The following is a 144,179-nucleotide window of genomic DNA, read 5'->3' as shown; positions in this document are numbered from 1 at the left end:
CTTAGACTGTTCTTGTTCTTTTTAATTCTTTTTTCTCTTATCTATTCAGCTTGGGTGATTTCCTCTAGTCTTTCGTCCAGCTTGCTGATCTGTTCTTCTGTATCATATACTCTCCTATTGAGTCTTTCTAGCGAATTTTTCATTTCTCGTATTGCATTCTTCATTTCTGATTGGTTCTTTTTTATATTTTCCAATTCTTTGTTAATGTTCTCACTGAGTTCATCCATTCTTCTCCCAAGATCACTGATCATTCTTATAACTTTTTGTTTGAACTCTTTGTCAGGTAGATTGTTTATTTCTGTTTCATTAAGTTCTTTTTCTGGGGTTTTGTCCTGTTCCATTACGAGGAACATATTCCTTTGCCTCCTTATTTTGCTTCTTTCTCTGTGCTTATATCTGTGTATCAGGTGGGTCAGCTGTGTCTTCTGATATTAGAGAGGTGGCCTTATATAAGACAGGTTTTATGAGGCCCAGCAGTATGCTTCCCTCTAGTCACCAGTTCCAGGTGTGACCCCCGTGTGGGGTACGTGTGTCCTTCCATTGTGGCAGGATTGCTCTTGTTGCAGGTGCCCAGGGAGGCTAGGATGTCCCCCTGGCTGGATGGTTGTTATGCTCAGCCATGTGTGGTTGCTGTGGACACTTCAGTCACTTTATTGGGTGTGGAGAGCCCCAGCACATTTGGCTGCAAGGTCTAATAGCACATTCCTGTTGCAGTTTTTCTGTTAAGTGAGCAGACTCCCAGCATGGCTGGTTGCTAAGCTCAGGGGCTTAAAATTCCTGTAGGCTTCCAGCCTACAGAATCTTGTCAGCTCTTGCAGGATTGCAGCTAAGTGGGACTGGCCTGAGACATGGGAGCAGCAAATTGTTTTAGGTTTTGGAAGGTGGGGCCAATCACCTGCATGTCTGTTTGGGAAGCACAAGTCTTCTGCAGCTGACAAGCCCCACAACCCACAGGGCCACACACCCTGTCAACAGTCTTGCCATGTGCACACACTCTGACCCCCTGAAACAGACCCAGTCATCCCACTGCAGAGGCCCTGTGCATGCCACCAATGCCCCACACACTCCACCCACTCCTTGCACATGCCTTGTCCCACAGAGGTGGACCCACTTGCCCACTGAAGTGAATCCAGCAGCCTATGTAGGCCCACAAGTTGCCCCAGGGCTTTCTGTTGGTCAGGACCAGTCCCTAGGGTGTGCTGCCTGCCCTAAGTGAGCTGGATTAAGTTGGCATTCCGGGTGGGGCAGACCCTGGGCTAACAGGCCAGCAGAAGAACTCCAATGGTGTCTGCCAGTGTCTATGTCAGCATGCCTGTACTGAGTCACAATCATAGCTGCTGCCAATGTCTCAGTCTTGGGAGAGGTATCACTTCTCACCAAGATGCACTCAGAGCCTATCAGGTGAGTCTCTTTTCACCAAAGGACTTTGCACCTTTCTTTCTGGTGATTTTACGTTGCTTTCTGAAATGGGTTAATTTGTTCACAGGCCCTTTAAGAGCTGAGTTTTTTAACTTATGTCCCATAGCTTTTCTGCGGGTATTCCCCATTGTAGGTAGTAGCCAGCAAAGTCAAGTATTATTACACTCATCTCTGTTGTGCTGAGTCCCAAAGATGTTTATAGCAGTAATGCTCCCCCACTCAGGTTCCCTACTCTTTCAGGGAAGACTGTGTACCTTAGAATTGGTCCCGGTTGGCCATGGAGTGTCATGGCTTGTGAACCTGACTTTTTTTCTCTCCAGAAAGGAATTTCTGCTTCTTCCACCTCAGTCAGTGCTGTCACTTTTTGGAGAGGTTCTTTTTATCCTGTTTTCAATTATATCTTTGGGGTAATTGTTCCAAGAGTAGTTGTAAATTTGTGGTGTCCATGGGAGGAGGTGAGTTCAGAGTCCACTTACATTGCTATCTTAACATCTCCTCTCCCAGACAAATGTGTTTGAAAATGCCGAATCTGGGGCCAGCCCCATGGTGCAGTGGTTAAGTTCGCATGTCCCACTTCTTGACGGCCCAGGGTTCACCAGTTTGGATGCTGAGTGAGGACATGGCACCACTTGGCAAAAGCCATGCTGTGGTAGCGTCCCACATATAAAGTAGAGGAAGATGGGCATGGATGTTAGCTCAGGGCCAGTCTTCCTCAGCAAAAAGAGGAAATTGGTAGTAGTTAGTTCAGGGCTAATCTTCCTCAAAAAAAAGAAAGAAAGAAAGAAAGAAAATGCTGAATGTATGATGAATAGAGGGACATAGACAGAGAGGAAGAAAGTGAGAGGTTCACACGTGTTTAAGTTTATTATTAAACACTGTTGGATTTTAACCTAAACAAGGTCTTCTTTGAGAGTGGGGAAGCAAAGAAAAATAAGTGTTAGAAAGAAATACATATCCTTTTGGTAAAATAATTCATATTATATTTGTGTTTAATGATACAGAAGAACAATTTCAAGTGGACCAGTAAACAAAACTCTTGCAGAAAGTAGGGGAAGTATTTTCAGTAGTGTGTTGTTTTGTGTACAAAGCAATTACTATATAATCCATTCTGTTCTGAACGTATGACCACAGATTAAACCAATTAAATCCAGAATTAGACAAAGAAAATGCTTGTGTAATTCATGATTCAAGATTCAATGTATATATTTGAAAGAGTGTGTGAATTTGTCTATTGCAATAAGAACAATAATTCTCAATAGTTTGTATTGAAAATTTGACTGGTACATATTTAGTAAAGGATTGGGTACTTTAATATTACGGAATTTAAAGTATTTCTTACATTGATAAAGCTATTAATGAAGGTGAAGCTCACTGAACAATTAATAAATTAACTCTAAGTTCCATGTAAAATTTCCACTTGATTTTTACATAGTAATTTTGAGATTAATGTTATACTAAAATTCATAAATATTTCTTTCCATTGAAAATAATTCTAATTGGCAATACCAAGGAACCCAAAGACTAAGCAGAAATACATCACCAGAAAGTAACTGTTTAAAAAAACATTAATTACAAAAGTTCGGTCATGACTATCTGTTCAAAATGTAAAAGAATACATAAGAGATATATCTTGCTGAAGCAAACTGAGCAGAAGATCACTTTGACAATAGGGAGATTAAGCGATCCAACCTAAAAAATGTTTTCTTGTGGATTCAGTAAGATTTCAGAAAGATTCAATAAGATTACTTATCAGTATCTTAGACAAAATTTTAAACCAGAGAAACTTGCTGAAGCTTATAAGAGGAGATAATATAGCCAGTTTTTTGCAAGATAAAGCAGATATGAAAGAGAATCAGGAAATTGAGTACCCAGAAAAGGAGATGAAATAAGCAGGATTAAGCCTGTGGTTCTGACTGCTAGATAAAATGGTTGAAATTATAATATTTCAGTTGACTTCCTTGGTTCTTCATAACACTTTTAAACCTATTTATAACTAAGCATTTTTTAAACTCGGGATTAACTATTTTTTTCCTAGATCTAATGGCGTTAGAAGAAATTTCATCATGCGAAACTGGACAATGGTGACATTTGTTCTTCTAGAACTGACAGATGACCCAACTGGCAAATTGTAACATTCTTTTTTCTATTTCTAACATATTTGCTGAGTGTTACTGGAAATCTAATCATTATCCTCCTCACTTTGCTAGATTCCCCCTTCAACACACCCATGTATTTCTTCCTTCAGAATTTTTCCTTCTTAGGAGTATCATTGACATCTGTCTGCATCCCTAGATTCCTGATCAGCATAGTGACTATGGATAAAACAATTTCCTATGATACTTGTGTGACACAACTATTTTTTCACATCTTCTTGGGTGTATCAGTTTTTCCTGTTCACTGCCATGTCCTATAACCACTATGTGGCCATCTGCAAACCCCTTCATTATGCAATCCTTATGAGCAATGGAGCCTGTACCTAATTGGTTGTTACCTCTTGGTTGGCTGAGTTGTTAACAATCTCTCCTGGACTTATCACGGGGCTGAGGTTGGAATTCTGTGATGCAAATGCTATTGACCACTTTTTCTGTGACTATTCTCCTGTCCTCCAACCCTTCTGCACAGACACATGAAATCGTAGAATTATTAAGTTGTAATTTAGCCACTGTCACACTTCTGATTACATTGGCACTGGTATTGCTTTCCTGTGCAAGTATCATGAGAACAATTCTGAAGATCCCTTCTGCCCAGCAGAAGAAGAAGGCTTTTCCACCTGTTCCTCCCACATGATTGTTGTCTCTATCTCCTATGGCAGCTGTATTTTTGTGTTTATTAAACCTTCTGCAGAGGAAAGGGTAGCTTTAAACAAAGGGGTAGCAGTACTCAGCACTTTGATTGAACCCGTATTAAATCCTTTTATCTATACTCTAAGAAATAAGCTGGTGAAACAAGCTCTGAAGGATACAGTAAAAAAATGCACCTTTACTATTTTAAAATAATAACTCTGGTTTTGATATAGAATACCACTAAAGCTTATAGAAAATTGAAGCCTATATCAGCTACTCTTTTAAGATATTCTTTTTATTTTTGTATTACAGTAGTGATTGAAGTCACCTACAAATAACCGTTTAAAGTATTGCTGAAACTTTATCCTTTCAGTCATATTATCTGTATCCATGATGTTCTCTTATGCATTACTAGACTCATTTCATTCTTTAATTTATTTCTCTCATTCATGCATATTCAAAATATTCCAATATGAATTCATTTTGGAAAGCTAATACTTCTACGTTTTTCTAACATGTATCTGCCTAGAATATACATCACTTGTGAACTCAAGTGATGCATATTCTTGTAAACTAAGCATTAATTTGTGAACTTGTGAACTAAGCATTGATTTGATTTTATAACTCCCTATGAAGTATTTTAATAAGTATGTGATGTTTTCAGAAGCATAATAGTGAACCTAAATAGAAGCATTTGTGTTCAGGCTTAGTGATGATACCTAAAGGAATATCTCCAAATCACTATTCTATTGTATATCAAAGAAGGCTTTTTTCAATTAGGACAGTGGGCTTCATGTTGGAATTTAATTTAAAGAGCCTAGGTAGATTATCCCAATGTCAAACAGCAAGCAAATGTTAGATGTTAACCTTGTATCTAGGTTCTAAAACTCAATTCCTATGCAGGTAAGACCTGGGAAATGTTAACTTTTTATGTGACTGTAACGGCATTAATTAACTTGGAAAAACTTGAGCATAAATAACAGCTGTCTTAAGATCTTTGGAAAGCCATCCTAGGAGGCAGACACTGGTTATGTAAAACTCCAGAGACACCACTTAATTGTATGTTTGAGGTTTTCGTAATACATATTTTCACTGATACAGAACATCTTGCAATGTGCCATGTTTTCTGTCACTAGTGTATCTTTGCCTATTCTCTTTCCTCCCACTGGAATTCTTTTCTTTACTTTCCAAATGTCATGTTTTGAATAATTATTGTTCTTCTACCTTTCTTTTTCTTTTTTTTGTGAGGAAGCCTAGCCCTGAGCTAACTACTGCCAGTCCTCCTCTTTTTGCTGAGGAAGGCTGGCCCTGAGCTAACATCCGTGCCCATCTTCCTCTACTTTCTATGTGGGACGCCTACCACAGCATGGTGTGCCAAGCGGTGCCATGTCCGCACCCGGGATCCGAACCGGCGTACCCTGGGCTGTTGAGAAGCGGACGTGCGAACTTAACCGCTGCGCCACTGGGCCCACCCCTCTTCTACCTTTCTTGAGAGGCCACTTTCTCTTAAGCCACTACTTTGTATTCAGCATATGTGAGTTTTTGGGTCTCTACATGATCATCAAAAGGCATATATATTAACAAACACATATTCAGTTAGACAATGCAATGAAGAATGCACAGCACTTTATTGTTTTAAAAGTAATTTCTTGAACAGCAACTTCATCACTCTCACTTTATCTCAATTAATTTTTCTCTATAGAAAAATAGAGCTACCTGGATACACATGTACATACAAATATACATACACATATAAATACCCATAGAAATATCGATTATTTAATAGTTAATCTGTTTCACACATGGATTGTAAACTTAGTGAAAATAGGAGCCATAATTAGTTCAGTATGCTGTTCTCAAAGCCTAGTGCGCGGTATGGTACACAGTGTTGCTCAATTATGTTTAATAAATAAATGCCAACTCTAGAATTAACGCATCTTTAATTTTAAAAAAATATTTAGTTATCCCTCATCAATATACTTAGAAATTTTCTTGAGGAGTTTCATGTTTTTCTGTTAATGTAAACAATAAGGCATGTTCACTGTTCATAGGGAAATGCTTTTTATGTTTTAATGGAGGTCACTGATAGTTCATTTTAATTACCTTTTCAACTGAATCTGATAATAAGTATCTCTAATTTTTGTGTTCAATACTATTACACATTGTTCATCATAGTTTATTTAACATAGGATATTTCTATGTATCTTTGTCTATCATCTATTTCTATCTATATTTGTCATTATATTTTGCTTATAAAATCCATTCTCCCAGCAGTTATCTGTCTTTTCTCTTTTCTATTGCTAATTTTCTCTCCTGTGGCAATACCAAGGTTCCATATTTTGCATTCTGTATTATTTGTTTTCCACATCTATTAAATTATATTTTGTGGGGGCCGGCCAGGTGGTGCAGCGGTTAAGTGTGCACATTCCGCTTCTCCGCAGCCTGGGGTTTGCTGGTCCCAGGTGCGGACATGGTGCCTCTTGGCCAAAGCCATGCTGTGGTAGGCGTCCCACATAGAAAGTAGAGGAAGATGGGCATGGATGATAGCTCAGGGCCAGTCTTCCTCAAAAAAAAAAAAATCAAATTATTTTTTGTCATTTTAAATGTGTTCTGAATTTTGACAGAGTTTTTATAAGTCTGTTCTATTAATCACAAATTTGAATTGACGCAGCATGAGATTTTTGGATTTTTATACAACTGACTTGTAATTCCATTTTAGTTTCTATCTTTGCAGAACTTTCTTATATTATCGATCTTTCTTTTAAACCTTCTGTTATACTCTTGCTTCCATTTCCTTTTTGTTATAATTACTATAATTAGACTGACTATTTATTAATTTTATATGTGTTTAAAAATCGTGGGTTTTTTCTACTTTTTATTCAAAAGAAAAGGTATTACCATAAATATTTCTATAACAAAGAGTGAAGATTTCTAGGTTTGAATCCAGGCCACTTACTATGTCTGAAAGTCACTTAACTTCTCTGTGCCTCAGTTTCCTCATCCATAAATACATTTTCTTCCTCTAAATACCTTGTCTATCTCATAGAGTTCTGTGAACCTTCAATAATTTAATGTATATGAAGTGTTTAGAAAAATGCCAAGCATATAATGAAAGTCATATAAGGCTTTGCTCTATGAAAAATATGTTCCCAAACACTGAATTAAAAAACCTTCAGACTAAGATGGTGTCCTATGTAAAAGGCTATGTCTAAGATAAAATTTATAGCAAGAGAATCACGTATAGGTAAAAAGAAATTCAGAGTAGAAATCACCTAGCCGTACAGTACCTGTTTGGCCTTCTAGGCGTAAGATTCACTAATCTGAACCTTGTTTTTTCATCTCATATACATGGTGCTGATGTCTTCTACTTTGGTATATCTGCCTCCCATACCCCTGACCACCACCACACACACACACACACACACTCACACTCACACAGTCTTCCCATCTTCAGCTAAGAATTGATCACATTTGAGGCATGCTACCTATTCCTAAGCCTGTCAGCATTGTTGCCAATGGCTGCTTTGTTCCTCTGCTCCTCATTAGTGATAATAACCTTTCTGAGAGTGATTGGCTCTGGGACAACATGATATAATATATGTGGGAGTAACTATCATTGTGAGTAGCACATTGTTATGATACTCCAAATCACCTCCTTCTTTACTTCCATAATGCTAGATTTTATACTCATTGTATGAGTCTCTGTAGCACCTTATACTCATCCTTCCCAAACTTAGGATATTGTGCTGCAATCTCCAGGGAACTTCTCTACTACCCGGTGTATTCTTGAATCTTAGGATAGTGTTTATCTCTAAGCTATTGCAACATAATCCATTGTTAAATATAGTATATAGTTGGTTTAAAATAGACATTTCTCAATTTAATGGATAGATAGATGTTCAGCGTGTTTCTGAAACATGTGCTTCCATAAGTTATACTTCTCTAATTATGCTATATTCTAGACAGCTTTCATAAGTTTGTGTCTTTGTTTTGCAAATTGAATTATTTTCCTACTTTGCCAGTAGTGTGTTTGGTCCTTGTACTGAGGAAATTGAAAACAAAGGATACACAAAGGAAACCAAATTTTACTGATATATGAATTTTTTAAAACTTCACAAAGCATTATTCCAAAATGTCTTTTCTTTAAACTATGTTACAAGTCATCCCTTCAATACATTCTGTGCTGCTTCCTGACAGCAATCTTTCTTCGTCACTTTTCACTTTTCATTAAAAGCACTGGTGTTTCACAACACTTGGATTCCAAAGTGCATTCTCATCATATGAACGACGTTTGCTTCCAATCTAAATATTGAAGTTTTCTCCATAGTCTACTGATTTTGGACATCGAGGCATTTAAGGACATTATACTAGTGTTATTATTATTCTACAATCAGTATTGCGTCATTGCACTGCATTTCCAATCTGTTTCCCATGTTTTTTACGTATATGATTTTCCTCTTATTTTTTCTCTTAAGTTTAACACTTTTCTGAATAATAATGTGATGACACGCATTTTGGTTGTTGATTAAAGCTGTCAAGCATGTATGAAGAGCTATGACGGAATGTTTAAAGTGGTATTTGGACAGTTTGTGTAGGCACCACAAAGAATGAACACAACCATAGTCAGACTCCAGGAAACAGAAGAAATTTCTAGTAGGACATGATCCAATAGTAGAGAATTGGGATGGTCCAGTGTTAGAGAATAGGGATAGTATATCATACTTCTATGTAACAATGTTTACGAAACTTCAATGGACTATACTTATTTACCAGCGTCTAATAAGCCTAATACAAATCTTCACCATCTACATCCCTTGAGAGAAATAAAGTTGAATATTTAACAAGGTGCCTGTGATTCCCAGAGCTGTAAGCCATACAAGGATACATTTGGGTAAAGTAGTGTAGGATGTCTTCAAGCATTTAACTCCTCATTTCACCTTTTTATTTCTGATGGCAGGTCCATATTTTTCCATGCCAGAAAATGGCTTACGTTACTGAGATTTCCATTACCTTCCACTCATTTCATCAAAATTAATTCTTACTTGTCTTCTAGGGATCCCTGAGTCAGATTCACCGAGCCATTCAAAATGAAAACGATAAATAGTACTTAACATTGGTTGAACAAGAAATCCTCTTCAGGGATTTCATTCTTGAAACATCTTGATATTTTGCCGTTCGAAAATCCCTACCATCAAGTAAATATTAACAATGATCCTCTAGAGGAACTAGATAATGGCAATTTCATTGATACTCAAGGTAAGAAAGTGGCTCTATTCTAAAGAATATATTAGCTTGAAGGCTCAAAGAATGTGCCTTTGACAGACTGAGAGAAGAGCACTTGAATGATCCACTTCATTTCAGGTGTTTCTCTTGTGCTGGGTGGAAACCTCCCTTACTAATGCATTAACTTTGAAAGTCTACTTTTTTCTAACTTGTGTCTTTACTCAATGATCTCCTCTTCCTTTCAACCTCTTTGAAAGTCATTAGCATAAATCAACAGAGGATCTCCAAAGCAATTTGCTCCATTGATTGTGTTATCCTGTTTCTTTTTACTTTATTGAAGTGTTCAATAAAGTAGTTGTTCATGTTTAGCTCAATGTATTAGAAAAAAGGAAAAAAATTAATTCACTGTTATGGGTAACATCTAGCTCAGCTTCATAGTTGCACTGAAATAAACCTTTGGCACTGCTCAATCATTCTTGACAAATGAACTAAGAGTTCATTTGAGACCTTCTCCCTACCTGAGTGAAACAACACCTCCAAAGGAGACCCCACTGCGTGGTTGAAAATTTGTTTTATTAGAATTACCTTTTAATATTCTTCATAATTATTTTAGATGATTACTTCCCTAGAGAAATCTGAATAATTTGTATTTCTTAATTTCAATAAAGATGAGCAGATTTAATTCTCAGAATTCATACTACTGTGTATAGAAACAAATCAAGGGAAATGAGATCACCAAATCACATTTAAAAATATTTTCAGAAATAGTAAAACTTATACCTGCTTATGCTGAATATGAATTCATAACATCATGTTGTCAGTTCATTATCTAGCCATCTATAATTTAAACAAAATAGGAAAAGTAAAAAAAATATTAATACAATTATGGCACCAAAACTTACTTCTAATTTCTTATTTATGACTTGATAGGGTGGATTTATTATCATAGACCGTATATGGGTTTTGCAATGAGAGAGACATGGATTAAAAACACAAGTGAGCCAGTTAATGAATTTTTGACTTTGGATGTTACTTAATTTCTTCAAGTTACAGTTTTCTCTGTTTAACATGAAGTTGAAATTTCAAGAGTATCTTTGAGAATTCATTGAAATAGTATAAATGAAAATGCTCTCTAGTTTATGTGGCACTTAATGGGATATGTGAACAGCTGATTTATTTATTTTATTTTTCTTTTAGTTGGAATTAATACTAACTTTGGAAAGGATATTCATGGTAGCTGTGATTTGGCAAAGGCATTATGTATTCCAGTGACATATTAAGGACTTTTATTATTATTTCATTTAGTCCTTATAACATACCTGTGACACTTATTATCTTTATTCCCAAATATAAAACTGAAGTTCAGAGAGATTATGTACCTTAAATAAATTCATACACCTGGCAAGTGTCGAATGTAACTTCAAACTACCTGAAATTAAAGTCTGTTCTCTTAAACACAGTACTACACAGCCTGTATTCAGTTAGAAATACACAGATGTAGGCACAGTAACTTCCCGTCTTTAAGTAATAGAGAATGAATAAATTAATATAAAAAAATAGACTATCCTTTTCTTACACTTTTAACATACCCCGTTGCAAATTATAACCACAATATATCCTATTTAATTTGATTAAAAGTTAAGCTGATAAATAGTGAATCAATTACAAAGTTTGGGAGACTTTCATTGTGTTCTAGATGACTAGCTTATGTCTGCTCTTCATACAGGTTCACAAACACTCAGAGTGGCCGGAACAGTAAAATATTAGCAAATCCCATCCTTGTAATCTAGGGGAGACAGCATTTCTAATAGCATTCCCTTTGCCATTGCTCAAGTATGTCTTCTATTTCAATAATATTTTTCTTATCCTTTCCATTTTTCTAGGGGGAATATACTTACTTAACTCTAGGGAGTGAGAAACGAGAAAATACGCAAAAAAGAAAAAAATATCAGAAAGTGTTTTGAAGCTCTTTGGCACTATTTCTAATTAGATTTTACTTGCATGAGCTGCTTGATATTTTTACTTAATATTTTATCTATTCTCTTTGCCACTGGCTCAAGGCAAATACTTCAGTGAATTGAAATAGCCAGAACAGGAATGTAAACAACACACTAAGGAATAGAAAGCATAATACACATAGTGTTGAAACTGGACAAGGAAGCTTGGGAGACAGTATCCACTGAGATTAAACAACAACAACAACAACAACAAAACAAAGGAACGACACTACGTGTGAAGTTTGTTTCCTTTAACGTGAGTTTTCAGACAGAGATTAGCAACCAAATATCTTAATTCCTGATGCAGATTTCTACCTAATACTTTATATCATTTTTTAAACTGGTAATCTACCACACTGTACTAAGTCCATTTATTAACTCCATTTTTTTTTTATTAATGTTATGATAGATTACAACCTTGTGAGATTTCAGTTGTACTAACTCCATTGTTTTTAATCTGCCTTCCAATATGAATTTTTGGTAGCATAATACTGCTAAAGGTTTTACACTTTTTTTCTTCTCATTCTTGCTCACCAGGGATGGCAGTCAGAGAGTTTCTTGTTTTGATTGATTAATATTGTAATTTATATTCCAATTATAAGATTAGGATTTAGTACCTTTTAGTTCCACTCTCGCCACTCGTAGTCAACAAAGTACTGAAAGTCCCAGCCAGAATAATTAGGCAAAATAAATAAAAATAAATAAATAAACTGCATCTCTATTTGTAGACAAAATGATCTTATATATAGAAAACACTAAGACTCCATAATAAAACTGTTTGAACTAATAAATTAATCCAGTAAACTTGCAGGATACAAAATAAATATTAAAAAATATCAGTTGTGTTTCCATGCACTATTAATGAACTATCTGAGAAGGAAATTGAATAAAAACTTTCAATTACAACAACATTCAAAAGACTAAAATGCTTAGGAAGAACTTAACAAAGGAGGTAGAAAACTTGTACACTGAGAGGTAGAATACTTTGATGAAAGGAGTTAAAGAAGACACAACCAATGGAAAGACATCCAGTGCTCATGGATTGGAAAACTAAATACTGTACAAATATCCATGTTACCCAATGCGATCTACAAATTCAATGAAATCTCTGTCAAAAATGCCAATGGCCTTTTTCTACAGAAATAGAAAAAATCTAATTCTAAAATTTATATGGAGCCAAAAAAGACCATGAATAGCAAAATCAACCTTGGAAAAAAGATCAAAACTGGCTTCCAGATTTTAAAATATATCACAAAGCTACAGTGTCTGCATCAATAAAGGGTTAATGTCCAAAATATATAATGAACTCCCACAAATCAATAGCGAAAACTGAAACAAAGAAAAAAAACCCCTAATAACCTGATTAATAAATGGGCTAAAGACTTGCGCAGACATTTTTCTAAAGAAGACATACAAATACAAGGAGATAAATTGCCAACAGGTATGAGAAAGATGCTCCGTGTCACCAATCTTCAGAGAAATGCAAATCAAAACCACAGTGATACAGCACCTCACACCTGTCAGAATGGTCATTATCAAGAAACAAAAGACAACAAGTGCTGATGAGGGTGTGGAGAAATTAGAATGCTTGCACATTGTGGGAGTGAATGCAAAATTGTGCAGCCACTATGGAAAAAAGTATGGAGGCCCTTCAAAAATTAAAAATAGAACTATTGTGTTACCTAGCAATTTCATTTCTGGGTATATATTTAAAACACTCGAAATCAATGTCTCTAGGAGATATTAGCATTTCCATGTTCATTGCAGCAGGATTCACAATTTTCAAGTTATGATAACAACTTAAATGTCCAAGACACGGATACAGAAATGTTGTAAATACATACAATGGAATACTATTCAGCCTTAAAAAGGAGGGAAATCCTGTAATATGTGACAACACAGATGAAGCTTGAGAACATTATGCTAAGTAAAAGAAGCCAGTCACAAAAGGATAAATACTGCCTGGATCCACTTGTAGGAGTTATGACACATTCAAAGTCATAGAATCAATTAGTGAAATGTGGTTGACTGGAGGTGGGGGAGGAGGAAATAGGGGAGTTGCTAATCAATAGGCATAAAGTTTCAATTATACAAAATGAATAAGTTCTAGAGATCTGATGTACAACATTGTGCCTATTGTTAAAACTGTCTCGTGCCCTTGAAATTTTATGTGGATAGATCCTGTGTTAACTGTTCATACCACCGAAAAAATATAATCTGTACATACCCACAACTGTAACAGTTAGATAAAGAGAACAATATTAATAATTGCTACAATTTATTGATAGCTAATTATGCTATATGCATTACAGATTTATTTCCATTCCTATAGTAAGTTGTGTATACCTGATTTACCTGATATTATACCTGATTTATCATTGGGAAAATATATGCTTAGAAGTTATAGAAACCTCAAGTTTGTCAACTATTTCTTATTTAATATGCAGACTGTACTTCAGATAGAGTGAAATGAAACAGAGAAACCATACACAAATTTCCTCTGATGTTTTGAATCCCTGTCAATTTTCTATCACTTTTTTTTCTTTCTCAACAAATCTTATGCTGTCTCTAATTGAATATAGCACATAATTATCATTAGGGGTATTGCACCACTAATTAAGATTACAGGATATTTTTTATTTCTAAGAAAAGGTTTATATAACTTAGAATTCCTTTTAGTATCCATAATTATTTCAACTTTACACACATCTTTTCAAAATACTTTAGGCACTTACTAATGCCTTAAGTAGAATGGGCAGAAGAGTGTTTTAACAAATGAAATCCTAATTTTATATAAAATGGAAAACTTTGCCTTGTTATGACGCTTTTATTTTCTACAAAACTTGAATGATTTTCTCTAGATATAAAATAATTTAGATGCATGCTCTGTTTCAAACTAATCCAAAACTTGAGAAAGAGCTATGCACATATATACATTTGTATACAAGTATATTTCAGCTTAGTCAGAAAGCAGAACTTACCTTCTGTGGAATTAAAGAAAGTGAACTTATCCTACCTACATGTCTAAAATGGCTATTTCTTCACTATTTTCTAGTTTGTATGTATGTATGCATGTATCTACTTGTATCTATTGGGTTATTATGGGATTTGGAAATAAGGAGATTATTTAGCACCATATCTACAAAAGCATACATATTAAAGATCTATGCTTTTTTTATCAATAAATAAATTATACAGACATACGCTATTAAAGTGAGCAAAAAGTCGTGTTTCTTGGTTTTTAAAATAAAGTATTTGCATACTTTGAAAAAAGTATATGACATATAAAAATTTTTTTCCGGAGAAACTGCAAGATGATGAAACTAATTTCTGTCAAATATAAATGAAAATCACAAAATTCTATTGTCTGTGTACAGTAAGTAAAATATCATATCAATATTTATACACTGTCTCTTCCATTCTTGGTGATCATATTCTTTACCTAAACAAAACTCAAAATACAATTTTACTTTTTAAAATAATTATTGTTTAAAAGGTTGCAACTAACCCAGTGTTCAGTAGAATGGGGGTCAGTGAGACATAAGAAAAGTTATTTAAACTCAATAAGAAATATATTAAACAAATGTGCTTGCAAATTGCTAGAAAAAAATAAAAAGAATAAACAGGGATGAGAGGGAGGTCATTGTGATTTGAAGAAGCTACTGAAACTTCATGAGTATATTTTTAAAATTGCCCTGCAATGTGTCTCTAATTCATGACACTACATCATTTTATTTGCTTGAGAAAAATACAGCCTTCCTCGCCATGTCCATGAAGGCTCGCTTGACTTGCTGATTCCTCAGGCTGTAAATAAAGGGGTTCAGCATGGGGGCTACTGAGGTGTTGAGCACAGCAACTCCCTTGCTCAGAGATACTCTGTCTTTTGCTGAGAGTTTAATATACATAAAAACGCAGCTGCTGTAAGAGATACAGATGACAATCATATGAGATGAACATGTGGAAAAGGTCTTTGTCCTCTGACTAGTAGAAGGAATTCTAAAAACGGTTCTGATGATATATATGTAAGAGAGAATTATTAATGCCAAAGTGAACATTAGAGTAAACACAGCATAGGAAAACCCCATTATCTCTAGGAATTTGGTGTCTGAACAAGAAAGTTGCAGCAGGGGAAAATAATCACAGGTAAAATGGTCAATAATATTAGACCTACAGTAATCAAGGTTTAAGAGCAAAATGAGTGCAGGGAATATGAATAAGAATGAAACTAGATATGAAGAGAAGACAAGGAGTGTGCAAACTCTCCGATTCATGATGGTCATGTAATGCAGAGGTTTGCAGATGGCGATATAACGGTCATAGGACATGGCAGCCAGAAGGTAGAATTCAGTGGCTCCCAAGAGAATGAGAAAAAATAACTGAGCAATGCAATTACTAAAGGAAATGGTTTTATCTCCTGAAATAATGGTGCCCAGGAATTTGGGTATACTGACAGTTGTGAATGAAACTTCTAATAAAGAGAAATTTCTAAGGAAGACATACATGGGGGTCTGGAGGTGGGAATCCAGCAGAGAAAGAGTGATGATGGTCAGGTTCCCAGTGATGCTGAGCGTGTAGGTGATGAGCAGAAAGGCAAAGATCACTACTTGAAGCTTTGGGTCATTTGACAGTCCCAGGAGGATGAACTCTGTTATTTCTGTCTGGTTTCTCATTCTTCAGTTGCTTATTTGTTTTCCTCCTGCCAGACCTATGGACCAAAGCACAAACAACAAACTTGAAGAGTGGCTGGACAAATATCCAAGTGTGCATCTGGAATTCGGTTGAGGTAGTATGTCATTTCACCTTAGGGGAAATTTAAAGCAAATTGATAATAACAGTGATCCTTTGTATTCCTCTATTTACACGTGATAAAACTCTTTGATTGAGGCAAGCTGGAAAAAAGTCAGTATCATAAAGCTTGCAGTAGTTGGGTAGGGATTTGTTCCCAGACTTTTCTGACTCCAAATACAAGCTGTGAACTTTCAGAGATGTGACCAGGAGGTTTGTTCCCAGCAAGAACCACCTCTGTGCTATTGCTCCAATCCCTCTACAACTTTCCTAGGCTGTGTTAGTTAAAACTTTAATTACATGGAGAATCCTCAAAAATGGGAATGATACTTTATTTTTTTAAAGTGACTGTTTTGTCTTCAGCCTTCTATCAACTTTTGCTCACACAGCTTTTCCAACTCCTACTACTACTGCGTTGGAACTCAGAAACACTAAAGTCATTGCCATGAGCAACCTCAGATGTAGAGACAGAGGTGAGAAAGAGGTAGAAAATAAATTAAACTGGAAGTGCTTAAAGCTGATATTGATTACATCTGAATCCCTGGCAATATTTTGTGACATTTCAGCCTACTTATGTGTTGTTTTTTATGCCTTTTATTCTTATACAACTTATTTCCCTGTTTATTTAAAATGACCGTTATTATTATTATTACATTGAAGAATTTCCCTCAAAGAGTTATACAAGTGCTCCCCAAGAAAGCTGCGGTAAATTAAATTTCTTTATTTGTATGTGTTCTTAAAATAGTTTATTTATTTTTTAAAGTTAATTTTTATTGAGTTTATGATAGTTTACAATCTTGTGAAACTTCAGTTGTATATCATTGTAAGTCATGTTGTAGGTGCACCCCTTCACCCTTTGTGCCCACCCCCCATTCCCCCTTTTCCCTGGTAGCCACTAATCCGTTCTCTTTGTCCCCATGTTTAAATTCCTCATATCAGTGGAGTCATACAGAGATTGTCCTTCTCTATCCGGCTTATTTCACTTAACATAACTGATGATTGGATAAAGAAGATATAGTATATATATACAATGGAATACTACTCAGCCATAAAAAAATAAAAATTGTCCCTTCCACAACAACATGGATGGACCTTGAGGGAATTATGTTAAAATAGTGTTTTAATTTTTTCTTTTGAAAATAAAATTTAAATGATATTACTGTAGATATTTCCATAAGGAAGAGTGAGGACATCTAGGTTTGAATCCAAGTCACTTACTAGATCTGAAAAACCACTTAGTCCCTCTCTGCTTCATCCATAAATACACTGTTTATTCCTCTGTAAACAAGCCTATCTCATTAGGTTATTGTGAACATTAAATGAGTTAATATATGTGAAGCATTTAGAAAATTGCTTAGCATTTAATGAAAGTCTTATAAGCCTGTCCTCAATGGAGAAACTATTCCCTACCCACTGAGCTGAAAACCTTGGGATTAAGATGGTGTCCTGTGTAAAAAGCTATCTCTAAGATAAAGAGTAACAAATAAATTTAGCAGCAAGAGAATCACATAGGAACACTACCAACAAAAGAAAATGAGGTAGAATCACTTGGTCGTACAGTACCTGTCAGGCATTCTAGGCAACTGAATCTTAGCCTTGTTCTTCCACTTCGTGTACGTGGTGACCTCTCCCGCCATGGTGTATCTGCCTTCTCCACCCCATTACCAGCCCCCATACCACCCACACACACAATCCACTTATCTCATCTTCAGCTAGAATTCGATCACCACAGTTGAGGCACATTAGGTATTTGCAGCACGTCAGCGTTGCCACACACAATGGCCACTTCATTTCTCTGCCCCTCATTAGTAATAGCAACCTTTATAAGAATGAATGTGAAACTTGCATTAAATAAAAAACATGTATGTAACTGGCATTGTGAGTAGCAGATTTCAATGACACCCAAATTCACCTCTTTCCTTGTTCCCTCAATACTAGGTTTAATAGCCATTGTAAGAGTTTGTAAGAATCTTATAGTCATTCTTCCCAACCCATGACACATCCTGTGCCGAAATCTCCTGTGAACTTCTCCACTGTTCTGTGAATTTCTGAAGGTTAGAACAGAGTCTCACCTTCAAAGTTATTGCAACATAATCCAGTGCCTCGTATAGTCATAGTAGGTTTAACATAAACACGTCTAATTAATTAATTAGTGTTGAGTTTATCATTGAATTACCTACTGCCATCAGGTGCAATTCTCTATTTTATGCCAAATTCTAGGCTGAATATTAAGTAGGTTGTATCTTTGTTTTGCAAGATGTATTTTCCTACACTATCTACCTTTCAAGAAGTATTCATCTACCTGACCTAAATTCCCTGTGGTAAGTAAATTTATAATGAAAGATATGTAAAGGAAGCCAAAATTGTTGATATATAATTTAAAAGAAAATTTCATAAAACATCATTTCAAAATTCCTTTCCTTCAATTTCTTTACAGTTCATCCTTCTCATTAAGTTTACTCTCGCTCAGTGCCTTCACGCTTCCTTCGTCAGGGTTTGCTGTTCATTGAAAGAACTAGTTTTTCACAACACCTTGAAGTTACCAAATGCATTCTCAACAAATAGACAAGATTTGGTTTCAATCTCAAGATTGAAATTTCTGCGATAACTTACTGACATTGAAGAGCTAGGTGTTTAAAAAAAAATATTGTAATATTATGATTCTATAGGGAATAATGTATCATTGCACTCTGTTTTTAACCTTATTTCAACTTTTTCGCATATTTGTTTTTCCTCTTAAGTTTCCCGTTAATTTTAACACTTTTCTGAATAATAAGACAACGACTTAAAGCTTTTGGCTACTGATTAAGCCTGTGAAGGAGTGTGTGAAGAGCTGTGAAGAAAGGTATTCATAGATATTTTAAGGGTTCATGTGATCATCACTGAAAATGAAAACTTTTTAGTCAGTCGTCTAGGACCAGAGAAAAACAGCCTTAAGGAGACTCTAGCAAAAAATGATCCAATGCCACAGAATTGGAGGTGGGATACTATACTTTTCATGAAAAAATATTTAAGAAATTTCAATGGATTGTATTCATTTACCAATGTCAAATAAGCCTGATAAGAATTATCTGCATTCATTCCTCAGCCTTCTGCGAGAAATAAACTTCAATGTTTAACAAGGTGCATGTGATTCCCAGAGCTTTTAGCCATTGCATGGATGTATTCATGCCGAGTATGGAGGATATCTCCAAGTATTTAACTCATCTTTTCAGCTTTTTATTTCTGAATGTTGATCCATTTTTGCCCCTGGAAGAACATGCTCTAGGTTATTAAGCTTTATATTAACTTCCACCCATTTCATCAAAATCAATTCTTACTTGTCTTTGAAGTATCTCTGAGACAGAATCGTTGAGTTATTTGAAATGAAAATCAACAATAAAATTTCATATTTGTTAAATAAAATGTTTAAAAAAGCATCTTCAAGGTTTCATTCTGAAAACACCTTCATATCTTGCTCTTCCAAAATCCCCACCATGAAGTTCATATTAACAATAACCCTTTAAATAAACTAGATATTGCTGATTTCATTGATGTCTAAGGTAAGAAAAGGACTCTATATTAAAGGATATATTAAGTTTGAAGGACCAAAGGATGTTCCTCCAAGAGACTGAGAGAAGAGCTTTATGATCCTTCCATTTTATTTCTGGTGTGTTTTGTGGTTGGTTTTGTTTTTAATAGTTTTATGTTGCACTGTGTGGAATTACCTTTTAGTAGCTCAATATCTTTGAAAGTCTACTTGCTTCAATTTTTTCTGTGTTTACTAAATTCTTTCTTATTCAGCTAAACTTCATTAGAGATCAAAGAAAAATTTCACAAATCATATCTCAAAAGCATGTGCTTTATTAATTATATCACTCTGTTTCTTTTTACTTTATGAGTTTAAAAGAGTTGTTCTGGGTTTGGGATAACACATTAGAGAAAAGGAAAATTGCTTAATTCAATGCCCTGGGTAACATCTAATTCAGCTTCATAAATACTCTACATTTATTATGGGCCCTGCTGAGTCATTCTGGGCTTTGGGCCTTGACACTAGATTCCTTTAAGAACTTCTCTTGGCCTGAGTGAAGCAAAGATCCCTCAGGAGAATCCATCTAGTGGTTGGAAGAATTGTTTTATTAGATGCTTTTTACTGTTTTTTCACTATTATTTTAGTCGACTGATTCCCTGGAGAAAGCTGAGTAATTTATATTTCTTCATTTCAGTAATGATGGATGGGTTCAATTCTCAGCATTCATATCAGTGTTCATAGAATCAAATTAAGGGAAAAGAGAGATCATCAAGTCACATTTAATTACAATTTCAGAAATAGTAACATTCATATCTGTAGTGGTTTATGGTAAATCTTAGCCCATAACCTCACTCCTTCAGTTCATTTGCAAGCCTCTATAATTTATACAATGATAGAAAAGTAAAAAGATAGTAAGATTATGGTGGCAAGTCACTATTAATTTCTATTTATGACATTCTAGGATAAGTTCTCATCAGAGAAAGTATTTGGACTTTGCATTTAGAGGAACATGAGATAAAATACAAAAGGGCCACTTAATGGATTTACAACTTTGGATGAGTTCCTTAATTTCTTTAAGTTTCAGTTAGTTTCTGTTTAAAATGGAGCTGAAATTTCAAGAGTGTTTTTGAAAATTAGTTGAAATAATATAAATGAAAGTACTCTATAAATTGTGTGGCCCTTAATCTTCTTTTAGAATAGCTATTTTATTATCTTTATTTTTCTTTTAGCTGGAATTAACTGTTGGGATGGATAGTCATAGAAATTGTGATTTAACAAAAGCATTATTTATTCCAGAAAAATACTAAGGACTTTTTATTTAATCTCATTTAGCCCTCATAACATGCCTGTGAAACGTCTATCTTTATTCCCAAATAAAGAACGACACTCAAAGAAGTTATATACCTTACATATATTCGTACAGTTAGCAAATGTCAAATATAATCACAGACCACCTGAACTTAAAGTCAAACAAAGTTCTATATTGCCTATATTCAATTAGAAACACACAGTCACAGACTAATTTCTTGCCTTAATTTAACAGAGAATGAATAAGTTGATATAATAAAAATATATGCTAACTCTTTTTTACACTTTTTAAGTTACCCAGTAGCAGTATATAACTCCAATATATCCTGTTCAATTTGATCAAAAGTTGAGCTGACAAGTAATGAATCAATGGTAAGGTTTAGGGGACTTCCATTGCCTTCTGTATGTCAACTTACCTCTGATTTCCTCACAGGCTCACTAACACTCAGAATGGCTGGAATATTAAAAATATTAGCGACTGCGATTGTTATAATCCATGAAAACCAGGATTTCTGAAAAGATTTGCTCTCATTGAACAAGTTTCCCTTTTATTGTCAATGTTTTTGTCTTAAATTTTCCATTTTACCCAGAGAGGATGTATCTCTTTGACTACAGAGAGGAATAAAAGACCAGATATATAAAAGAGAAAAAAATATCAGAAGGTGTTTTAAAACTCTCTAGTATGGTTTCTACATAGGATTTTATGTAGCACAAGCCAGTTAATTTTTTTATCTGTTCTCTCTGCCGCTGGCTCAAAGGGACTAATTCAGTGAATCGAAATTGCCAGAACAGGGATGTACACAAAACACTGAGGAATACAAAACATGATGCACATTAGTACTGAATTTGGAAAAGGAAACTTGGGGACAGTGTCCAATGAGATGGAAAATGGTAACAACGAGAAACAGCAAAACTAAGTGTGAGATTTGTTTCCCTTGACATTACTGTTCAGACAGAGATTAGCAACCAAATATCTTAATTCCTGATGCAGATCTCTACCCAATACTGCATGCTACTTATTACACTGGTAATCTACCACATTGTACCAAGTATGATCAGTAACTTCATTATTTTTAATCTGCCTTCCAGTAAGAATCTTTGGTACCATAATACAGCTAAGACATAGTACTTTTTTTCCTGTTCCCTCTTGCTCACCAGGCATGGCAACTGAAGAGTTTCTTGTTTTGATTGATTAATGTTGTAATTTACAGGCCAATTATAGTTAGGAGTTAGTACCTTCCCTGACTAGTCTATAATAATATAATCATGGCCAAATGAGACAGTGTGAGTGAAAAAAGCCTATAAAACCGTGCATATAACCTATGCAAAAATATCAGGTCCTTATAGAGTTTCAAATATGGTTATTCCTCTTTTCGGAGCATCAATTTACACATTCATAAAAAAGGAGATAATCAGATCTAATTTACTATATAGCTGTAAAGATTAAATAAGATCTGGTATAGGACATACCTAGTTGAGCATAGAATGCAGAATAAATGTTCTCTATATAAGAAATATCATTATTTATGAAATTCCTGTCAAATCTCTAGGAGGCCTAAGAGTAATGGTAGCTGCCAAAATATTCCTCTTTTATATATTTTTAAAAATAATACAGATGAACAAGGAGAGTATATAAAATGAGACATAACACATGCCTTCAATATAACTAAGAAATATAGGATATTATGAACTTCAAATTATTTCTAAGGGGAAAAGAAATTTCAAAATCAAAAATTGGCACAAATATATGTTCTATATGCTTTGACAAAATGACTTGGAGATAATGTAATTGTTCTAATTTTTTAACCCTAAATCCTAGTTTGGAAAAATCACCCTAACACCCATTTTAAAAAGACAAACCCATTTAGTGCAATCTGCACAGGTTTAAAAAAAATGATAGAAATTGCATGAATGAATGAATGAATTAATGAACAAATGAAGAAACACAGTTTTCTTTCCAGGGTCTAGGATTTGTTGAGTGTAAGGTATTTAGCCTAGGAGGCCTTATAAGCAGAGATCTCTTCTCCCTGAGACACTATTCTAAAGCTTGATATCTAAACCTGCAAGTCTCAAAGGAAAATTAAATTACTTTAGAAGTACTATAATTTTTTTTACCTACTTTGACCATATTTTTCCTCATTCCTTTGCCCTGAGCTGGCGTGTTTCCAGTCTTCCTCTATTTTATATGTGGGTCACTGCCACAGCATGACCACTGATGAGTGGCATAGGTCTGTTGCCATCAACAGAACTGTGGCCACTGAAGTCAGGCTCACCTAACATAACCACTAGGCTATGTGGCAAGCCCCTTCTCATGTTTTCTCCCATCAGAAACCGATCTATTGTGCCCTTGAGAATAAAATTTTCAACCAGGGTGCCAAAGGTGTCTGAAGTAGTATGAAAAAATGACAGGACTTAAGCATTCATATTGTTAGTCTCTTCAAACAGTGTCTTATTTAATGGAGGTAAATTGAACAAGAAAGTGCAGAATGAATCTCATCTCTCCTCACTTATCCTCAGTACTCACATTCCTCCTTGGGCACAGCCAGTGACAGAAGCAATAATTTGTGATTTCTGAGATCATGTCTTAGGTTATTTTCAAAGTATCTTCATTGAATTGTCTGTTGCCAACTCAATATCACATACGACTTTCTTACTTGCTCTCTAGTCAGTGGAGTAGGTGGGTGACATTCCCAGTGTCTCCTTCTCTGCATGGTCCTCATTTACAGTTTGTCAATGACAGGAATTTGTGCAAAATTTGGAAGTTGGAAGACAAGCAGAGGCTGGTATTCTCCAGAGATGTTTGTAGTCAGACTGGCGAGTAGACTGACATTGTGCCATGAGCATTGTGATAACTGCATTTATATTCTATATAGTTTCTTCATATTTACACTTTCTAGGCACTGCTGTAAGTGACATGAACAAAACTCCATGAGCTAGGTAATTTTATCACTTATTCTCATTACACAGAGGAAGAAAAAGATGCATAGAGAGTTTAAGAAGTTTTTCCAGAATTACGAAAGTTTTTAAATGACAAATTCAGGATAACTCCACAGAAAGTTCTCCTAACAAATATACTATACTGTCTAATATATTTAACGTTCTCATAATTTTTCTTTGATGACTGCTAATATAAAAAATGTAGAAATAAAATTAGTTTCTTTTGGGTTTTGAAGCAAGAAAGAAACTAAGATATCATGTGCTAATCCACAGCAACACTTAGTGAGAAAAGAACAGCAAGTGTTAAAATGATCAGTGGTTCCTATCAAAAGAGAGAATGAGATGAGTCTGCAGACTGTACTGAACAAAAAAGTGCACACTAAAAGTTAATATGGCTCAAAAGGGGTCCTCAACAAAGCAAGAAAAAATTAACGACCTTGTTCCACACATATCCTTCTACTTTTCCTCGTGTCAATATTCTGAGGTATTTTCATGGGAAAAGTGTAGTAAAGAGAAAGATTCTCTAGACATAAGGGGAAAAAATGTTTTCTTTTGGCAGTGTTTTCTTAACTCAGACAAAATTCACCATTTTAACCATTTAAAAATGAACAATTAATTGGTTTTCAGTATATTCACCATGTTTTGCAACCATCTCCCTTATATAGTTCCAGAACACTTTCATCACCCCAAGAAACCCCATACACATTAAAGAGCTATTCCCCTGTCTCTGCTACCCCCATCCCTAGACAATTACTAATTTAGTTTCTGTCTCTATGGACTTGCCTATTCCGGACATGTCACATCAATGCAATCATAGATTATGTGTAGTTTTGTGTCTGACTTTCTTCACTGGCATGTTTTTAAGGTTCATCCATGCTGTAGCATGTATTGGTACTTCATTCTTCTTTATGGCTGAATAATATTCGATTGTATGGATAAACCATAGTTTGTTTATCTAGTCATCACTTAAAGGATATTTGGGTTCTTTCAATTTTTTGGCAATTACGTATGATATTTCAGTGAACATCTGTGTACATGTTTTTGTGTGAACATTGTTTTCAATTCCTAGAAATAGAATTTCTAGGTCATATGATAAGGCATATGGTGATATATTTGACTTTTTGAGGGATTGCCAAACTGTTTTCCAAGTAGCTGCACCATTTTACATTCCTGCTGGCAATGTATAAGAGTTCCAATTTCTATGCATCATCAATAACACTTGTTATTTTTGTTATTATATATATGTTTTTGCTATATGTAACAAGTGTTATTGGTGACGTATAGAAGTGTGTGTGTGTGTATATATATAACAAATAGGTATATATATAGTATTTGTATTATCCTTATGACTACTGATCCTAAGCATGTTTCTTGTGCTTTTTGTCCATTTGGATGTCTTCCTTGGAGAAATGTCTACTTGTTTGCCTATTGTTTCTCGAGTTTTTAGTCTTTTTATTGTTCAATTATAGGAGTTATTTTATGTAAAATTAATCAAAAAAGTGCAATACTTGTACAAAGAAAATAACAAAACTTTTTTTAAAGAAGAACTAAATAAAGACATCTCATGTTCATGGATAGCAGACTTAACATTTTTAATTAAGATGGCAATATTTCCCAAAATGATCACAGATTTAGTGTAATAGTTATAAAAATTTCAACTGTGCTTTTCCCATAAGTGGGCAATTCAATATGAAAATTCAAATGGAATTGCAAGGGAATCTGAATAGCCAAAGCAATGTCAAAAAAGAGGAACAAAGTTGAAAGAGTCACACTTTATAATTTCAAAACTTACTGTAAAGCTACAATAACCAAGACAGTGTGAACAGGCATAACAACAAACATTCAGGTCAATGGAATAGAACTGAGAGTCCTATAAATATTTATAGTCAATTGCATTTTAACAAGGATGCCAAGAGTATTCAATGAGGAAATAATAGTCTTTTCAACAAATCGTGTTGGTGTAACTGGATATCTACAAGCAAAAGAAAACTTTGATGGCTACTTACACCGTATACAAAAATCAACTCAAAAGAAATCAAGGTCTTAATTGTAAAACCTGAAACTGTAAATTTCTTAGTAGAAATTATGAGCATAAATCTTTGTAACTTTGGATTAGGTAATGGTTTCTTAAATATGACAACAAAACCATAGGCAAGAAAAGAAAAATTTGGAAAAATTGACTTGAACAAAATTAAAACTTTTGTGAGCAAAGGATACTATTTGGAAAGTGAAAAGACCATCCAAAGGATGGAAAAAATATTCACAAATTATATGTCTAAGAAGGACCTAGCAGTTTTTAAAGAGCTTATTGGAAAGCTTTTAAGGGCCTTGAATATAATAACACAGCCTCACTGTCTTCTATTTGCCGTAGAAAAGCAGATGTTTAACAGTGGTCACTTAAAAATAGTAAAATGAATCCGAACACAAAACTCAACTTAAATTATTTCTATACAGGGGTGCATGGATAATAGTTTAGTGCCAAATACCTTAATGGTTTTTCACTCATATCTCTCTGATGGTAATATTATATCCAATATGGAATCTATGTACTTTAGGGATTTCCTTGTAGGACACATTTTTTCTCTGACAGGATGTCAATAATATTGCTTTCTTAAGAGGCATTAAATATATGGGGGAGAATGTGCAGGAGTGAGCGCAGGGGAAGTCCCACGAGGACTCAACTCATTTTCTAAAACCTCCTTTCATTTTTCGCAGAGATCCAATACTCAGCAGTTCCCTCAGTTTGTTCTCCAAAATCTCTCTCGAGGCATCTCCCTGAGCTATGGATTCATGCCACTATTTCATTTGAACTCTCAAAGAACTCATTTAATACACCACATTAGCCCTCTAACTTGTCTTCCTCACTCCACCATCTAAAAACCCACCTTCAATACAGGTAATAGAACAATTTTTTAAAAATAAAAATCAGATCACACAGATTATTAAATTAAAAAATAAAACTCAGATATGAACCACCTGCCTCAGAATCACCTACAGTCTATGTTTTTAGACTGTACTCCAGGTAAAATGAAAATATACTTTAGAGATGAGAACATGGAACTTGTATTTAAATAAGCTAACCAGGTGGGTAAGTCTTATTCACTCTAAATTTTCAGGTCTATAGAACTTCCAGATAAAGTCCTAGTATGTTTTAGGACAAACAAACCTTTTTATGATTTGAAGCCTCCATTTTTTCTTGCCTTGTTGAATTTTATCTCAACTGAAGCAACCTTTTCCCCCAAAGGCAGCTAGCTTTTATTGAGAGTTCATTCTCAGCCAGATACAGATCTAGAATCACTTTATATACACTATCTCCTTTCATTATCAAAATAACCTTATAAAAATGAATTATTATTATTACATTTATTTTATAACTGGAGAAATTTAGCAGCAAAGAATTTGAGAAGCTTGAACAGGCTCACACGTTTTTCTGGATTAAAACCTTGGTCAACTGGCTCAAAATTCTGCACTCTTAGTGATCAGGCTTATGATAACAGCACGTGACATTTGAAGTCCTTCTTAGAGCCCCAGTGGTAGTGCATGCTGAAATATTTATATCTTTAAAATTCTCTTATGATTAATATGTGATTAAAATAGTTATTTTACAAGGAGAAGGTCAGCATCATGTCTTGCAGAGTAAATGAAATTTAGCATTTGTGTTGATAACTAGAAGAGAAGACTCTTCCTATGGCACAGAAAGGAATGCTAATCATAAAGAGAAGCAGGAAGGAAAAGGGGCATTGTGCTGAAAGGTTTAGTTAAAATGTTAGGAGAAGGTTAATTAATTGACGTACAGATTAAGTAAACTTAAAGCATAAGTAAACATTTTTTACCTTTTCTCAAAGATTTTAACATTAAATTTTTTCCTCATTTTCTGGAAAAAAAAAATCTTTTGGAGAGTATCTTTGAAGGCTTGTTTCACTTGCTGGTTCCTTAGACTATAAATGAAAGGATTTAACAAAGGGGCAACTGAGGTGTAGATAACAGCTACACCTTTGGTTAAAGTCACCCTTTCCTTTGCTGCTGGCTTCATGTGAATAAAGATACAGCTCCCATAAGTAAGGGAGACTACGATCATATGAGAAGAACACGTGGAAAAAGCCTTTGTTCTTTTCTGAGCAGAGGAGATTTTTAGAATGGTCTTGATAATATACATGTAGGAAAAAACTACTAAGAGCAACGTGACCATGAGCGTTCCACCAGCTAAGACAAATGAAACCAATTCGAGGAAACGCGTGTCTGTGCAAGAAATCTGCAGCACAGGCGAAGTGTCACATATGAAATGATCAATTACTTTGGAAGCACAGAATTCCAGTTTCAGTCCCAAGACCAAGGGTGGAAAGGTAATCAGAAAGCCGGCTGTCCATGAACTGAGCACAAGCCGGTAGCACATTTTGTTGCTCATAATGATGGGGTAATGTAAGGGTTTGCAGATTGCTACATAACGGTCAAAAGACATGGCAACCAGTAGGTAATACTCTGTAACTGCTATGAAGAGGGAAAAGAATAACTGAGATACACAACCATTGTAGGAAATGATTTTGTTTTTAGTCACGATGGTGACCAAGAATCTGGGAATACAGATAGTTGTCAATAAAACTTCTAAGAAGGAGAAATTTCGGAGGAAAAAATACATGGGAGTCTTGAGGCAGGGATTCAGCAAGGTAAGGAGGATGATGGATAAATTCCCCATCATACTCAACATGTAGTTTAGAAAGAGAAATATAAAAATCACCATTTGCAATTGCGGGTCATCAGTCAGCCCCAGGAGAATGAATTCTATTTCTCCTGACTGGTTCTTCATTTCAGATTTGAGTTCTATTAAATAGACATAGGAAAACAACTCCAAAAGGGGAAAGAACTGAATTTTTTAAAAGCTACAGACAAAAAAGTTTCAGAAAAGTAAACAAGCTCAAAAGGTTGATCCAATTTGACAAGAAAGATGATATCTAACATTACAGCATAGATCAACCTAAGCACCCTCCAACTGACTGTTCCATAAGCCACGGTGATCTTTACAACACTACTAAATTCTTTCTTTTTCCCCATTTGACCTTGAAAGATAATTTAAATTTTATCTGATCATTTCCAATGAGCTGAATCTCTTTAACTGTTCTAAAGAGAGACAACATACCTATTACTTGAAATGTATTTTCAATGTATATTGCATATATTATTGAAAAAATTCTTGTAACATCTAGACAAGTATACCAGTGTCAGTTTGCAGTGTTTATGCAAAACTTCTTAGCTCATCAAAATACTTTTTAAATATATGGAGCACATAGAAATTACATATTTTCTTGGTGATTGGAATACCCTAATATATACCATTAATTATTTTGTCCGACTGCGGTACTTCTCCATTGTTCCTTCATTTCATTTAATGATTATTTTTGGGGGGTTTCAAATACATCAGTCTTCTCATAATTAGTTGTATTTAATCAGGAAGTATTGAATGTTGCATCTACATAAAAAGAGAAACATATATGACAGTTTAAAAGTCAGTGAATATTACCTGACCTGTGGTTGCAGAATTGCTCTCATTTATGATCTAGATAGCTATTCCAAGGAATAAATGACTTACCATGTCCGGGATATATTGATATAACTTTCCCCTTCTGAGAATATGGTAGAAACAAGAGTCAAAAATAAATAAAGTATATTCTCTCTTTTATAAAACTATAAAATATTCAAGTATTTCAAGAAGAAATTTAATTTCAATATTTTTCTGGAAAAAGACTCAAAACAGATATGCAGGCTGGAAATTATATGCATCTGCTAATGTCTTCCACTTTTGCTTACACTCATCAAAATCACAGGACCTTGATATTACAGATAATTCAGCTAGAATCCTTTTCCATGCCAGATAAGATTTTTCTGGTTTTTTTTCTTATATATTTAAATCGAGAAAAAATCTTCATGAAAATTCTAAATGTAAAGATGATGCTCTAAACGAAAAGATGTTTGAGAAATCTCTCAGATGAAAGAAACCCAAATTTTGTAACCAGGAATTATTGCTTCCAGTTGTACACTAACAAAAGCCACAGTTTTATCATTTTCTTCACAAGAGACACAATGAGATTAACTGATTACTTGAAATAGAAAGAGGAAGGAAAAAGAAATGCCCTCTAGAGACTGATGTCAGGACACCAATTATGGAAAAAAAAAAAAGACAGAGAGAGAGAGATAGAGAGAAAACAAAGAAATAAGAAATTAAAAACCACTGTGAATTATTTTATCTACAAAACTGAAGGGACGTCCTCCCCAAAGAGAACTAGAAGTGATTTAAACTCTAGACTTAATGCCAACAAGAATTTCAGATATTCCACTGGTCTAGGACAATATTCCCAATACTACTAGAAAGAGAGTTCAGCCTCGAAAGGAACCTGTTTCTTTTTTCCACTAGGCAATATGTGAGGAATCCATTAACTTGATTGTGACTCAGCCCCAAAATTGGAAACTGCCATGGGCTGAGGTTCCTTTCCCAGTCAGGGAACCACACCACCTGTCTGTTGGTTGTCATACTGTGGCGGCTGCTTGTTGCTGTGATGCTGAAAGCTATGCCACTGAGATCCCACTTCCAAAAAATTGTCCCTGAAATCCCTCTGAATAGCAGTGGAGCATCATCTGATGCAGCACCAAATCATAAGAGGATGGAGCAAAAAGACCGGGCAGGGTTCCGCTCTGCTGTACACAGGGTAGCTGCGAGTCAGAACTGACTCAAGAGCACAATAACAAAGTACTTAAGTGGTTCCCTATTTATTTTGATTTTGAAACAATACAAAACAGGCAACATGGATCTTTTATTCCTGAATCATTTGCTACTCAATTTGCCACTCAATATATTAGCGTGTATGTGTGACAAAAAAGAATATTCGACTAGATAAGCACAATACAACCTTCGTTATCAGGACATTAACAATACTCCAACATCAAATCTAATTCTCCAATTCTATTCAAGTTTCACCAGTTGTCCAGAAATTTTCCTTTATAGAAAAAAGAATATAGTTTTGAATTACATGTTTCATTTAATTGTCAAAAACTTTCAGTCTTCTTTAATTTGGAACAGTTCCTTAGTCTATCCTTAACTTTCAAGAATGTTGACTGGAAATTATTTTCCAAAAATTTTATATTATATCCTTCAATTTTTGTCTGAAGTTTTTGCATGATTATATTAAGTTTACTAACCTTTGGCAGAGATATCACAGAAGTCATGATGTCTTCTCGTGGAATCTTATCAGGCATCACACTATTTCATTTTTTCCCATGATTGGCGATATTTTTTTAATTTCTTGATTAATTTACAAGATTGTTCACCATAAAGTTACTCTTTTGTCTTTTAAACCAATAAATCTTTTGTGTAGATACTTTGAATACTATGTAAATATCTCAATCCTTGGACAACTTTCAATTTATAGATAAATTACTTTATATCATTACAAATTTGTGGTTTCCAATTTTATTCATTATTATCATTATTTATTTTGATGTTCTGTTGCCCCAGACTTGGCCAGTGTAGATCCCTTCACGATTGTTCCCTTGTGCTTTTGAGAAGCCCTATCCACGTTCGAGGGCTTCTTTATTCCCTGGCACCACAAAGCGGCTCGTCTTGTACCTTTTCTACACCAAACTTGGTCTAAATGATTTCTTCAAGGAGTCCTTTCTTTTTTAATGCTGAAGAAAGTTATTTGAAAGCTAAGATCTGGGTGCTATGAGTGTTACATATGCTCATTATTATGGGGGATCAACATTCTCAGGTCCTCACAGTGGATAGATTTACACACATGCACACTTATACATACACATATATGCACATATACAATATGCATATACTTATCAATATATTCAGAGAGGTATATATATATATGTATATGCACACACTCATATATTTATACACGTGCACATTTACACACACACACATATATACAGATATTTATATCTCTATGTTTCTATAATCTATTTGTTGAATGACACGAGTTCACTCCAATACATCAATCCAGCACCACAGAGGTTAATCCACTGTATTCATTTGGTGCGCAATTGGAAAAAAAATGTGGATTAATATGATGATATTTCCTCCAAAAATGTTTGTTTTGATTTTGCCAGGTACCTGAAGCCCTTACTACTCTAGGACAATCTCAGTCCAAATGCACATATTGAGAGGATTTGAAGATGAAAATTCTGTACCTGAGAGAGTCTGCCAGTAGAGTTTCTCAACCTAAAATTAGGGGTGTTCACCAAATCTCCTCTGATGCGCCCTGTGTCTGACTCCCTGGACCCAGGAATCAGTCAAAAACACTGAGCTTTCCTCAGTGATGACACTTCTGAATCAGCAATTCCCTCAGGGGAAAGGAGGCCCAAGGGCTGAACTTATTTTCCTGGATCTCACTTCCCTGTATTCTGGCCTGATAACTCTTCCCTATCTTGTTATCTCTCCAATTTATGTCAATCTCGTATTTCCCATTCTTCCAGCTGTTTTCCATCTGAGGGTTGATATATATTTAAAGTTCTTTGAACTTATTTTCTCCATAGTGATGTTAATGACATTTTCCTGAAGAAAAGAGGTTGAAACTCATCTTCAGATATTTCATGCCCTGTGAAGTTAAGCCAGTTTTATGTAGGTTGTTTATCTATTCCCTATGTTTTCACAAGAGTGTTTTTATATATCACAGATACTAATCATTTCTAGCTGCAAATATTGCCTCTCAATGTGTGACTTATATTTTTTTCATTTTCTGATGTTTTTGAAAAACTAACTCTCCTAGCTATTTCTCTGCCTAAAAAACCTTTAAACTTTAATTCATAAATAATGATTTTGCTGCATATACAAGTCTAATTTGATAGTTATTTTTCTCTCCGTATTTTTGTTAAACTTTGTATCACAAAGTTGTTGTTGAATTATTAGTTGCCATGTGTTTCTAATCTATATTTACTTTCTTACTGCACTTAAATATTTCTCTTTATCCTGGCAATTTCAGCAATTCCATTTAGATTTTCCTTCTCATGGATTTCTTTTATTTAAACTTGCATAGTATTTATTTGGATTCCAAAAAGTTCAAATGGGTGTCTTTCATCAGTTATGGAAAATTAGTAGCTATTATCTCCAAATAAAAATTTTTCCATGTTCTAAATATGCTCTCCTACTAAATATCCAATCCATCAAATGTTAGAAGACCCCATTATATATGCATTGTTCTGTGAACTCTTTCATATTTATATTATCTTGCCATTCTACACTGTATTTTTTTTACTTTTTATTTTTTTATTATTTATTTTTTATTGCAGTAACATTGGATTATAACATTATTTAGCTTTCAGATGTACCTCGTAATATATTTTGAATTCTGTGTTGATTACATCGTGTTCACCACCCAAAAACTATTTATAGTCCATCACCACACATGTGAACCCAATCACCCCTTTTGCCCTCGCCCCTACCCCTTTCCCTATGGTAACCACCAATCCAATCTCTGTTGTTGTGTATTTGTTTGTCGTTGTTTTTATCTTCAACTTACGAGTGAGATCATACGGTATTTGACTTTCTCACTCTGACTTATTTCACTTAGCATAATACCCTCAAGGTCCATCCATGTTGCCACAGATAGTTGGATTTCATCATTTCTTATGGCTGAGTAGTATTCCATTGTGTATATATACCACAAATTCTTTATCTATTTGTCCCTTGATGGGCACCTAGGTTGCTTCCGAGTCTTGGCTATTGCGAATAATGCTGTAATGAATATAGGGGTGCATGTATCTTTATGCATTTGTGTTTTCCAGTTCTTTGGATAAATACCCAGCTGTGGAATAGCTGGATCACATGGTAGATCTATTCTTAATTTTCTGAGGATACATCATACTGCTTTCCATAGTGGTTGCACCAGTTTGCACTGCCACCAGCAGTGTATGAGGGTTCCCTTCTCTCTACACCCTCTCCAACACTTGTTTCCTGTCTTGTTAATTATAGCCATTCTGACCGGAGTGAAGTGATATCTCATTGGACGTTTGATTTGCATTTCCCTGATAGCTAATGATGTTGAACATCTTTTCATGTATCTCTTGGCCATCCATATGTCTTCTTTGGAGAAATCTCTGTTCGGATCTTTTGCCTGTTTTGGAATTGGGTTGTTGGGTTTTTTGTTGTTGAGCTGTATGAGATCTTTGTATATTTTGGATATTAACCTTTTATCTGATATATGATTTGCAAATATCTTAAGTTGTCTTTTCATTTTGTTTATAGTCTCCTTTGCTGTGCAGAAGCTTTTTAGTTTGATGTACTCCCATTTGTTCATTTTTCTTTTGTTTCCCTAGCCCGGTCTGACACGGTACTTGAAAATATGCTGTCAAAGAGCATACTGCTTTTGTATTCTTCTAGAAGTTTCATGGTTTTGGGTCTTACATTCAAGTCTTTAATCTATTTTGAGTTCATTTTTTTGTGCATGGTTTAAGACAATGGTCTGCTTTAATTCTTTTGCATGTGGTTGTCCAGTTTTCCCAACCCCATTTATTGAAGAGACTCTCCTTTCTCCACAGTATGCTCTTGGCTCCCTTGTTGAATATTAGCTGTCCATAAATGTGTGGGTTTATTTCTGGGCTCTCAATTCTGTTCCATTGATCTGTGTGTCTGTTTTTGTGCCAGTACCATGCTGTTTTGATTACTATGGCTTTCTAGTATATTTTGAAATCAGGGAATGTGAGACCTCCAGCTGTATTCTTTTTTCTCAGGAATCCTTTGGCTATTCAGGGTCATTTGTTGTTCGGTATTTTAGATTCAAGAATTTTAGGATTCTTTGCTCTATTTCTGTGAAAAATGTTGTTGGAAATTTGATAGGGATTGCATTCAATCTATAGATTGTTTAGGAAGTGTGGACATTTTAACTATGCTAATTCTTCCAGTCCAAGAACATGGAATGTCTTTCCGTTTCTTTGTGTCTTATTCCATTTCTTTCAACAATGTTTTATAGTTTTCGGTGTCAGGTCTTTCACCTCTTTGGTTAAGTTTATTCCTAGGTATTTCATTCTTTTTGTTGCAGTTGTAAATGGTATTGTGTTCTTAATTTCTCTTTCTGCCACTTCGTTGTTAGTATATAGAAACGCCACCGATTTTTGTATGTTGATTTTCTATCCCATGACTTGACTGCATTCATTTACTATTTCTAAAAGTTTGTTACTGGATTCTTTAGGGTTTTCTATATATAAAATCATGTCATCTGCGAAGAGTGACAGTTTCACTTCTTCTTTTCCAATATGGATCCCTTTTATTTCTTTTTCTTGCCTGATTGCTCTGGCTAGGACTTCCAAAACTATGTCAAATGAGAGTGGTGAAAGTGGGCTTTCTTGTCTGGTTCCTGTTCTTAGAGGGATAGCTTTCAGGTTTTCTCCATTGAGAATGATGTTTGCTGTGGGTTTGTCATATATGGCCTTTATTATGTTGAGGTATTATGTTGAGGTATTTTCCTTCTATATCCATTTTATTTAGAGTTTTTATCATAAATGGATGGTGTATCTTGTCAAATGCTTTCTCTGCATCTATTGAGATGATCATGTGATTTTTGTTCTTCATTTTGTTAATGTGGTGTATCACGTTGCTAGATTTGTGGATGTTGAACCATCCCTGCATCCCTGGAATGAAACCCACTTGATCATGACGTCTGATCTTTTTAATGTGTTGTTGTATTCGATTTGTTAATATTTCGTTGAGGATTTTTGCATCGATGTTTATCAGTGATATTGGCCTGTAATTTTCTTTTTTTGTGTTGTCCTTGTCTGGTTTTGGTATCAGGATAATGTTGACTTCATAGAATGAGTTAAGAAGCCTCCCCTCCTCTTCAATTTTTTGGAAGAGTTTGAGATGGATAGGTATTAAGTCTTCTTTGAATGTCTCGTAGAATTCCCTAGGGAAGCCATCTGGTCCTGGACTTTTATTTTTTGGGAGGTTTTTGATTGCTCTTTCAATCTCCTTACTGGTGATTGGTCTATTCAAATTCTCTACTTCTTCTTGTCCAGTTTTGGAAGATTGTATATTTCTAAGAATTTATCCATTTCTTCTAGATTATCCAATTTGTTGGCTTATAGCTTTTCATAGTATTCTCTTATCTTTTGTATTTCTGAGGTGTCCATTGTAATTTCTCTTCTTTCATTTTTTTGTTTTTTTTAAAGATTGGCACCTGAGCTAACAACTGTGGCCAATCTTTTTTTTTTTCCTTATTTATCTCCCCAAATCCCCCCTGGTACATAGTTGTATATCTTAGTTGCAGGTCCTTCTAGTTGTGGCGTATGGGACACCGCCTCAACGTGGCCTGATGAGCGGTGCCATGTCCTCGCCCAGGATCCGAACCCTGGGCCGCTGCAGCGGAGCACGTGAACTTAACCACTCGGCCAAGGGGCTGGCCCTTTTCATTTCTGATTTTATTTATTTGAGCTTCTCTCTTTTTTTCTTGGTGAGTCTAGCTAAGGTTGTGTCAAGTTTGTTTATCTTTTTAAAGAACCAACTCTTGGTTTCCTTAATTTTTTCTATTGTTTTTTTTAGTCTCCATTTTGTTTATTTCTGCTCTTTTATTATTTCCTTCCTTCTGCTGATTTTGGGCATTGCTTGCTCTTCTTTTTCCAGTACCTTAGTTGCACCGTTAGATTGTTTATTTGGGATTTTTCTTCTTTGTTGTGGTAGGTCTGAATTGTTATAAACTTCCCTCTTAGAACTAATTTTGCTGTATCCCATAGATTTTGGCATGTCATATTTTCATTTGTCTCCAGGAATTTTTTGATTTCTCCTTTGATTTCTTCAATGACCCAATCATTGTTCAGCAGCATTTTGTTTAATATCCACATTTTTGTGGCTTTTCTGATTTTCTTCTTGTAATTGTTTCTTGTTTCATACCTTTGTGGTCGGGAATGATGCATGGTATTATTTCGATCTTCTTAAGTTTATTGAGACTTGTTTTGTGGCCTTATATGTGATCAATCCTGGAGAATGTTCCAGGTGCATTTGAAAAGAATGTGTATTCTGTGGTTTTTGGATGGAATGTTCTATATATATCCACTAAGTCCATCTGGTCAAATGTGTTGTTTAAGGCCAGTGTTTCCTTATTGCTCTTCTGTTTGGATGATCTATCCATTGGTGTAAGTGGAGTGTTAAAGTCCCCTACTAGTATTGTGTTACTGTCTATTTCTCCTTTTATATCTGTCAATAATTGCTTTATATATTTAGGTGCTCCTATATTGGGTGCATAGATATTAACAAGTGTTATACCTTCTTGTTGGATCATTCCATCTATCATTATGTAGTGCCTTTCTTTGTCTCTTGTCACAGTTTTTGTTTTAAAATCTATTTTTTCTGATGTAAGTATTGCTAACCCCACTTTCTTTTCTTTGCCATTTGCATGGAGTATCTTTTTCCATCCTTTCACTTTCAGTTTGTCAGTGTCTTTAGGTCTGAAGTGTGTCTCTTGTATGGAGCACATATATGGGTATTGTGTTTTTTTTGTCCAATTAGCCACCCTATGCCTTTTGATTGGAGCATTTAGTCCATTGACATTTAAAGTAGCTATTGATAAATATGTATTTATTGCCATTTTGTTACTTTTTTCCTGGGTGTTTTAGTAGTTCTTCTCTGTTCCTTTCTTTTTCTCTTGCTCTCTTCCTTGTGGTTTGATGGCTTTCTTTATTAATATGTTTGATTTCTTTTGTCTTACTTATTTGCTTATTTATTATAGGTTTCTGATTTGTGATTACTATGAGGATCCTGTATAATAGTCTGTGTATAGCAGTCCATATTGAATTGATAGACTCTTTAGCTTGACCTCTTTCTAAAAGCTCTACTTTTTCACTCCCCTCCTGCCACATTTAATGTTTTGGAAATCATATCTAATCTCTTATTTAGTGTGTGTCTATCCATTACCCTCTTATCATTGAAATAGGTAATTTTATTACTTTTGTCTTTTAACCTTTGTATTATCTTCACAGGTCGTCGATCTGCTGTTTCTACTATATTTTTACCTTTACCAGTGATTTTATTGCCTGGTTTTGTTGATAACTTTTTATCCCTATTTGTGGTCATCATTTTCCCACTTAAATAAGTCCCTTCAGCATTTCTTGTAGAACTGGTTTCTTGGTGATAAACTCCTTTAATTTTTGCTTTTCTGGGAAGCTCTTTGTCTCTCCTTCCATTCTGAATGACAACCTTGATGGATATAGTGTTCTTGACTGTAGGTTTTTTCCTTTTAGCACTTTAAATATGTCATGCTATTCTCTTCTCGCCTGTAGGGTTTTGGCTGAGAAATCCACTGATAGCCTTAAGGACTTTCCTTTGTGTGTCACTTGTTGCCTTTCTCTTCCTGCTTTTAGGATTGTCTCTTTATCTTTAATTTTGGACATTTTAATTATAATCTGTCTTGGTGGACACCTCTTTGAGTTTACCTTGTTTGGAGCTCTCTGTGCTTCCTGTGCTTGGATGTCTGTTTCCTTCCTTAGGTTAGGAAAATTTTCAGCTATTATTTCTTCAAATAGATTTTCTGCCCCTTTCTCTCCCTCTTCTCCTTCTTGGACACCTATAATAAGAATGTTAGTGCCCTTGATACTGTCCCAGAGTTCCCTTGGACTGTTCTCATTCAGTCTAATTCTTTTTTCTTTTATCTGTTCAGCTTGGGTCATTTCCTCTAGTCTTTCATCTAGCTTGCTGATCCATTCTTCTGTATTGTTGACTCTGCTATTGAGTCTCTCTAGTGATTTTTTCATTTCCAGTATTGTATACTTCATTTCTGATTGGTTCTTTTTTATATTTTCCAGTTCTTTGTTGATGGGCTCACTGTGTTCATCCAGTCTTCTCCCAATATCTGCGAGCATCATTATGAGTTTTTGTTTGAACTGCTTGTCAGGTAGGTTGCTTATTTCTGTTTCATTTAGTCCTTTTTCTGGGGTTTTGTCCTGTTCCCTCTCTTGGAATGTATTCCTTTGTCTCCTCATTATGCCTCTTTCTCTGTGCTTATATTTATGCATTTGGTGAGTCAGCTATGTCTCCTGATTTTTGAGAAGTGGCATTGTATAAGAGATGCCTTTTGAGGCCCAGCTGTGTGCTTCCCTCTTGTCACCAGTCCAAATGATCCAGGAGTGACCCCTTTGTGGGCTACTTGTGTCCTTCTTCTGTGGCAGGGCTGCTCTTAATGCAGGTACCCAGGGAGTCTAGTCTTTCCTTCCCTGGCCATGCTGATGTTCTCATGTCTCATACCCTGGATCTTGCTCCACCCACTTTCCCAGTACCTCTATCAAGAAGTCTTTCTTAGTTCAACTGTTTAGGAGAGTTATATTCTCATGCCATTGGGAATTTTACTCCTCACTTTACATTTTCATCTGGCCCTCTTAGGAGCACATTCCAGGGGGAAAAGTAGAAGTGAATGAGATATTGAATCAATCATTGCATTGACCTGAGCCATTTTACTCTGCAGTAATAGCAATTCTAAGAATTAAATTTTGTTTTTGAATTAAGATAATTCTTTCATTTCCTCCAGAAAATCAATTTGCTTCCAAAATTTGATTTTTTTATATTGGGATGATCATGCATCTGGATGAAAAGAGCATGGAGAAAGAGAATGTGAGAGACAGAAAAAGAAAGATGAGGGCAGGAGGGAAGAAGAGAGAGATTAGGTTTCAAGTAGATGAGATGTAATCTTCTCAGAATGTCTGATACAGCCTCCTCCTTATACAAATCTCCATTTTCTGAAGTCCTGCACTGTATCTTTATACTATAACTTTACAGCATCATTTGATTTTCATTATGAAAATACACTTTCATGTATATGTATTCATTTTATCTCTCAAGAAAGTCAACCCAATAATCTCCGGTAACTTTCCTCAGATCATGTAGATGGTTAGTGATATAAAACTTCCATTGTCAGGACCACAAACTTATCTTCATTTTTATGACCATCTTTATTTTCTTCATCATTGTCATTATCACATTTCTTAAACATTTAAATGTATGAATAAAACTCTTAAATTTCTTGTCGGCCTATGAAATCACTATGTTTTTTATTCATTCTCTGATTTAATGTATTTTTGAAAGAAGAAAGGAAATGCTCTTCTTGTTTGTCACAGTTCTATATTGTCTTAGTTTATGTTCAATTCTTTGAGTCTACCACTCAGTTTTTGTACTGCATTGATAGAAAATTAGCTTAACTGTGGACACCGTTAAGGAAGACACTTTCAGAGTTTATGAAGTCATAGGATAAGACAAACATTTGCCTAGAGCACCAAGTCCTCTTTAACTTTATAAAAGGTAAGAAGTAAGCAAAACAATGTTCATTATGGAAAATGTCCTCAACCCACAAAACTCTTAGGATCCTCTGCCACATGGCTTAAGATCCAAACATAATCCTTCTACTAAGACACTTTTATTGTATTTATCCCTCAGTAATCAATGAAACCATAAACATTCAATTTCATGAAGCATATCTGGCACATCCTCTTCTATAATTATTTCAATTTCTTAGAGCTTTGTAAGTATTTGCTGAGGTAATGAATGAATGATCAATGAAAATAGTTCTTTTTCCAGAGTCTGGAATTTGTTGAGTAGAAAGAACTTACCCAGAAGACCTTGTAGCAGAGATCTTGTTCTCCATGGACTTAATTCTAGAGCGTGATATCTAGACACATGTGAGCCTCATGAAAAGTTAGCTTACTTTAGCAGCAATATAATTTATTTCCCTACTTTAATCACTCTTTTTCCTCATTCTTCTCTCATCTTCTGTGCCCTACTGAACATAATTTTCTACCAGGGTGCCAAAGGTGTCTGAAGTAATATGAATAAGCATTCATAATGTCAGACTCTTCAAACAGTGTCCTGTTTAATGGAGGTAAACTAAACAAGAAGGTGCAAAATGAATCTCATCTTTCCTCACTTGTCTCCAGTACTGACATGACTTTTTGGGCACAGTCAGTGATAGAAGCAGTAATTTGCAATTTCTGAGACCATATCTTTTCTTATTTTCAAAGTGCCTGCATTGAATTGCCTGTTGCCAACTCAACATCACATAGGACTTTCTTAGTTCTTCTCTAAGTGCAGTGGACAATGTGGATGCCATTTCCCAGAGTCCCCTTCCCTGTATGGAATTTAGTTTGCCCATGACAGGACTTGTGCAAAATTTGGAAGTTCAAAGAGAAGCAGAGGCTATTATTCTCCAGACGTGTTTGTAGTCAGGCTGCTGAGCAGGGGCAAGATCCATAATGAATTCTCCATATGTGAGAACTACCCCCTTTACTACTAAGACTATTGGTAGATGCTCTCTCAGAAATTACTAAGAGTTACTGCTGTTTCCCTCAAGCTTTCCTGAACCATCCACTAAGTCTTCAACCTGCGGTATTACTTTCCTCAATAGTATACCCAGTGTTCAAACATTGTTCTCCTGCTCTTCAAAAGTAGGTTGAGTCATGGAGCATATTGTGTTTTTTCAAAAATGTAGAAGGAGTTAATTTGGAATTGAGATGGGCTCCTAAAATATGCAGCAAAATGTTCAATGGTGTTCCTCCACATATATACCTCTTTTTGTCCTCTGGGGACAATCCATGTTACTCCAACTGCCTTGGAGAATAGGAAGTGAAGATTAGAGTCACCAAGACATTGAGGAACACCTCCTTCCCATCAATTTCCCTTTGGAAGACAGCTTATTTGAAAGGGCATTATGGGATGATAGAGGCTTTCAGCAATTGGCATTTTAGAATATCGTATGTACTGTCTTTTCGCACTGGTAGAAGTAAAGGATTCACTGTTGGAGAGAGTTTCCTCAGAGAACAAGAATGCAAATGTGTGGAAATAGGACAGGGAAAGCAAGCTGTGACAAAAAGACAACAGAGATTCTGCTAAATCACATCAGCAAAAAGAATGAACTGAAGATGCATGCAATAGCAGATGTAAACCTCAAAATCAGTATGTTGAGGAAGTGGAGACTGAAACAAAGTTCATGCTTTGTGGTTTCTCTTATAAGGTATTCCAGAAAAGGCAAGACTCATGCCTAAGGACTGAAAGAACTTCAGTGGGTACGTGCATCCAGTAGCGGCAGAGGAGGGAGGATGACCAGGAAGGGGCACCGGGATTATCCAGCGTGATGTAACATGCTCTATCTTTATGGTTACTAGGGTGTCACTGTTTGTCCAAATCCACTGGTTTAAAATGATTATATGCACTTTTATATGAGGTACACAATAAATTTGATTAAATCAAACATCCATAATGGATCAGAACATTTTTAACGTACAAATGTTTTAAAATGAATGAAATGATCCCAAAACCCAGTTTTAAGTAAGTTATACCTTGAATTTCTTCCATGAGTTACTATCATTTCTGGGCCTAAGACTATAACGTAATATAGGCAATTTTAACCAAAACCTGCAGTTCAATTATTTCTACACAAAACAATAACTGATAATGTTTACAAGTACCATATAGGTAACCATTATAACTCTCCAGGTGAAAATTATTTAGCAGAATCTCAGTTACTTTGTACATTTTATAACTCTGTTTATAGCAACTATGAAACTTTTATTTCTTTATTCTTCTTTCAAGGTTAAGCATAAATGGTGATTTCTCTCGAAAGGCCGCTTTGATCTTTAAAATTAATCAGATTTCTATCTCTTTTTCATTTCAAGTACAGTTACAAGATATAATAATGATCACGCTTTGAATGTCTCCCTCACAGTGTTAGCACACCAAAATTCTTAGGAGCAGATGCAATGGTTATCAATTGGCACATATGTTGAGAAAATTAACTAAGTATATCCAGCAAGGTTCATTTCTAGAAAGCATTTGGTCCACACATGAAAGTATCATTTATGAAAAGAGATATTTCTAGTCAAAGATGGAATTTAAGATTCTGGATTGAAGAAGGTAGTTTACTAATAAGGAGTACAAAGATTTACTCAGAAATAAGAACAGACAGAGTGAACAGACCAAGAAGACTTGGTAAAGCTAATACGACACAGATCACTGACGGGAGAAATGGCATAGACATGAATAAGGAATTGAAAGTTGCATTCAACTTTTTTCATTCATCTTTCAACAATGTATTATTTATATCCAAATTTTGTGTCATTGTTTTGAAAATAACAAAACCTTTGAAGCATATCCTTGAGAGCTTCTTTCACCTGCTGATTCCTTAGGGTGTAAATGAAGGGGTTTAGTAAAGGAGCAACAGAGGTGTTGAGTACAGCTACACCTTTAGTTAAAGCCACTCTTTCCTTTGCTGATGGTTTCATATACATAAACATACAGCTACCGTAAGTAATAGAGACAACAACCATGTGTGAGGAACAGGTGGAAAAGGCCTTTGCTCGTTGTTGAACAGATGGGAATTTTAGAATGGTTTTGATGATGTATGTGTAAGACAGACTCACTAACAACAAAGTGACCACAAGTGTCACGACAGCTAAGATAAAAGCCATAAGTTCTATGAAACGTGTATCTGTGCAAGAGAGCTGCAGGATAGGAGAAGTGTCACAGAGGAAGTGATTAATAGTTTTGGAAGCACAGAAATCCAGCTTGAGTCCCAAGACCAAAGGGGGAAATATGATGAGGAAGCCAGTTACCCAGGAGCTGAGTACAAGCTGATAGCACATTTTACTGTTCATAATGATTGGGTAATGCAAGGGTTTGCAGATGGCAACATATCGGTCATAGGACATGGCAGCCAAAAGGTAAAACTCTGTAACGCCTAACAAAAGAAAGAAAAATAACTGAGTTGCACAACCATTGTAGGAAATTGTTTTGTTTCCAGTTAGAATGCTTATCAAGAATCGTGGAATGCATATGGTTGTGAATGAAACCTCTAAGAAGGAAAAATTTCGAAGGAAGAAATACATTGGTGTCTTGAGATGAGGATCCAGCATGGTGAGAAGGATGATGATTAAGTTCCCCATCAGACTCAAGATGTAGTTGAAGAACAGAAACAGGAAAATCACAATTTGCAAGAGAGGGTCATTTGTCAGTCCAAGCAGAATGAACTCTATTTCCATTGATTTGTTCATTTCGTTTTTTTCTATCAAAGCTAGAGAAAACAAAAATTAAATTGCATAAAAACCTTCATAACTTCATTCTCAGTCATAGAATGTCCCATGTTCAGAAACTTACCTATGTGTAAATATTGTCACAAATCTCCTTTGTGTTCATCAAAATGGGTATGGCCTCTAATGTCGGTCGTTTTTATAAAAATGCTGAGTTTCTTTCCTTGACAAGATCTAAATAAGTCCTCTTTACCACTTCACAGGGAACTTATCAGTCACTTGAAATTTACCTCCACATTTACTTTTTTTCCCCTTTTTTGAAATCTTTACTTTTACTTTTCTTTTCCTTACCTTAATAGGATAAATAGTTCATTTTTCATATTTTCTAAATTTAGCAAATATCTCAAGTAATTTTTATTCCATTTATTCATTACCCTGCTCCATTTCATATTTTTTTTCTGGTATCATTTTCTTTCGTTTTTTTAACTCTGTCTTCTTGCCTGTACACATACTTTAGGAGTGGCCTTTAGATTCAACATTTAGACAGTTCCCAGTAATCATTAACAATGCCTCAAATATGTATGACTTAGGGAAATAAAAAGAAAAAATAATATTGCTCTTCCTATATTTTAATCTTTCTTTTACCGTATTCATTTTATAATAATTTCACATTACTTTCTTTATGTATTACATAAGAAGATTACATTAAGAAGCTGTACCTTTTCATTTCAGTGTAAAATGATTTTGAGCACAATTACAGTTCTGTGTATGACTAGTGTTACAGCAACATTTCGTAGTTACTAATTGTAGTTTGTTTTTTGATAATTACATTCTTAGTAGAGCCAGTCTATTTTATCTTAGCTAATTTTCAGGATTGGGGGCAATATTCAAAAGGCTTTCTTTTTCTTTTTTGTCCCTTTTAAATATAAGCTGTAATAGAAAAAAATCAAATGGCATGTGTTTTCCATTTCTTTTCAATTAAACGTATTCAAACATATTCTTTTACTTTGCTTCATAACTTGATATTTTTCCTTCTTTGCACATTTTTTTTAAAGCTACTGAAACACCAGCATCTTTCTCTTAAATATACCTGAACACTTGCCACCAGTTTTAATCTGTCTATTGTTCATGAATAATATGGTAGTCATTGCATTCCAACATAAAATTATTTCTATTTGATTGTCTCTTTAATTTTTCCATTAATCACTTTCTTTGTGTTATATTAAAATATGGATCCACATTTTTCATACATCAGCTGTGAAATTTTTATGATGTGGTAGACCAAGTACAACTAGTAAAGACATTACCACTTTATTTCATTGCTTTTTCCTATTTTTCATAATCTTCCAAGTTTTAGTAAACACTGTGTCTGTGACCTTGAACTGGGTGGAAATGTGCTTGTTAGATTTCCTCAAGATGTAGAGAATAGCTGCTCTCTAATTTTCCTCCATGATTCACACAACGCAACTACAAGTTGATAGAGTCAAAGAAAATGAATTAGAGACACATTCATATTTTGTATATGTATATACATAGTAAAATTATATAGAATTTTTTACTTCTCTATCTAAAGGAACAGATGAAACAAGACAATCTAAAGAAAAATTTAATTCTCTTACTTGTACTTCCGAAATTTTTCTTTAACTTCTGCTTCAAAAAAAGACAAATTAAAATTAAAATTTGACTTACCTTACACAGGGTATACTGGGATTTCTTTTTTTGCTATGGTACAGGGTAAAATGTATGGACTAACTACATTAAGAGTGATGATGCTCATTTCAGGACATTATTCAATCATTAAAGGGATATAGAAAACCAAAGTTTTCTTCAGAAGGATTCAAATAAAAGAGAAAATGTGTTTTATTTATTTTTCAAAGTGTTTCCCAATTTTCAGCTAAGTTCACATTCACTATGCATCTCAGCATTCAGCTACTAAAGAACACTGATATATCAACATCATCCTTTCCAATTTGGGTAAATTTTCAGAGAGTTTTTCTTAATCTTTAACTGGAAGTGTTACATCAAAGATCAAAATCTAGGAAGAAATACATTGTTTAAGTACAGAAGTGTAATATATCCCATGACTCTAACTAAGCTAAAATTTTATCTTTGATTCAACAAAGACACAAGGGAACCTATTGAAATTGGCAAACAAAGAAGATGGGTAAAATATTTCCCTAGAGATGGGCATTCAAACAGTACTACTTATGTGCAAAAAAAGAGTCCACTGAATTTTGTTTATTTTTTTAAAATCTGGAAAAAATGCAGTGAAAATATCAATTGTTTTATAGTTCTAAGGCTATAAGGGAAAATCTGCTCATCTAATTTTCTTCAATTAGAAGATTTATCTTACTATTACTAAAGTAATGATAATAATAACAGGTCAATAGCAGACTTTAACATTACAAATAGATTCATTCTTAAAATGACAGTTTTAAGGGCTGGCCCTGGGGCCAAGTGGTTAAGTTCGTGTGCTTGGCTTTGGCGGCCCAGGGTTTCGCTGGTTCAGATTCTGGGCACGGAGATGGCACCACTCCTCAGGCCATGCTGAGGTGGTGTCCCACACAGCACAACTAGAAGGACCTACAACTAGAATATACAACTATGTACTATGGGGCTTTGGGGAGAAGTAGAAGACGAAAATGAAAAAAGAAGATTGGCAACAGATGTTGGCTTAGGTGTCAATCTTGAAAAAAAATGACAGTTTTAATTGTATATTACTGGAATAACACCTAAGATTTTTTTATTTTATTTTAAGAGAGTATTTCTTTTTGAAATACGGGAAACAAAACTGGTGGCACCTTTAGTTTGTAACATGAAAGCCTATTCAGGAGAACTTAGATACCTGAAACATTTGGACTGTAGTGATACAGAGATGCCTAAGAGTGAAAGGGCTTGGTTACATATATTATATCAGGGATCCTGCTCTAAAATATTATTAAACAAAGTCCCCTGTGACTTTTTCATGACCCCAAAAAAGTCATCAAAGGCAAATCAAAAGAGACTTCTTCTTGGCGTTTAAATATGAAGAAAAATTGCTTACAGCAATCCATTTTTAAGAAAGCTCCAGGTCTACTGTAGGAATTCACAGGGCTGAATGGCAGCCCCAGAACACTTTGCTCTTATACGAGAAAAACAATGTTAGGAAAAACTCCTTGAAAACACCTATCCTTTTTCAACTGATTTGTGTTTGAACTTTTATTAAAAATCAGTTTTCCATACTGGTGTTGTCTATTTCTGGACTCTGTTCTATTTTATTGATCTGTGTATCTACTTCAAGAGAATGTTACCCTGCATTGATTACTGTAGCTGTATAGTAAATATTTAAACGAGGTAGTGTTAGTCTTCCAACACAGTTCTTTTCTAAGCTGTTTCGGTGATTCTAGGTGATTCCTTGCATTTATGGTCACAGTGTTACTTTTGGTCATTCATCAAATTAATCTTCCAGAATTTAAATAAAATGCCCATGATTGAAACACTCTTATGTGTTATTTAAAAGATATCTATGGAAACTTCCAGGCTTTGTCTCATGAAACATCTCAACTTTTGGTCCATTAAACAGTAACATAAAATCTTTTCTCCTGCAAATAGAATTTTTATTTGAAAAATTTTTTTATTATAAATACATCAGTATTTTTATTAAGTTGAAAAATAATTGAAGGTTAAATCATCTTGGCATTAACTATGATTAGAGTCTCTATAATGTACAGATAATTCTTTCATAAAAATAAGTTCTAGGGAGAAATGTTTTTCTTTACTGAATATCTCAAACGTAATTTCCTAACTTTTAGAATATATTTCTCATCTTTAGTGCTGTCTTTTTCCCAATATGGCATATTCAGTGTTCCACGTGAGATAAGACCGATGCGAACCCCTCAAGGAACAGACTGAAAAGCTGAAGATGTTCAGTGTTAGCCACACTCTCCCCTGCGCCCCATCCCCCACCCAGGGAAGAGTCATGACCTATTTGTACTGGCCTGTGCCAGCTTGATGGAGGGGCTGAAATGGGTATGATGAAATTTCTCTTCTTACCCATCGCAGTGTGGTTGATCTCAAATTTGTGTTTGTCTAGAGGATCTTTTAAAGCATAGAAAAATGTTTCTTTGTTCTTGATAATATGCATGAATTGGGATGGATGCCATTTCTTGTTCATTTAAACAAGCTTGCACACTGGAAACAGTGACACCTATAATAACAAGTACATCAGCCCATGTTTTGCATTTGACAGACACACACACACACACAAATGTAGCCATAATCAATACACAGGGCTAGTATAACTTTACCACTTTACTCAACTAAGCAAACTCAAATGCCTGATTCTTGTGTGTTTTACTTTCATGGCTAATGAGATCCAATTTCGCATAAGTGAATATGAAGTATTGGGAATAATTTTATTTTCTGTTCTTATAAGTATTTCCATTCCCTCAATTTCTGTTACCACCCACACCCATCACATTTTGTTCCCCAAAACAAAATGAGCAGGAACAGTCTGGTAACATCGGTGTGTGTGGCAAGAAACAGCAGTTTTCCTCTGAAGGTTATGGTTTTGAAAATGGTCCATGTAAAGAACAGAGAAAAGTAAGATAAAGGGAGGTAGAAGCTAAGGGAAATATATACATCGGGTTCATGAAATTGAATGAGGTGGGAGAAGAAGAGAGAAGAGAAAGATAAAGACAAACCTATATGGAAATCTTGAGAACTAAGAAGGGTGTTTTAGAGATAGGGTAGTGAGTTTGAGGAAAAAATTAAAAGAAGATTAAAAATATGCAAATTAGTAAAAAGTTGAATTTTAAAATATTTACATAAGTAAAATTTTTGAATTTAAAAATAAGTAAATTACCAAGTAAAACTATTTAACATGTAAAAATTTGGAAGTAAAAATTATAAAGAGAAAATATTACCAATGAAATTTCTCTATCTTCTTCGTTCTTTGTACTCATTTTATTCTGTCTAAAGTGCAGACTGAAAACGTGAACAATTTTGAGATCAGCGTGGCCTAAAAGAGATGAGAAGTGAGTGTTTGGTAAACTTCAACACATGATAAATCACAGCACAGTGTTGACACAAATTTTAGGAGCTATATCCTTCCCTGTCATAAGGATATTCAAACCTTTGGCTAACACAAAATTGAAGAAATACTGACCCTAGAATTCTATTCTCAATACTGAGCATATATTAAGACAGTCATGTTATTTAGGTTTACCCAGCTAGCAAATTGGAGATCAGGATTAAGTTTGAAAGAGAGTATTTTCCAAAGATGTCCTCCTAAAATTACAACATTTTGTACAGATAATTATACGCCAAATATAGTGTACTTCTTAAAAAAAAAATAATTACTCATATCTCCAAGGAAATTTTCCTTCTTCATTATCTTCATCATCAAACACATAAAATGATTAAGGTTTGGTGATGGTCCCTAGATAAGACAATGTTTTCTGTCTTGAGGATATAGAATAATTATTTCCAACCTCTGAAACATACTTTATTATTAAAGAGGTGTATACATAAATAAAAATAAACATATAAAAAGGCAAATCAAAGTTGTTTCCAGTTATACCTAGAAGAAATTAAGGAGGATTCTTAGATAAGCAAATGAGATATCCTATCAAATTCATGTTAATAATGAAAGTATATATGTGTGGAAAGAAATGACATTGTTCGTAGACATTCTTTCAACGTTTACATAATTATGAAGCTTTCTGTTATAATTTTTCTTCATTTATGCAAATTACTCAATGGCAAAAAATGTAAGAACGCATATATCTACAACACCTACATCAGAATTATACCCTCTCAAATTATTTCTTTGTCCAACTGCAACAAACACACTAACTATCTTCACCACACAGTATAAAAACATTAACAAAATTCATGTTAGCAAACCATTAGAAGTCAGGCCTATGAATGCAATGATGTTTAGTTGTATTAGATATTGAAAATATCATACAACTTTCAAAAAAGTAGTTTTCAAATACTAAATTTTTATTGTTTTTCATTTTCTTTCACCATTTTCTCTAACTCATAATTTAAAACGTTAAAAAATAAAGTTAGTACTTTAATGGTTAAAATAGAACAAAGTGGATTAAAATATATCTAACAGAAAATATGAACTTTAAATTTGAGACATACCAATTCTTTTCTTCTTTTTGCGTCCTAGAGCAGGTCTACCAAAAACACTTAAGAACTCAAACACCTTTTTAAAAGAAGATATATACACAGATTTATTCGGACAAGATCATCTCGCTTTCATTATTAAATTCTTTTATCACCATGCTGAACAGAGCACACTGGTATTCCATTGCTCTCTGAATGGATCTCACTCCACCCCCAATCTAAGATCGTTTTTCCCTATCTATAAATGGCAACCTTGTAAATGGTTTGATTAGCTAGTTTCATTTGGCAGATTTTTGGCTAGTTAGTAAATTTCCCCATTACTACAATTAACTTATCTATATTTTGAATACTTTTCTAAGTATTACCCACAATGCCATATAAAATTAACATTTGATCCCACGGAGTATTTGTGCTTTCTGTGCCCTGAAGGAAGATGTCTAAAGACTATGAAGAATTCGGAGATCCGGGAATAGCATTCCCAAAGGATCACAGATTTGTGTTAAGCAAGAGTCCTCCCCGACACTAAATATTTTAAAAAATAAAAATATAATTAAAAAAAACCCTACTTTTATCTTGGTCTTCAGAGAATTCAGTCTAGATTTCTCCACTAGGTCTTTGCTCTGTTACACAGTCGTGTTTTGAAATCCCAGATATGTAGATAAGAATCTGGAAGCAGAGCAAAAAAGAGGTTATTTTAAGTGATATTAAAAAGCGACAACACAACAGAGAGCTTAGACTGAACAGAATAAATTGTACCTCTAACTAACTGCACCACTATTACTTTCCCAGACACACAGAATACTTCATGTCTTATGTGTCCTTTACTTTCTATTCTGAAAGCTATGTTTTCTCCAAACAGTCTTTGTGATGTTGTCTAGTGGATCTTAAACTGATATTTCATGATAACTAAGCATTCTCCACTTCTTCAACATCAATAGAACATTTATCTGTGTATATAGCTAGCCTTTCTTGCAACTTGTGGTGGCCATGTGACTAAATTCTGTCCAAAGAAGGTAAATGGAGATAATCTGTGAAAAGTCCAGGATTACCCCTTGATAAAAGGGATTTGCCCTCCTCTGCCTCTTCACCTTTCTTACTTTGTAGTGCGGATGTGATGGCAAGCCATTTAGAGCCATGAGTATGAACAGTTACACTAGGAATGGTGAATCAACGAGCTAGAACACCTGTGGAGACCTGACACCATTGCAGGTCATACTAGGATAGAAATACAGTGAATTCATGGAAGAGTTTTGAAATTGGCAAACAGCCATTGATGATTAAGTAGCTAGTGACTGAAGTTTTTTTTTCCTTTTTGCAATTACTGATTATAACTTTTAGTTGTTCCGCCCCACCCCTTAACTGTGCAGTTTAGGCAATATGCTATCTGTCTCTCACTAGGTTTCTTTAGATAAAATTTCTGTGGAGCCTGGGTCAACACGGTAATGGGTGTTTCAGCTATTTTTCAGGAATTAGAACCCCCTGTCAACTTCAAGTTGTAGCCGCCCCTGACACACGAAGGGTTAATATCACTGGAAAAAGCTTGCCAACAAACTGTGACCCGGAGGTGAGAAGGCCGGTTAGCCAATGACGGGTAAGACCCCCTGAGGGGGCAACCTAAGCCAGGCGGCGGCCAACCGGGGGCACAGATGGAGAAACGATATCAATATCGGGAGCAAGAGGGACCGTTGCCTAAGAGACCTTGCCTGCTCTGAGATAAAAATATAGGAGGACAGCAACAACATGATAATATCAAAACAGAGGCCAAGGGAGGGCTCCTTGAGAAATCACTAAGAATTCTTGGCATTCGCTAATTACTTCATCCAGAACACCTGTGTATGTTTAACAGATGTAAGCTATGTATATATTGAAACGCTGGTTATAATAAACTCAGAGTGGCCATCAGCCCTCTCCGCATCTATCCTGATGTGTACATTGGATTGCGACACCGACACAAGTCAGTTGAGACCACCAACCCATCAACTGGGCCCACACAGATGTCCAATAAATGACATTTTGATGTCAAGAGGGTAAAAATTTCACCCTCAAATCATGCTAATGCCACCACTTTGTGAACATATGTCCTATGAAGAGACATGAATTCTGACTACGCTGCACAGATCGTCAATTATCTCACCTCTGCTCACCTCCAATCACCTCTCTCCACATTTCAGACCATCTTGCCCCCCTACCCTGTAAATACCCCTGAGTCCCATTTTCAGGGAGGGGAGTTTGAGATTCATTCTCCCATTTCCTCATTTGGCTGCTTTGTGATTAAACCTTCTCTCTGCTGCAAACTTGTTGTCTGTGAAATTTCTCAACCATTATTACTTCAAATATTTTTTTCTTCTATTCTCTCTCTCGTCTTCCACCAGTCGTCCAATTGCGTGCATGTTTTACTTTGTAAATCGACTGGCAGTTGTTGGATCTTCTTTTGTCCTTTTTTTTGTTTTTAATCTTTGCATTTCGGTATTTTTCGTTTGGAAAGTTGATGTTAACCTACCTACGTGTGCACTGATTCCTTCATCAAACATGTCCAGCTGACTGTTGATGAGTGATGAGGATTTTTAGGCTGGTTAGTTTTAAAACTACAGATGAGATTCAGGCTCCAAGGAATGGAATTTGTTTGCCCCTTTGTTGGGAAACATTTACATTTCTAAGGGAAACCTCTATCTGTGAAGATGCCTCCCTCTCTGTGCCAGGAAGAGGGGGGATGGTCTTATCTCTAGAGGCTCTTGGTCAATGCCAGAGGCAAGAACTTAAGTTGGTTACTGTCTGGCAACCTCATGTAACTGACCCTCCCCCCCCACAGATCCTCCTTTGTCTTTAGCCAAGGGTAAAATTCAAGCGGTGACTTCTGCCATTTACTCAATCCGGTTTGATTCTTATCTACCATTTTAACTTTTTTACATATTCTTTGTCTTGTAAAGAGATAACTCACATACCTATGCCTTAAATTTGGCCCTAACCCTCAGTTCGGGGCAGCAGCAGGAGCTCTGACTGCCCGTGGGTCCTGTCCCCACGCACCAGCTCTGCCTGCCCATGGGTCCTGTCCCCATGCCAGCGGGGGCAGCAGAAGCGGCGGCAGCAGAAGCTCTGACTGCCCATGGGTCCTGTCCCCATGCTATTCCACACTATTTTCTAAATAAAGGAGCACTACTGCCAGATCTTGAGAGTCTAAGAAATCTTTCTTTCGACTCCTCGGCTCACCGATCCCGCATCAATCAGTGCATCAACAGCGTTTTTTATTTCTATAGAATGACTTTTTATTTCTATCATTACCTTTGATTCTTTTTAGAGTTTCCATCTCTCTGCTTAAATTACCCATATATTCTTGAATACTGCATACGTTTTCATTTAGAAATCCTAACAGTAAGAACCATAGTTTTCTCAAATTCTCTACCTGATAATGCTAACTTCTGTGTCCCTTCTGAGTTTGGTTTTGACGATTACTTTCACACTCCAGACTGCTTTTCCTTGCTTGTGTCGTGCTTGTAATTTTTGTTGAAAGCTGGACATACTGTGTCACATAAACGGAGTGGAGGTAAATGGGTCTTTAGTATGAGGATTTATGTTAATTTCTCTAGGAGTTGGGCTGTGTTTAATATTTTCTGTAGCAATAGGTACAAGAAGGTTCTATTTCCTCTAGTGTCCTTATTTTTCTTTCCCCTCTTGACTTTGACTTTCCAAAGAATTCCTCCACTGGAAGAAGCTTGGCTCTTACAGCTCTTTCAACTGTAATCACTATTATTACACTGGATACCTGTTGGTCTGGTGAGAACATGCAGGGCAGTCAGAAAATTCTACAATCTTCCAACTAAATCTCAGCTTTCTAGGGTGCCCTTGTCCCTGGGCTGTGATCTTCACAAGTGTCTCTCCAGTCAGATAGCTTTTTTCCTCACTGGCCTCTACTCTCTTCCCTGGCTGCAGCATCCCCAATCTCTTTCCTTAAAGGCATGATACGTGTTGATTGTTTTTTTCCTCCTCTTATGTGAGACAGGAAGGTTAATAGGAGTTAGAGCAAGAAGATCCCCTTCATTCAGGTGATTTAGGCACAGACAAATACTTTCTCCTGGAGAATGGGCCTTTGCTATGGAGAAAACTCCAGGTGTATTTCACAGTGATTACTCTTCTCTTCCCTTGCCAGAGTCACAAGTGGTATTTCTCAAATATTCACCATCAGAACCTGGTAGGATTCTTTGAAGTAAAGCTCATAAAAATGTTGGCACTTCCTTAAGATTGTGGCCGCTAGGACTTTTTCACCTTCATTCCCATGCAACTCAGGCTCCAGCAATTGATCAAAATTAGCATTTAAATGTTTCTACTAGTTTTTGGCTCCAGGGGTTTCTGTTCCAAGTAAGCATATCTTAAATCTGACACCCTGCGTGCAACCCTGCCCAGATTTCAGCATAGCAGTTTCTCCCTCCATCCTTAGTTCTCTAATGCGTCTGAGAAAAGTCATTACTTTTCACTCGTCTCACTTTTTCTTGTCATAAAATTGGGAGTGACAACTTCCAAGTACTTCAGATATTGGAGCTAAAACTGGAAGTCACTGGCACATTTACTTTTCATTACAAGAAGCCAGATATCTGCTTGGGGACAATCGAACAAACTTCCAATATAGCATTAATTCCAAAGCCAGGTTTGAGGCATCCTTGACCCTTCCTCCTTCCACCTAGAGGTGTGAGCAACAACCAAAAGCACTGCTCAGGTGGCTAGTTTCAAACCTACCTCCTGGCCCTCAGCCTCATTAACTGGTGTGACAGTGGAGGACTCTTACCCGTCACTCACCACTGGACAAGAGTATCCACAACTGAATATGAGGAGTCTCACATCCCTAATCTTGTCCTTGGAACAAAACTGTCAGTTACTGGGAGGGCTACAATATGATAGTCAGCCACAGTTTCATAATTCTAGCAGAAAGCACAAGACCCCTGACTCAGGACAATAAGTCTTATTACGGCATAGGAGGTTGTATGAGCTTCATGTTCGCTCAGTTCCACTTGCCTCCTAATCCCCAGGAGGCACAATGTCAAGAGGGCCCACATGGATGCTGTATACGCAATTGGTGACAATACCCTAAGCTTAGGACATTAACAAAATTTTAAAGAGGCTGCTAGAAAATCTGTCTAACCTTGTCACATTGGGAGATGTTATTTCACAATACTGATCAGGATAAACAATCAGCACATCTGCCTTCTGTGCTGAGATGTTCTCTATCTTCCAAGACTGAATGATATAAAAACATCTTTGCAAAAATAATACAAAATCAGATCTAATACAAGATATGTAGAAATATCCTGGAGAATGCCACCCAGTGGTCACGACTGCACAGATGGTTACATGAAATAGACCCTTAAAGAGGGGATTTGGGGATTAGTTATCTGATCTTTGGGTGTCTGAAGACAATGCTGTGACCATAAGAAGGTGGGATATTGGAAGTCCATGGCTTCAAGTACTGACAGAGTTACTTAGAACATCACTTGGAAAGAAACTTGCATTAAAGGCTGCTCTTTCTTGACTGAATGAAGGGGATACAGAGCAATATGGTAAGCATGCGAAATACAATCACCACAAGTGCTATGAGGCAGGGATGCTATTTCTCACCACACTGAGGATCTAAAGAAAGACGACGACAAGCTGGTGGCTTTAAATTCTTAGCTTGAGTTATAACCAGCAAACCAAGGAGTTCCCCTTACTGTACTACATAAATTTATCTCCTATAACCTCGTGTCAGTTGTTGCTGAAAACAAAAGCAGCCTCTGATCTTACAATTTATTAAACAGCAACATCAGTTGAATAATATTAATCTCCATCAAATGCCACATGTGAATCATATTTTATCAGTGAATATATTAACCCTGTTCTTATCTCTTGCCATTCATTAATTCATTAGTTAATTTATTCCTTTCCAGGCAGTGGTTTAAATGATGAGAATGTAGAAATGTGTAAGATGTAGGCTCCTCTTGAGGAACTTAGAGGCCTCTGCAGGAAACAAATATAGTCAATTACATGAGCTATGATAAGCACCATTGAGAGTTGACTACAAAAACTACCAAAGTTTGAGCATGGATTGACCAACACTGCCTTATCCATCAGAGGAATGGTTTGCAGACAACAACAGAGTTGTCACAGGATATAGGAACTTAAAATTCTGTAGTTCCCAAAAAGATGGGGAAAAAATTACATTGCACCAACACTCTAGGAAATTTAGTCTTTGGTCCTGGCAGTTATCAGGAAATTAGGAATATAGACCATTGTGAATGAGATTTCCAAGAAAGAGAAATTTTGGAGGAAGAAATGCATTACAATCTTTAGGCAGAGATTCACAAAGTTAAGGAGGATAAGTTCCCCATCATGCTCAACATTGTACTTGAGAAATAGAAACAGGAAAATAAATTTGCAGCAAAGTTTCATCTGTAAGTCCAAGTCTAATGAACTCAATCTCCATTGATTGATTCTTATTCCTTTTCATGAATGTTATCAAAACTACACAGCAGAGATGATTAAATTAGTAATAACAGAGTTTCATTTTTCATTTTTTAAAATGATGACAACCAAAGAAAGACACTTTTGAAGAATCACATACACTAACAAGTATTTTTTTTCCCACATAAAATGTCATGTGATAGCTAAAGTCAAATAATAGATCAGCTTAGGGATCATCAGATACTGAGAGATATTCCCTTTTTCTGAACTTGTATAATTCCTGTTTGTCAAAATGGACTTTACCTGATTGTTTCCAATTTGACACATTATTATAAGAATATTTTAGAGCCAGGGCATGTAAGACACAGTAATTGCATTTTCTATTGATATTAAAGAAAAAATGATTGAAGAATGTTCTAAATGTCAGTGTCAGCTATAACCTGTGTTCCAAAAGCTTCCCCTCAACTATACACTTTTAAGGCTGTGTTGTGTCTACCAATGTTATACTTTCCACACTTCATTTTTCATTCATTACCTGAATTTAAATTATAACCCTTGAATATTATTCTATACTTTTATTCAAATAAAAAACCTCATTTGTTTATTATTATTTATCATTATCCTACTTTTTGCTAAAAGTATCAATCTACCTTCTTTTTTACCATTGATATTAAGTTGAAGAAATACGTTGATGCTTTCCTAAATCTATGTGATATATGGAAAGAAATGTAACTATAAGAAAGCTAAATAAAAAATAAATCAAAAAGGTTTTCCTTAATTTCTTCTTCCTTAATGATACATAAATGGACGTGTATCATTTATAATTTATGATTCCTTCAACTCATTTATCATTGTAAAAAACCATACAAAGTTGATCTGCATATCTGTGTGATTTTCAAACGAGAGTTAGGTATTTGTTGCAATTATTATGCTGCCGCATTCCTGAGGGGGTAGTGGTCTTCAATAGTTTCTTATGATCCTCACTTTATTATTTTTGCAAACATCTTCATTACTTTTAACTCTTTGAGTTCCACATTTTCTTTACACTCAAATATTTATTTTACCATTTACAAATTGCCCAGATTTACCCAAACACGTGTTTTTAATAGGTCCTAACAGAATTATCCTGAAAGTTATAATTGTTGAGTTTTGTAATTACCCATACTATTTTTACATTATTATTTAACTCTTTCATGTTCTCTTACCAATACTTTATACTGAGCATTTCTATGACGTACTTATTTAGCCGCTTTCTCTAAGGTCCCAATTTAAGCACCTGTTAAGAAGAACATTAATTTTATCTATTTCTCCATTTCTCTTGATCCATATCCACGTATTATTGTTCTCCTCATTACTTCTAATTATTACTACTATGTGATCTTTTACTAATCATTACATAATTCATTGCTCCTCAATAGGAGTAATGAAAACTAAGCATTCCTGACTTTGCATTTTCGCAATTCTAGTTTTTAGTTCTGTGTCTATCGAAATGGTCTTATCCTTACTGAGCTATCTGTTGCTCCTATGAAGAATGCTAATAATAATTATTGTATCACACTATTGTTTCCAGAGTTACATTTAAACACCAACAGTTCCTGTAATTTAGTGAGTAGTTGACAAAATAGAAATCTTATTTTTATATCATATTTGTTGGTCAGCTTCCCTCACTAGATAAGAAAAGCTGAAAGCATTTCAGGGTAAATTATTTCAGCGATTCTGGTGGAAGCTCTCTTAAGATATGTTTTACCTGTTTTTAAGAAGCTATGTTAACTGTTCAAGATCCAATTTCAAAAAATGACAGCACTATTAAATTACCCAGGGATTCAGAATTCAGAGGCCAAAAGGAGTGATTCTATTAGATATAATGTGAGGTGATATGTCATAGACTTACTGAAGTACCAGAGAAGACAGATGATGTAACTTTAATCTGCCTGGGAGTGGGAAGAAGTAGGAATGGGAAAGTCTTGGTTTAGCAGTGCTGGACTGTTCCTAAGAGTCACAGAACATCCTTTATGGTAAATGACTAGTAGATGACAGACATTTAAAACGATACAAATAAAGCATTTCGGTATAGCTCAAAGACAAATTAATGGTTTAACTTGGATAGTATGTTTTAAGGAAACTTATCCTGATTGGCACATAACACAATAAAAGTGAAAATAAATATTGAGAGAGCCGTAGGTTTTACTTTTATTAGGTTGTCTCAACATGTTATATGTATTTTTTTTTTTCGCTTTCTGTGCTCTTGAAATTTCTAAAAGTTAGATAGTGCTCCAGGATTATTAGATCCTAAAAAGTGATCCCCAAAGTGGGGAAAGTATACACATAAATGATCAAGGAAAAAACATAATCAATTATTTAAATAACCATTACTCTTGAAACATATTCATGACTCTAATATCTTTTAAGATTCAGTTCATTAACAAATTGTGCACAACCTATATAATTGTTCAGTCAATTATATACTTAAGTATTTTCCTTCCTAGCTGTATTTCATTCTGCTCTTTTAGACAGTAATTTCTAATGTATTTTCTTCAAATCTATATCCATAGTTAAAATAAAAAAGAAATGAAAAAGAAGTTAAAACCTGATGTACCACATTTCTGGAAAAAATATCATGAAACGTGTGTATGTGAAAACATTTTTTATTATATTAATATTTTTAAATTCTGGTCACAACACAGAAATTGGTTTGAGTTCCTGAAATACCAAATGCTGACCTAAAGTTTGAAATTCTGTAAGAAAGTGTTTAGTTTAATTTACATTTTAGATTCACTGGTAGGAGACATAGCTATATATGTATATAGCTATATCTATGATGATTTCGAAAGAATAAATACATTGAGCAAGCATTGTTCTCCGTATTTAACAGTTATTTACATGCAGTATCCAATTAGCATCAGAAGTATCCCAATTTATTGAGGTAGATTTTTGAGTATGAGAACATCAAATAAACATTGTATTTCATTATTAGTTTTTTAAAATAAACCGGTAAGCCAACAAAGGTTTTCATCTGTAATTGAAATACTCGTAAATGTTAAAAATTCTCTGATAGAAACTAAGCAACTACTATTGGATACACCGGTGTTATCTGAGACTCCTTTGTTCCTTTCCTCTCTATATAATGCAATAGGATATTCATTTATTTGAGAAAGGAACAACCCTGTGCACCGTATTCATAAATGCTTTTTTCACTTGTTGGTTCCGTAAGGTGTAGATGAAAGGATTCAGAAGTGGAGCAATGGAGGTATTGAGCACCGCAATTCCCTTGGAAAGAGATATTCTTTGTTTGACGGATGGTTTAACATACATGAAGATGCAGCTGCCATAAGAAAGGGATATCACAATCATGTGAGAAGAACATGTTGAAAAAGCCTTTCTCCTCTGACTAGTTGAAGGGATTCTTAGAATGGTCAAGGCAATATAGGTATAGGATATTATCACCATTACCAACGTGACCACGAGTGTTACCACAGCTGAGATGAATGCCATCATCTCGATGAGCTGTGTGTCTGAGCAGGAGATCTGCAGGAGGGGATTAGTGTCACAGTAGAAATGATCGACAATGATGGAGGCGCAGAAGTCAAGGTCTAGGCCTAAGATGAGTGGTGGAAAGATGACAAAAAAACCAGCAAACCAACAGCTGAGGACGAGCTGCATGCAGATCTTGGTGTTCATGATGGTGGTGTAATGCAGGGGCTCACAGAGGCAACATAGCGGTCGTAGGACATAGCTGCCAGCAGGTAAAATTCTGATGCTCCAAGAAGGAAGGCAAAAAACACTTGAGCAACACAACTGTTATAGGAAATGGTTTTGTCCCCAGTTGCCATAATAGCCAGCAATTTAGGAATGCATGTAGTAGTATAGGAAATTTCTAAGAATGAAAAATTCCGAAGGAAAAAATACATGGGGGTCTTGAGGTGAGTGTCCACCAGGGTGAGTGTGATGATGGTTAAGTTGCCAACGATGCTTAGCAAGTAGGTGAGAAGCAGAAAGATAAGTAATACAACTTTCAATTGTGGGTCATCAGTCAAACCTGCTAGGATAAACACTGTCACTTTTGTGTGGTTTCCCATTACTGGCCTCTACTTCTCCAGTTCTAAATAGAAAAAAAAAAAAAAGGGAAAATGAAGGAGAGAAAACGACAATCTCGATGGAAAAGTCACAGTGCTAACTAATGTTTAAGGTAAAGTTAGTAAAGCGATGTTTCAGATAGAGTAACACAATGTCGTTGATGTTTTAAAGATGGTTCTGCCAGGAAGAACCATAATTTGCATTTCCAGAATATCTGGACAGAGAATTCAGTCTTTAGTTTGCAATTCTACCACAAAATAACCTATATAATGATATAATTGTTCATTGTTTTTATGTGAATGAATTAGAGGGACTTTTTAAGCATAGAAAAATGCTTTTTCCTCCCCTGACTTTCTGCCACAGTTGGAATGGATGCCATTTCCTGTTCAATTAAGAGTTGTACATATTAGAAGCAAAATGATAACTGTCATTACAAGTACATCAGCCAATATTTTTCATTTAACACACACACACATACAAATGCACGCACACACACGCAAACCTAGCCATCACCAACAAAAATGGCTAGTACACCTTTACCATTTTACTCAGCTAGCCCAACTCAAATGCCTCATTTTTGTGTCATTTACTTTCATGGCTCATGAAATCGATTTCAGATAAATGAATATAAGGCATTGAGAACATATTTATTTGCTGTCTTCATTAGTATTTCCATGCCCTCAATCTCTGTCATCATCCATTCCTTCCTTCTTTGTACCCTGAAGCAAAATCAGCAGCATTAGCTTGGCAGTTTCAGTCTCTGTAACAAGAAACTGCAGTTTTCCTATGTATGTTAGGATTCTGAAGGTAGACCAAGTGAAATAAAATGAAAATAGAGAGTAAAGGATAGAGAAGCAGATAGAAATATATAAAACGGTTCAGGAAATCATATGAGGTGTGAGAGGGAAAGAGAAGAGAAAAATAAAGTCAAAGCCTTATAGTAACGTAGAAAGGGATGAAGGGGTTTTTAGGAATTGGATAGTGAGTGTGAGGAAAAAATTAAAAGAATATAAAAAATGTGAAAATTAATAAGTGAAAGAAATAAAAGTATGTAAATTAGTGAGTAAAGCTATGTAACTTAATAAGTAAAAATTAGTAAATCAAAATTCTAGGGGGAAAATGTTTAAAATGAAATTTCTTTCCATCTGCTTCTATTCCTGTACTTACCATTTTATTCTTTGTGTAAATTACAGACTGAAAACACAAACTATTTTGAAACCGGCATGTCTTAAAAGAGAGGAGGGTAAGTGTCTGATAAATTTCAACACATAACGAATCTCAGAGTAGTGGTGACACAAATTTTAGGAGGCATATACTTCCCTACCACAAGGATATTAGAATGTTTGACTAGCACGTAATTAAAGAAATACTGACTCTAGAATACTAGTCTCAGCACCCAGCATATATTGAGACAGTCGTGTTATTCAGGTTTGTACAGCTACCAAATTGGAGATCAGGATTAAGTTTGAAAGAGAGTATTTTCCAAAGTTGTTCTCTTAAAAGTACAGCATTTTGTACAAATACTTATAGGCCAGATACAGTGTATTTCTTTAAAAAAAAAATGATTACTGATATCTCTAAGGAAATTTTCCTTCTACAGGATCTTCATCAGCAAACACATAAAATGATTAAGATTTGGTGATGTGCCCTAGATAAGACAATGTTTTCTGTCTTGAGGATATAAAATAATTATTTCCAACCTCTAAAACATACATTATTATTAAAGAGGCATATACATAAATAAAAATAAACATATGAGGACAAATCAAAGTTGTTTCCAGTTATACTTTGAGGAGTTTGCAGGCGGATTCTAAGGTAAAGAGATGAGACCTGCTATCAAAATCATATTAATACTATCGGCATATAGGAGCGAAAAAATGATTTTTTGTGGACATTCCTTTTACATTCACAAAGTTATGAAGCAATCTGTCATAATTTTTTCTTCATTTACACAAATTACTCAATGGCAACTTTTGTAGGAATGCACATATCTAAAACACCTACATCAGAATTTTACCATGTGAAACTATTTTTTTGCCCAACTTCAACAATTACGCACACTAACTATCCCCCTCACAAACTATAAAAACATTAGGAAACTATCCCCCTCACAAACTAGAAAAACCTTAGGAAAACTCACATTACCAAACCATTAGAAGTCAGGCCTATGAAGGCAGTGATGTTTAATTGTGTTAGATATTATAAATACCATGTAACTTTAAAAAAGGAAAAGTTTTTCAATACTAAATTTTCATTGTATTTCATTTTTCTCCTTTCACCATTTACAATAAATTATAATTTAAAAGTTTAGAAAAAATAAGGTTAATACTTTAAGGATTTAAAAAAGTGGATTAAAACATATCTAACAGAAAACATGATCTTTAAATTTTAGATATATCAATCCTTTTCATCTTTTTGAGTCCTAAAGAAGTCTACCAAAAACACTTAAAAACTCAAATACCTTTTTAAAAAAGAATATATACACAGATTTATTCAGACAAAACCACCTCTACTTCAATACTTAACTCTTTTATCATCATGCTGAACAGAGCACATTGATATTCCATTGCTCTCTGAACGGATCTTACTCTACCCACAATCTATGATCATTTTTTCTTATCTACAAATGGCAACTTTGTGAAAGGTTTGATTAGCCATTTTTTATTTTTACAGATTTTTAGACTAGTGCATTAAAAAATTAACACTTGATCCCATGGAGTATTTATGCTTTCTGTACCCTGCAGGAAAATATCTAAAGATTATGAAGAATTCTCATGAGGGTATGAAATCCAAGAATACCATTCCCAAAGGACCTCAAATTTGTGTTTTATAGAAGAGTTCTCACCAGGCACTTAATGTTTAAAAGTAAATATATAATTTAAAAACACTACTTCTAACTATGTCTCCAGAGGATTCAGTATAATTTCCATAATATGTCTTTGCCCTTCCACACACTCATGTTCTAAAATCCCAGATACAAATGTAAGGATTTAGAGCAGGAAAAAACACGTTGTTTTAGTTGGTAACAAAAAATGACAGTAGAAGATGGAGAACTTAGCCTGTCATAGGAAAAATTGTGCTCTGGCACCACTATTAATTTCCAAGACACATCTAACACTTCATTTCCTGTATGTCCTTCACTATCTATTCTGAAACATCTTTTCTCAAAATAGTCTTTGTGATATTGTCTAGTGGATCTTAAACTTATATTTCATAACAACTAAGCCTTTGCCTCTTCTTCAATATTAATAGAAAGCTCATCTATATCTATAGCTAGCCTTCTTTGCAATTTATGGTCATGTGACTAAATTCTGTCCAACGGGTGTAAATGGAGATAATCTGTAGAATTTCCAGGATTATCTGCTGATCAAAAGGGTTTGCCCTCCTCTTCCTCTTTACCCCTTTCACTTTGTAATGAGTATGGGGTGGCAAGCCATTTGGAGCCATGAGTATGAGCAACTACACTAAGAACAGTGACTCAACGTGGTAGAACACACCCAAATGCCTGAAACCATCACAGGCCATACCAGTGTAGAAACACAAGGAATTTATGAGTTTCAACATACCACCTTGAACATTTAAATGAGATAAAAATAAACTTATTTCTTGTTTAAACTGCTGTAGTATTTGTCTTTCTCATACTCTAAAGAATCTATGTCATTATCAAAACCTGAGAAGGATCTGAACTTTTACCCTAGTTAGAGTCTAACAGGTTAGCCCATCACCATTTCATAGACACTGCAGAACAAAGGATCCTGCTTAATCAGTGGCAGACACTTTATTACTCACTTTATCACTCAATACATAGCAGGAAGCAGAGGCTTCACGTTCGCATCATTTCCTACGTGTCCTATGAGGGGGGGCATCCCTAAACAGCTGCTGTGTACGCAACGCATTTGTATCTACAGCTGAGGAAGCAAGGTTAGTAAATTCCCAATCTTTTTTTTTTTTTTTTTAAAGATTTTTTATTTTCTCCTTTTTCTCCCCAAAGCCCCCCGGTACATAGTTGTGTATTCTTCGTTGTGGGTTCTTCTAGTTGTGGCATGTGGGACGCTGCCTCAGCGTGGTCTGATGAGCAGCGCCATGTCCGCGCCCAGGATTCGAACTGACAAAACACTGGGCTGCCTGCAGCGGAGCGCGCGAACTTAACCACTCGGCCACGGGGCCAGCCCCGTAAATTCCCAATCATTTAAAGAGCAGACTGCCTGGGGCTGGCCCCGTGGCCGAGTGGTTGATTTCACGCGCTCCGCTGTAGGCGGCCCAGTGTTTCGTTGGTTCGGATCCTGGGCGCGGACATGGTGCTGCTCATCGGACCACGCTGAGGTGGCGTCCCACATGCCACAACTAGAAGGACCCACAACGAAGAATATACAACTATGTACCGGGGGGCTTTGGGGAGAAAAAGGAAAAAAATAAAATCTTTAAAGAGCAGACTGCCTAATTCTGCCCCACTAGAAGAGATTATCTTTAATATACTGGTCAGAAAAATAAAAAAAGGAAATCTGCCGAGACTATTGTTATAAAACATTCTTGAAAAGAGTGTCCAGGACAAAAGCTATCACAACACATGTAGAAATGTTGCAGAATTTTGCATCAACAGCTCCACGTCTCACTTAAAACCCAACTTGTCTGCTGTTGAAATTACATATAAGTATGTCACTGGAAGGTGTGCCAGTAAGACTGAGCTGAGTTTGTTTAAAATAGTAATAGTAACAACATATGGGGCAATCACTAGACTGTAGACTGAGACAATTTCCTGTAGACTTAATTTCCTGTAGACTGTGACAATTTCCCAGATATTCTTTGTTTTTGATGACTTTGACAGTTTTGAGGAGTCTTCAGGCATTTTTTACAATTGTCCTTTATTGGAGTTTTTCTGGAGTGTCTTTGCTTCTGGGTCCCTCAGGTGACAAAGCATGAAAACACACATGTTTATACTAATCACATCTGTACACACAACTATAAATATTTGCATATGTGTCCATCTGTGTCTATATTAAGCTAATCATGAGTTCATACTGACGTCTTCAACACTTCAACTTGAACCATCACCACATGAATCATTCTAGCTTCGTTCTCTTGCTTGTATGTAAACTTTCACTCTGAGTGAAACACTGGCTCCCACCATCTGCCAACCACGTCCTTAATTAGTTAACTCCAGTACATGTGTATAGTGGGAAACAGCTTTATAAACTAGAGAGCAGGGCTTCTGTACTGTCCCTTTAGACTTGAGTCTTACTGATTTCACTCATTCCCACAATTACTTAGGTCAGCACCTTTTTCCTCTACTCCCTTCAGTGAGGCTATTTCATACATTTATAATCCAGTTAAATTCTTCTGCATTCAATTTTAATATCCAGGATTTTTTTTTACTTTGCACAGATTAGAATTATTATTTGAGTTGCAAAGTTTTATTGGTTTTGACAACTGTAGACTGTTATATATCTACTATATCCACTATGTGTCATATAGAATAGTTTTGCTACCTTAAAAAACATCATGCGCTTCAGCTATTCAACCCTCCCTCTCCCAAAGTCCTGACAACCACTAATCTTTTTACTTTCTCTATAAATTTGCCTCTTCCAGAATATCATGTAAGTGGAATAACACGGTCTGCCTTATTTCACTTAGCAATGTACATTTAAAATTCATCTCTGTCTTTGCATGGCTTGATATCTTATTCCATTTATTGATGAATAATAACCTATATGGATATATCATGTATGTTTAGCCATTCACCTTTTGAATAATATGTTATTTGCTTCCATTTTCTCCCGATTATACAAAGCTTCTGTAAATATTGCATACAGGTGTTATGTGATCTCTGAGGTTTTGACTTTTATTATTTTCTTCCTCCCTGAAGAACTTCTTTTTTAGAACATTTCTTACAAGATGTATGTGTTAGGGATAAATTCCTTAATTCTATTTCTTTGAAAGTCTCGATTTCCCCTTCACTTCTGCAGCATAATTGCACTGAACATAGAATTATTTTTTGTTGGATTTTTCTTTCCTTCAGCACTTTAAATATTTCACTACATTCTCTTTTTGTTTGTATGATTTCTGATGAGAGGTCAGAAAGTTCCTGTATAGGTCAACTGTTAATTTCCCCTGACTCTTTTCAAGGTTTTCTCTTTATCTTCAGTTTTTTTCAGTTTGAGTATGTTATGCCTACCTGTGGGTTTCTAATTCATTTTTTTGTGTTTGTTTTTGATATTGTTTTGCTGCATATCCTTTGTGGTGTTCTCTGAGCATCTCAGATCTGTAGTTTGTTGTCTGTCATTAATTTTCAAAGTTCTCAATCACTGTTAGTTCAAATGTTTCTTCTGCTCTGTTCTCTTTCGTCTCCTTCTGGTATTCCAATCGTGTGCACGTTTTACTTGTAAATCCACCAACAGTTGTTGGATGTTCTTTTCTTTTTTTGAGTCTTTGCATTTTAGTGTTTTAGTTTGGAAAGCTGTTGTTGGCCTACCAACAAGTACACTGATTGTTTCATCAAACATATCTAGCTGACTGATGATGGGCCCACCAAGGGCGTTCTTTATTTCTGTAGAATGATTTTTTATTTGTAGTATTACATTTGATTCTTCTTAGAGTTTGCATCTTTCTGTTTACAGTCTTATCTGTTCTTGAATATTGCATGTTTTCATTTAGAGATCTTAGCATAACAAACAATTATTTCAAATTCCCTACCTGATAATGCCAACATCTGTGTCCTTTTTGATTCTGGGTTTGACGATTTCTTTCTTTCTCCAGACTGGTTCTCCTTGCTTGAGTCATGTTCATAATTTTTGTTGAAAGTTGGACATACTGTGTCACATAATAGGAATGGAAGTAATAGGCCTTTAGTATGAGGATTTATGTTAATTTCTCTAGGAGTTGGATTGTGTTTAATGCTTTCTGTAGTGACACAAGAGGGTTCTATTCCCTCTAGTGTCCTTAGTTTTCTTTCCTCTCTTGACTTTGATTTTCCAAAGAACTCCTCCTCTGGAGGAAGCCTGCCTCTTACAGCTCTTTCACTTGTACTCAGTACTATTACACTGGATGTCTGTTGGTATGGGGAGAACATGCAGGTCAGTCAGAGCCTTCCAACTAAATCTCAGCCTTCTAGCGGGCCTTGGTCCCTGGGCTGTGATCTTTACAAATGCTTTTCCAGTGGTATATCTTTTTTCCTCACTGGCCTCTCCTCTCTTCCCTGGCTGCAACATTCCCAATCTATTTCTTGGAAGGTATGTTTTTTCCCTCCTCTTAGGTGAGACAGGAACGTTAACAGGGGATAGAACGAGAGAACGTCGTTCATTCAGAAAGGATTAAGCTCTGGCAAATTCTTTCCCCTGGAGGGTGGTCCTTTTCTACAGAGAAGGCAAAGGGTGTATTTCACGGTGATTTCTCTTACCTTCCCTTGCCAGAGCCACAGGTGGTATTCCTCAAATATTTACCCTGAGAACACGATAGGGTTCTTTGAGGGAAAGCTCATAAAAATGTTGGGGCTCCATTAAGATTGTGTCCACCAGGAGCTTCTCACACTTATTCTCATCAAACTTAGACTCCAGGAATTCATCAAATTGAGCATTTAAGTTCTCCTACTAGTTTATGGCTCTGGGGGCTTCTGTTCCAGGTAAGCAGATCTCATCTGTGATTCCCTGGATGCAATTCTGCCCAGATTTCAGGGTAGCAGTTTCTCCCTGTGTCCTTAGTTCTCTAACGGGTCTGAGAAAAGCATTAGTTTTTACTTGTCCAGCTTTTTCTTGTCATAAAGTTGGGAGTGACAACTTTTAAGTACTTTACATGTTGGAGTTAAAACTAGAAGTCACTGGATCATTTGCTTTTCATTACAAGAAGCCAGATGTTTGCTCGTAGACAATGAAGCAAACTTCCAATATTGCCTTACACCCAAGGTCAGGTTTGAGGCATCCTTGGCCTTTCCTCTTTCCACCTAGGGGAGTGAACAACAACCAAAGCACTGCTCAGGTGTCTAGTTTCAATCCTGCCTCCTGACCCTCAGCCTCGTTAACTGGTGTGACAGTGGAGGAACCTTATCTTCCACTCACCATTGAGCAGGAGCTGTACAACTACATAGGTGAAGTCTCATACCCCTAATCTTGCTCATGGAATATCTTATACCTTCCTCTTCTAGCAGCCATATCTCTTACAGAAATTCATCCTCTTCAACAAAGCTGTCAAGAATTGCAAGGGCTATAATAGGTCAGCCCCCCACAGTTTCATAGACTCTCACAGAAAGCACAAGACCCCTGAGTCAGAGACAATAAACCTTATTACACTATAGGAGGTTGACTGAGCTTCATGTTTGCTCAGTTCCACTTGCCTCCTAATCCCCAAGAGGAGCAATGGAAAGAGGGCTCACATGGATGCTGAATGCACAATTGGTCTGTGTCACAGTTGAGGAACTTCAAGCTTAGGAAATAGCCAATATTTTAAAGAGACTACTGAACCTGTCCAAGCTTGCCACATTGGGAGATTATTCTTCCATACTACTCAGGGAAAAATCTGCCTTCTGTGCTGACATTATCTCTGTTTTCCAAGACTGAATGATAAAAAAAAAAATTTTGTAGAAATAATACAAAACAAGAGTTACTACAAGATACATAGAAATACCCTGGAGAATGCCACCCAACAGTCATGACTGCACAGATGGTTATATGAAATAGACCCTGAAGGGAGGGATTTGGGAATTAGTGACCTCACTTTCTGAACCAGGTATCTGAAGACAGACAGTGCTGTGACCATAAAAAGATGGGAATTAGAAGTCCATGGCTTCAAGTACTGACAGAGTTACTTAGATCATCACTTAAAAATAAGTTTGCATTAAAGACTGAGCTTTCTCAACTGAATGTAAGGGTACAGAGTAATATGGTAAGCACTACAAGTGTTATAAGGCAGGAAGTCTGTTTCCAACCACACTGGGCATCTAAAGAAAGACAATGACAAGCTTGTGGCTTTAAATTCTTAGCTTGAGTTATGTTCAGAAAACCATGGAGTTCCCATTACTGCTCTAGATCAATTTATATCTTATAGCCTTATGTCAGTTGTTACTGAAAACAAAAGTTGTCTCTGTTCTCACAGTTTATTAAATAGCCATATCAGTTGAATTATATTAATGTCCAGCAAATGCCACATTTGAATCTTATTTTCTTAGTGAACATATTAACCCTATTCTTATCTATTGCCAGTCATTGCTTCATTAGTTTATTCCTTTCTAGGAAGTAGTTTAAATAATGAGATTGTAGGAATGTGTAAGATGTAGGCTCTTCTTGAGGAACTTAGAGTCCATTGCAGGAAACAAATATAGTCAATTACATAAGCTATGAAAAGCACCATCGAGAGTTGGTACAAACACTATACAAGTTTGAATGTGGAGTGAACAACACTGCCTTGTTCATGAGAGTCTTCCATGGGAGACCCTATGTTAATTAACCTGAACTGTTAATTGATGTTTTACATGTTAACAGAGAAGGTTTGGTCACAGAGCATGCATTCTCTATATGTGAGAGCATATGATTTTTGCAGCAAAGCTTATTATTCAGTGTGATTGAGGCACAGGACTCTTAGTTGGAAGAGATAAGAAATGGAACAGAAAAGGTCAATTATGAAAATACTTGAGGAGTTTGAACATTATTTTGTAAACAATACAAAGGCATCAAAAATTTCTTACCAGGAAAGTGCCATGATCAATTCACATTTTAGAAAGGATTCGAATGGCAGCGTGGAGGATGAGTTGGAGATCAAAGTCAGGAGGGGCGGTGAAGAGATAATTGATGTACTTTGAGTCTAGCTCTGCTTAACACTCATTTGATATGTATTAGTGAAACACAAACTGTTAGCAGTTTTGTCACTTTTAAGTTCCAGAGGAAAAAAAATCAGTGTGTCAGAAATAGGTACACAAAAGGGATTTTAATATTGTTTTAAAAATCTAACACAATTGAGAATCATAGGTTCATGTAATACATCCTTATCTCTGCTATTTACAAAAGTAAACATTAAGTCACAAATTCATGATTTATTTCAAATCAAGTTGAAAATTCCTTCCACTACTCATAGCTCATCATGCCTTAGGCCTGGGGTTTCTTTTCCTTTTCATTTTCCATAATCCAATTACATATAGCCTAGGAATAGAAAGTTAAAAAAGGCCTATGCAGTGCAAGTGGTTAAACCTAGTAAATGTATTTCTGAATTTCACAAAGTTATCCGTAATTATTTTTGGAGATTAAGGAAAAGGGAAAATGCTCTAGACTTGGAGCTATATTAAATTATTTATGGATTTATCTACCTATCAGAATTTAAAAGAGCTAAATAGGCCTTAAGTTCATATTTAAAGAATAAGTATAATAAGGAAGCAAAATAATATTTAAAAGTAGAAAATAAATATTCCACATAATTGCATTTGGCAACAATTTGAGACTTAAGCAAGAGTCTTCACCAGGACATCTGGGAAGTTGTAGCTTATTCCAAATGCCAACCATATTGAGACTAATCTTCTTCAGTGCAGTTGTTATCCATAAAGTAGAAAATTTTGTGCATATAAACTTAAGTTATGAGGCTTTTCAGAACAAGTTGATCTGTAAAAGAAAGCCAGATATGGAAAGTTGAAGGGTACTTTTTTTAGGTGTCAATTTCTGTTGTCAAATACAATATTCTTTAAGTATTACAGTTTAATGGAAACCACTTAAACAATCACGGTCCCTATTTAAACTGCATGTTTGAATCTTTTCCCTTTATTCTCAATGCCCCACTTAATATTTATTTAGATATATAGCTTCAAAGCATGTCATTAATGCTCGTGAAATTCATATTAAATTTATTACTAGCCTGGTGGTCTAACAAAGTAACATTTCCTTCTAAATATATTGGGATAATTCATGCAATAATTATCCATGAAGTCGCCAGTTGCATTGCATGGAAACTAAGTGATAGATAAATATTCTTGAAGGAAATCTAGGTTAGTCTTCTTGGGAAAATTTTTTCTTTTGGTCACCTTGTGATATAATACAATTGAAAGGAAAAGAGTCAAAATATTTTGCTTTGCACGTGATCAGCCATTATATCTAACTTTCATGCTCAAATAAATTAATTTGAAAAAATAAAGCACTCTCTTAGATCTCATGAGGCCTTCATTTTATCTTTGCCATTCCTTCAACTCTTTAGAATGCTCTATAAAGATCTCACTGTTTGTTTACCTCCTAAGTGACACATGGACAGAAGGATTCCCACTTTATTTTGCTAATGAGGTATAAAAGACACACGGACATCAAGAAACTGCATTTTGTCCTCACCGAGTTGTGGGGTTTTTTTTCTTTTTTGACATCAGCAAGTTATTTAAGCTCTAAATATGCTTTAGTTTGTAGGCATGAATAAGCCTGATCATACCTGTCCTAGACAGTTTTAAAGATGGCAGCTAACATAGTTGACAAAACCTGGCCATTGTAAGCAAGTGATAAATGTTAGTGATAATTTCTAACTGGTTATTGTCGGGGCAGTAATGCTTTATCCTCTCTGGAGTTCCTTTAATCTGTTCTAACAATTCACTATAACTCTAAGCCTGGTTGAAAATTTGAAACTACCAAAATGTGTAATTATGCCATTAAAAACGCCATTAAATTAATTTGCTCCAACATTCTATTAAGCACGGTAAAAGAAAACAGACTTTAAATTCTGAATCCACTAATAATAACCTGATAAGGTGATCAAATTGAGGTATTACATTAAATTCTATATAAAATATATGGCAAATTGAATCTGTGAATTATAGAACAATAGAAAGGAACATAAAAAAAGTGAAGTTCCACTTTGTCTCCCTCTGAGAATTTTGAAAGGAAATCTCTAGAGGCACCACATAAAACAGCAAATGAAATTGAAATAAACAAGAATTATCTTTTATGTGTGCTCTCAGCATGAGGGAAAAATAGCAGTGAGGGTTAGATTTAGAAGATTAGGCAAGCCACAATGGAAATTATGTCAAGAAAGATAGGTAGTATTATTTTGAATACAAACATTGAAGAGCTCTGTGACACACTGCTCTCTTGCTTTATTTTACTCATAACCTCAGTAATATCAGTGAAGTGTTTCCCTTCATTGAGAAAAACTATATCTTTTTGATCATATGCTTAAAAGCGTCTTTCACTTGTTTGTTTCTCAGTGTATAAATGAAAGGAGTCAACATGGGGGCAATAGAAGTACTGAGCAGAGCTACCCCTTTATTTATAGACACTCTCTCCTTTGCAGACGGTTTCACATGCATGAAGATGCAGCTGCCATGAGAAATGGACACAACAACCATGTGAGAAGAACATGTAGAAAAGGCTCTCTTCCTCTGTCGGGAAGAAGAAATCTTCTGAATAGACCTGGTGATGTTTGCGTAGGAGAGAATCACTAACACCAGTGTAACGAGGAGCGTCAAAATGGCTGAGAGAAGCGCCATTAATTCTATTAAATCTGTGTCTGAGCAAGAGAGCTGCAAAATAGCAGAAACATCACAGAAAAAATGACCTACAGTGTTGGCTGCACAGAAATCAAGCTGGAGACCCACAAGGAGTGGTGGAAACATTACTATGAAACCAGCCAACCATGAAGCAAAGACCAAGAAGCTGCAGACGCTGCCACTCATGATGGTGGTTCAATCCAGGGGTTTACAGATGGCTACAGAGCGGTCATAGGACATGGCAGCCAGCAGGATCTTTAGATGAGAATCCTGTAGGGTGAGGGTGGGGGTGGTTAGATTCCCAGTGACACTCAACATGTAGGTGAAAAAAGGAGAAGAAAAATGACTACATGTAATTGTAGATAATCAGTCAGTCCAAGCAGAATAAAGGTTGTCACTGTTATGTGGTTTCTACCAAAGAGAAAGTAATAATAATAAAATAAAGAATAAGAAAAAAATGAGAGTTAAAGGGGAAAAGGCTGCATGAGATATCTATTATCTTGAGATCTTCCATAAAGAGATTGCTACCCACACCCAACCTCCTTCAATATTCTGCTAGTCAGCAGTAACAATCTGTGAAACTTCACTCATATAAATTTTACTCAAAAGTTTCACTAACTCACTCTCTGAGTTTCTTTTCTTTTCTCTTGTCAAAATCCAGATAATCCAAAAGGATAACAGAATACATTGATAAAGGTATATAAAAATAGAAACAAAGAAAGAAACAGAGAAATTATCATAATATTTTAACTTGTATCTTCTGTATTTGCAATTTTTTCCACTTTAGTTTATGCTAACTTATTTTACACCATCAGGTGACTCATTCTCCTTTGGGAAACATATCTCTTTTTCTGTTTATTACTCTGTTTTTGTTTTATTTTGCTGAGGAAGATTTGCCCTGAACTAACATGTGTTGCCAATCTTCCTTCTTCCTCTCTTTGCTTGAGGACGATTCACTGAGCTGATATCTGTGCCAATCTACCTCTATTTTTTGCATGTAGGTCGCTGCCTCAGCATGGCTGCAGAAGAATGGTGTAGGTCCACGCCTGGGAACTGGCCTGGGCCGCAGAAGCAGAGCATGCTAAACTTTTACTCCTTTTGGTAAACTTTGTTATTCTGTAAGTCAGATTATAGCTGAGGGCTCTTTGCCTTTTAAAATAACGTAAACTTTACTTAAACATCTCTAGCCCATATATAGTGGGAATTTGTTACTTTCACCAAACTTCTGAAAACTCTTTAAGATTTAAATCCTTGTGACAACTTCTAGTTCTGCTTTCCCCTTTTCCATGAAGATTTGAATTTACTTTCATCTCACTCACTCTGGTTGTTTTCTTTTCTCTTATATATACACCCAAGCAGGTAAAAAGTGTGTATCCTCACACATGATGTTTGTATTGTTTATGCAGCGTATTTTACTGATTATTTGCAGTGACTGAAGAGGGTTCTAGAGAAAAGGCTATTTAAAAGTAAAATATCAGCTAGAAATGCCTGGTAGTTCACACTAGTGCCATTGCTCCACATGCTGTTGCCATGGCAGCCTCTTCTCTTTTACTCGCATCCAAACTCTCTTTGTGGTTCAGCACATAACGATTCAGAATTTTGTTACCTTTTTCATTTTTTTCTTGTTTTCCAATTTCTTTCAGACAGTGACCTACAGTCTCACATTTATCACCTCAAAAGTGTGTCACAAGAAATTTCTAAAGAATGACAACACTGTCCCTAAGATGATACCATATCATATTAAATTGTATTTTAAACTTATTGCATTTCATATATTCTAGTTTAGGTGTTAAAAAAATGTGCAAATATTTCCATTTGACTTGTTTCCTTCTAGGAATGACTCCATAACTTTACTATATTTTTAAATAATTCAGCTCTCCCGCCTGGCCAGCTGAGAAATTCCACTGCTCCTGAAGGTGGCTTTTTTCTCTCCAGAAGGAATTTCCGCCTCTTCTGTCTTAGTTAGGACTGCCCTTGTTGTTGGGTTCTTTTTATCCATTTTTCAGTTTTCTATCCAGGGTAATTTTTCCAAAAATAGCTGTAACCTGGTTGTGTTCATGGGAGGAGATGAGTTCAGAGTCTCCCTACACTGCCATCTTGATGAGATCCCTCAGAATTTTCTGATCATCAACTTTTGGAAGAGTTTGAGAAGGATTGGTGTTAATTCTTTAAAGCATTGGGAGAATTCATCTGGCCCTGGATTTTCTTTGTTGAGAGGTTTTGGATTAATGATTCAATTTCTTTAATAGTTATAGGTCTGTTAACATTTCCCATTTCACCTTGAGTAAGTGGTAATTTGCGGGTTTCTATAAATTTGTACTTTTAACCTATGCTATCTAATCTGTTGGTACAAAATTTCTCATAGCATATTTTTATACCCCTATTTCTATAAGGTCAGCAGTAATGAATGAACTTTCACTACTGATTTTAGCAATTTGGTCTGTCTCTTCTTTTTTCTTGCTCCATCCAGGTAAAAGTTTTGCTGATTTCTTGAAAGAACCAACTTTTGGTTTTGTTGATTTTCTCTATCTCCTTTTCTCTGTTTCATTTATCTACACTCTAGTATTTATGACTTACTTCTTTCTGCTGGCTTTGGGTTCATTTCACTTTCTTTTTTCTAGATGTTTAAGATATGAAGTTAGATTATTGATATGAGCTCTATTTTTGTTTTTTAAAGCTATAAATTTCCTTCTCAGCTCTGCTTTCTCTATATTCCATAAGTGTTGGTATCTTGTACATTTGTTTTCATTTATCCAAAAGCATTTTCTAATTTCCTCTGTGATTTCTTCTTTGACCCATTAGTAGTTTATGAGTGTCTTGTTTAATTTCCACTTTTTTTAATACTTACCATGAATTGGGTCTGAAGCTTCTGATAAACTAAAATGAAGAAGTAAACCAGAAACAGTTTACTTTGTCTAACTGTGTTTACATTGTCCAATATGGTATCCACTAAAACTTGAAATATGCTTAGTCCAAACTAAGATGTGCTGTGAATGTAAATACACATCATGTTTCAAAGACTTAGCACCAAAAAAGTAAAAGATCTCATTTTTAATATGTATTAGATGTTGAAACAATAATATTTTGGATATATTTGGTTGAAATGTCTTATTACTATATGTTTATCACTATAAACTTCCCTCATTACTATGCTGTACTGAGTTACATCAGACAGAATCAGAGAGAGAAAGAGATTATGAGTTTCATCTAAAAAAAATAGCAAAATTTTCTAATTAGGAATCTCCAAAAACAAGTCTGAGAAGACACATCCTCAGAAAAGTTTGGAGAGGCCCCCAGAATGAGTAGGTGGACTGAATGGTGATAGTCTTCCCTTGTACGAATCCAGTTTAAGAAGACTGAGAGAAGTGGTTATTTTTTCAAATGTGTAGATAGCAACACAAATTACAAAGAACATGAAAAAACAGAGAAAAGTGGCCCAATCAAAGAAAGTAAATCTCCATAAACAGACTTTAAAGAAATGAAGGTATATGAACACCTGACAAAGAATTCAAAATAACTCTCATAAAGATGCTCAATGAGTTGAGGAAAGTGGCATGTGTTTTAGTCTCATTGCATTTATTTTGAATTTTTTAAAATACAAATATTTTCTAAAAAATGTTAGAGACCATGGAAATTCTATAAATAATCTTTAATATCATGATCAGTATTTATCTTGAAAATATGTACTAAAGTTTACAAAATATAAAGCTCTACAGTTAAAGCACAATGCTCTAGGACATATTACCTCTAAGGACTGAATTTAATATACAATAATAGATAACAGGTAGATTTTTTAAACATTATGCAATTATCGATGTTCATCTTGAAAATACAGAGGAAATTGCACTACTAATCTTGAGACTCTACATTCGAAACACAATGTGAAGTCATACATAGCTGTTAGGGATTGATATTAACAGAATTCAAACTTTTTTACATTGTAGTATAGAGCATATCTTAAAGAAACACATTTTACTTACAGAAAATTCTGTAGGAGAAATAAGCTTTACTATATTTTTGAATAATTCAATAAAAATGCATTGGAAAAATGGGTATGGAATTGAGAAAAATGGACTGGGAAAATATTAAACTCATTGTAATGTGGCATAAAAAGAGACTATAAAGAACAAGCATAGTTATACAGATATTTAGGAATGTCAAGATTTTACTTAATTGCTCTGCAGACTGTCCTTTATTCTTGGCCAAAAAAAAAAGATCATTTATTTGTAGAAAGTATTACTTTATGGAGAACGTCTTTGAAAGCTTGTTTCGTTTGCTGGTTTCCCAGGGTGTAAATGAAAGGATTCAGCATGGGGACAACAGAGGTATTGAGAATAGCTACCCCTTTGTCAATGAAGCCTTTTCTTTTGCAGTGGGATTAGCGTACATGAATATACAGCTTCCATAAGAAATGGAAAAGACAATCATGTAAGAGGAACAAGTGGAGAAAGCCTTTTTTCTCTGACTGGCAGATGGGATTCTCAAAATAGTTCTGTCAATGTACATATAAGATAAAATCAGTAATGCTAAGGGGAATAGCAAATTACCCAAAGCAAAGTAACAGCCAATTACTTCTAAGCCAGGTGTCTGAGCCAGACAGTTGTAAAGGGGAAAACAGTCACATGCAAAGTGATCAATGACATTGGAAGCACAGTAATCCAGTTCAAGGAGCAGTGTAAAAGGCGGGAAAATGGTCAGAAACCCCCCCAGCCACGCGCAGAGCACAAGCAGGCTGCAGAGTTTCCTCTTCATGATGGTTGTGTAGTGAAGGGGCTTGCAGATGGCAACGTAGCGGTCATAGGACATGGCGGTTAGGATGTAAAATTCAGTCACCCCCATGAAAATAAAAAAAAATAGTTGGGCTGCGCAGTTGTTCTAGGAAATAGTCTTATCCCTGGTGAAAATTGCCCCCAGATATCTAGGGATACATACGGTTGTAAACGAGATTTCTAAGAAAGAGAAGCTCTGGAAGAAGAAATACCTAGGCGTCTGTAGATGGGAGTCCACCAAGGTGAGGGTGATGACAGTCAGATTTCCAGTGACACTTAGTATGTACACGATAAACAAAAAGAGGAAAATCACAATCTGAAGGTCAGGATCATCAGAAAAGCCTAGGAGGACGAACTCTGTGTTCACTGTGTGGTTCATTTCTCTCTCTCTCTCCTCTTTTTTCTTCTTATAAAGTTATTTAGGAGGAAACAGTATTAAAGGGAGGAGATGAAGGGTATAATTCATCATGATCAATATCATCATCATTGATACAATTCTAAAACATTTTCTATAATCCATGTGAATTTTATTTCTTCTGACTTTCTTGTTTGCATTATGTGTTAATACATATATGTGAGTCCTGCTGTGTTTGCTAGTTTTCTTATTTTAAATCCAGCAAGAGAAATTGAGAAATCTTCATACAAAAGTCACATAATTGAGAGATGGTAAATGAAATCAGTAATTCTTGTTCTGTCCAATTTGTGCAAATCATTATACTTTTGTTGAAACAATCTTATGAATATGAATTTTTCTTTCTTTTCTGTCAAGTATTTACTAAAGGACACCACCACTTAAAAACAGAAGTGGGTGACATTTTCTATGACTTACTAGAAATGCGTATATAGAAACAATTTTATTTCTGCGCATAAAGGGACATGCAGTATTTATCTATTTTCCATTTTGCACCAAAGCACAAATTACAGAAGTAACGCCTTACCTTGGACTTTAGCAGCTCTGTCACCCAGGTTGTAGCCCACTGCATTTTCCATTTAAGCATCCCTCTCTCTGAGCTATTAAGCTTCGTGAAAAAATGTTTCATTCCCTTGTACTTCTCTATCACATTTATCTTTCACTGAGACTATTGATCCACAAGGATATTTCAGAAATATCTTGGGAAAACCTCTCCCATTTGTCCTATTCAGTTAATTCCCAGCTGTCCTTGATATACTATGCTGTAGATTTGGTTTGCTAAAATTGACAGTTCCCTCCTCCATATTTTAGACAGTCTAATTTCTACTGTGAAGGATAGAATGTAAAATTATTGCTTCTCTGCCAGACATTAACAAAATTCAAGCTAAGCAAATTTGATATTAGTTTTTCTCTATTTTATGATGGTTCAAGGGAAATAGTTCAGGAAATAAAAATAGAATGTCAGAAACCTTAAGACGATGTGCAATGTGCTATAGTCCTCCTCAATGTTATTGGTCTAGGGAAGTTCAAGACAGCAATGTTTAGAGAGAGGACTACATCTCTGTTCTGTTACAGATCATGGGGGATTTCTGAAAGTCATTCCTGGATTTCCCAGTAGCCTCCTAACTCTTCTTTATGGTGAATCTTCCTTGAGAACAGTTACATTCATCTTTGTATCCCACAGAGGACGGAAAATGTTGACTTTTACAAAATAATATTTCCATTAATCACAGTTACTTAGGGGGCGGCTCCGTGGCCGAGTGGTTAAGTTCGCGCGCTCTGCTGTGGCGGCCCAGGGTTCGGATCCTGGGCGGAGACAGGGCACCGCTTGTCAGGCCACACTGAAGCGGCGTCCCACATCCCACAACTCGAGGGACCTGCAACCAGGATATACAACTGTGTACAGGGGTGGGTGGGGGAGATAGAGGAGGAAAAAAAAAAAGATTGGCAACAGTTGTTAGCCCAGGTGCCAATCTTTAAAAAAAAAAAAAAAAGAAAGTTAATCACAATTACTTAATATTTCAAGGGTAGTAAAAACAAGTTGTGAAAGCTACATCCTTATAAAAATAGAACTCAATATAATTTATATTTAATCAGCTTCTTGAAATATGTTTTCTACATACTCTTTGTTGTTTATCCTTAGGCTTTGTTACTATTTGGGTATCAAGAAGCAAGATTATTTCATAATTCTAAGACAAATAATAACTATTATAATGCATATATTGTGCTCGCAGTTTTTTAAAAACGTTATTACACAGGTTAACTAATTTAATCCTCTTTACCAATAGCAATATTCAATTACAGTGTCAAATGTGTCCATCTTATTGTCCACTTTGACCTTTACATTTCTTTGTCATGTCTTTACCAGACCTGCTGTTTGATGGTTAAGATCCACTGCTTTTACTGCTGCCACCTGGGTTTTTTTCCAGATCAGACAACCACACCTCCCATCTGATGGTTGTCATACTGTGGTGGCTGCATGTTGCTGTGATGCAGAAAGCTCTGCCATCGGTATTTCAAATACCAGCAGGGTCACCCATGGTGGAGATGTTTCAGCAGTGCTTCCAGACTAAGCCAGACCTGGAAGAAGGACCTGGCCACACACTTCTGAAAAATCGCCCATGAAAACCCTGTGAATAGCAGTGGAGCATTGTCTGATATAGCGCTGGAAGGTGAGAGGACCGTGCGAAAAGACTGGACAGGGCTCTGCTTGGCTGTACACAGAGTCGCTAGGACTTGGAATTGACTTAATGACACTAACAACAAAAAGTCATGTCTTCAACATTCTAATGAGAAATACACAAATTAATACCTTTGTTTATTTCAAATTCTTGTTAGTGAATTGATATTTTCTTTATTGTTGTTCTTTACGTTTCCCAAACGTTTTGATAGTAAAAAATTATATGATGTGTAATCAGTTAATCATAAGCCATGCATTTGTTGTATAATTGCATAAAATAATACCTATTATATATTAATTACTTAATATTAAATGAGTGTTATATATTAAATAACAAAACATGCATTTAACGTTAATACAATAGCGAATTTATATAATCAGATAATAATACAGTCACCAATACACAACTAAATCACAGCCGGGATACAAGTCTGTTTGGGAATTTCTTATGAGAAGAGAGGAATTAGAAGTGAGTGTGGAAAAAAATGGAAGAGCAAAGTAGGCATAACTCAAACCAATGGCAGTGCATATGCTGTGTTTATTTAACTCAGTAAAGGGACATTTCGGAAGATGTGGCTCTATATCAGAGGAAGCGATACTCCTGTCCATTTCATTCATTTTTTTCCCAGCTTTGTGAGATATAATTGACATATAACACTGTGTACCTTAAAAATATACAATGTGTTGATTTTATACACTTATAAATGTATATCCACCACTTATACATTTATAAGTGGCAAACTTATACATTTATACATATACATATACATTATACATTACACTTATAAATGATTGCCAAGGTAGAGTTAGTTAATACATCTATCACTCACATAGTTACCATTTCTTTTTTGTGGTGAGAACATTTAAGATCCACTCTCTTAGCAACTTTCAACAAGGTATATAGTACTTTATTCTCACAGATCAGTTTTGTGGCAATCGTCAAACGATGTTACGTTTTTATCCTAAAAGCCCAATTAATAAGCAACGAGAAACTCTATCATTATTCATGGAGGGCAAGTGTGGAGTAGTGCTTCCCTTGATTGCATCCTCATCCTCATGGTTTCCTATAATTGTCATTTAGATTGATAGGCTTAATCCAGGTTTAGGAAACTTTCATTTTCTTTCTTGCAAGACTTCTCCAGAAATGGAATTTTAATTTCTGACAGGAGATACGTGTTTAGTTGATTGTTTTCTATTGTTGATCAATGGTTGCGTCCATTAATTCATTATGTGCTGCAAAATGGTTATGTTCTTATTCTATCATTTATCTTTGCTTATTCGTTGTTACGTTTTATACAGAAAAGCCCAGATGAATGCTTACTTTATTCCTTTCTCACTCTTCAGAGTTGGTTCTCTAGTATCTTTTTCTTGGTATCTTTATGAACACATGGATTTATAGATCTTTTATTTGTTGTAGGTTACATTAGTGATTGACATAAATATTTCAGGGGAGATTTAAATTGACATCACTACCTCTCTGGAGTGCTTTAGCCAGAAGGAAACTCTTCAGGTTGGCTTCTAACTCTTTTGGACATTATGTTTCTACTATTTGATTGCTTCCTTCCTCTCTTGTATGGCGAGTGTTTCCAGGCTCAAGCTATACTTTTCCATGTTAGAACTGGACTGAGTCATTTCTCCAAACAGACCTCCTTACGTTAGTTTGTTAGGAAATGTTAAGTCAGGGCAAGAATCTGGGCACTAGTTGTGATAATTGCTATGAGGTCTATCATTCTTTCTAGGTAATTTCAGTGGACAGAGCCAGCAAACATGCATAGTTTAAGGTAAAATACCTATGAGGGCACACTAAAACTTGTCATTCAAACTTAGGATATGGGATTTTTACAAAACTCCTTTTATCTTCCATGCATTTATATTTCCTGTTTTGCATAATGAGAGCCCTGGCTATCAATAGAATTAGATAACATTGTAATATCACATTAATCTTCATTTGATTCTTTTCCTCATATTGAATGTACAATAGCATTAGAATAGCAATGACAGCACTACCACTCATAATTTCATTCCTCCCTAGGAACAATTTAAGATTTTTTTAGCTATTCTCTCCTCCCTTGGATTAAATTCCACTTGGATGTACAGTCTAATTACAGTATGTAAAAGCTCTTGGAATAATTTTGTTTCATGTAGTTCTGTCACCAACTAAATACTCATTAATTATATTTATTCCAGTCAGATTTTATTTTTCAGAGATTTCTTTTTAAAAATTTAATGGATGTGTAATTATAAAATATTAACATAGTTACAGAGTTCAATATTCAAGCTAGATATAATACAAAAAGTCTGTCTTCAAACACTCATCTGTCCAACCTATTTCCTTTCTTAAGTATTTTTTTATGTACTATGACTTATATTTCCATTGTTTATTTTTTAAACATAACTTCTTGTATGCTCAAATTAACACTTCCCTTCTTAGGGAAATATACATACAATTTCTATTTTCTTTAATCAGTACCTGCAGAAGACCATGCTGCAGTAGTACACAGATATGTGTCATGACTTTTACAGCTGAAACGTGCATATATACTACTGTTTATTCAAAACGTACTCTAATAGTGAATATCTTTTTTCCTTCTACTATTGCTATTACAAATAGTCCTATAATGAATTGAATTGTGAATTTGCCTATTAATTTTTTTAACAAGTCTCTCTTTACATCGTTTCCTAGGAGTGAGTTTGTGGGTCAATGAATAACAGCATACAATGTCACATTTTCAGATCTTGTCAATAAATCAGAGGCAGAAGGGATAGATCAGTGTATTTTAATTTACATTTCTCATCTGATGAACGAGGTTAAGAAAAAATTTCATTTGACTAAGTTCCGCTTGTATATGTTATGCTTTAAAATATCTGACTATCTCTCTGGTCTACTTTTCTATAGGATTCTTTTTCTTCTCTACGTTTAGAAGCTTGTTACATAAAATTTTGTTTGTAAACTAAGTTGAAAATTGTGTTCCCACATAGAGAACTGTGTCTGTATTTGCTGGGGTGTTTGGCCATGTTATTTTTTAAAACTTTTATTTTATTTTGGTAAGAACACTTAACATGAGATATACCCATTTAACAGGTGTTAAGTGTACAATATAGTATTAGACACCGTGTTGTACAGCAGATCTCTAAAATTTATTTATTCATTACATAACTGAAACTTTATGACAGTTGTTAGCAACTCCCCATATCCCTCCTCCTCCAGCCCCTAGAAACCATCATTCCACTATTTGAGTCTATGAGTATGACTGTTTGAGATATCTCATGTAAGTGGAATCATGCAATATTTGTCCTTCTATGACTGGCTTATTTCACTTAGTACCATGTCCTCCGGGTTCATGTATGTTGCTGCAAATGGCAAGATTTTCTTCTTTTTAAAAGCTGAATGATATTCCATTGTATGTATATACCACATTTTCATTATACATTCATCCATCAGTTGGCATTTGGGTTGTTTCCATATCTTGGCTATTGTGAGTCATGTTGCATCAAACAAAAGGGTGCAGGTATCTCTTCGAGATCTTGATTTCAATTCTTTTGGAGATATATCCAGAAGTAGCGTTGCTGGATCATATGGGGGTCTTATTTTTAATTTTTTGAGGAATCACCTGCTGTTTTTCATAACATTCTGTATAGGTCTATTAGGTCCGTTTGCTTTATAGTGTTGTTGAAGCCCACTGTTCATTGATTTTCTCTCTGGTTGTTTTATCCATATTTGGAAGGGGGTAATGAAGTCTCCTACTATTATTGTATTGCTTTTGTTTGCCTAAATAAAGAGGTAAACTCAAAAGATGAATTTATTCAGGAATAGCAGAGGAATTGCATCTCAGAACAAGCAAACTGTAGCATGCCACAAGCGAGATTGTCGAGGGTATGGAGTGACTCATATTTATGGGCAAGGAATGTAACAAGGGGAGAGTTCAGTTAGAGTCAGTTAAAATAAAAAGCAAATGGAGACAAACCTTGAAAACTTCCCAAGCAGATAGAATCTGTCCAGTCACGCAAAGCTCAATTTAGCCCACTGCGTGAGACCAACCTGACGTAGGTCATCTCCTGTTCATGCTTCTGGCAAAACTTCCCAAGGTTGATATGAGACAAGCTCTGATTGACCCTCCATCATCAAAGAAAATTCCACCACTATCTGTTTTCTATAAATCAGGCACTTATGGGAAATCAATCTCTTAGTCCTTAAATTTTGTCTTCCTGAGGCCACGTGTGTGAGATTCTCCATTTTATATCCTTTGGCTCTGTTTTAGATTGAAATTCTTTCGCATTATCTATTTCTCCCCTCAGTTCTGTCAAAGTTTGCTTGAGATATTTAGGTGCTCTGATTTCATGCTCATATTATTTGTAATTGCTATATCTTCTTGATGAACTGACCCTTCTATCATTATATACTATTTTTCTTTGTCTCTTGTGACAGTTTTTGACATATTCTTATTTTGTCTGATTTAAGAATAGACATCTCACGCTTTTTTCATTTCAATTTTCATAGAATATCTTTTTCCATCCCTTTGCTATTAGCTTATGTGTGTCATTAAATCTAAAGTGAGTTTCTCATAGACAGCATATAGCTGGATCTTTTTTTTTATCCACTCATGTCTTTTGATTGTAAAGTTTAATCCATTTCCATTAAAACTAATTCTTGAAGGGAAGAATTTACTATCATCATTTTGTTAATAGTTTTCTGTTTGTCACGTATTTATTTCATCTGTCTTTCCTCTTTTTCTGTCTTCCTTTGTGTTGCATTGATGTTTTTGGAGTGCTATGCTTTGATCCTTTCTTTTTTGTGTGTGTGTCTTCTATAGATATGTTCTTGTGGTTACCATGGAGCTTACATAAAACATCTTATAGGGGCTGGCCTGGTGGCATGCATGTTCTGCTTCGGTGGCCCGGGCTTTGCTGATTCGGATCATGGGTGCGGACATGGCACTGCTTAGCAAGCCACACTGTGGTAGGCGTCCCACATATAAAGTAGAGGATGATGGACACGGATGTTAGTTCAGGGTTAGTCTTCCTCAGCAAAAAGAGGAGGATTGGTGGCAGATGTTGTTAGCTCAGGGCTAATCTTCCTCAAAAAAAAAAAAAATTAGTAATAATTCAAAAATAAAATCTTATAATAGTTATTTTAAGCTAACAACTTAAGTTCAATCACATTAAAAAAACTCTACACTTTTACTTCTCTCCCCACTTTATGTTATTGATATCACTATTTATATATATTTATATTGTGTATCCATTAACAGATTTTTAGATATAGTTATTTTTATACTTTCTTTTATGTATTTACATAAGATAATAGTTATTTTTAACATATTTACTAGAATTAAAAGTGATTTACACACCACCATTGCAGTAATACAGTCTTTGTATTTGTCTATATATTTTCCTTTACCAGTATTTTATACTTTCTTATGTTATAATGTTGCTGTTTGGCATCTTTTCAACTTGAAGAACTCTCTCTACCATTTTTTCTAAGGAGGTCTAGTTGTGATGAATTCCTTCTGCCTTTGTTTTCCTGGGAAAGTCTGTCTGTCTCCATTTTGAAGGACAGTTTTGCTAGGTATAGTATTCTTGGTTGGCAGTTCACTTTCTGGTAAACACCTATTCTCACATTAATCAAATAGCATATTTTTTCTTCTGCTTCCTTCTGCATAGATTCTAATAGATGTGTGCCCACCCAGTGATTTGGGGGTTTTCAGGGATTGTTAGTTTTATTTCCTAGCTGTCCTGTCTGTTTATGTACAGAGATCAGAGAAACTCAAAACTTACACTATTGTCAATATCTCCTCAACATGTAACTGTATTTTTTTTTTTCTGAGGAAGACTGGCCCTGAGCTGACATCTGTTGACAGTCTTCTTTTTCTTTTTATGTGAGGAAGATTAACCCTGAGCTCACACTCATGCCAATCTTTCTCTATTTTGTATGTGTGTTGCTGCCACACCATGGCTGACAAGTGGTGTAGGTCTGTGCCTGGTATCTGAACCCATGAACCTGGACCACCAAAGTGGAGTGTACTGAACTTTAACTACTAAGCCACAGGGTGGACCCCTGTAATGTTTTAATAATGATTTTCAAATTTTTATTGTTGATGTATGTGAATGCAACTAATTTTGGTATGTTGCTATCTTATTGCTATTTCTCATTAATAGTCTTTAGTTTCTCATGGCCTGTATGTGTTCATACATTCTACATACAGAACTTTTTTAGTACATACTTTGTACCAAGCAAAGATGTTTTAGATGCTTGAGAAGCATTAACAAGAAAAATGGCAATGCCTTCAATCCACATAAGTTGGCTAGAGACAAAGAATAATAAACATAACAAATAAGTAAAAAAAGTTTAGTTTGTTAGGTAGTGAAAATGTGATAAAAAAAGACAGTTTAGTCTAGCCTATAGTAAAGACAGAATTAGGATTAAATCAGTTATTTGATACATGCTTGTTAAGGGAGTGGTGCTTTAGCAAAGGTGTTAAAGAGCTCTGGCTATTATATCAAGCATATATCTGAGAATAGATTACTCTAGATTAAAAAACACTGAAAATCCTATATGCCTAGGAACATAACATTGTCATCTGCAAATAGTGACAGTTCTGGTTCTTCTTTTCCATTACTTTTAATTTTCATGTATTTTTATTTATTTACTACATTCTGGATAAGACTTCTACTATAATGTTGGAACAAAGCAGTGGTAGTGGGCATCCATATCACAAATCTCCTTTTATAGAATATGCTGATAACATTTCTAATTAAAGGCAATATTTGTTACGGGGTCTTTTGAACTAAGTTTTCTTTACAAATATTTTTAAACTTTAAATAGACAATAATACACTAAATCCTTAGACACTTATCATCCATATTCAGCAATTTTCAGTACTTTGCCAGACTTACTTTGCTTGTCTCTTTTTCCCTTGCTAAAATATCTTAAACCAAATCTAAGACAGTATGCTACTTCGCCATATATAACTCTGAAATTATAGAAGCTTTCAAACCAGATCTTGAAAGACAAAAAACCTTAGGCACCAAAGCAAAGAAAAATGAATAAAATAGAAGTTTTAAGTTAAAGTTTAAGTTAAAGTAGGAGAAAGAATCGATGGTGAGAGAGTAATAGGTACAAATGGGTTAAGACTAAACTTCAGGACTGTTGATATGGATGATGTGAGTCCAATGAAATGAAGCCAATGTCACAATCAAGAGATAGAGCAGAATCAGTCACATAGGAAAGGAGAAGATTTAAAAACTGGGAATGAGACTACAAGTATTTGAAAAGCCAAATAAGTATATTACTGAATGAAGTACCAGGGACTTGGGTGACAGAAGTTAATGTAACTGTGTCAGGAAAGGGTGGCATTAGAGTTGGCTATAGTAGAAATTATTGTTAATAAGAATCACTATCAGAGTTTCCAACCTGTTTGTATGAATCGATAGGTTATATTGTATATGATATAGAGCCTGGCTATATTTTATAGAACCAGCTGGAAAATAAATAGTCCATGGTTTGTTTTTATTAATCCCCCTCTACAATTTTCAAAATGCATTGAAATTAACCTCCAAGGATTTCCCACTGGTCCTGTGGGCCTGTGGGTTAGAAAAATGAGGTAAGGGTGTGCTCTATTTCTCATGAAGTTAGAGAAAATTCCTGTCAGGGGAAACAGTCAAGTGAGCTGTCAGTTCTACAACCAACTTGCTTTTACCTTTAATACTAATATCAGAAAAATCTCCTAAAGAGTCTAAATTAATTCTAAAGCAATTATCATAGATCATATAAATATTTCAGATTTGTTTTCAAAGATTTCTATAATTCATTCCTGGTTTATTACCCATATATAAGCTGTTTCCCAGTAATACTGCATTATGCATCAATATCAACATTCAAAGGATACTCTCACCTCTCTGGCTTTTAAAAATTCCCCACATTCTGGAATTCTCAGCCATGCTGACTCTGCTAATATATAATGCATTTCTCAATGTTGTGTAAACATACTACCTTCTCTGTCAAGTTTCTATAGACATCCCCAATTGACTTTTCCTGCTCATCTGTTGTTGAGTTTATTTACTCATCCTTTCAAACATGGACAATAATCTGCCACTTAATTTTTATATTTATGAATGTCTTCCAGTTATAATAAACTTGGAATCCTAAGGGACTACAAAAATTCTGTTTTAATATTAAACCTGAACATATTCACAACGATACTAGTATATATAAAAATAATGATTAGTACTATTTATTGATAGCTCATTATGTTATGTGCATTCCAGATTCCGTTCCATCCTTACAGTAATCTATTTAAGATGTTATGCCTGGTTCGTAGATAAGGAAATATGTGCTTAGAGAATATAGAAAGCTCAAGTTTTCAACCACTTTCTTCTTTTGTATCTAAATGTTAAATCGACTAGGAAATAATGAAGTTAAGAAATGATTTCTATCTTCTGTCTAACATTTTGAGCTCATTTCAATTTTCTAACACTTTTTTCTCAGTAAATCTTGTGTTAGGTCTCCCAATTGGTTATATTGCATGAGAGTCATTAAGAATGTTTCTCTATTGGTTAAAATTATAATTTTCTTTCTGTTACTAAAAAATGTGGTTAATAAAATTTAGAATAATATTTAGTATAATAAATCTTTGTTTCAGTTTTTGGCTTCATGGGAAAACACATACACAATAAAAGTCTTGACCTAAATAGTTTAGACATTTATTAATGCACTAAGTAGAATGGGTATGAATTTTCACACACTCATAATTTTGTATATATTGGAAAACTTTAGCCTTTTGTGCAGCTTTTAATTTCTAAGAACCTTAACCTTAAATAATTTTGTTTAGGTATAAATAATTGCTATTTTCAAACTAGCCCAAAACCTGAGAAGTATACCTATGTATTATTTTTTAGCTATTGATAGACAGAAAATAGTTTACTGTCTACTCAATTACAGAAAATGAAATTAATTTGGTATCTAACATATATTTTTTTTCAGTTTTTTTTTTATTGAGTTATTGATAGGTTACAATCTTGTGAAATTTCAATTGTACATTAATGTTTGTCAGTCATGTTGTAGGTGCACCACTTCACCCTTTGTGCCCATCCCCCACCCCACCTTTCCCCTGGTATCCACTAAACTGTTCTTGGTCCATATCTAACATATATTTTACCACTACTTTTTTACATCTGTGTATATATGTATGCATGTATGTATGCCCTTGTCTATCTGTCTATCTATCTATTTATCATTCCATGTACAGAAATATAATGGAACTCAGAAATATGAAGATGCACTTAGTACCTATCCCTAAAAAGTGTACACTGATAATGGTATATACTTCTTTACTAATCAAAAAATTCTATGGACATACCCAATTAAAATGAGTAATGAAAATATTTTTGCCTTTCAAATGAATGCATTTACATTTTCTTTAAATTATGTAGCACTTTTCACATATTTCCTAGAACATCAGCAACATAGAGAGGGGAATTTCTATCAAAAATAAATGAAAATCAGAGCCAGCCATAGTGGTCTAGTGGTTAAGATTCATTGCTCTCACCACTGAGACCTGGGTTCATTTCCTGGTCGTGGAACAAGACCACTGATCATCAGTTGTCATACTGTGGTGGCACCTCACACAGAAAATTAAAACTAACAACTAGGGGACCAGCCCAGTTGCCCAGTGGTTAAGTTCAGCATGCTCCAGTTCAGTGGCCTGGGTTCGGCTCCTGGGTGCAGACCTATACCACTCTGTTAACGGCCATACTTTGTTGGTGGCCCACATACTAAAAAATAGAGCAAGATTGGCACAGATGTTACCTTAGGGCACATCTTCCTCAGCAAAAAAAGAAAAATAACAAAGTAACAACCAGGATACACAACCATGAGCTGAAGTTTAGAAAAAAGATGAAAATCATAAAATCATATTTTCTGTGTATAGCAAGTGAAATACCTTATCATTTATAAAGCTACATCAACATTTCTGGGGATCATTTTTTTTCTGAAGAAAACTCAAACATATTTTCACTTTCAAAATAATAATTGAAAAGGCTGTAATTTAAAAAATTGTTCAAAGAATGGTGTGTCACAAAGACACAAGGAAAGCATTCTAATGGAATGAGAAATATTTTAAACAAAAATGCTTGTAAACTGTTAGAAAAAGAGATAAACAAAAATGACATGGAGGCTGTGTTGATTTGAAGAGGCTACTCAAAATTCATATTTATGTTATAAATATGCCTTCATTATGCCTCTGATTCATGACATCATATGTTTACGTTTGTTTGTGAATGATAGAGTCTTCCACGCCATGTCCACGAAGGCTCGCTTGACTTGCTGATTCCTTAGGCTGTAAATAAAGGGGTTCAGCATGGGGGCTACTGAGGTGTTTAGCACAGCAACTACTTTGCTCAAAGATACTCTGTCTTTTGCTGATGGATTAATGTACACAAAAATGCAGCTGCCATAAGAGAGGGAGATGACAATCATGTGGGAAGAACACGTGGAAAATGCCTTTGTTCTCTGACTAGTAGAAGGAATTCTCAAAACTGTTCTGATGATATAAATGTAAGACAGAATTATTAACGCCAAAGTGAACAGTAGAGTAAACACAGCACAAGAAAAACCCACTATCTCTAGGAATTTTGTGTCTGAACAAGAAAGGTGTAGTAAGGGGAAATAATCGCAAGTGAAGTGGTCTACAACATTGGACTTACAGTAATCGAGCTGTATGAACAGCATGAGTAATGGGAATATGATTAAGAATGCAGCCAGCCAGGAAGCAAAGACAAGGAGTGTGCAGACTCTCCGATTCATGATGGTCATGTAGTGCAGAGGTTTGCAGATGGCAATATAACGGTCATAGGACATGGCAACCAGAAGAAAAAATTCAGTGACTCCCAAGACAATGTAGAAAAATAACTGAGTCATACAATCACTAAAAGAAATGCTTTTATCTCCTGAAATAATGGTGCCCAGGAACTTGGGTATACAGACAGTTGTGAATGAAACTTCTAATAGAGAGAAATTTCTGAGGAAGAAATACATGGGGGTCTGGAGGTGGGAATCCAGCAGGGTGAGGGTGATGATGGTCAGGTTCCCAGTGATGCTGAGCGTGTAGGAGATGAGCAGAAAGGCAAAGATCACCACCTGGAGCTTTGGGTCATCCGACAGTCCCAGGAGGATAAACCCTGTTATTTCTGTCTGGTTTCTCATTCTTCAGTTATTGTCTGTTTTCCTCCTGCCAGATCTATGGGAGAAAGCGCAAAGAACAAACTTGAAGAGTGGCTTAAACATACCTACGTGTGCAGCCAGGATTTGGCCTAAGTAGTATGCTGTTTCCAGCTTCAGGGGAAGTTTAAAACAAACATATTTATAATGATCCTTTAATTTCCTCTCTTTTTCAGGTGAAAACTCTTTGGTTTAGGCAGACTGAAAAAAACTCAATATCACGAAGCTTGCAGTAGTTGGGCAGGGATTTGTTCCAAGACTTTTCTGACTCCAAAAACCAACTGTGAATTTTCAGAGATGTGCCCACAAGTTTCCTTTCCAATGAGGACCACCTTTGTGCTATTGATCCAATCCCTATACAACCTTCCCACTCCATGCAAGTTAAAAGTTTAATTATATTAAAAATCCTCAAAAATGGAAAAGATGCATTATTTTTTTAAGTGACTGTTTTGTCTTCAGCCATCATCCACTTTTTCTAACACTTCGCTTTTCCAACTCCTGCTACTACCTCATTGCAACTCAGAAACAGTCAAGTCATTGCCTTGAGCAACATCAGATGTAGAGACAGAGGGGACAAAGAAAGGGAAAATAATTCAAGTTGGAAGGGCTTAAGATTGAGGTTGATGACAACTGAATCTCTAGCAATATTTTATAATGTTTGACACTACCAATGTGTCATTTTTATGATTCTTACTCCTATACAACTCATTTCCCTTTCCATTTCAAATAACTCATTATTATTTTTGTTACTATATTGAAGAATTTCCCTCAGCTAAAGAGTTAGATAAGTGCTCTTCTAGAAAGCTGGTTAGTAGTTTAATTTCTTTACTTTTATATGTTTTTAAAATAGTAGGTTTTATTTTTTCTCTTTTTAAAGTAAAATTTAAATGATATTATCATACGTTACTTCCATAAAGAAGAGTGAAGATATCTTGTTTTGAATTCAAGCCACTTACCAGGTCTAAAAATCACTTAGTGCCTCTGTGCTTCATCTATAGATACACAGTTTATTCCTCTGTATACAAGCCTGTCTCATAAGGATACTGGGAACATTAAATAAGTTAATACATGCGAAGCGTTTAGAAAAATGCTTAGCACTTAACAAAAGCCTTTCAAGGATTTATTCAATGGAAAAAATGTTCCCTAACCACTGAACTGAAAACCTTGCAATTAAGGTTAGTATCCTGTGTAAAAGCTGTGTCTAAGGTGAATAGTACCAAGTAAAATTAGCACCAAGAGAATCAAATAGGAACAATAAAAACAAAAGAAAATGAGGTCTAATCACCTGGTTGTACTACCTGTCAGGCATTCTAGTCAACTGAATCTTAGCCTTGTTCTTCCACTTTTTGTGCATTGTGACCTCTCCCACCACGGTGCATCTGCCTGCTCCACCCCATCACCACTCCCCTTCCCACCCCCACACACAATCCATTTCTCTCATCTTCAGCTAGGATTTGATCACCGCCTTTGAGGCATGTAAGATATTTGCAACATTGCTACCGATTTTGCTACCAATGGCCACTTCATTTTTCTGCCCCTCATTAGTAACAGTAACCTTTCTGAGAATGATTTCAAATCTTGCATTAAATAAAATATATATATGTAACTGGAACTGTGAGTAGCAGATTTCAATGACACCCAAAATCACCTCGTTCCTTATTCCCACAATACTAGGTTTAATGGTCATTGTGTGAGTTCATAAGAATCTTATAGTCATTCTTCCCAACCCACGACACATCCTTTGCTGAAATCTCCTGTGAACTCCAGTACTCTGGCATTTCTGAAAGTTAGGTCTTACCTTCAAAGCTGTTGCAACATAACCCAGTGCCTAGTATAGTCATACTAGATTCAAAATAAACACTTGTCTAATTAATTAATTAATGTTGAATTTGTCATTGCATCACATACTGCCATCAGGTTCCATTCTCCATTTTATGACAAATTCTAGGCTGTATATTATGTAGGTGGTATCTTTGTTGTACAAGACGTATTTTCCTACTTTACTTACTTTTCCAGATGTAGTTATCTTCTTGGCCTAAATTCCCTGTATTGAGTAAATTTGTAACAAAGGACATGTAAAGGAAGCCAAATTTTTTTATATAATTTAAAAGAAAACTTCACAAAATATTACTTCAATATTTTCCCTAAATTTCTTTACAATTCTTCCTGTTAACTAACTTACTCCTGCTCAGTAATATTGCTCTTTCTTCATCAGGGTTTGCTTTTCATTGAAAGCCCTCGTTTTTCATAATACCTTGAAGTCACTAAATGCCTTGTCCTCAAATACATAAGATTTGGTTTCAATCTTAAGATTGAAACTTCTGCAATAAATTACTGGCATTGGAGATCCAGATTTTTGAAAATATATTATGATTCTATAGTGAATACTGTACTTTTAATCTTACTTCAACTTTTTGCATATTTATTTTTCCTCTTAAGTTTCCTGTTATTTTTAACGCTTTTCTGAATAAGAATGCTGTGACTCTTACATTTTTGGCTACTGATTAAACCTCTTAAGGATGTATGAAGACCTGTGAAGGAAGGTATTAATAGATATTGGAAGGATTCCTGTGAGCAACACTGAAAATGAATGCTTATACAGCTAGTTTTCTAGGACCAGAGAAAATAGGCTTAAAGAAACTCTAGCAAGAGATGATCCAATATTATAGAATTGGGGGTGGTATACTACACTTTTTATGTAAAAAGGCTTATGAAACTTCAATGGATTGTATTCATTTGCCAACTTCAAACAAACCTGATGAAAATTGTCTACACTTACTCATTCATACGTCAGCCTTTTGAGAGAAATAAACTTCAGTGTTTAAGGTGATGTGGTTCCTAGAGGTTTAAGCCATCCCAGGTGCATTCCTGCAGAGTATCAAGGATGTCTCCAAGCATTTAACTCATCTTTTTGGCTTTCTATTTCTGAATGCTGACCCATATTTCCCCCAGAAGAACATGGTGTAGGTTAGTAAGGGCATAGTTCTCTCCACCCATTTCATCAAAATCAATTCTTACTTGCCTTCTAAGAATCACTGAGACAGACTCTTTGAGTTATTCAAAATGAAAATTAACAATAATATTTCATGTTTATTAAATAAGACGGTTACAAAGCATCCACAAGGAGTCATTCTGAAAATACCTTTATATCTTGCCCTTCCAAAATCCCTACCACAAAGTTAATATTAACAATAACCTTTTAGATAAAGTAGATATTGATGATTTCTTTGATGCCTAAGAAAAGAAAGGGACTCTATTTCAAAGGACACTTTAAGTTTGAAGGACCAGAGGATGTCCTTTTGAGAGACTGAGAGAAGAGCATTAGACTGGTTCTATTTTACTTTTGGTGTGTTTTCTTGTTGTTGTTGTTTTCATTTTTAATAATGTTTTATGTTGCCCTGGGTGAAAATATCTCATAGTAATGCAATAACTTTGAAAGTCTAACTATTTCAACTTTTTCTATGTTTACTAAATTCTCTCTTCTTTTGTTATACCTCATTAGAGGTCATCAGAAGAAATTCACAAATCACATCTGCAAAGCAATGTGCTTTATTGATCATATCAGTTTGTTTCATTTTACTTTATGAGTTTAAATAGTTTTTCAGGGTTTAGGTTAGCATATTAGAGGGAAGGAAAATTGTTTAATTCAGTGTTCTGGATAACATCTACTTCAGCTTCATGATTACTCTAAATTTACTTTGGGCACTGCTGGATCATTCTGGGCTTCAGTTTGTGACTCAGGTTTCCTTTAAGAACTTCTCTTGGCCTGAATGAAATGAGGATTCATCAGGAGAACCCATCCGGTGTTTGAAAGAATTTGTTTTATTCAATACTTTTGATTATTTTTTCCACAATTGTTTTAGATGACTATTTCCCTGGAGAAATCAGAATAATTTACATTTCTTTATTTCAATAGTGATGGGCAGATTCTGTTCTCAGCATGCACACCAGTGTTTATAGAATCAAATCAAGAGAAAAGAGAGTTCATCATATCACGTTTAACAATGTCAGAAATAGTAACACTCATATCTGTAGGGCTTTATGTCAAATATCAACACACATCTCACACTTTCAGGTCACTAGCTAGGCACCTGTAATTAAAACAAGGAAGAAAAGTAAAACAATAATAATAAGGTTATGGTATCAAAACACTATTAATTTCCTATTTATGACGTTTAAGGATAAATTTTTATCACAGGAAGAATATGGGCTCTGCAGTTCAAGAAACATTGATTAAAATACAAATGGGCCACTTAATGGATTTGTGACTTTGGATGAGTTATATAATTTCTTTAAGCTTTGGTTTTCTCTGTTCAAAAAGGAGTTGAAATTTGAAGCGTGTTTTTGAGAGTTAATTGCAACAGTATAAAAGAAAGTACTCTCTAAATCAGGTGGCCCTTAATATTCTTTAAGAGTATCTGTTTTATTATTTTTCTTTTAGTTGGAATTTACTTTGGGGAGGCTATTCATAGTAATCCTGATTTAGCAAGGACATTAGTTATTCCAGTGAAACATTAAGAAATTTCATATTTTTTCTCATTTAGCCCTTGTAACACACCTATGACTTTTATTTTTATTCTCAAATGTAAGACAAGGGTCACAGAGGTTATGTACCCTAGATATTTTCATCTATCTAGCCAGTGTCAAGTTAGTCACTGACTAAATGAAATTAAAAGCTATTCTCTTAAAAAAAGTACTACATAGCCCATATTCGATTAGAAACACACAGACACAAGTATAGTAATTTCCTGTCTTTAGTGGAGAATGAATAAATTGATATACTAAAACAGAATATACTAACAATGTTTTACAAATTTTAATATTCCAGTTGCAAACTATAACTGTCATATATCCTATTAAATTTGATTAAAAGTTGAGCTGAAAAGTAATGAATCAATGATGGGGTTTGGGAGACTTCCATCGCCTTCTATATTGTCTGACTTACCTCTGATTTTTATACTGGCTCACTAACTCTCAGAATAGCTGGAATATAAAAAATATAGGCAATTGTTGTAATCCAGGGAAGCCAGCACTTCTGAAAACATTTGCTCTACTGAACAGATTTACTCTCTATTGACAATGATATTGTCTAAAATTTTCCATTTTATCCAGAAGGGATATATTTCTTTGACTACAAAGAGTGAGAAAGGAGAAAATACGTAAAAGAGAAGAAATTACCATGTGGTGTTTTAAAATTCTCTGGTATGGTTTCTGTATAGATTTTATGTAGCACACACTGGTTAATTTTCTATCTGTACCCTCTGCTGCTGGCTCAAGGGGACTAATTTAGTGAATCAAAATTTCCAGAACAGAAAGGTACACAAAACGCTAAGGAATATAACGCATAACGCACATTAGTATTTAAATTGGAAAAGGATGCTTGGGGCACAGTGTCCAATGAGACAGAGAAAAAGTAACAACAAGCAAACAACAACACTAAGTGTGAGATTTGTTTCCCTTGACATTATTTTTCAGACAGAGATTAGCAACCAAATATCTTAATTCCTGACGCAGATCTCTACCCAATACTCCATGCTACTTATTAAACTCATAATCTGCCACAGTGCCCTAAGTAGGTTCACTAATTCCATTATTTTTAATCTACCTTCCAATAAGAATTTTTGCTACCATAATACTGCTAGTACTGTATACTTTTTTTCCTGCTCACTCTTGCTCACCAGAATGGCAGTTGAAGACTTTCTTGTTTTCATTTATTAATGTTGTAATTTATATGCCAGTTATAATATTAGGGGTTAGCACCTTCCCTGGGTAGACTATAATAATATAATCATGCCCAAATGAGATAGTGTGAGTGAAAAAAGTCAATATAATTGTACAAGTCCTTAGTAAACCTTATGCAAAACTTTCAGATCCTTACTTTTCCAATATTTATAAAATAGAGCAAACACAAGTTTTTTGTTTATTTTGTTTTATTTTTTCAGATCAGGATATCATATTGGCTATTACAGCTCAAGATCTCAGGGAAGTTATTCAACTTTTCTGAGCTTCCATTTACACATTTGTGAAAAAGAGAGAATCAGATCTAATTTGCCATATAGCTGTGAAGATTAAATATGAAATCATATAGACATGTCTAGTTCAGCTTATGGCATGGAATAAATGCTCCCTATAGAAGATGTTATTATTTATGAAATTCCTATCAAATTTCCAGGTGCCATAAGAGTAGTGGTAACTGCCTAAATATTCCTCTTTTACATATTTTGAAAAATAATACACATAAACAAGGAGAGTGTATAAAATAATACACAATACGTGCCTTCAGTATAACTATAACATATAGGATATTATGAACTTCAAATTATTTGTAAGTAGGAAAATAAATATCTAAGTCCAACCAATGAGTGGAAAGAATTGAACAGATATTGCAGATAGTGTTCAAAATTATGGTTATCATAGATATTTATTTCACATTTCATGTATCTTTAAGAAAGAAACCATTATATCATAACAAAAGAAAAATGTAAGGGGCCGGATGGTGGCGGAGCAGTTAAGTTCACACAGTCCCTCTTGGTGGCCTGGAGTTCTCGGGCCCCATATCCCGGGTGTGGACCTCTGTGCCCCTTGGCAAGCCCTGCTGTGGCAGGCGTCCCACATATAAAGTGGAGGAAGATGGCACAGATGTTAGCTCAGTTCTCCTCAACAAAAAGAGGAGGATTGGGGGGCAGATGTTAGCTCAGGGCTAATCTTCCTCAAAAAAAAAGGAAAGAAAAATTTAAGGGTAAGTTGATTAAAACTGTGTACACTCCTTTAGGCATTATTGTGTAAAAAATTTTTATTATTCAAAATAAACTGCAAAATGACTTATGCTCCATAGCACTGCTTTTCTGTTCAGAATTATAAATCAACGATTACATGGAATCCCTAGGCAGTTTGAAAGGAAGGCACAATATAGTCACTTTTAGGTTAGAAAGAAAGCTTAAGCAAATGAGCTCAGCCTTGCAGGTATCTGTGAGATGGATATAGGAGGCTATCGTAGAAGTTAAAATTTTAGGTTTTCTTTATTGCATCTTCACAATGACGTTCATTCATGTTAATCATTTACAAACTTTATTGCCTTACCAGGCTTTGGTGGAAATTGATGACCCAACCACAATTCCTGAACTTAGTAATAGCTATGATTATTTTTCTTCATAATACATATTATTTTAAATATGACCAACAGAGGTAAGTGTGTTTGCAATCACAGATATATAGGACTAGAATTGCCTGGACTGTAAACAAGAGTAAAGTTCTTAATTAATGGGAAAGAAAGCAGAAGCCAGATATGTTGATTAATTCTCACAGAGGTATATCAATAATATAGTTTAGAACATACTGATCTGTTTGCATCATCTTTATGTTCCATATTTAGATCAACAATGGACTTTTTCTTATTATATTCACTTTGTCTTTTCACTCTTAAACTTGCCTAGGGACAGGAAGGAACTCATAAGAGAGTTTTTTGATGTCAAAACATCTCATTGCCTCCTTTCTATAAATAATCAGAATAAACAAAATTCTCTTTAAGATTTACTTTATAGAAATCACAAGTTGATAAAATGTAATCTATATGATTTTTATCTGCCTTGTACTTTCTTTATTCTTAGAAGACAGCATTTTATCTATGAGATAGGTTCTCCATAATATTTGTTGTATTATTTTCTTTCTATAGCATGGACTGGATGTGTCAGCAGGTGACACATATGAAAGCCGGTATTGTGTCTTATTTTTCTCTCATTTCTTTCTGACAACTAACGTTCTCTTCTGTTAGGAATATACACATTTTTCATCATTAAAATATGAGGAAAATTGGCATATCTAAAGACAGAGACTGTTACTGCATTTTGAACAATAAGTGAAATATTACAATAGAAAATTAATAATAGTAAGTAGGTTAAAGTGATAATGTGAGGATTCCTGCAATTTATTCCAACAAAATAAACTATTGGATGGGAAAAAGATAAAAACATATTTAGTGACAAATATGGACCTTACTCACTTTTTGATATGTCCGATAATTCCAGTCAGAAATAGAACCCCAGATTTTTCTTAATTTATTTAAAATATGAGATGCAAAGCATTCATAATGTACTTCAGGAGACTTTTTGTTATTTAGTTCTCCCTTGACTCTGTCTATTACATAAAAGCTTGTTTGACTTGCTTATTCTGTAGAGTATAAATGAAAGGGTTCACCAAAGGGATAGCTGAGCTGTTGAGCAATGACACTATCTTGTTAATGGACACTCTTGCCTTTGCTGGTTTGATATAAAGATGCAATTTCCATATGTGATGGACACTGCAGTCACATGGGAAGAACAGGTGAAGAAAGTCTTTTTCTTTGCTGAGCTGAAGGGGGTCTTAAAATAGTCTTGATGATGTATGTTTCTTAAATTTATATATTTATTTCTCTCTTGGATCACAGCAATTATGTTATTGTTATTTTTTGTATGTTATTTGAACTCTCTTCACAACCCCACCATGTACTTGTTTTCTAGAATGTTAGTTCTGGTTATAGACATAGATTGTCTTTCTTTTATTCTTCTTTGAGTCTTACTTTTTAAAAAGATAAAAATATATTTTACATGATTAATATGAATTACATTATCATTTTGAAGTTTCATATTATTTGCATCATTCTTCTGAGTTTATTTATCCTCTTATTTGAGTATTTCTTCTAAAAGTACTTTCAAGTGTGTTTGTGTGCCATGCCTTCTGAGGTGTTCTCAAATTTAAATGTCTGATTTCTCAAGGTGTCTATTTTCCTTGTATATCCTATCTCAGCATACTCAGAGATATCCATCGTTCTCTGTTAAAGAAACTATGTTATTATTTCCTTCCTTTTTGTTTCTGCTACTCTACACTTGTAACTATTATTATCTAGGTTTATTTGGCATCTGCTCCTGTCTCTTGGTGCCTATTGTTCTATCTACCTACCTTATCTCTTTATTGTTTTCTATTGCTTTGTGGGAGAGTTTCTCAGGTCTCTGATCTCAGAGAGTTTATCACTATTTTTGTTTTGGTTCTATCTCTCCTGGTATTAGCCTCATCTGTTTTGTTCTCTAGTTCTTTTATTACGCTTTTCAGTAATATTTTTTACCGAGTCATTTTTATAATGTATTCTACTTTGTTTTGATAGTATCATTTTTCTCTTTTTGAGAAATTAGGTTGTCTGGTGTGTAATCTTCTCCTTCCACCCCCACAGTGGATCTATTCCTCAGATGGGTTCTCATTTTGACTTCTGAACTCATGACCTCTGTGTAGCTTCAGCTATGCTGTCTAGTGATGTGTATGGGTGGAAACTTAAGCCCTGGATTGTGAATTTCTGAATTAATTAAAAGAAATGGCAAAGACGATCCTCGGGCTAACTCATTATAGAACCGTTCTTACCTAATTTGGCTTCTTAAAAAAAAATCTCTTTTTTTCTTCTGAATTTTATTTTAAACTCTTTCCAAGAAGCAGCATTGGAAGAGGACTGCCTGTTTAGTTTTACAATCTGTTAAGTCCACAACCTGTCGGGGCTTAGGGAGAGAAGAGCGAGGAACAAATGTGCAAGAGTGACAGACCAGCCCTCGGTTGTTTTATTATCTCCTCTCCCTAGCTCTGTTCCGGTATCATCCTGAGAAGACCAGGCAGGTAAAGCTGTTTCTTTTGATTCTTGTCAGCAGTGGTGACAGGAAGTATAAAACCCACCAGCTTATACATTTAGACACTGAACATTCCAAGAGCTCAGCTGCAGAATCAGTAACCTCATTCCTTTGCTTACCTATGACTTGGAGTATGTTCCAAACAGGTATTAACACAAAGCCAGCTTAGATGAACAGTTTCAGAGGAGCATGACTTGTGTTGCTTTTGGACAAGCTCGTTTAGAAGTTGATACATTCCTTCCCAAATTCATTTCTAAATGCTTACGTTATGAAGGCTGGGTCAAGCCTTGGCTAGTATTCTTGAACTTTGATTCATACCAAGTACTCTTCTTCCTTGTTCAGCATACTCAGAGATATGCAGGGCACGTGGAGTTGATGGTAGCCATGTCCTAACAATCTGCTGCCAAGTGTTCTGATCAGCTTGACCTGAAGAGTGGTAAGACCTTCACAGATCTGGGCACTGGTCTTCTGGGCACTGATTAGGCATATCACCAGGAAGAGAGATATTGTGGCAGCCACAGGACACATCTCTCAGAACGGATTTTGCTTAAAGTTTTGAACACTCCTGAATAGTATCTAGGGGTAGAGGTTAGTTATAACCTCAAACTTGTGTGTTTCCACTATGCTTAGATCACAGAGATCAGGAAACTGACACCAGTATATTGATTACAGTTGTCCTTTGCAGATAAATTGGTGGTCCACAAGGAAGGAAGTTTTGATAGTAATATATTTTTGCCACCTTTAGCCTTATCTGATTATGAAAATTCCTGTGGTAAAGGACATTTTGAGGGATCCTCTAATCTACACTCACAGGTAATTAGAAGAATCATATACTTTCAGGTGTCATTGATAATTTTCACATGACAGCCATACATGAATTCTGAGGGACCAGGTAAGACTAAACCTTGATCCAGTTTGCTCAGGGTCTGTCACTTCCCTGGCTGTTCTCACCTATGATTTTTAACAGTACCTTTGCATTTTCTTCAAGAAATTTGCAATGGTATGATTTCTTGGTCCATGCCCACAGAATGGTAGCATCAGTGATTTTGGATACCAGACACATAAAGCACTCATACTCTTCACAATCTGAATGACTGCAATGGTCTGTTTTGCTTTGTTGATTCTAAAAGATGAATCAAAGGTGGGATGTCACATGCAAGTCTACAAATAGAAAAAAATTAGCATATTTTCTATTTTCTTTATATTATCTGACCACACTTGCCATGCTCTTTTGTGGAAGTACCCAACTGTATAAGGCTTAACTAAATAAGAAATGAATTATTTCTCTATTAATCCAAATAACTGAAAGTAAAATTAAAGCTCAGTTCTTGAGAGAGTTCTGCTTAAGAGGAGCAGAAAAGCAAATCAAAGAATTTAAAAAGTAGCAGAGAGAGAATTAAAAGGGAGGAGTTATCAGACTGAACATCTTGTAAATTTTCTGATCTATGATAAATTATATCGCCATCCTGAGAAGCCAGGATATGACTCCTTTGCAGCTTCTGTGTTAGCAAGAACGACCCCTGACCCAGACCTTATCTGCTCCTTTTAGAGCAGGCACGTGGGGATCAATTTCCTGAAGAAGCTAAAGGTGCCCTGTGGACTCTAGTTCGGAAGATGCTAATGAACATGAATTGTTGAGAAATCTGTGAGCAAGCTGTGAGTACATGTCTGAGGGAAGAAGGTGCAGGGAGACCCTGTTAAAAGTGCAATGAGAGAATCGGCTACAGCCTAAGAGTCTGAGAGAGAGGCGGAGAGCCCTGGATGACACCTCCGAGCATGATTAGAACAGTGATCGCTTGGTCGTCACTGAAATATGCTGCTGCATTGGTGACAGAATTGGAGGGTCATCAAAGAGCCCCAGTTTCTGAAAATATTTCATAAATTACTTTTGAAAAATCAACACAATTAAGAGTCCTTTCATTTGTAGGAGGGTGGATAGCCCAACAAAGTAATTGAAAATTCATCAGAAATCAAACCATCTCCCAAATTATGATTAAAGCATTAATCCACCACCCACCTCATAATATAAACGTATATTATCTAATTTTCTGTCCATCCCTTTCTTCTTGTTCATGACCTGGTATTACAAGAATAAAGAACAAGGATCATACTGAAAAAGTGAGAAAATGTGTGGTTAAAAACTTTGTTTTGGATAAAGGCTAGTGTTCTCAATAGATAAAAGATAAAAAGTCAACAGCAATACTGACATCAAGAACATTAACAGCAAGACCCAGGAGAATAACAGGAATAACTAATCCTTACTTACTGCTTTCTATGTTTTTTTTAAGCAGGGGCTGAGTCTGTTACACACATTAACTTATTTAATCATCAAAGAAATCTTTTGAGCCTGGTCTTATTTTTACCAGCATTTACATATGAGAAAATTTCAATAGATTAAATTGCTCACATTTATAATTTTCACTTAAGTATGATCCTTAAACAATATAGTTTAGTGTTGCCTTTTTTTAATAAAAACTTTATAAAAATGGAATTACAATGTATGTATTCTTCCCTGTCTAGCTTCTTTTGTTCAACTTTATGATTAATATTTATCTGTGGTGTTGCTTGTAGCTGTGACACATTCATTTTCATTACAGCATTCAACTGTATGAATTTACCACAATTTATTCATCCACTTTTAGGATTTTTTTCTCACTTGGGGAAATTATGAAAAGTACAGCTATGCTGACACATGTCTGAAATTTTTTCTATGAAGTACATCCAGGAATGGAATTTCTGGGTTACTGGGTATGTATAACTTCAACATTACTATTAATGCCAAACTGATTTCACAGTGGTTACTATTTGTAGCATCACCACCTCTGGTGTATCCAGTTACTCTCTGCCCCATATCCTCCTTACTCAGTACTTCAGATTGTCAATTTTTACCTATCTGATTGATGGGAAGTGGAACTCATGTGATGTTAATTTGCTTTTCTGTGATTACTAGTATAGGTGAAGAGTTTTCTTTACCTATATTGGCCATTTATATTTCTCTTTCTTTTTTGATAAGGGAAGATTGGCCCTGAGCTAACATCTGTTGCCAGGCTTCCTCTTTTTCTTTTTCCTCCCCAAAGCCCCAGTACACAGCTGCATATCCTAGATGTGAGTCATTCTAGTTCTTCTCTGTGACACACCACTACAGCATGGCTTGATGAGTGGTGTGTAGGTCCATGTCCAGGATCCAAACTGGTGAACCCCAGGCCACCGAAGGAGGAGCACGTGAACTTAACCACTTGACCACAGGGCTGGCCCCTATATTTCTCTTTTTTGAAGTTCTTGTTCCAATCTCTTGCTTCCCTCTTTTTCAATGGCTTTTCATATTGTATATATGGAGTTTGTTATATATCCTGAATGTAATTACTTTTTGGGTTATATGAGTTGCAGATATCTTATACTTTTCACTCTGTTTATGGTGTTTTTTTGACAAACAGATTCTTAACTTTAAAAAGGTCAAGTTTATCAATTGTTTGTTCTATCTAACTTAAGAAATTTTTCCCTACCTTGAAGCCATGAAAATATTATATTATCTTCTTAAAAATTAATTTTTTGTCTGTCAGGCAAAATTAATTTCCAGTTTCACTTTCCCCATATAAATACCAAATATTCCCAGTGCCGTTTGTTTGCAAGACTGCCCATTTTCCATTCTAGTGATAACTTTATCATAAAGCAAGGGCCCACACATACATGAGTCAGTTTCTAGGTTCAATTGTCTTCCATTGGTCTATTTGTGCGTTCCTGAACCAATACTATACTGTCTTAATTAACATAGTTTTAGAACAATTATTGATGTCTTTTTAGAATATGTCATTATTTTTGGTCCTTTGTAGTTCACCAGAAATTTTCCTTATCAAATTAAAAACAATTTTCTATTGGAATTTTTATTGAGATTGCATGGAATCTATGGCAAACTTGTGAAAATTGGTATCTTTAAGACATTCCGTTTTCTATCCTAGAAATGTGGTACACTCTCCATGTATTTGGATCTTTAAAATGTCTCCAAGTAAAAGTTTATATTTTTCTCCCCAAACTCTTGCATGTATTTATTCATAACTACCTGATATTTTTTTGTTTTTGTGAGGAAGATTGTCCCTGAACTAACACCTGTTGCCAATCTTCCTCTTTTTGCTTGAGGAAGATTGGCCCTGAGCGAACATCTGTGCCCATCTTCCTGCATTTTGCAAGTGGGACACCACCACAGTGTGCTGAGGTATGTGGTAAGACTGACTGGTTAATTCCATGGGTTTGGGTTCATTGCTGCACGTCCTTTGCTGTGAAATGAGCGCTTTGATCAGATGCCATGCAGTGCAGAATGTCATGGTGGTATGTAAGACATTCTGTGGGCTCATGAATGGTGGAGCCAGCAGAAGCATTTCAGACAGGGGAGACAAATTCTAGATTTGGACATCCAAAATATACATCTGTTCCACAAGCATGAATCTCTGCCTTCTGTGGGATACTGTATATACCTATATATATATATGTATATATATAGAGAGAGAGAGAGAGAGAGAGAGGGAGAAAGATAGAGAGAGAGAAACATAGACATCTTTGGAATATATAGTCTACTACATAGAGTAATTGCTAAAACTCTCAATGCTGGTGAGTTGGCGTGATATACATAGTGGAAAGTGATGAACTAGTTGGTGAGATGTATCAAGTGTTTGAGAAATATGGTGGAAATAACACCTATAAGGACAACGGGATGGAATGGTGTGGTAGTTAATTTTATACACCAACTTGGTTGTGCCATAGTGTCCAGATATTTGGTAAAACAACATTTTGGATGTTTCTATGAATGTGCTTTTTTGGATGAGATTAACATCTAAATTGATAGACTTTGAGTAAAGCAAATTACCCTCCATACTGTGGTGGGCCTCACCTAATCAGTTGAAAGTCTTAGAACAAAGACTGGCCTGCCCTGAGCAGGAAGGAATTCTGCTAGCAGACAGCTTTTAGACTTGATCTGCAACTCTCCCCTGGGTCTCCAGCTTTCTGGCCTACCCTTCATGTTTTGGACATACCAAGCCTCTACAATTGTGTGAGCCTGTTCCTTAAAATAAATCTCTCTTTATCTATTTACATCCTATGGGTTCTGTTTCTCTGGAGAACCCTAATACAGATGGTGCAGGAGGCAGGCCCTAGGATGACACCCAATAATGTCCACTCCCTGGTGTCTATGCCTTTGTGTAAGTCCCCGCCTTTGAGGGCAGGTGGAACCTTTTACTTGACTCTAACCCATGGACTATGGCGGAAGTAATAGGATGTCACTCCCATGATTATGCTACATCATATGAGACTCCATCTGAGCAGGTTGGAGCAAAATACTCTCCCGCAGGCCTTTCAGAAGCAAGCTGTTGTGACGTGACTTGCTTATGGAGAGGGCCACATGCTAGGGAACGGCAGGTAGCCTCCAGGAGCTGAGGGTCTCAGTCGATGGCAACAAGGAACTGAACTCTGCCAACAACAGTGTGTGCTTGGAGGAGGACTCCAATCTCCGGAAAAAAATCCAACCTTGCTGACACTTCGATTGCAGCCTCGTGAGACTGAGCAGAGGACCCAGCTAAGCCGTGTCTGGATTCTGACCCACGGAAGCTGTGAGATAATAAATGTGTGCTGTTTTCAGCTACAAAACTTGTGGTAATTTGTTATGCAGAATAGAAAACTAATACAGTTGGCTGCTACTAAATGCCGTTGACAGTCCAGAAAAAGATAATAAAAAGCTGAGCATGATTAATAGGCCACTGAAAGGCCAGAAGGCCCACCTGGTAGCTTACATAGAGGCTCCCACCTCCCATAGTGAGAGAGCAGGGAATATTAAAGATCAAGCCTTAAGCACGTGGAGCTTATGTTTTGTCCCAGTGGGAGAATCATAGCATGGGCTTGTGGGGCTCTGAGAACAAGGCCATGACATCTTCACCAGAGAATTATTGAGCTTTTGAAAACCAGCTGCTGGTGTGCTAATGGGCCTTGGTAAATACAGAATATAGAGCATGGGGTAACAGGTGATCACGTTTCTGGCATTACCTGCGAAGAGCTGTGCTCTGACAGACCAACCACGTCATAACGTTGAGCAGGCTGGACAGCAATCCTTCATGTGATGCAAGTGGTGCACCTGGGGTTGAGCAGGAGCTTGTCTGATACAGGGCGCAGGGAGGACCGTGTGTGGCACCAGGCGATACACTTCACTGTCACTAATCAGAAGGGGTCATCTGATCACAAGGCAGGAATATGGAAGGAAAGAGTGGACAAATTTTGTCTCTCTTTTTTCTTCCTTTAACCTACTTCATTCCAGATATGATCTCACCATGTGAAGTACCTAATAAGTGTTATGAACTTTAAATACATACTATCTTACCTTCATAACAATCTTCAATTATATAGTCTTTTCCTCATCTTACTATTGACGTGTGTAAGGTCTCGTCTAATTATATTTTAGCCAGAGAATCACTAACACCACAGAGTTAAAGGAGCGTTAGCAACACGAAAGGAAAGCCATTGCCACTAAGACTGATGTGTCTGTACCAGGTGGAGGAGAGTCCTGGATTAGACATGGAAAGATGAATCTTGTGTGGTGTGGGGACTGGAGTTGGCCACCCCAAGATATGTCTCTTTGGCATGAGGATTATTTGAGGCCGATTGCTTTTGATAAACTGGGACAGGCAAGGAGGCTCTGAGGAATGGAGCTTGCCCTTTGTTAGGACACATTTACATTTGTAAGGTAAATCTCTATCTGTAAAATGTGCCTCTCCCTCCGTACCAGGAAGAAGAAAGGGGATGACCTTGTCTCTAGAAACTCTTAATCAATGCCAAAGGCAAGGACTTAAATCTGCATTTTACTGTGCTAGTCTGGTAACCTCCTGTAACTGACTTCCCTCCCCCTCCCAACGTTGGCATTTCTTTAAGGATTAAGTATCTTTCCTTAGGCTAGGAACTGATTGCTGCACTCACCTGTGACCACCCAGCTCCAGACAATGGACTTGCCTCCTGCTACGCCCTCCGAGACAGCAGACCACTACCTGCTGTGTCCATCTAGTGCTGTGCTGACAGGGCAATCTTGTGACTATTGTGGGAGGGACATTTCAATCACATGTGAAACACCCTGTTTGGGGCTATATAACCACCCTGTGTACCCACTTCTTCGGTGCCCTTTCTTCCTTCGGGAACAAAGGCCCCAGGCCATGGTCCTCATAAAGCTTTGTTTAATTTTCTCTTGCTATTCTGTCTCATGTGAATTTAATTCGTTCTCCGGCCAGACAAACCCACATTGGATAGAGGAAAAGTCTTTCTCCCCTACAGTGGCAAGATAACTTTCGAGATAGTGAATTAATAGCTTTCTAATTTTTATTTCTCAAAGCCTGAACCTATTGAGAATACAGTTCAAAGATTAAAGAGATTCTGTGGTTGCTCCACAAAGGAGGCAGCCTGTGCCTTCCTCCCTGGTGATGACAGCTCAGTGGGCTCCACTACATGGTACCAGATCGTAAGCCTAAGATTCCAAGCCATCTTTCCCAAAGCTTCCGTTTATAAGAACGGCATGGAAGCAGCAGAGCTAGTAGACATGCAAGGCCAGGCAGGTGGGGCCAATGGGTGTTTCCATGGGCTAATGCCTGGAGGAGCTTCTCTATGGGCTTGGTAAGACCGTGAGACCTTTGTATTATCAGGGTGGGGGCAGGGCAAGAATGGTGGAGGCTATCTTCAGCCCGCTGGAAGAGGTGCATGGAGAAGAGTTTGACTCTATTGGAAAGACAGTTGGTAAGTAAAAGTAGACACAGTCCTTGGCTTTATGGAGCTTAGTGCCCACTGAAAGAGAGATAAATTAACAAAATAATCAAAGGGATAAATATGTCGTGTGATCAGGGGATTATTCATTCTCAAAGTTAGGTGAAAAAGAAAAGGAAAAAGAGAAGAAAAATAATTATCTACAGCTTCACCTTTACTCTTATCTACCTCAGCAAACTGAATATGTCCTTTAATTGCTCTTTTAGCTTGATAATCTGACTCAATAATCTAACTTATTAACCAAGCTTTGCTTAGTCCACAGTTCAGAATGCCCACAAAATTTTCTCTCATTTTGTTTCTAGAGGCATATTCTGCATCCAGTGATTTGCAGTGGACAGACTGTGAATGGACTGGGGGAATGAGTCTTCATTCCCCTGATGTAATTTCCAGTATAAGAAAAGACTCACTCGTTCTTTGGTTCTAGCCCCAGGAATATTGGGACTGCTGGTCCATTACGGTCCAGTTCGTAGTATTGTAAATCAGCTTGGAACAGCTGCCCAAGTGTCACTGGAATTTCTTGCCTGTTTCTAGTGCTCCCTTACTCCTCCTCCTCACTCTCAGTCAAACACCTCCTGAAATCTGGAAGTGATGAGGCAGTTCAAAGATGTGTCTGAGTCGGTGGTAGTAAATGCCAGAACGCTTCCGGGGGTGTTTCCTACTCCTCGTTCAGCATATGTCTTCCTAGAGCGTCAGATAAACAATAGAACATTGAGGAAAGAAGAGGTAGTGGGAAAGACGGGCGAAATTGAAAAGGCAAAAACTTCAAACTTAAAAATTATTCTTTATTCATTGGTTAATTTTGTAAGTCTTTGTGATTGAAATTGGATCATTTTTTGTACCTAGAACAATTATTATAGTGAACAACTTGGATAACAGAACAGAATGCAAGTATAAATTGCCACTTATATTTCATCCGTCCTATTAGCCCCTTAATCCTGTTAAGCTGACATTCCAAAAGAGGAAACAAAGGCACCCAGATAAACACAGATACACATACAGATGATAAGAATATGAAATTCTATTTAGAAAGAGCTTGGACCTTTGGAAAAATAAGTTGTAAATCTTTTAAACAAATGGAGTTAGAGGAAAATTTTAGTCTACATTTAAATCTCCCTGAAAAGTGGGAGAAATAGAACAATGAGTTTTATCAAACAGGATGATAAGGGTCATTCCTGCAGACATAGATGATCATCAGTGATGCAAAACTTGGGACTCAGATCAGGACATATCGTCAGTGCAACAGGGGTAGCTGAGCACCAATGTGAGAGTAAGTTGACACTGTCTACGTATCTCGGCTCTGTAAGTAATAAGAGGTGTATGGTTATAAACGTTTAATGCAGATTTATTCCCATGTATGTCTGGGAATAGACTGAGCTAAAAAGGTTAATTAATACATGTATCAATATTGGACACAAGGGATAACAGAATAGGGTTGTGATATGTAAAATCATGGCTAATATACCATAAGGGAAAAATAAAGTGTAGATAGGGCATTCTTTTATCATTTGCCATTTCGTTCTCAGTGGTCCTCTAGTTCTTTGAGATAGATGCAACCCTTTTGTTCATGTCTTTGAAAGCTTGTACCACTTGCTTGTTCCTCAGAGTATAAATGAAGGGGTTCATAACTGGCGCAACTGAGGTGGTGAGCACTGACACCACCTTATTCACAGCAAGCCCTTCTTTTGCATGCGGTTTGATATAGATGAAGATGCAGCTTCCGTAAGTGATAGAAACCACAATTAGGTGGGAAGAACATGTCGGAAAAGCCTTTTTCCTTTGCTGCACAGAAGGAAATCTGAGAATGGTCCTGATGATGTACGTGTAGGACATAATTACACACACCAAGGTGAAAAAGAGCGTCAACCCAGCCAGGACCAAGACAACTCGCTCTATGAACTCCGTGTCCGAGCAGGCAATCTTCAGGATGGGAGCAGCATCACAGCCAAAGTGATCTATGACATTGGAGTCACAAAACTTAAGCTCCAAGCCCATGATGTACGGTGGGAGGATGATGATCAGAGCTAACATATAACAACCGATAAGGAACTTGATGCAGACTCTGTTGTTCATGATGGTCATGTAATGCAGGGGTTTGCAGATGGCCACGTAACGGTCGTAGGACATGGCTGTCAGGAGAAAAAACTCAGTCACACCCAGGATGATAACAAAAAATAATTGAGCCTCACAAGCATTGTAGGTAACAGTATTGTCCCCGGATGCAATTATGTAGAGGAATCTGGGAATGCAGACAGTTGTAAATGACACTTCTAAGATGGAGAAATAACGGAGGAAAAAATACATGGGCGTTTTAAGGTGGGAATCCACCAAGGTGAGCGTGATGATGGTCAGGTTCCCGACAACACTCAACAAGTAGGTTAGAAACAAAAAGATAAACAGCAGAATCTGTAGGTTTGGATCATCTGTTAGTCCCACCAGGATGAATGTTGTTAGTGCTGTATAATTTTTCATCTCTGATTCCTGTCTATAGTCTGATCTGTGTGTAAAAATAAGAGGGAAAGCAGATCATAGAAGGAGACCGTCAGCACGAGTTAGCAGGGAGATGAGGTGAAAATTTTAGCTAAGCTAAGATTTTATTTTGTTCGTTATTTGTTAATGAAGAATGCCGTTGGGGTGGCAGTTAACTGATGGTTAATCAATAATGTTATGGACTCCCCCTGCTGAGCATCACGCTGGATACCAGCCAGAGGCTCTCATTAAAGATTTGTATACTATGTTGATGTAGTGTTAATTCAACAGTAAAAGGATTCTTTGATTAACAATCCCATGGAAATGAAGCTATTTTACACTGTCTATGTTAATAAACAGAAAAACACTATCATAAAAATATGCATGGTTTGTAATTGTCATTTCATGACGATAATACCTCAAGGTGTGCTCGTCATCTTGGTTCCATGTGAGGTAAACAGGGCTGACTATCGTTAAGGTTGTGAAGTTAACATTTTTCTCCTGCCTGCCTCTGCTTCATCGCTCGCTGTGATAATCCACATTCTCCTTTGAAGCGCCTCATGCCTTTCTGCTCTCTGCTCTTTCTGAACTGCACAAAAACACTCTTACAGTTTCCTCCTAAAGACAGAACCAGAACGATCTTTCAAAATCATACGTGAGCTCCATTTCTCTGTTTAAAGCCACTCAGTGGAGTTCCAGTTCCCTTGGAATAAAATTCCGACACCTTACTTTGGTTTAGGTGGGCCTTCATGGTCTCATTGCTGTGTTATGCCCCTAATTCATCACTTGCCTATCCAGCTGTATTGGTCATCTTCAGTTCCTTAAAGATGCTGAGTTTTTCCCATGCCAAAGATTTTGCAACGTTTTCTCTCTTCCTGCAATGCTCTGCTCACATTCTTGCATGGCTGGATCTTAATTTTTCAGGTGCCAACTTAAATATAACCCCCTGAAAGATGCCTTTCTGGAGAATCCTATGTTCTCTTTTACTTCCAATGTTATAAGCACAGTACTCTGTCTATTTCTTTTATTACAATTTGTCATTATAGATTCATCCCCTTCTTGGTAGCAAGTTCCATGAGAACACAGCCCATATCTGTTCTGTAAAGCACTGTAAATCCAGCCCTAGCTCTTTGCCTGGAACATAGCAGATAATCAATAAATTTTTATTGAATGAACAAGATCAGTGATATCCCTCGTAATTACACTGGGCTGTTTTATCTGTACCTGAGAGTCAATAAGAATTAATCTTTTTAAACCTATTTGAGGTTAAGAGTGAGGTGGTGGAGGGAGGAGTGTAGGGGGAGGGGTGGCCTAGAAATATGGTTTCCATTTCCGTTCATCTCTTTACCCCCTTTTCTCTGAAGGAGCCTGGCCGAGGCTGCTTGGGACCCAGTCCTTAGGTCTCCGAGAGAGCCCATCTGGGTTAGTTATAAGAGGTAGGGGTTAGGAGTGTGGGCTCTGGAACAAGAGCGATCAGGGACTGAGACCTGGGTGAACCATTAATGGCCATGAAACCTTGGAAATTTCAGTAACAGGCTTCATTTCCTGGTCTGTGAAGTGCAAATAACAACCGTATGGTCTGCAGAATGGAAATAGTGAGCATGTTCTTCCTGGGTTATTGTAAATATTAAACAAATTAATTCTTTTAGGCTCTTAGAGTCGTGCCTGGTACAGGACACATATTAAATGTGTTTTATTTATTCTTTCTATTTCTTCTTCCAGGACTTGCTGCCCCTTTCTATGTGAACAGAGTTCACACACTCTCCCACACTTTCTTTTCCATTATCCCTGGATTTGCCCCTGCCCCCTTACCATATTCCATGAATGTATTTTATGTTTTCTGCTATCCTTGAAATTAAATACAAAATTATAAGGTCCCCTTAAATTCTAAAACAGTAATATTTGCCTTTAGGTCTGTTCATCATGACATAATTCAACTACACATGATACAGCATGTGACTTATTCTCTCCGAATCTTTTTAGATTTATAATCTGCATCTTTTGCACTTTCTAATGTGGTTCCCCACCCAAATCTCTTAATTCAAACGTTGTTCCTTGGGACTTTCACTTCCTATCCCCTCAGTAACCAGAGCTTCCATCCTCTCTTCTGAGTTTGTCTCAGAGCCGTCTTCTTTCATCCCATTGTATTAGTTGAGAACTTCCCTGTAATTCTCCCCACTAATTTATAAGAAATTGCTGTTATGGCCTGTACATGTTGGTCTGTCTCTTTCTCTTTAAACTATTATAAAGGAACAAAAAAGAAAAAAAATCTTAGCCAAATGAGTGCCAGGGTACTATAAATAAAATGATCAAGGACTTAAGAGGGCTACGTAAATTGAGAGCTCTAAAGATTATTTGAGCCAACCTCCTAACTTTGAAGGTGGAAATCAGAGGGGAGCAGTCACTGGGCTTTTTAGGAGCAAAGTCTGAGGAAGAGTGCAGGTTTCCTAGATCTGACTTCCACGCTTTTTTCCCACTGTGTCAAGTTAGGAGAGAGTTTCAGAAATCATTTTCTTGGTTTTCCTGGCTTCCAGTCACCCATTAGGAAGGTTGCTACTTCTAATGTGTTTCCTTGTCTTCCAAGGATACCTGGTCCATTCCAGCTCTTTTCCAAGTCTCTACATTACTTAAGGGAAAACGTACCATCAGCGTTGTAGAAGATCTGGAAAATAAATTCACCTAAGGTCTCAGAAGCTGAAAATCATGTATATGTTACTCACCCCAGCATGTTTATGTTTTCAAATGAAGAATACACTCTAATGAGGAATTTCCTGAGATAGGAAAACCTTAAGAATAGGTTTTCTTGGGAGACGCCAGGGCAAAGACTCCCCTTGGCTGTATTCAGCTTAATTCACAAGCTTTCCAGGGATGGTAATGATAATAGGTAAGATTTATGCGGCAGTTACTAAATGTTAGATACTATGTTAAACACTTAGATTACCTCATTTGATTCTCAAAGCAACTCTCTGAGGTTGGTTGTGATTTAATACTCACTTTGCATTTGAGGAAGCTGAGATCCAGAAATACTTAGACTTGTGTCCGAGGTCGTTGACAGAGCATGCGGTACAGCAGGAATATGAATACAAGCAGTCTGACCACAGAAACCAGACTCACAACCACTGCAGAACACTCCTTCTCAACCGTTTACTTGACGGATCCATTTCTCCTCTTTACCTTTTGAGAAATGACCAACTCCCTATTTGTGATGCTGTCTGTCAAGTAGCCTTCAGGGAACTAGATGAATCAATGTCCAGGGCTTTATTTCCGAGTTAGGGGCAATACTTGATATTCAACAATAATAATTGATTACATCTGTAGCAACAGAAATGTTTCCCATTTGCAGTCACTGTCTCTAGAGTTTCCAGTTTGTCTCATTACGGGGGGGGGGGGGGGGGGGACGACAGGATCTTCCCAGGAGACCCCAATTAGTTTGCAGCATGAATGGTTTTCTCTTGGCTGTCTCAGCGTATGTCCCACAATGATCTTGAAGTGAGTTTCTCCAGAGACTGGGGAAATATGGCTTTTTCCTTCCCACCGAGGGTGCAGTGTCTGTTCCCGCCGTGTGCTTGGATCACAGTTCAGAGCCTCTGACTCTGGATTTATGGACAAGAGTCTGCCTTGGGTGTGTCATAAATGGCTGGCCTATTAGCTGCTTTCTTCCAAGTGCTGTAGAATCACTCAGGGGTGATCATACTAGACCAAATGTTGAAGTTGAGAAGCATTCTTATTATCCTTCCTTGTCTTCGGATCCAGATTCCAAGTGCCCACATATGGTGCCCACCAAGCTCTCCTCAACCTGGCCTCAGCCCTGTGCACCCATAATATTCTAACTTCTGCCCTTGCAAAAATCAATATCTGTTAGCGTCTTAGTGTCATCTGGGACATACTGGGTAAACTTATGCAGAACAGCGTAAGAAAATGCCTTGATTTATTGTGTTGTCATACTAACAACAGAATGTTTTACCCTCTCAAGTATGCTTTGTGGAGCTGCCCATGAAATACAGGGAATTACCTCTAGTGGGAGATACTCAGGTTGTGTAGTAAAAAATAAACATCAGGGAAGCATTTTTGCTGGATTGAGAGAACAGGAACACTTTCCCAGGATCTCATACATAGGAGACTATATTTGTCCCCTAACATTTTACTCTGCTGTCCTTCAAACGTCTCCCAAAACACCTTTCTACAGTCTTACTAAAATTCAAAAGTCACTTGTTAGAGAATAGAGTAACATTGGATACAAGCTTTGATTCCTGTTGAGAGACACTACTCACAATTATATAGGACCTGGGGTTGAAATACAGTGGTCAAAGCCTTCTGCCTATAACTTTGAACTGCTTGGGTTCTGGAGGGTGAGCAACAGGCAGGACTACGGAGATCATACTCACCTTTCATGTTGCTGTTCATGGCTTCCGTGGGCAATTCAACCACAAAGATCCTTAGTGTCATCAGAGCAGAGCAAGAGTTTGGTAGAGACGCTGTGTCCTACAACAGTTTTCATGCACTCACGCACTTGCACTCGCTGGCAAGTCCGTGAGTGGGCAGAGGAGCCTAAGAGTAGGTTCCCATTACTCACAGTTTCCCAGAGGTCTTTCCCAAATGTCCTTTACCTTCTACAGTCTTATAAGGATACCAAATGAAGGATATTTTCTGACTTTAATTCTAGGAAAAATACTCATATGTGCCATATAGTTGAAAGAATTAAAGGCTGTTGTGATGGTGAGAAACTCTCTTTGCTTCAAACAAAGTCCGTATCTCAACCTCTGTATGAGAAGACGGGTTTCCCTGCAAATTCTACATTAACAGGAATGGTATGAGTTATAGCTGTTTGGTCCTCAACAGGTGTACAGGGATCATCTGATTAAACAAACCAAAGGACCCCTTTGGATCCTAGGTTCAAAAGTCACTAATTAATCTATAGTGTAATGAACTTTAATGAACTTTGTGAGAAGAGAAATAGCTATCAATTGGGACTGTGTCCTTGGGGAAAGGAGGATGCAATAATAGAATCAGAAACAGGTCAGGTGCGAACAGTATCTGTCAGATGACAAATCACAAGCATGGTTTCTTTTCACTTTTCTTCTCACAGCTTGAAGCTTTCTTCAGTGGAGCTCAGGAAAGAAACCTCCCAGGGATGCCCTGAGAGACGCTGGACTTGGGTGAAGCCACACCATCTCTGTCATAGGAAAGAGAGCGCCTCCTGTTGGTGTTGGGCATCCTTTCCCCCCGTGTGTGTTTTGCCCAATCATGTGACTGATTATTATAAGTACTCAAGAGATTGCACACTCACAATTCCACTGTTTGCAATAGACTTTACTGTCAGATTGTTTTATTTTTAACATAACTGAGGTAGGAAAGATAACTGAGCAAAGCTAATTATTTCAGGTCCCCTTGGACACTCCAAAATTCACTTCCATTCATAGCCTGCTAGGAGTTGTCATGAATGAGTGTTGAATTTTATCAAAAAATGTTTATATGTAGTAAATTAGTGGAAATAAAATAAAATAGATTTAGTATATGTAGTAAATTTTACTATATCTAGTAATCTAGTATATCTAGTAATATAAATACACAATTTTTTATTATTAACAAGTTTGAGTATACTTTCATTTGTTTAGGAATTATTTCTTTTTAATTTTATTTAAATAATATTTTCATATTGTTTTTGCATTATTTTATTAGGATAGTGATTATTTCTTTTTGATTTCACAGAGCATTTTATGAATTAGGGAGCTTAGCTTTTTAATCACTTATATCAATTGCAGATATTTGTCCAAGTTTGACATTTGTTTTGTCATTTTTTGATTATTTATTTATTACCACACAGAAGGTTTTTATAAAGTTTTTAAAAAATGTATTCAAATCTATCAATCTTTTCCCTTAGTGTTTCCAGATTCCCAGTCAGGGTAGAAAGGTCTTTCTAGGTTCCTTTCAGTTAGGCTCAACCTGCACTTGGCAGTATAGAGTGGGGTATGGTTAGGAGAAGCGGTAGGGGTATTGACTCCCTCACTGTCTCTTGGAGCACCCAGGACATTGTACAAGTCATTGGCACCGTGGAGCTCTGGGCTTAAGAGCTTGTCTTTGACTACAGCTACAGTGTACAAATATCTAAATCTTACAAACCAAGTATGGTTGGACTTAAGGTATTGGGTAGACATATAGATCATGCTGAAAAGTAAAACAGCCATAGGCTTCTGGGAACAATCTGGGTAAAGACTTGCAGTGAGATATCACTCACTGGTACAGCAGAATCAAAATAAATATACAAAAACAGTCGATGCTATAGAGAGAACGCTGGAACTTAAATCTACTAATACTTAGCTTTCAAATCTGGTTTCAGTGGGTAAGAAACTTACATACAAACTACATCCTCAAGATCCAAGAAAGGCAATTTTAATTCAAAGAACCATAATCATTGTGAAAGTGTTCAGTCTCAGAGTTATCCAGAAGAACGAGGTAAGTAGTCATCTACACTTTGAAGGTTTGGAGGAATTCACCTCTGAAACCATCTTAGCAGACCTGATGCATATAGAAGGATACCTCTTTTTCAACCTTCTCTATTTCTTTATGGAAGGCAGTTTAGATTCTCTCTGCCTCCCTGTGTCAATTTTAATAAATTAGATTTTCTTAGAAAATTATCTGTTTCATCCAGATATTCCAATTAATTTGCATATAGTTAAACAAATAGTCTCTCTTGATTATTTAACTGTCAAAACTTTTATGGCTATTTTTCCAGATCAGTTATTATCTTAACTATTTGTCCATAAATAAAACATGCAGGAAACACTTGTGCACTTCTAAAAAAAGCAACTATAAAGCAAGTACCCAACGTAACTGACATTCAGTTATGAAATGAATCATTGCCATAACCTTAGAAAAGCCCCACTGACCTCTCTGCATCACAATTACCTTTCTCCCCATCCCCAAAGACATAAGTACACTCCTATTTCAATGATCTTTTCCTTACTTTCTGTTGTAGTTTTACCATCGAATGCACTATCAATCATATTGTCTAGTTTTGTCTTTAAAAAAAACAAAAAAACTTTGTATGAATGGAATTGTGCTATCCATTCTTCTGTGTCTTACTTTCTCCCTTACCATTATTTTTATGAGATACATTCATGCTGATGGGTGGTGTTAAAGTTTACTCAATGACTCTGCAGTATTCCATTGTATGAATGCAACCACACTTTATTAATCTACTCTTTGACTGATGGACATATGTTGTGTTTCCAGTTTTTCACTACAATGAACAGTAATGTGATAAATATTTTTATGCATGTAACATGATGCACATGTGTAAGGGTTTCCCTAAGTTATATTCCTAGGAATGAAAACTCTTCCTGGCTCTGAAGATAATAACTAAGGTGTTTTAATGGCATGTAATGATATATTTACAAAGGAATTTTTCTCAATTCCTCCTGGGAATAGATTGAGCTGAAAGGCAAGATCAACTAATAAATCCAGCAGTGTATAGGCTCTGGGTACAAAAGAAATAGGATGGTAAAGTCTAAGAATTAAAATCTAAAATGATGAAAGGATTTTCCTAAAAGATTCAACAAAGGCACCAAGACAGTTCAATAGAGGGAAAAGCTAGTCTTTTTAACAAATAGTGATGGGAGAATTGGATATTCATGGGCAAAAATAAACTTAGAATTTTATCTCACACCATATACAAAATTAACTTAAAGTGGATCAAAGACCTAAATGTAAGAGCTAAGAAACATAGGAGAAACATAGATTAGGCAAATAATTCTTAGACAAGACACTAAAAGCACATTTGTTAAAAAAAAAAAGTGGAAAAAGTGGACTATTTTTCCGCTTCAAGAGGTACCATTAAGGAAATGAAAAATAACAACAATCAAGCCACTGATTGGCAGAAAATATTTACACATCATATATCTGATAAAGGACTTGTATCACAATTTATGAAGAGCTCCTACAACTCAAAAAGAAGACAAGCAATCCAATTAAAAAATGTGCAAAAGTTCTGAATAGAAATTTCACCAAGGAAGATATACAAACAGATAATATGCACAGGAAAATATGCTCAATATAATTAGTCATTAGGGGGTTCAAATTAAACTCGCAATCAGGTACCACTGCACACCCACAAGAATGACCACAGTAAAAAAGGTCAAAACAAGGTGTTGGTGAGTACTTGAAGAAATTGGACCCTTCTCACATTGCTGGTGAGAATATAAAATGGTACAGATTTGATAAATAGCTTAGTAGATACCATACAACTCAAAGTTCTCACTTATAGGTACAAAGAAATGAAAACGTTTGTCTCACGACATGGAGACAATCCAAAGGTCCATCAACTAGTGAATGAATGAACACAGTGTAATACATCCATATGATGGAGTACTATTTGCTAGAAAAGCACTACAGGGAAGCAGAATCACTTCTGGCTCTTGTTACCTGCTAGCTGGTACCATTCCAGGTAATACAGAGTCCCTTGGCAACTGATCATAGGATACTAAATGTTGAAAGCAAGAGGTGAAGGCTCTGGACTCCAACTATTTTTTCCATTCTGTCCACCTAATTCCATCTCTTGCTTTTGATCCAGGATTCAAGTGCCCTCATATGACATCTTGCCAAGTACTCTTTATCCTAGACTATGCTGTGGACTCCGAAAATTTTCTTACTTTTAAGCTGTCAGTATTTTATTTTTCTCCATATCCCAATCTCACCTGAACAAGAAATTAATGAATTCTTGAACAATAGCATATAAATGTCCTAACTTAATGTGTTCATTGACCAATGGCTTAAAGTATTTACACACTTGGGGATGAATGTATTGTACAATATAAAGCCCGTTAAATACGATTATATCCTCAGCTTAGAGATTCAAATTTTGTAGTGGAGAACGTTGGGGGAGATATTTTCATTGGATTGAGGATAAAAGACTTTCTTAGAACCTTTCCTAAATGACTTGATCCTCTATAAATCATCTGTTCCTGTTCCAAACCCTTCTCCTTTGCAAGACTATTATTCAAAGGTCTTATTCAAAGTCATGTCACATGTCATAGAACAAGGCAATAGCTCAGAATAATCTGCTGATTCCTCTTCTGGAATGTTGTCAACATTATTTAGTACTCAAATTTGATTTATTAGTTTCCAGATGGTAAATATCTGTAAAACAATTATGCTCACCTCTCTGATGGTCCTTCTTGGCTTCTGAGGGCGCTTTAACCACAAAAGTCCTTAGTGAGACTCAAAGGTGGGCAGGAATGGATGACTAGAAGCAAATAAGTGTAGACCTCAACACATTCTTTGTATGTACCTCCACGCTAGCACTTACAAACATTCTGTGAGTGAGATAGTTCTCCTCAGTAACTGATGCCCATTAATTCCCAGTCACTTTACCTCTTAATAAATTTTTAAAAAGCAAATTCCAAATATATTGTTCTACTCTACCAGAAGGAAAAATGTTCTTGTATTCTGGTTAACTGAGAAGATGGAAAGACTGTAGAAACTAATAGAAACTCTCTAGTTTGGGAAATCGATATTCTGGCCTTTCTTAACACAGAGACAAGTCTCCCAATAAATTTTACTTTTACAAGAACAGCAAAAGTTGTACCCATTGAGTCTGCAACAGTGTGGAGGGATCAAGTGACTGAACAAACAAACGATTCCCTTGGGAGCCCAGGTTCAAAAGTCACTAATCAACCTACAGTGTAATGAATTTGAATGAACTCATTCAAATAAAAGCTTTAAACATATATCAGTGGGAAGAGTGTCTTTGGAGACAAGGAGATGCAACAATAGGTCATGTGCAGAACAATAAGAATCAGAAAACAAGTCAGGAGGCTTGACTCTCTCCACATGCGTAGGGATGTTTCAGTTGAACTCAGGAGAGAAGTGGCTCAGAATTCCGCAAGAGAAGCCAAATTTGGGTGAAGTCCTATCACCTTGTGTCACAGTGGAAACAGCCCCTTTCCTCTATTCTAAGCAGCTTTCTCCTCTGGTGAGCATTCTTCATATGAGACATCACAAATAATTCAGGGAATTTGTGTTCAGTTTTCTCACGTTTGACTTAAGCTTCAAGATTAGGTGCTGTCCATGTTGGTCAAAGGGTGCAAAGTTGCGGCTCTGTAGGATGAGAAAGTCCAGAGATCTAACATACAGCATGATGATTAAAGTCAATAATACTGTACTGAATACTGGAAATTTGCTAAGAGAATAGATTCCAGATGCTCTCATCACAAACAAAAAAGGTCACTGTGAGAAGATATGTTAATTAGTTTGACTGTAGTAATAGTTTCACTATGTATATGTGTATCAAATCCTCACCTCATACGCCTTAAATGTATGCAATTTTTATTTTTAAAACAGTCATTTACTTTCCAACCCAAAACAAAAATTGATGAAAATACTGCAGGACTATAATTTTATACCTGTGATTTTGTTTTTTCATTCATTTAATCAATAACATTTTATAGAATATTTTCTCAATTCAACACATTATTATATGTTTGATAGGGGTAGGATAAATGTCAGAGTATCTAAAGTTACATAAAACATAGTTGATGTTTACCTAGGTAAATAACATTGATTGAGCTCTTCTTTGACCTAATCCTGTGCTAAGTGCTTTATATATGTTGTCTCTTATAATCTTTATGACAACGCTTATGGGTGGGTTATATGACTGTCTCCATTTTATGAATGAAAAATTGAGTGGTTGAAAACTGAGAAGCTAAATGCTCAAGGTCACATATTTGCAAAGAGGTAGAGTTTAGACTTGAACCCATGTTTGCATGATGACAAAGTCCCTTCTTTCTAATACACTACATTGTCTCCCTATGCTTTAAAGAACGAGGGTTTAAGGCCAAAGATCACCTGGTCTGATTAACTGTGGGCAGGGAGGGGGTCCTAGTCACTGACACTATTTCCCAGAACCCTAGAAGAAAGCTAGCCCAAAATAGACATAAACTTTTTGATGACTTAAATGTATTCTAATGACTGCCCAACTAAGACATAATTGCATATGTGCCAACTGACAGTGACTTTGTCTTTCCGTGGGTCTTGAATGAGTTTAAACATACACATGTTTTATCATGTAACAAGTGTATAGACGTAATGTTCAAAGAGAAAGTGGTAATCTTTGCAGTCAAACAAGAATGCTTTAGAATTCACTTATATTTTTGTTCATTGCAAGGGATATTAAATTATTTTTGGGAAGAATAGCCTGAATTCCCAGAAATAAGCTTTCAAATTATTTATTGCATTATTTTCTAATTGTTTTAAAAATAGTCTTCAAGTTTTCCTGTCTCTGATAGCAACACAGAATGCAATATGTGAAAGTTGATCAGTTGGATGTTATTCATGGCAACAGAAAGTATGAGATGGTCAGGAAATTCCTCATCTCTTCATCATGGTTCTCAATGAAGAAGATATGACTCTGGAAAAGATGTTAATTCAAGGTCTCCCCTCTTGCTGTGCTTTTTGAGAGAAGTGGTTTCACTGATGTGTATAAAATTCAGTCAAATCTATTCCTTTTAGATGGGCTTGATACATTAATTTGCTATAACCCATGGTGTCCTTGACTTCATAAGGTCAACAAAAAGCTAGGTCAACTAACGACCTGATAGATATTCGTCTTCTCTAGGTTACCCAGGGCCCCAAATGTTAATATGCCTATTGATTAGAAGAATTCCAAGTTGTTTCATTGTGGACGAGCATGGGGAGTCTGTTAAATTTCTCCATTTTGAGGAGATAACTTTAGTGATTTACTTCTTGGTCTGTCTAGTCAGAGAACACCATAAAAAATCACATGAACCTCACTTGATGACTCCCAGTGAAATCAGCGTATTGTTTTCAAAACTTTAGTCTTTAAAATCAGTGCAACTTCAAAGCTTTAATTAAAATACTTATTTTTTGTAGTTACTTCTTCTTTTCCAAGAGGTCCAAGGACATGTAGTTAGATTATCTGAATCATTCTTTTCCCTTCATGGATAGGGAGTCTAAGGCTCAGGGCGAGCAGTGAGTTTTAAAGTCACAGACTTTGGCAGAGAGTAAAATAGAACTCATGTCTCTTGTCTTTAAGCTCAGTGTTTCCCTCCTAATACTTAGCAGATAACGTATTTCTCTCTCACTTTGTCAATCGGGGCCATTTTCATAAAGCCACATCACATTTATCCTCTTTATTTACTCTATATTTTACCTTCTAGGCTTTCTGTCATTCACTGCATGGATAGGATGTGCTCTCCTTCAGATTAGGCTGTATTTTTTCCTCAATAGATTTATAAGCTCTGGAATTAACAAGGTTAAACCAAAGTGTCAGAATGTGTAGGTGATGACACAACAACAACAAAAATAAACAATAAACAATTGGAGCTCTTGACATCTCTCTAGAACACGTGTCTCTGTCCAAGCAAAGAATTGGCACATCTGGAATTACCAGGGGTGTAGAGCAGCGTATAACACGTAGAGAAATTTTTAAGCCTCTCACTGGGATTTCTTTCATTTTTCCACAGAGGTCTTTCTGTTAGTGACTTTTAATTTAATTCAGTTGCGGTCAGAGATCATAGTTTGGATGACTTGAATCCTTTAAATTTATTGAGACTTGTTTTATGGTACAGAATATGATCTATCTTGGTAAATGTTCCATGTGCAGTTGAAAACAGTGTGTATTCTGCTGTTTTGTAGTGGAGCATTCTATAAATGTCAATTAGGTCACATTGGATGCTGGTGTTATTCAAATCTTGTATATCCTAACAAGTATTCAATCTACATGTTCTATATATGTGTACAAGTGTACAAATATTCCAATTTCTCCACATCCTCACTAACACTTGTTGCATTTTTTTTTCTTGTTAACAGCTGTCCTAACATGTGTGAGGTTATATCTCATTGTGGTTTTGATTTGCATTTCCCTGATTATTAGTGATATTGAGTATCTTGTCATATACCTGTTGTTCATTTGTATGTCTTCTTTGGAGAAATGTCTATTCAGATCCATTGCTGAGTTTTTAATCAGATTATTGGTGTTTTTATTGCTATTGAGTTGTATGAGGTCCTTACATATTTTCAATATTAATCCCTATCTGATATAAGGTTTGCAAATATTTTCTCCCATTCCATAAGTTGCCCTTTCATTTTGCTGATTATTTCCTTTGCTTCCAAAAGGATTAAACTGTAACTTAGTAGCTTAACTGTGCCCTAGAGCAAACCTTAAGAATATTTATAGAAAGGTAAACATATCAAGGATCAAAAAGGTAAAATTCACTATGTTTAGAAGCCAATAAAAGTTATCAGACATGCAAAGAAGCAAATACATACATATATATATATATATATATATATATATATCTCCCATCATGATGAAAAAAAATAGTCAATTGTAAGTGACATGGAAGAGACCCATTCTGATGGGTGATATTGATAATGGGAAAGGATATGCATGTGTAGGAGCAGGGAGTATATGGTTAATCTCTGTACTTCCTTCTCAGTTTTGTTGTAAACCTAAAACTATTCTAAAAATAGTGTCTTAAAAAATAGAAAAATTAAAACAAATCAGAAGCACTAATAAGGCATTAGTGGAAATATGATGGAATCATGAAAACATATTCAATTAATGGAAAAAACAATAAAAGAGGATAAAAAGAACATCTGAAACAAGGAGAAAACAAATGGCAAGACAGTAGACTAAACCCAAATATATAGATAATTACATTACATGGAAATTGTCTAAAAATTACAATTAAAAAATAACCATTGCCAGATTGGATAACAATGCAAGCTCAACTCTATCCAGTCAAGAAAAAAAAAACTATAAAAATATGATAAAGTAAAAATATTTTAATGATGCCATGAAAACACTAAACAGAAGTTTAAGAACAGGGATAATACCTGGAGTAAGAAGGGCATTTCATACTGATGAAGTTTTCACTTCATTTACAGTATTTCAAAATACACGAAGCACAAATTGATAGAATTGAAATGAGAAATATACAAATCCACAATATAGTTGGAGTCGTCACCAACCCTCTCTCAGAAATTGGTAGAACCAGTAGACATAAAATCAGTTCAGGTATATAAGAATTTGAATCATGATGACAACACTGGTGTTTACAGAAAAATACACTATACAACAGCTTGAATGTATCCTTTTACAAGTACATATCAGTTATTTACCAAGATAAACCATATCCTGGGCCACAAAACAAGTCTCAGTAAACTAAAAATATTGAAATTATAGAAAGTATGTTGTCTGACCACAGTGGAGTTAAACTAGAAACAATAGCAGAAAGATATATGGAAAATCCTTAAATATTTGGAAAGTAAGGAACAGATTTGCAAATAACACATAGGTCATAGAAATGTATCACAGAAAAATAAGAAAGTATTTTGAACAGAATGAAAATGAAAATACAACATATTAAAGTTTGTAGAATACAGCTAAAATATTACTTAGCGGGACATTTATAGCATAAGATTAATATATTAAAATGCAGAAAGGTCTAAAATCAATGCTATAAGCTTTCATTTTAAGAAACTGCTAAATTTAATCAAATTAAACACAAAGTAAGCAGAAGGAGAGAAATAATAATGATAAGCAGGAATCAGTGAAATATAGAATGGAAAAATTATAGAGAAAAATCAATGAAATCAAAAGCTGGGTGTTTGTAAACAATAAAGTTGGTAAACCTTTAATGAGACTGAGCTGGAAAAAAGAGAGAATGGAGAATTACTGCTATCAAAAGAAAATACATCAACACAGCTCTTAAATACATTATGAGGTATTTATTGATGCGGGGTCAGCGAGCTGAAGAGTTGAAAGAAAGATTTCTTGGACTGTCAAGGTCTAGCAGTAGTGCTCTTTTATTTAGAGAATAGTGTGGAATAGCATGGGGACAGGACCCATGGGCAGTCAGAGCTGCTGCTGCTGCTGCAAACATGGATTGAGGGTAGGGCTAAATTTAAGGCATAGGTATGTGAGTTATCTCTTTACAAGACAAAGGAGAGAATATATAAAAAGAAATTGTTAAAATGGTATTGGTGCAGGTGGGGTCTGGTTATTGGGTGGTCCAATAACTTTAGATAAGAATCAAACCAGATTAAGTAAATGGCTGAAGCCACCACCTTAAATATGATTTTTAGCTAAAGACAGAGGAAGATGTTGGGGGTGGGGGGAGTTGATCATGGGAGATTACTACACAGGTACAGTAAACAAGATTTAAGTCCTTGCCTTTGGCATTGATTAAGAGTTTCTAGAGATAAGGTTATCCCCTCTTCTTCCTGGTACAGAGAAGGAGACAACTCTACAGATGGAGATTTCCTTTACAATGTAAATGTCTCTTAACAAAAGGGTAAGTAAATTCTACTTCTCAGAGCCTCCTTCCCTTCTGCAGTTTTTAAAAGTAACCAGTCTAAAACAATCCTCACCAATAGCATGCTATTATTAATGAATAATAATAATACATTGCTGATAATAATAATATACAACATATAGGTTTTTTAATTGAACCTATTATTACCATACATTTTACTTAGAACAATGCCTGGCACACAGTAAATAACATAAATGCTATTATTATTTCACTTGACCATAGGGATCTCCCTTCTGTATTGAAAGCACACGTGATCTATACCACTTATGTTGCACTTCAATATATGTTGCCTTGTGCAAATTGTTGTATTGTTAACTTCTTATGGTTGGATATTTTATAAATGGTATTGTTGCCCTGGGGCAGATTAACTTTGTTACATTTTCTATGCTGCATATCAAAATGCTGGACATACATTCAAATATTTGTAAAAGTATGAACAAAACGTGTGCTGAAGGCCAAAAAATGTCTAGGGCTCTTTTTGTTGCAAGGAGAATGATTACCTCAGTGAGAGACACGTTAGCTTTTTGGAGGTTTTTAAATATCCAAGGGAAGATATTTTTTTTCTTTCTTCAGTGCAGCCACTTTGGGATCAATTGTGCTGACAAACAATATGTTCCCTCGGTGTCCTGGTTCTGAGGGACTAATAAAGACCCTTTGTCTTCAAGAACAAAAGTTAACGAAATGTTGAAGAGAAGTCATCCCAGAGAGACTGTTGAGGAAGTTGCAATGGGAGCATCAAACACAGGTCATCAGCAGGCTAGGGAGAAGAATGAGAGGTGGAACAATGGGTTTGAATGGCACCTTGCATTAAGCAGTCTGCAAAAGAAAGCTTTAAATTGTCTTTCAAATCCATCATTTAAGTAGCCACAGATTTTCCTCAGCATAGAGACAATAGTTTTTATTTAATTTTTAATTTGAGGATTGTATTTATTTTTTAACAAATCTTTTTTATTTTAGAACAGTTTTAGATTTACAGAAAAATGGAGAAGATAGTATAGATGGTTCCCAAATACCATGTACCCAGTTTCCCTTATAACATCTTACATTAGTACGATGCATTTGTTAAAACTAATGAATCATTACTGATACATTACTATTAAATAAAGTCAGTAATTTATTCAGATTTCCTTAGTTTTCAGCTAATATCTTTCTTCTGTTCCATGATCCCATCTCGTGAACCACATTACATTTAATTGTCGTGTATCCTTAGCCTCCTCTTGACTATGACAGTTTCTCAGACTTTCCTTATATTTGAAGACTTTGACAGTTTTGAGGAGTACTGGTTGGGTATTTTATAGGATGCCCCTACTATTGGAAGTTGTCTGATGCTATTGAGAAGAAGAAGTAAAGTGGCATTTTTATCACACCATGTCAAGGATACATGCCATCAACATGATTTATGATTTGATCTTGACCTGGATCACGTGACTGAGATAGTTTGTCAGTTTCTCTGCTGTAAAGTTTCCCCTTCCTTTAGGGTGGAGAATCTACGTAAATTATTTGGAATACTTCTACACAGGAGATTTGTCTCTTCTCCCTCATCTGTTAATTTGTTCAATCATTTATTTATATCAGTATGAGCTCTTGGTGTTTTAGAAATTTTAAATGAAAAAAGAAGAAAAACCTTGGAGAATAAAGTCCTATTTTCCCTGAATATTTTTGAAGTATAAAATAAGTTTTACTCATACTATGGCCATAACCTTCCTTGTGTGAACAACTGAAAATATGATCAAAATAAAAAGTACATTTAAGCAACTAGCTGATGTTTAATAAACATAGGTAATAGTTGCATATGTACTCTGAAAGCATAAAATTTTGCTTTCACAATTATAGAACATGAAAACAATAAAAAGACTGTGTTTACCATTTAATAGAAAGAATTCCAATTATTTGGTCCAAGGTCCCTGAATGACTGTTACCTGTTTTTACACCTCTCTCCTTCTTCTCTAAGTCTATCTTTTTTTTTTTCACATTATACCTGGATTTTATCTTCAATAGTCAATCTATGCTAAGCCACCAAATGCCCCTTAGAATGTCCTTCCCAAATTGAGAACTTTTTTTTCCTCTGAGAAAGACTTTCCCTAAGCCAACATCTGTTGCCAATCTCCCTCTTTTTGCTTGAGGAAGATTGTCCCTGAGCCAACATCTGTTGCCACTCTTCCTCTATTTGTATGTGGACCACCATCACAGCATGGTTGCTGACAGACGAGTGACATAGGTCAACACCCGGGAAGCAAACCTGGACCACCCAAGTGGAGTGTGCTGAACTTTACCACAAGGCCACTGGACTGGCCCTGAACTTTTTGATGTGTTGATCAATACTCCTAATCTCTAACAGTTTTCTTAAATCAAGAGATAATATAAGTCTGGATATTGGAGAACTTACCTAACAAAGATTTAGTTATCCTGCCCCTAAATTCGGGGCTTGTTCTCCTCGAGTCTGTATCTAAACACCCTCAATGGCAATGTCAATAGAAGGTGCCCAATACTTGGGAGTCTTGTTCTTTCTCTTCTGCCATCATATCATATTGCAGGATGCAGTACAGACACATAATTTCCAGAACGGCCAGTAGAAACATTTTTGTGGGTAAATTGGTTTAAAAGCAAGAATATAGTTATCGTCACTGATTTTAGATTTGCCCCATTAACAACTTCTACTTATTCCTGAAAAATGGGCATTCTAAACTGAGAATGAGGGCTCAGAGGTGCATAATTCTTTAAATCGCTTTTTAAGCTTTGGTGAAGAATCCTTCGTTACCCTTCTACAATTGGAGGCTGGATAGTGCACTATTCCCAACAAATGAGAAATGGTCTCTGGGCATTTATATTCCACATCACGACAAGGCCATATGGCCAGAAACACAGCATTGATCATTTGCATTTCCTTTTTATGACATTGAGCGTTTGGGGAATCTCGTCTGGAAGTAGGAATTGACAAAACCCTTCTGAATAAAATAAACTTAAGAAGAAATAAATAGCTTGATTTGACTTTTGGATTATAAGAGAAAAATGTTCTTGGGGGAAGATTAACTTGATAAATCTAAAGAATAAACTAAGGAACCAGTTTAGCAAATTCATGAATATTGCTCATGGATTATTCAGATTTAAATTTAATTTAACTTAACCTCAAAAAACATCAAGAGTCTCTCACTTATTTGTGAGAAATACAATTCGTTTTACTGTGTCTTTAAAGGCATCTTTCACTTGCCTGTTTCGAAGTGTATAAATGAACGGATTAAGCACAGGGGCAACTGAAGTAGTGAGCACAGACACCACTTTATTGATGGCCACTCCTTCCCTTGCTGAGGGTTTGATGTAGATGAAGATGCAGCTGCCATATGTGACAGAAACCACAATCATGTGGGAAGAACAGGTGGAAAAGGCCTTTTTCCTCTGTTGGGCAGAGGGAAATCTTAGAATGGTCTTGATAATGTATGTGTAGGAAAGGACTACACACACTAAAGTAATAATGAGTGTCAGCACAGCAAAACTCAGAACAATTCTCTCTATTAACACTGTGTCTGAGCAGGTTATCTGTAAAACAGGAGATGCATCACAGCCAAAATGATCAATTACGTTAGAGTCACAGAATTCCAGCTGGAGGCCCAGGCCAAGAGGTGGGAGGATGATCAACAGGCCAGCAAACCAACAGGAGAGAACAAGTGTAGCGCAGACTCTGGTGTTCATGATGGTCGTGTAATGCAGGGGCTTACAAATGGCCACACAGCGGTCGTAGGACATGGCGGCAAGGAGAAAAAATTCTGTTGCTCCAAAGACGACAACAAAAAATAATTGGGTGGCACAAGCATTATAGGTAACAGTATTATCTCCAGTTGTGATAGTATACAGGAATCTGGGAATACAGACAGTGGTGAATGAGACTTCTAAGAAAGAGAAATTTCAGAGGAAAAAATACATAGGAGTTTTAAGATGGGAATCCAAAAGTGTGAGGGTGATAATGATGAGGTTTCCAGCCACACTCAACACGTAGGTGAGAAACAAAAATACAAAAAGCAGAATTTGTAGTTTTGGATCATCTGTCAATCCCAATAGGATGAATGTTGTTACCGCCGTGTGATTTCTCATCCTTGCCTTGCTCCAAGTCGAGAGTGATTCTACCTGATGAGAGCAGTGCCATAAAAAGTTAGTATTGGAACCTGAACAAAGACATCCCAGCAAACTAGCTTAAATTCACTTTCCTCTTTTACTTAATAATCAATTTGTTAACATAGGACATCTTACTAGGAGACATTTTAGAAAATACCTAATATGGATCTTATGCTTATAATTCTGTGAATAGAAAGTAAATATACAAAGATATCAAATAACAACAAAACATAAATTATATGTCTGATTTGCAGTTTCTCAGTAACATTGCCATGTGGGGTTGATTTTATTTGTCCTTATCCTGGAGGAAATTATGTCGTTTTTGATGTTTTTTTCTTTCATGCTCGTCTTTGTTTGCTTTTCCACACCATACTGAAATGCTCCATTTTCAAAACCAAGAAAAATCTGCTAATTAGTATTTAGGTTTTTGTTTTAAAATTAAAACTTTTTTTAGAGCAATTCTAGAGCAACTTCACAGCAAAATTGAGAGGAAAATATAGAGATTTCTCATATACCTCCTGCCCCTGCACATGCATAGCCTTCCCCATTATCAACATTCCCCACCAGAGTGGTACATTTGTTAAAATTGATGAACCTACACTGACACATCATAATCACCCAAAGTCCATAGTTTACATTATGATTCACTCTTCGTGTTGTACATTCTATGGGTTTGGACAAATGTTTAATTAATGTTTTCTGTTGATCTTCTTATGTTGTTATGCTGAATTCTAACAGCAGCACATTGATTTAAAAGTGTTAATCGTGATCTTTGCACTTCAAATCATCTCTAAATAAGGAGATAAAAAGATGTATCTTTACTTTGTCACCCTATATTTAGGCAAACGACAGCATTTCTAAGCCAGTTTTGGGACTGCTTAGGCAGAAGGTTTCCCGAAGTCGTATAAAGAAAATTATTCTGGAACCTTAATATAACCCAGGTTTAATCCTGTTCTGGTGCTTCGGGTCACAGACAGAGCCCAGAGAGAATGATCCATGGTATCTACTTTCTTTGCCAGCCTGATCAACTCTGTGATCTTTGCAGCACGCAGCCTTCAGAATCCATCTCAGGGTATGCCTTAGTGACCTCTTTGAACGATTTCTGCTGCTCCCTCTTCAAATCACCTCTCCCCACTAATTTACCAGCCAGCTGCCTAACCCTGTTGCTTACGTTCTCTGAGTTTTGATATATGTCACTTGCCCAAGAAACGTCCAGAAACAGATGGACACACAGGAGCCAATCTTTGTAAACAAATTATAAATGACCCTTCCTTTCTCACTGACATTTACTGCTGCCCATTTCGGCACTTTCCAGAGTTTTAAGCTTCCTCATCCTCTACATTTTCTCAGGAATTCCATTAGATAGGGGCTCAGGAATTCCCCTCTCCTTCATGTCAAAACTTACCCTCATTGATATTCATATTTCAAGCAGCTACTCTCAGGTATCCATCCTGTAAAAGAAGATCTGGTAAATGCATTCTCACTGGGGAGATATATATATGCAACTATAGTTATATAGTTAATAATAATATGTTGGCCAATAATATGCTTTGTGTTTTATTAGGGAGATTGATTGTTAAACGAGCAAGTTTAGGCATGACTCAAGGTTTTGTAGGGAAACACTACACCCTTCTACATGAGAAGGAAAACTAATTTTTTATGTGTTTAAACAATTGTCCCAATTGTACCCAATGTGTGTGTTCTGAATAGAGAATCAAATATCTATTAGGTTGCTTTTATTTCCTATTGCTCAAGTAAATAACCTACATTTGTTCATTCAAATAAATATTTAAGAAGCATCTATTATTTAAAAAGAATAAAATAAATTTTGGAGATCCAACCATTAACACGTTGCTCCCTCAAGGAGATTTCAGGCTACCAGTGGGAGATAATATTTCATTCTCGTGCATACCCAGTGCCATGGTAACAAGAGATAACCATGAAAACACAACCTTAGACTTGGGATGATAAACACGCCACGCTTGTTCCTTGGCAATTACTCTTAGCTATATTGGTAGCTATTCAGATTTTCCTATGTTCACTCAGTTTCTCTGTGTTCTTTTCTTTCTACTGAAGGGTCAGCTTCATCTATCACCGTAAGCTGAGTTAGCAAGGTGCACTACTCAGGGTTTACAGCCATGATTTTGGAACAGAGAATGCCCTCCCTTAGCTTGCGGGAGAAATAGCTTACTGCAGAGACAGTATCTTGCCATGTGCTTGCCAGAGGAAGACTCTGACAGGCCAAACTAAATGACAGGTCAGGTTCCTTTCTGCCCTGCTAATTTCCCTCCCTTCCTCCCTCCTTCCGTTGTAGAGAGTTGAAATCCCCGTACTGGCTATTGACATTGCAACTCCAGCTCCCCCTCTCCTACAAATTTCCTGGGATCAAAAATCATTCCCTGCTTCTGTCAAAACTCTTACTCTTCCATATTGATAGGAAAGACTGGTGAACCCAATCATATTAGCATTTGAATGATCATTAATTTAATGTTTTAAAATGCCTAATATGTGTTAACTTTCAGTGACATTGTGTGTTAATTTATGAAGCATGTTAAATAAACACTGCCTATAATAATGCAGGTGAGCCTGCCGTGGCAGGTCATTTGGATATAAGACTGCTTCATTCTCGCGTTTACCAGCAATTGTACCAACATTCTCTATTATATTGTGGAAACTTCAGTGAGAGATCGAAGTTATTTATTTATTTTGAGTTTGGATCAAGTAAAGTTTGAAACAATTTCGTCGAAGAAACTTTACCACATACCTCCCATAAGTAGTCTTCAATTAACATTCACCGGTTGGCTTTGATGACTCAACCTATGCAAAACTAGCTCCTCTCACTGTCACTTTGGGATCTAGACAAGTGATGGAGATTCAGTTTTTTTCCTTCATTGACTCCCTATTTACTTAACTAAAAAAATATATTTGAGACACCTTGACCTGACTCATGTTTGGAACCAACCTCATTCAGTCTTCATTGGGGACAGAGGCTGGCTGCCCATGGACTGGATAGTTGAGATTCAAGAAGAGTGAATACTGCACGCCTCACACTTCACCCTCAAATTCCTGCCAAAAAGTGGCAAAAAGGACCTAAATAACAGAGGAGAATAAGGTGAAGTGCCCTGGAAGGCAATCTATAATGATATATTGTTTGATTTCTATGACACTAGTGAATATTACTGGGTAGTAGTGTCTTTCCCATCGCCTTTTATTTTTCTGTCCCTTAAGCAGTAACAGCCTCCTCGACTGAGGTTACAACTCGCCCTTTCAAAGGCTGTAGTGACCAAGACACAGAATTCTAATTTCATTTTCCTTCAAAATCACAACGTATCAGAAATGATTGTTGAATATTTTTCTGCAGAATCAACTACAATGAACTGAGTTCCAGATTTTACAGCTGACTGTATTTACCCTCTGCCTATGTTTAGAGAATTTGGAAAAATATGTCATAAGAATTATTTACTTACTTTTCTGACAGTTCTTTATCAGAGACCCTTGAGGGAACCACAATTTGAGGAATCTAAGTTGGTGAGTTTTGTGTGTACTTCTGTTCCCACTCTAACATTCCACCTATCTCAATCCCCAGTCTCACATTCCACACAAACACACTCAAACACACACATCTCCACACACACACGTGCACTCACACACACACTCTCTCTCTCACAGGCAAGTCTGACAATCAACAGAACTCTCCTAGATTTTAATGGTCTTGATATAATCAGCCCGGTCTCACTCTCCTCTTCCCTCACCAAGCTGAAAATGGCCTCTGATGCTAGATTTCCCAGCTCAAAGGAAGAAAAGAATGGTGCAGAGATAAGGAAGGTTTCTCTCTGGTTTTGTCAGAGGGCACAACTGATCTTCCTGGGCAGGGAGGCAAGCTTCCCTGTGAATTCTCTAATAGCAATTTATATGTTTAGTCAGCTACCTGTGCACAGGGAACATGTGAGTGAACAACAAAATGGTCCCTGGTGACCCAGTTTCAAAAGTTACTAGTGAATTGATGGCAGTCTAATCAACAATGTAAAAACACATCTAGCAATGGGAGCAACGTCCTCAGAGACATTGAGGTGGCCTGATGTCATCTGAATTCCATTTTGATTTCTTTTGTTAAACTTTCATACTTCTCCTAGAATTACACACTCTATTTTTATCATATATTTTATTTATTATATACTATTAATCTTTGACATAAATCTTAGATAAAGTAAAAAAAGAGCTCTCTTCATTTTATAGATGAGGAAACTGAAGAACAGAGAAATGACTGGTCAGAATGCCCCACAGTGGCAGTGCAGATTTTGAGCTAAAGTTTACCTGAATGCAAAGATCCTGCTTCTTCCCTCATACTGCCCTATCTACTTGTTCCGATATGTAAGAGAGAGACTTACCAGCATTTAAATTTCAAACTTGATGCTATGTTTGTGCTATGTAGCTTTTATTTTCATCATCTCTCCTTCTGCTTATGATTTTCAGGTAGGCAATGAAACTACTTTTGGTATTTGAAGCAATGGAGAGTTTTGCATCCCAAGCGCTGGATAAAAAATTGTCTTGTTCCAGGATATGTGTCTTGTTTTCTTATGGCTTACTACTGTCCAGTGAACTTGAATAAAGCTTTTTCTTCGACTGTCTCTTTTTCTTTGCTGTCAGTTCTGGACATTCTCACTCTTGTTGCTCATGTCGAATCCTGGTGTCAAATGATGGAGCAAAGGTGTGCTCCTGCTGCCTCTATCGAAGCAGGTGTGTCTGCTGTCTCTTTACTCAGCTCACTCACTGATGCTCCACTGAGGTTTCTCACAGTGACTAGCCATGTCACATCATGCCTATCTGTCATCCCGTAATTGGCAGAGAGTGACTGAAAATTTTCCCTGCCAGAGGCGTAAGCTGGGGAAAAAGGAGATATGTCTCTATATTTACAGTAAATTTTTGAAGAACATCCTGATTGGCTGTGGCAGAGACTGGTAATTTCCTGTCTGGCATTTTTTTTTCCTTACTCATAGTGACAGAACCCAAATTTTATACAGAGTATAAAGTACTTAGCAAAATACTCTACCCAGCCTCCCTTACAGCTGGTGTGGTCATGTGACTAAGGTTATGGCCAGTGATACACATCAGAGTTGTTTTAATTGCTATTATTGCTATAGAGCCATAAGTTTCTCTATCAATACCGCTTTAGCTGCATCCCATAAATTTTGATATTTGTCTTCCAATGATCAGTGTTTCTCAGGAAAATTTGTTACTGATTTCTAATTTACTTTCATTTGGTCAGATAATATACTTTATTTAATTTGAATCATTTTGAATTTAACAAGGCTTGTTTTAGAGTCCTGAATGTTGTCTGTCTTCGTGAATATTGTCTGTGAACCTTAGCACAATTCTACTTTTTTTTGTTGTCACTGTTGGAGTGTTCTGTAAATGTCAGTTATATAATATTGATAGGTAGTATGAAGTCTTCTGTATACTTCATCAATTTCTGAGTAATAATTCAATAAATTATTGGGATAGGCATCTTGAAACGTCTGACTGTTAGTGTGGATTTTTCTTTTTCTCCTTGCAGTTTTATCAATTTTTGCTTGCTGTGTTTTGAAGCTCTTTCTTATGCACATATGTATTTAGGATAGTTATGTTTTCTTCAAGAATAGACCCTTTGTCATTAAAAAATGACACTTATTTATTCCAATTAATATTCTTAACTCTAATCTACTTTGTCTGATGTCGATATGGCCACTCCAAATTCTTTGGTTAGTGTTATCATTGTTTATTTTTTTCCATTTTTAAGCTTTTTTTCCTATTTTTGTGTTTATATTAAAGGTTACTTTCTTATAGGCACAAAGAATTGACTCTTTCTTTTCCTCCTAATCAAACCATCTCTGCTTTTTAAGTTTGGTGTTGAAATAATTTACATTTAACATGATTATCGATATAGTTGGGTGTAAATATAATATACTATTTATTTTATATTTTTCCCATTTGTTCTTTGTTTCTTGTTTTCCTTTTTCTGCTTTCTTTGAAATTAATTTCCTATGTTGACTTATTTGTTATAAACTCATCTTATGTTTTTTGGATTTTTTTATAGTATACATATTAAACTTATTATACTCTATCTTCAACTGATGATATGCCACTTCACATATAATTAAGAACCATACAAGTAGGACTTTTGTCTGTCCCCTCTGGCCTTTGTGCTATGGTCTTCATACATTTAACTTTTACGTATGTTATAAACTCACAATTGGTGGAGTAATTGTAACACTTGTGCCTTTGGTAGGAAAGCAAAATGGTGCAACCACTGTGGAAAACAGTGTAGAGGTTCCTCAAAAAATTAAACATGGAATTACTACACAATCTAACAAATCCACTTCTGGGTATATACCTAAAAAACCTGAAAGCAGACGCTTGAACCAATATTCATAGCAGTATTATTCACTATAGCCAAAAGATGGAAACAACCCAAATGTTCATTAACAAATGAATGGATAAAGGAAATGTGCTATATACTTACAAGAAAACATTATTCGGTCTTAAAATGGAATGGAATTCTGCAACAAATTGGATGAAACTTGAAGATATTATGCTAAGTGAATTAAAACAGACACAAAAGGACAAATATTGTATTATTCTACTTATACGAAGTATCTAGAATAGTTAAATTCATGGAGACGGAAAGTAGAATGGTGGTAGCCAGAGGCTGGAGGAGGTGGGAGAATGGGGAGTTATTTTTTAATGGCCACAGAATTTAAGTTTGGGAAGATGAAAAAGTTCTAGGGGTAGATGGTGGTGATGGTTGCATAGTAATGTGGATGTTCTGCTCTTCTGGAGTATACCACCCATAATAAAGCCGTATATGACAAGCCCACAGCTAGCATCATACTCAACGTTTCTTCTCACTTTACCCTGATTCTAAAACTCAGATGATTCATTCTCATAGATATTCCTCAGGTTTCCATTGATATAAATTAACTGTCTTGAAACTCTTTAGGTGTGCATGGTACCACCTTCCAGATCATACTCTTTACCCAATATCCTAGAGTCTCTTTGAACTTGGGTCTAGTTATTGGACTCCCACCAAGGAGATAAAGCAAGGGTAGGTCTTGAACAAGTTCAGCATTCTCCTGCAAGAAAACTACTTCAAAAGAGGACATTATAGATCCTTCAGGCAAGAAAAGATCAAACCCTTGGGACAGGATATAAATGTCTGCTTCTCTGGCAAAGTCTGCTAGGTAGAATAAAGGCCTTTCATTGGAATCTACCCATATCTGCCCTCTAAGCAATCCCTGGAGGTTGTGAATTCAGTTTGCATAGAAATGAATTCATCCACAAGATTGGACTTGGGTTGGTTTCCGAGAGTTTCAGTCCTGTAGCTACAGGAGATAGTGCTTTCTTTTAGGGAAGTCATAGTTTCCCAACTCTTTTTCCGTAACTTGAGATGGGAGCTTAAAATCCTGAGATGATCACTTTTCTTTCTCCAAGTTCTCCAGATACTTAGAAATAACCAACTAAAGCTACAGTTCTTATATTCCTCATTTTCCACTAAAATATTCCATGACAGCAGTTACTTGATAAAACCAAGCCATAAGAGCAGTACACATTCAAGAGGTGACCAAACCTTCCTAATTAAGGAGAACTGCAAGGCAGTATGGATATTTCTGTAAGTTGCCGTTTACTGTGTGCTTGGCTCATGTCTAAGCTAGATTGCAAGATCCCTGATGGCATCTTATTTCCTACAAGCTTCTCTGATATTCCTGCCACCAAGACCCACTACAAATAATAATAAACTTCTATTAGGTAGCAAAGAGCACTACTCATTTCATCTATAAGGTGCAGGACCAAACATACAATGCTGCCAAACAAAAAGCGTTTTAAGAGGAGACAAAAATTAGTTATTACCGAAGAAAAGAAGTGTTTACAGGAATATTTAGAAGAAGTAAAGCAGCAAGTTGTGATTATTAGTCACTCTAGATTTTAAAAATCCTAGAACTTTAGAAAACATTTTAATATCATTTTGGTGTGAATAGCGACCACTTCCATCCTTGTGTGGGCTCAGAATACGGTTCTTTGCAACCCTTTTGGGTGATTCTTACCTCACTCAGGTAATTTCTTAATGTGTACATGCTGATCAGCACTTAGCTGAACACTCATGATGGGCCATCTGTAGATCACAAATATCTCTCTGTGCCCCTCCCACCCCTTGTTACTCTGTTTTGTGAACTTTAGCCTCCCTGGACTACCACCTACACCTTCCCAACTCTAGCAGACTGATGGGCTCCACATGGGTCCTCTCTATCCCACACTGTCTCCAAGAAATAAGCTGAAGTAATCATCTCTCAGGGATCACTATCCTGCATTGTCTGATGCCAATTATCTAGAAAACTGTGATTTCATATATTTTTCTTGAATTTTTAGTGGTTTAAGCTGGGAAGGTATATATGCTCCCTGTGACCCCATTGCAGCTTAAGCCTATTATCTTTCTATGCTCTTTTCCTGATATTAAAATGTTTTCTAAAGTTCTAGGTTTATATATTGTTAGTCTAGTTAATGGATATTATGATCCCCATTTTACAGAATAGGAAAGTGAGATTCAGAGAGATAAAGTTTCTTGTGTCATTCAAGTTAGGGTTGATTATTAAGCTACATTTGATTAGAGCACATTCCCTCCTGGGTCTTATTATTGTTGTGAGAATTATGCGAAACCATGCAGGAGGAAGCCAGTTGTAAGACATTGTGTCATGGGTATTTTGTCCCTAATTCTGGCATTTTGTTCCCAAGGTTAGTATTGGTTTTCCTGGTGTTTGTACTCTATTGATCAATAGGTGATTAACCTGATAAATCAACTTCTCTGAAAGTGTTTTTGGGTGGCAAAGGGTCAGCCCTTCCAGTTAATATGTGCATATCTTAACAGTTCTTCACTATGGTAAACTGGAAATTTGCGGGTGTTTTCTCAGAAGTGACTCCCAGGCCAACATGTACTCCCACCCCTACCTCAATCTGAGCATTTTACTTTCAACTGTTTTATATTTCATTTCTGCATGTACACTCCAAAAAATTAAAATTACTCTTTACTGTCTTTAGGCAGTAGTCTAAAAATGGGCTATATTTTTAATTACATTTTTAATTAAATTTTTAATTTTAATTTAAATTACAACCAGGCTAGTGATGTTCCAAAAATGTGGCTTTTCAGGACCTTCCTGGCCTGCAAACGTTTTCACCTAAGCTGCTTGTTCATGGCCAAGTCCAGCTTTGCCTATAACCTGGGGAAGGCAGATTCTGAGACCCCATAGTCTTCCTCTTCTCTGCAGTTGATGCTCTCTTGCTAGCCACCCCCAACCTCACTTCCAAGCTAGTCTCTCTGGACCCTCATCCCTTAGCCATCTGTTTAAAATTTGTTGTCAACAAAGGACAATCATTAGCCTGTTCCAAACAAAGATTCCCCAGGGCAGCTTGTGCTTCTTCACTCAATTCCTTCCCCAGTGCAGTGCTCCCAATAAAGCAGATATAACCTCTGTCACTCTGGGTAAAGTATAATCTGGGGTGGGAGGGGGAGGTCATATTCTGCCTTCTGAGCTCATTAACCTCACATGTCCTGGAACAGAAAAATCCAGGATTACTCTGCTTCTCAAAGTCCTGTCTATAGCCTCCTGTCTCTGGCTCCACTTTAAAGAGACAGAATATCCAAAAACTCTGATTCAGCTCTGGTCTGAATTAGCAGAAGAATAGAAATAGGCAAATCCCCACTAAGCTGATAAGGGACCTCAGAAGACTATTTCTTACCGAGAGAATCCCTGGAAGTTTTTGTTTTTCTGTGAAATGCAGGATAGGATTTGCTGGCAGATAATGTTGAAAATGCAATAAATTTTATATTACTTTGTAATTATGTGACCTTACAAATTTTATTCACCTCTAAGAATATTTAAAACTGAAATCTCACTGTAGCCACCTGGATAGTCAAGTGAGGAAGCATATGCCCTGTTTGTAGCTTCATTGGTTTTACTTCTCTGTGATTGTGAAGCCTGAAACTGATGCAGATGTGAATACCCAACCACTCCCTGAAGATTCCAGGTTGGTAACCAGGAGGGCAAGGATGTCCAGAGCATTGCGTAAATTTTCTTGATTCTGATTTCAACAGCTGACTGCAAGCCATTAGTGGGTTATGGAATTAATTTAGTGGGTTGCAACCAGCATTTGAAAAAAATTTAAAATAGAATAAAATGTATCAGATTGTATTACATGTATTAAGTAAAGAGTGTTCTGTGAAACTTTAGGTTAGATATATACATGCTTGCCAGAAAATGATATAAATGTAGAAGGCATTATGGTCAAAAATGCTTAAGAGATACTGCCGTATATTGTTTATAAAAATAATACATAGAAAATTTCTTGAATAAATCATTAAGGTCACTTCCAAATAATGTCCCTCTTTAACCACTTGAGCTGACAAATCAGTAGAGACTTGAAATGCTCTTGAAGTGCTCAAATACGGAATCTCCTAGAAAAGCCTGGATCACGTTTTTGTATACTTTCTCCATTAAATTTCTATATCCACATACACATAATACTTTACATCTGACATAGAAGATTCATAGACATGGTAAGTCTTATCTAGGAATTAATGGATCCCTAGTTAAGGACTCTGCTTTAAATATTTTTTTAGATAAAATATAAATATTTGTGCACAATATAAAGTCAATTAAAATATTCTTCAAACTACTTCTTATTTAAAAGCAAAAGAATCAAAAACAAAATTTCATGTTTTGACGTTTATCTGACAGAAAAGCCAACCTGAGAAATAGGCTATGGGGGGCTCCTGCCTGGTGGCATAGTGGTTAAGTTTGCATACTCTTCTTCAGTAGCCCAGGGTTCATGGGTTTGGATCTCTGGCGTGTACCTACACACAACTCATCAAGCTATGCTGTGGTGGCATCCCACATACAAAACAGAGGAAGATTGACACAGATATTAGCTCAGGGCCACTCTTCCTCAAGCAAAAAGAATAAGATAGGCAACAGATGTCAGCTTAGGGCCAATCTTCCACATCAATCAATCAATCAACAATCAATCAAGAAAGAAAGAAAGAAACAAGAAATAGGCTATGTGGGAGAAGGGGCATAAAGGAATAAGCAAGGGCAGCCCCTGGTCCTCCATTTTCCCTCATTCCCTTCAGTGGCAAGTCAGTGCTGCCAGAAAGTACCAGGAATGCAACACATCACCTGGCAACCTCCATGGAGCATTTCTTGAATGCCTTAGCTTTCTGCTTGGGCCAGCCAGGGACCACCTCCCCAGTGCAAGTACCCGTAATCTCTGATGGGAGGGGCTCTGCTGAGCAGGAAAGCAAGGGGCCAGGGGCCCATGGCTGTAGCTGGGAGTTAGCAGCTTTCCTCTCACATGTTGGGGCTTAACTTGGGCATAGTCACATAGAGGGCAGTGGAGGACACAGAACCCCTCCTCCCTACTCTCTTGTGCTTTGAGGTCTCTGCTTCTGGGGAAGGGCTCCTAGGGTATGAAGTGCATCTGGGAAGGAAAGCTCTTAAAATTTCCTTGGAATATAATAAAACCTCCCCGCCCTCAGTGGAAAACAAAACTCTAGATCTAAAGCTTCTGAATGTGTTTGAGTAAGTAAATGCAGATTTTCATTCTAACCTAATATTTACTGAGCCCTACACAGGTATGTGGAATAGTTCAAAGGACAGAATGACATAATCTTGATACTGCACAGCTCTTTGAATTCTGATGGACAGACATAGGCAGGGAAATTTGGAGGATCCATTGGGAAGAAGTGAGGAGCTGGAAAGTTTTGGCACCAAGAGTATTTAGGGAGTTGGATCACAAGTAAAATGAGAGGATGCTATAATTAGATGAAAAATAAAAACAAAAACAGCAAGGAAGAGTGAGAAAAACAGCAATTCTGAAAGAGTTAGGCAGACAAAGGGAGTAGGGCAATGAATAGAATCAGTGGGGAGCAAAGAAAGTAAATAACGGGGAAGAAAATTAGTAACTATTCTGGGAGGAGGCAGCTGTTGGAGGCACTCCTTTGTTAACTCGTTCCACACAGTTTTTGAACATCATCTATGAGGGAGACACTTGTTTCATCTTGGCACAGGGGAGAGTGTCTTGTGGGGAAATAATGACAAAAACTTTTCTATACGGGCAAATGGGACCAGGAAGTACACAACTCCATTAAATGAGTCACTGGGCTGGATCATGTCCTCACAGGAAAAGTTCATGATCCATCTCTTTTTGTTCTCTTTAGATTTCACCTGTCCATTTCAGAGCACCTGTTCCTTTCTCTTCTTTCATGACTATCATTTTTTACTTTGAGACTCAAAATTATTCAACAATGAAAAATAAAGCCACGTTGACTGAGTTCATCCTGCTGGGTCTAACAGATGCCCCTGAACTGCAGGTGGTGGTTTTCACCTTTCTGCTCCTCATCTATTTACTCAGCATCACTGAAATCTGACTATCCTCATCCTCACTTTGCTGAACCCTCACCTTCAGACTCCCACGTATTTCTTTCTCCGGAACTTCTCCTTCTGAGAAACTTCCCTCACAAACATCTTCATTCCCAGGGTCCTCATCAGCATCACAACAGGGAACAAAAGTATCAGCTTTGCTGGCTGCTTCACTCAATATTTCTTTGTCATGTTCCTTGGGGCAGCAGAGTTTCATCTTCTGACTGTCATGTCTTATGATCACTATGTGGCCATATGTAAACCCTTACAGTATGTGACCATCATGAACAGCAGAGTCTGTACCCTACTGGTTCTCTGCTCTTGGCTGGCTAGGTTAATGGTTATGATAGTACCAATCACTCTGATGAGTCAGCAGGACTTTTGTGCTTCCAACAGGCTGAATCATTATTTCTGTGACTATGAGCCCCTTCGGGAACTCTCCTGTTCAGACATAAGCCTTATAGAGAAGATAGTCTTTCTTGTGGCATTTGTGACCCTGGTGGTCATGGTGCTAGTGATTATTTCCTACACATTCATCACCAGGACAATTCTGAAGCTCCCCTCTACACAGCAAAGGACAAAATCCTTTTATACTTGTTCTTCCTACATGATTGTCTTCTGCTTCTTTTATGGAAGCTCCTTCTTCGTTTATGTTAAGCCTTCAGCAAAAGATGGTGGCACATTCAACGAGGGAGTAGCTCTACTCTTTACTTCAGTTGCATCTCTCTTGAACCCTTTCATTTACACTTTAAGGAACCAACTTGTAAAGCAAGACTTCAAAGATACAGTCCAAAAGCTTATGAATCTTTTCAAAATTTCAAAATTAAA

The 144,179-nt window shown here is 36.0% G+C and overlaps 5 protein-coding genes and 6 pseudogenes across 5 annotated transcripts; 2 read left to right on the top strand and 9 right to left on the bottom strand.

The window, feature by feature from the left end:
- OR6C356P (olfactory receptor family 6 subfamily C member 356, pseudogene) lies at window positions 3,498–4,412 on the top strand (annotated as a pseudogene).
- On the bottom strand, window positions 15,154–16,092 carry OR6C1X (olfactory receptor family 6 subfamily C member 1X). The gene has a single exon (NM_001390862.1). The coding sequence runs from the start codon at window positions 16,090–16,092 to the stop codon at window positions 15,154–15,156; it is 939 nt and encodes a 312-aa protein (NP_001377791.1).
- Window positions 16,093–27,792: 11,700 nt separating this feature from the next.
- On the bottom strand, window positions 27,793–28,767 carry OR6C320 (olfactory receptor family 6 subfamily C member 320). The gene has a single exon (XM_001490390.6). It carries the CDS (start codon window positions 28,765–28,767, stop codon window positions 27,793–27,795), a length of 975 nt encoding a protein of 324 aa, XP_001490440.6.
- Window positions 28,768–43,016: 14,249 nt separating this feature from the next.
- OR6C72 (olfactory receptor family 6 subfamily C member 72) lies at window positions 43,017–43,973 on the bottom strand. The gene is given in 1 exon segment (NM_001390980.1): window positions 43,017–43,973. A coding segment is annotated over 1 exon segment (957 nt).
- A 15,657-nt stretch (window positions 43,974–59,630) lies between these two features.
- On the bottom strand, window positions 59,631–60,568 carry OR6C69P (olfactory receptor family 6 subfamily C member 69, pseudogene; annotated as a pseudogene).
- Window positions 72,664–73,412, bottom strand: OR6C349P (olfactory receptor family 6 subfamily C member 349, pseudogene; annotated as a pseudogene).
- OR6C3MP (olfactory receptor family 6 subfamily C member 3M, pseudogene) lies at window positions 77,252–78,147 on the bottom strand (annotated as a pseudogene).
- On the bottom strand, window positions 90,603–91,559 carry OR6C1W (olfactory receptor family 6 subfamily C member 1W). Its single transcript, NM_001390977.1, is given in 1 exon segment — window positions 90,603–91,559. A coding segment is annotated over 1 exon segment (957 nt).
- An 18,971-nt stretch (window positions 91,560–110,530) lies between these two features.
- On the bottom strand, window positions 110,531–111,469 carry OR6C322 (olfactory receptor family 6 subfamily C member 322). Its single transcript, NM_001390973.1, is given in 1 exon segment — window positions 110,531–111,469. A coding segment is annotated over 1 exon segment (939 nt).
- Window positions 129,949–130,887, bottom strand: OR6C308P (olfactory receptor family 6 subfamily C member 308, pseudogene; annotated as a pseudogene).
- OR6C9P (olfactory receptor family 6 subfamily C member 9, pseudogene) lies at window positions 143,237–144,174 on the top strand (annotated as a pseudogene).

The sequence above is a fragment of the Equus caballus genome, chromosome 6, assembly GCF_041296265.1.
Source record: "Equus caballus isolate H_3958 breed thoroughbred chromosome 6, TB-T2T, whole genome shotgun sequence".
Taxonomy (NCBI): Eukaryota; Metazoa; Chordata; class Mammalia; order Perissodactyla; family Equidae; genus Equus; species Equus caballus.
Note: the sequence above shows the minus strand (reverse complement) of the source record. Positions and strands in the feature narration are given on the sequence as shown.

Coding starts and splice junctions, on each gene's coding strand:
- OR6C1X (NM_001390862.1), bottom strand. CDS start 16,092: ATGAGAAACCAGACAGAAATAACAGAGTTCATCCTCCTGGGACTGTCA.
- OR6C320 (XM_001490390.6), bottom strand. CDS start 28,767: ATGAAGAACCAGTCAGGAGAAATAGAATTCATTCTCCTGGGGCTGACT.